The following is a 114,762-nucleotide window of genomic DNA, read 5'->3' as shown; positions in this document are numbered from 1 at the left end:
GGTGCCATCTGTGCCCGGTGACTTGTGACTGAGCCCTCGCTGTGCCGCAACTTGCGGCTGAGTTGCTTGACCTTAGCTAGTGGTCTGGAAAAAAGCAGCAAGGATGGACACAGCAAGAAAATAGAAATGAACTGCCCATGGGAAGTAAATCATCCTCATCCTTTTCAAAAATAGATATCTGCATACCCTTGGGAATTCTGTTGCCCTGGCAGAGGAACTAACCCCAGAACAAAAGCTCCCAGATGGTTTCAGTCGGGGGTTACAGCCTCAGGAGTGATCCAAGAGGTGGATTTGTCATTGCCTGAGGGCAGGACAGCATCTTAATTCCTGCCTGTGTGGCACTAAGTGCATAAACAGCACCAGAAATCAGGTCTGATCCAGCCTGCACAGCCACTGCGTGTGTTGGGACTGGGCACAGAGAGGTTGACAGGGGAATCAGCAGATTATCTGGCTAATTACATCCTGTTCTCTCCAAATGAGGCGAGTTTCCAAGATGTTGCCCTGGTAAATTGGCAAGAACAGGGGAAGACAAATCAAGGTAATTGCTAATGAACTAAACTCAAAATCAGCTTGATAAATATTCCTCAGGCTTTGCAGACATATTTTCCTTTGGTGTCACCAGGAGCTTGCAGGCCAGCAGCACCAAGGCCAAACATTTTCTGAAAGCAATGTAATTCCAGGGGAGCTTTTAAAACTGAAATTACCTCATGAAAATTGAAATGAGATGGAACTGGGTTTGACTGGAGGTCTGTCAATCCCAGTATCCCACAGTGGCTGGGCAGGGTGGTGGGAAGACACAGAGACTGTGGGACTTTTTCTTGCTGCCTCATCCTTGGGTATCCCAGGACAGAGCACACGCCCTGGACAGGGCAGCATACACTGACTCTGGGAATGATGAGTGGGTGGGGATGCTCTGCTTTCTGAGACATCTTCCTGGTTCCTGTTCCTGCATTTTAAACCCTTTTCTCTTTTCATTTGGTTCTGAGCATTTGGTTCTTTCCTGGCTTTTCCCCCTGCAGACACAATGGCCCATGAGCCATCTCCAAGCCTCGGCAGGTAACTCTGGGTCTAGTCCTGTCATAGACAGCTTTGGGGCCCCACAGGGGCTGAGTGGAATCAGGGGGTCCCCAGAGTGGTGAGACTTGCAATGAGGAGGATCACAGGAAATCTGCATGGAAAAACCATATACCTAACATGAGGCTCATTTCCCCTCACATGTCCTGCCTGGTGGCCAGCAGCTCTGATGCCCTTAGAGCATCCTTCTGTGCCTTCAGCAGAGCTGTGAGACTTCTGTCATCTCAGCTCCAGGTCAGGGATGCAATTAGTGCCTAAACTCAGCTCTTCTTGGCCCACTGCATGCTGGCAGGGAGCCTGATTTGCTTGGGGCTATTCCCACACAGTGGCAGAGGTGACAGGGGCAGGCCATGAACCCTGGCACACAGAACCCTGGGCACTCAGGGCAGTGTCCTGGACTTACCCAGGACAGCTGATGCTCACTTGGCAGGTCTAGAGAGGGCTCTGCCTACCCCAAGCACCCTTGGAGGAGCTCCTGCCCCTGGGAGAAGGGGTTGTTAGTGGCCAGGACATGGACATTGTGCAGTCCTCTTATATGTCTGACTGACTCTGTGCCTGACACAAGATTTACCTGAGCACTGAACCAAGTTCTGCAGGGAAAAATAAAACTGTTGACCACAAGTAAGTCAGTAAGCACGAAAGCCAGACAGATTCTACACCCCAACCCTTCTGCCTCCCTCCCTCCCACACCCTGGGCTCTGGCCAAGCAGGGACAGCAGGGATACTGACTCACAGGCTATTCATCTACTCTTTGCTCATTTGGGCTTCTCCTGTGTTTCTCAGCAGAGGGTTTCTGCCAGATGAACTGATGGGCCTCGTCCGCTCTTGGCTCCTGGGTTGACAGACTTGAGAAGGTGAACCAGACATGAGGGAACCCTGTCTGCATCCCCCTGTGTTTCCAGTTCCTCTGGGGCAGTGCTTGCAGAACTCCCTGGTATTAATTTCCACCACACGTGCCCAGCATCCCTCACCTGCTAACGGGGAGAATGCATTACTGCTGCCACAGCTCTGGGCTACCACAACTCCCTGTACTCAGCTGCTGCTGTACCAGCTGGGACATGCAATGAGACAGGAGCTGCATCATCACTTCTCCAGCTGCCGGAATATGGACAGGGCGGGAGGGGTCCATTTGCAAGGAGCAAAGCCTTCACAGCACAGAGGTGCTGCTGGTGGACGTTCATCCTCTGTCTCTGGATACCACACAGTATGTTAAACTAAGCAGGTTCCCCGCAGGTGCAACAGGTCTCCCTGGAGGGACAGGGGACAGCAGAAGTGCCCCTCTGCTTACTTAAGAGAAGGGACATCAATGTGACAGATTGTCTGCCACTACCAGCCCTGCCTGGAGCTCAGGAACCTGAGATGACAGGGAAAGCACAGCAATGTCCCAGGGTAAACTTCTCTCTAATTTACTTCTACTTGGGGCTTTTCCTGGTCCCAGGCTCTGCCCTCATAGATTCAGGCTGAGCAGCAGGATATACTGCCTTGGATATTTTAGCTGAGTTTCCATTCCAAGCCTTGCTCCACCTTCTCCTGCTTGCAATGGTTTTTCTTCCTTCACGTGGTCTCAGCAAGCAATAGCTCCTTCCAGAGTCCTTAGGTAGCTCATGGATGAATTCTGTGTGATGTGATTCATCCTTCAGGACGCTGCTTCCATTATCCCTCACCAGCAGCTCTCCTGAGGAGAAACACCAGCCCCAGAGTGAGGAGACATGATGATGCTCCTGTCCAACTAACAGACATGGTCTTGCCCAGGTAACCATGGTGCAGATGCAAGAGCACCTGTGTGCTGCCCTTCTACTATCACTGCTCATGCTCTGGATCCATCCTCTGCTGACTCATCCCTCTGATCCCTCTCAGAGACCGAGGAGGCTTTGGCCATGGCAGGCACAGGCTCCTCAGTGAGCTCAGTGAGGACACCCTGTCCAGGGGTGGAAAATGAGTCAGCGGCCATCTGAGCGTGGCATGTGCTCCAGCCACAGGGACAGCAGTCCCTGGAGGCAGCCACCCTGTGTGACCCCAGAAGCTGCTTAAGCCTGAAGAGCAAAGCACATTTCCCGTGGGGGACAGTGCTGGAGCAGTCACAGGGACAGGCGCTCCCAGTCACATGGGGACTGCCTGAGCACGAACACCCTGGAGCAAGGCTCCTCAGTCTGCAGAGTTCCCATGCCCTTTCTAAATTCCTTATTCACATACAATGTTTTGCACTACTGCTGCACCAGCAACACCTCCTTCCCTGGAGTCTCTGGCCTTCAAACCCTACTTTAGTCCAGGGTTTACCCCCTGCTTTGTGCTCCTATTTGTCTCTGCACTGAGCCATGTGAAATGGGGTGACAGCCTCTGAGCAGATTCTTTTTCCCAGTTCAGTGGTGCATAAGGTGAGAGGTAGAAGAGCTGCCCCCTGTTTTCCCAGCTAACCCATTTCCAGCTCTGATATGTGTGGATATGTGTAGCAAGAGAACCTGGGAAGAGCCCTCCCCAAGGAGGTATAGCAGGGTAGCCCAGACAGGCTTGCACTTCAATAACCTCTCCTAGGAAGAGATCCGTGGGCTGAGCCAGAGGGAAAAAAGTGTGGGACTGGATAACCACAGCCTTGGGACTGTGGAGATGGGCAGAGAAATCCCATTTTGCACAGCAGTACGGGGGCAAGGCCTAGTGTCACCTGCATCATGAGAAGGGAGCCCATGATGCCAAGTCAGGGCTGCCAGGGGCAAGGAGGCAACTCCCTGTTTCTAAACAGCCAGAACAAATACCCAGGAGAAGGTTGCCTGGCCACTGTCTGGCCCAGGCCCTCATTTCCAGAGCAATTTTTCTGACTCCAGCCCATCCCTCCACTTCGTCCCACCTGGGGCATTATGTCACCAACACAGAGCAGGCACCAGCCAGAATTGTTGCTCTGTTCCTGCTCCCTGCTCTGAGATGGGGCTGCTCCTCCCCTGTGCAAGGGCAGGGTTATTCCTCATCCCTCAACTTGTCCTGAGGACGAAAAGGGCCCTTGCAGCATTCCCTTCAAAGCTGCCCCAGCTTTGCCTGGAGAAGATGCTGAGTGAGGAGGAGTCCATACCTCTGCCTTCTCCCTGCTGCTGGCCCCACATGCATCATTTCAGGAAGGAGACAGTTCTGCTTCCCACTGCCTGGTCTGCCAGAAGTGAGGGGGAGCTTTGATCAAGGCACAGCTATCTGTGCTCTGATCGCTGCCTTTCCTGCAAGGCCCTGTTCAGAGGAGAGGGCACATTTCCTTTAACTCTTCTCTCCCTGTGAGCCTGGAGCTCCACAAGAAAGGCACGTTTATTAGAACTTTCAGCCCAAAGGGCTTCACATTTCTAGGGAAGTCTGGGAACTGAGTGATGTTCAGTAACTGTGCCTTTTCAAGGATCCATTCAGTTGTTCATGCACCCAGGGTTTAGAAAATCTTTGTGCTGAGGCTGCCTACAGATCTAATTAATAGAGAGAATGGAGGCAAACTTTCTCAGGGGAACTCAGTGGCCCCCTTCCACCACATCAAAGCTGCTGAGAGATCACGTTATCTTGACAGATGTTGTATACTACAGATCTGGTTACTGAACTTAAGTTTCCCATGGATTCATTCCAACACTTATTTTAATTTGTCAGGGGTATATTTCAAAGTGCAACATGCACATGGTTGCAGAAAAGTTGAAGGAAGTTGCTGATTAATGACCTTTTTCCTGGTAGTGTAGATGTGGTTGTTCCAGCTGTAGTAGATACCAAGGAAAAGGTAATACACTGGAAAAGATTAAGTATCTTAGATTAAAGATTATTTTTTTCTGTTTCTTCCAAGTCAAAGCAATTAACAGTGCTATAACACAATGTGCTCAGCCATGTGAGGAGAGTCTGTACCTAAGATGCATGGAAGAATTCATCTCAGTGCTCCCATCACTTTTCTGTCACATCAGTGGGAGTATCAGGCACAGGCAGCTGGGATGTTTTTTCTCTGGGAACAGCTTCCCAGTCTCCACTTGTCTGCAGCTCTCTTGTTTCAGTGTTGGCTTGGGTGCCCTAAACAGATGTGTTATTTCTACTTCTTTTCACCCTTTTGCAATCAACCACAATCTGAAGCACTGGTGATACCACCAATCACAAGCTTTGACACTTGCTGCCTTATAGTTATCTAAACTGTTTCTCATCACAAACCTGAGATGAAATGAAATTATTATCTCCACCGCGTAGGAATACACCCCCTCCTCAAAATTCAGACAGCTCCTGAGCTAGCCAGACTTGATGAATGCTGTCAGAACCAGTCTGGATTGCCACTGGGGCTGTCTGTCCCCACTGGAGGGCCTCTACTTCTAAGGAGGGACTCCAGATACGACTGCAGTGCCAATACTATATATGGGAATAAACACACTTAGCAGGATGGTAATACTCAGCTTTGATCCCTGGTCCTTAGAGATAACAATAGCCCTGACCCCTGCAGTTCAGGGAGTCACAACCTCTTGGGTAGGGGCATCTGTAAAAAGCTGGCTTGGACTTTGAAAGGGTGTTTGCAATGACATAAGTGCAAAACAGGGCAAAGATAATCCCAAAGGTAAGCCCAAGTTAATATGACTGCAGTAACTTTTCCATGCTGATGCAAGAAGAGAGCCCAGAGCTCTAAGTGAACAGGCAGGGCCCAGCTCTTCCGCCCACAGCCGGATGGTGCAGGGATTCTCCCTGCACAGACATTACCAGGCCTAGTCGTACCTACAGGTGACACAGGTGTTCAGCCAGAAACTTGATCTAAATCCTATCTCTGCCTGCAACCAGGACATCAGGATGTTATCTGATTGATCTGATAAATGCCTGCAGTAAAATCTGTTTCAAACCATCTCTGTGCATCACTGCAAACATGTTGAGGAAACAGAAAGGTGACAAATGAACACTGAGAGTTGAACTTAATTTAGACCAGACTGTAGCCACAGTAAGTGCACTGCAGAGTGCAGACCCTGGCTCTTTCAAAGACAGAGGAGGCAGCAGTAGGATTCTCAAAAGCTGTACAGGGCTGGAGCTCATTTTTCCCACCCACATGAGGAGCTGCTGTATTTTCAAGTCAGGAGCAGCTGGTGATTGATGGTACATGTGCCTCACTTCAACAAGGAGCTGAGTCTGAATAGTGTATGTTTCTTTAGTTCAAACTGTTCAATCTTTTGATTTTAAGAAGAAGCCAGAGGCTGCTCCCTCATGGGAGGGATCTTCTGCCCAGCAGTGGTTTGAGACCTTGCTCTGCTTTTCATACAGTGACTTTCCTTTGCCTCTATCACATGGTTTCCAGCAGTCACACATTTCTTAGGAGGAGGAACTGAGCCACAATTTGGTACAGTTGTGGTACAGTTGTGGTCATATAACAAGCTGCTGACCACCCCAAGAATTCACCACTGTCTCCCTGCTCTCACCCTGTAATTGCATTCTGGAGGAGGCGGTCCTGATGTTTTAAGGGCTTTACATCCCTCAGCTCCCACGTGCTGCACTCCCAGTCCTGGGGAGAGGGTAGGGGGAGTCTGGAGGCTGGGCTATTTTCTGGTTGTCAGTATTAGGCTGTTTGTTGTTCTAAGAGTTGTGGGGTTGTGGGGCTGTGCTTTGAATTAACCAAGCTGCAGGCCCTTAAGCTGCTTCCCACTCCTCAAGCACTGTTCTCATCCCTGCAGCCACAACCGGGTGGGTTCCTGTCCTCCCAAGTTGTGATGGAGAGCAGCACACAGCAGCTGGAGTGCTTTGTTTCCAGTTGACCTAAGCCATGATTACACAGGGGGCTTTTCCTATTTGTAGCTCAGAACAGCTGGGGGATTGTCTCTGCCTGCAGCACATGGGACAGGCACATGACATGGCTCTGTGTGGCAAAACAAACCTGCACCAGACAGACGCCTTCCTTTTCAGGGATTTCTGCAGCCTCAACAGCCTCTAAGTTTCAGACTGACCAGTATTTCCTCTTGGAGTATCGTCGTTGCAGGCTAACCCAGGCTGTTGCCTAGGCTTTGTCCCAAATTTTTTGGTGTCCCACAATGGCCATCCCCATGGTCCCACTAGGTGAAGCAATGAGAGGAGGTTTGAACGAGTGCCATGGCCACCCAGACTGAGACCCAGCCTCCTTGCACTGTGGCTCTAATCCACAGCTCAGGGGCCAAGAGTCCACCAGGACACATACACTCATCCACCCCTTACTGTGCCTGTCCCACGCAACTCCTGTAGGGGCTGGGGTTAGCAAAGCACAGAGGGGAGCATGGGGCTCCTGAGGAGCCTGGGGGCTGTGATGGCAGTGCAGGGTGGCTGCTGGGGCTCAGGCAGCACTTCCCGAGGAAGCAAAAGCAATTAGCTCAGCAAAACAAGATGTACTCAGGGAGGTTGTCTGAGGAACCCCCAAGAAACCTCGTACTCTTTCTGTGAAGGGAAAGCAGGAGACAACTGCCTCTTCTGCTTTCTCCCCCAGCAGCAGAACAGAGCAAGTCTCCCAAGCCCTGACAATTACTCACTGCTCCCTAGAGTTCCCATCACCTTGCTTTCTGAACACAGAACTGCCTGCCTTCCCCTGCAACCCCAAGCAGGGGTCTCCAAAAACCCCAGCTTCTTGCCCCCATTATCCCTATGTGCAGCCAGGCCAGCCCCTGGGGCTTGGCCACCCTGGAAGAGCCCAGCCCCAGCTGCAGCAGCAAGGACAGAGCTGTGTTTGACCTGCAGCTTCCCCTTTTTCCCAGTTTTCAGCTGCACAGCAACAGTCCCAGAAGCCCAATGCTCTCTGACCTTGGCTGTCCTCATTTGCTTCTAAAACTGGCTGATCACACTGGCGAGCTCCAAAATTGGCATCCCAGACGCCCTTTTCTCCACCATGTGGGATTCCAGGCGCCGCCAGGGGCTCCCAGCATTTTTAATTATTTTTCTCCTTTTTTTGAAGCCTTTTTCGTTCATGCTGTTTATGCTGTTTCTAATGGGACAGGGTGGCCCTCTCCTACAGGCTGTTTGCTCTGTGCTTGCTCAGGCTGGCTCATCCTTCCCATGCATCTCAGAGGGACACCTGAGAGCATGGAGATGAATACAAGCTGGCTGTATTTCCTCTATGGAAAAGCCTTGGGGTTTTAGGAAACATGAGGAAACAGAGACCTTGACTGCAGCAGTAGTGGCAGTCCCTGCAGTACCTTCTCCCCCATATGTAATGGCCAGCTGAGCTGTCATCAACAAGCAGAGGATGAGAACAGGTGGTGAGAGAGCTGATGGCACCTGTGAACCGTGTCCTGGGAGAGGAGAGAGCAACAGAGGAAGGTGTTGGATATCACTGCTATGCATCATCCCCAAGACCCTTTGCTGGCAGGGTCACATGACAACAAATAGGAAATGGGGAGGATTTGGGGCAATGGGAGGGAATACATGGCTAGTGTGGGAGGGAATACATGGCTAGTGGCAAGCTCATCATCTGCTGGAAGGTGAAAGAGGTGGTGTCTGTCCCCGTCTGATTTACAGCTCATGAACCAGGAGCTGCTCAGAGGAGCTGCAGTGTTGTGGGTGCTGGCAGAGAGAGCAGCAGGAGGCAGCACTTAGCACTCTTGCACAGGGCTGTCGCTGCTGCATTCACACATCGCTTTTCCACGGAACATCCTGGTAGTGCCATTCCAGCGGGCTCTGAACAGCCACGTAAGCAGCCAATCAAAAGAAACCCACATCCCAATACCGACCAGCCAAGTGACCTTGCTGCTGTGCCTGGCTCTGCTCTTTGCATGCAGCTGGAAGCAGTGACACTTTCACCTCAGTGGACCCACAGCTTTGTTTTCACAGAGGCAGATGAGGAGTGGACAGAGGGTGCTTTGCCCTGGCAGTAGACTGTGACCGTGTCCCTGGGAGCCAGCAGGAAGGTCGTGCTGCATCATGCTCTGGGTTTTGTGCTGTTTAAACCAGTTCCCCCTGCCACAGCCTATGTATGGCCCCAGCCATGGCTGCTTGGCCAACCCAAAAACTGTTTCAGAAAAGCAGACTGAACTGAACATAGCATTCTGATGTGGCTGTTTCCCTTTTCCATGCCCTGCCTTGGGGACAGTCCTGGGCTGCTTTTGGAGAGGGATTAGAGGAGTTTTTCCTTGCATGCCTTGGGCTAACCAAAGCCACTGCTGCACATCTGCAGACTGTGGGAAATGAACCAGGGGTCCAGCTGAAAGGACCTAACTCCCAAAGCCAGAATGGTATAGTTAGAATGCATCCCAGCCCGTTAATGCTCATCCAGACACATCTCCAGCTTTTCTATCACAGCACTGTTTGTCCTTTCCACTAATTTCATCAAATAACCAGTCATACAAAACAGTCTGCTGTGCCAGTGAGAGCAGGCAGGATCCAGCCTGACCCAAGCTGCCGACTTCTATCGATTACTCATTAGCCGTGGGTGTGGTGCGAGGCGTAGGAACCACAAAACTTGCTACCCGTGTAGGTCTGCACCAGCTTCTGGTCCCTGGGCAGTGCTTTGCCCTTGAATTGATCTTGTCCTTTGAATGATCAGGTTTATAGAAGAAAAATCGAACAATCAGTCCAGGTATGAACTGCCTTGAACTGGTTTTCTACACTGGATTACACTTCAGACATTGCAACAGCTTTGTAACCTTCTTGCTTTTCCCTGTAAAAAAAATCCAGTTCTGAATAAGTTGCTGCTAATTGTGTTGGAACCGTTTTATTTGTATCCCACTCTCCCAAAACCCAAAGAAAGTAGCATATGAAATTAGATACTTTTTCAGTGCTTTCTCCTTCCGACTTGAATGATGAATTACAAACAAATTTAATATGTGTGATACAGCACAGCATTGCACCTTTTACTTCTGCACTTTTACAAGCATAAATGCTGCAGAAAGAGGGCAGGATGATCAAAACCTGAAAAAAGAAAAATAACACCAAGAGATATTTGTTGCAAAAGCATGGCTATTTGTAGAAGCTATTGAGAACAAGAGTAAAACACTGTTAGCTTGGCTAGGAAGGTTCATCCTCCCACGTGAACTGATAGGAAGGCCATGGGTGGTACTGCTGTAGCCTGGAGTGGTATCTCTGCCTGGATCAGCTTAGGAGCCTCATCCTCTGAAACATAATCACAATGTGAACGCCCACACTACCAACAGCTTTGCACAAACATCAAGCAAGTACAGTTTGTTTCCAGGAAAGCCAAATGCACAGGTATATTAAGATAATAATGAACTCCTTCTGCTAAAACAGGTCAGGAGGGAAGAGAAAGATTCCTGTTTCTCTGGTTCCAAATACATCATATCCCTCTTGAGAATTTTTCTGGGGAAAGGGTGGGGAAATAATAGCTCTCCACTGTGCTGTGTGAGCTGGCCCTCACTCTCACCAGTTTATGATAAGAAACACAGATTGTTCAGCACTGAACCAACAGAAAGCACATGAACTTGAATGCCTGGATGAGTCATTTGCAGAGCTGTAAGCACAATGAAACTGCAGTAATGAAGAAGTGAGAGCTCAGAGAGTGCCCATTCTGTGAAGTGAGGAATGCCTGTGGTGTTGATTAGGTCTTGAGCATCCCACAAGTTTCTGTGCCTCACATGCCCTGACAATCAGAGCAGCTGCAAGGAAAATGCTGAGTTCCAGGAAATGTTTGGATCGTGGACTGGGTCTTTAGTGCTGCAAGTGTGCTAACCCTTCTGTGCAGCTGTGACTGGGATGGGGGAAAGTTTTGGTACCACATCCATGCAGGGAGGTTATCAGCCCCATGCTGTCTGTCTGGATGTAACCAGGTATGCATGAATGGTGTATGGTTGGTGTGTGCATAATCTTGTGGACAAATATCCACGTTGAGTGGACAGGGAGATGCCTGGCACAGCATGGACAGTTGTGTCTATCCAGGTGTTGCTACAGGCAGCTTGGAGAGCAGTGCTCATGACCCTCTTTAGACAAGTGCAGAAGGATATTTAGGAAGACTCTGATGCTAGAAGCACAAAATATGTGCAGGGAGTATTTGTGTCACTAGTTCTTCAATTGCAAGCCATGATCAAATCCATTAGATACCATAACTTTACTTGAATTGAAAGCAATTGTACCCATTTCTTGCTGTAACAATAATGACCTGTTGTGCAACGTTATTGATGATTGTTAACGTCATTGTTTGCAGGAAACTGGACTGTGGTTTTCACATGACAAACCCAGCCCACTGATGTCCCCAGATTGTTTATTTTCTAGTGAGATTGAAGAGGGGAATGATTGAGCAAGCCACAGCAGTCTGTGACAGGCCTGCTACAAGTACCACATTGACTTTTGCCCCCTCCCTGTCTCCACAATGGGATGTTAACTCTGTAGCCTAAGCATGATGGATTAAGAATGACTACCCTCAGTGATCTTGTTGATGTTTTTGCTACAAAAATTTTCTTTCCTCTGGAACTGTGAAAGTGGATACAAGATACAAAGGAAAATGACTAGCAATGTCTCTTTGCCCTGCAGTTGTTGGCAACATATACCTACCTATGTGTTTCAATCTGCCAAGCTGCCCATATGGATTGGTGGCTCATGTGGTCCAGCTGAGGCTAAGTTATTACTTTTCAGAAGAGTGATGTGAAGTAGTTGCAGTGTGATGGGAAAATTTTTGGACTCTTCTGGGAGCTCAAAATCCTGAACAGGCTGTGTGTGGGAGGGAGACTTGGACATGATGGTCAATAAAAGATTGGCCACTGCACAGGAATAGAGAATCATGAACAAGCTAATAATGCAGTTTCTTCAGACCTTCCTATTTCTGAGCTTGTTATGGTTTGCAGTGCTACAGGCCAAATTTGGTCACGGGACTTCTACTTGAGCTGTCCAATTAATCTGTGAGTTCTGCACTTCATGGCTAAGAGCTCTGATCAGCAAGAGAGTAGAAAACCACTAGCAAGCATAACAACTGTCAGCATGCTCATCAGGAGGGACACACTCAGGAAACTCATGCTGAAAATGCAAGTGTCAGCACCCTGCACCAAGCATCCCAGTGGGGAAGGGCAAGAAGATTATGTCCTCTGCATATGAGGTACATGGGGAAGGGGATTTGGGAGAGAGGGAAGAACTGCTCTTCCCAGTGTCCAGATTTATGTCAAAGGAAGACACCCCCTCAAGGACCCTCCACACTGACCAAAGCATATTGTGTTCCCCAGATAGCTCACAGAGCCCACAGAACTAAAAGGAAGCAGTGGGTGGGAGGCAAGTCTGGCATGACAGTTCTCCACTCCTGTTAACCCTTCTGGTACTCTCTATGAGTCCATGGACATCAGTCCAATCACATCATGCTGCTTCTTTGGGGGAACAGCTTTTCTTTCAGGGCAAGGAGAAAAGCTGTTTTATCTCAGTGCCTCATTGCAATATTTTACCAGTAGTAAAACACTTTCTGGGCTCACCAGTCATTTGCATCCCTTCAGCACATAAGAAATTCTCTGCTTCCTAGTCCTGTGTGTAACAGGTTTTGCATGGCTAGTCTTAATTGCAATGATATGAACCCAAACACTGAGCACTGAGTGCAGCCATGCTCCTCAAGCTGAGATGTCCTCAGAAGTCTGTTTTCATCCAGGGTTCAGCTTAGTTTATTCACCTGGGCAGTACCTGCTCCAGTTCCCCAAAAGGCAGAAGCAGGTCCTCAGGTCCTACAGGGAAGATGTAATAGGAGAGACAGATGAACAAAGACCAGCGCTCCCACAAACTGAACCTTGGTTTTCCTGATCAGTCTGGAGATGCTCCATTTTCTGCTCCAATGGCTCAAATCAGTTTGTTTCAAGCATTGCTTTAGGTTTGTTGCTGATGGTTGTTTTGGGGTGGAGGGCAGCAGCTCCTGGACACCTCTAAGAAAGCTAATTGTCAGATGTTGCCTCCTCACCCTGGTCTGCAGGCCTCAGCTTTGAAGCTGCTGCTGGCTCTTTGGTCTGGCTCTGCTTTTCTTTTGCAGTCAGGTCTGATTACAGCAAATCCCAGATCTTGAATCAGGGCAAGTTTTAATACTGTACAGGCCTTGTTTATATAACAGCTCCCATCCCTCAGGGATGAATCCAGGACTCGCAGCACTAAAAGCATTAGCTGCTGCCACTGGAGCTAAAGATGTAACTCCTCTGGCTGGTAGCACCAGTACATTTATAGCCTTTAGAACAAATGCTGGAGGAGACTTGTGACACACTAAAAAGTGGGTTATGCCTTCTTAAGCATTTCATCCCACCACCGTACTCAGGGAGAATGTACTCGTAGGACCACAGGTGTGAAAACACTCCCCATTCTGCTGCCAGCCCATTGCCCAGGGCTCGTCTGAGTAGAGTGTACACACCATTACTTACCAGCAGAGTTCTACTAGCACTCCTGTCCTCCCTTTTACTCTCAGATCTCCTCCAGCACTGAGAAATAGAGGACAGAACAAGTGTAGGCAGGGGTCTGGCTCCCTTGGCTTAAACAACAGTCTCTGCTCATCTTTCTGAACTAATTTTGTAATGACTTCGGCATAATGGAGGTTTATAGTCTTCTTCCTTTACAGGCATGTGATGCAGAGTCTTTGAGCTTCAACATGTCAGCAGCTCAAAAAACAGCCAGCCACCTCCAAAAAGCAGCTCTGTTTGCCTCCACAGGGCCCAAAGACATGCTCACACTCAGAACAATTTCAGGTCAACACCCAAAAATACCCATGATTCACCTTAAAGATTTAACACAGCTTAATTTTCCCCATAATTCATTCTTTGTCCTTTCTGTTTATGCTGTTTAACTACACAGCTCAGTATCTGGACATCTACTTACCCCTACATTCCAGAGTGTTTGGTGCAAACAAATGTCAGTTTAATGACTGTTCAGGGATTTACTGTAAATTGCCTCCTGGCTTCTTTCCTAAAATCCACATTTTGTTGGGACATAGCATTTATAAAGCATGAAGTGCACCTTGAGTGTCTTCCCCAACAAAATGCCAGTCCAACCTGAAACTGCATGATTGTGCATGATTCCCCTGTCTGGGGAAGAGATTGCAGAAAAATGCAGCAGTTACATTTGTTCTTGGCTCCTGTATCTGGTCATGGTATGTTTGTCTGTCAGTTCCCCTGTCCCAAAATGTTAAGAGCACCTGCAATAGAGCTGATCCTCATTTTTTCCAGAAATAGAGTCAGAGATCTGCAGGGTGTGTGACCATGTATGTCAGGGAGCTCTACAGGGATTCTCTGGTACCTCCTTAAGGGTGTCCTTGTTACTTGCACGGTGACACCTTTTACCTTTACCTCTAACTTGTGGGCTTGGAGGGAATATTCTGGTCCACTTTTATTTCAAGATTCCCATCTCCCTCCTTTACCTGACTTCATTTCAGCATTTCTATCAAATTGGCTCTCACAAACATTCCTGACAGGAGAGCAAGGACTGCGGTGCAAACAGGCACTCGTTACATAAACCACTTAAATGAGACATCAGCCAAATCTGGCTGGTGGAAGGAGGATGTCAGCTGAGGACAGGGTATTTAAACGCAGCAGGGGAGAAGCTACAGCTCAGGGTTTGTTAAGGATATTTACAGCCCTTTGTGAGAGGAAACGCAGCTGTGTCCATCTCCTTCAGTGACTCCCCTGAGGCGGGGGCTGGACACCCTGTGTCACTCTTTTGGGCAAGGAGGCTTGCTGGCCCTCAGCCACCACCACACGGGGACACACAGCCGCACTTCCATCCCTTTCAGCCACCAAAGCTTGGCTGCGAAAGCCCTGGGACAAGTTCCCCGTCCCTTTAGGTGGTCTGAGGGAGCTGAAGGGCACAGCTGGGGCTTGGCAAGGGAATCGTGCCCGGCTCCCTGGGAAGCGCGTCGCAGGCCTGCGGCAGCGGCTGCCGGGCCACGGCCGCTGCGCACAGGAGCCGCTACTGACCGCGGCCCCGGCCAAGGTTAAGCCCCAGATGAGGGCACGGCGCACTTTCCCCGGCCGAGGGGCTGTAGATAACCGGCAGGGAGTGACAGGCTGCTGCGAGCCGCGGGCCGGCCGGGAGGGGCGGGCGCTGAGGCCGCCACCGCTGCTCTGTCCGCCACACCGGGCAGCGCCCTGCGGCACCCCCGCTGCCGGGAGGAAACCGAGACACCCCTCGCCCTCTCCAGCACCGAGCCAGCCCTTCGGCTCTGAATGCGGTGTCCGAACAGAACGGACCCCGATTATTCCCACCGGCACTGGCTCGGTGGAAGGACCCATCCTTCCCGCACTGCACGGTACCGCTCGGTACGGCACGGCTCTGCACGGTACTGCGTTGTGCTGCGTTGCGTTGCATTGCACTGCACTGATTGTAATGCGCTGCCGCTCTCCCGAGCGGCGAGGTGCGGTGCCCCGGTGCGCCCGCCCCGCCGCAGGGCCGCCCCGGCGGGCGGCGAACGTTCCAGACCCCCCACGCTGCGGCAGCGGCGGCGGGACGGGGCTGGGCGGGGCGCGGCGGGACGGGGGCGCGGCCAACCGGAGCTGGCCCGCGCGGATCCTTGAGGGAAATGTAGTTCACTGTCAGCATTAAGTGAGTGCCCAGATCTGAGGAGTGGACTACATCTCCCGTGGGGCACCAGGGAGGAGAGGCCGCCGCAGCGCCCGCCCGCAGGCGCAGTGGGGACGCCGGAACCGCTATAAGCGGCGTTGTTTGGGTTCGCGGCCGCGGAGCGGAGAAGCTGCGGTGGGGCCGTCGGCGGGTTGAGGTGAGTGCGGCTGGTACGGGGGACGGGCGAGCCTTGGTGTGGTGAGGAGGCGGCTTTGATGTCCCCTCTCCTGTCAGGAGCCCGGCCGAGCAGCCCCCTCAGCTCGGCCCCGGTGAGGGGGCTGCGCGGTGCCCTCTCCCGCCGCGCTCTGTCCCGCCTCAGCTGCAGCCGGGCGCACCTGTCCCTGGGCGGGGCGGCTCCCGTGTTTACGGCAGTGCGGCGGAGACACGGGGGGCCGGGGAAGAGCGGAGGGGGGCTCTCCCCGGGCTGCTGGAGGATGTCCGGCCGGGGGAGGCTGTCCCGCATCCCCGCCGCGGCAGGGGCGCGGAGCCCGCGGGTGCAGCATCCCCACCCTGCGGTGTCCTCGGCGGCGATGCTGCAGCGGCGGAGCCCGGGCAGCCCCGCGCAGCCCGGTGGAGCTGCTGGTACAGTCTGACCAGCCCAGCGCAGCCAGGCATCTCCCATCGCCTTGCAGGCGGGTGGCAGAATGTGATAAAACTGAGTTATAAAACAGAGTCTCGCAGAGGGGAGTGACTTTTGTCTTCCAGACTCTGGTTCTCCCTCTGACCTTTCAGTGCAGTTTGATAGACTGGGTGGAAACCTGCAGCACTGAAGGTGTGACTCATTCCTGTGCATGTCTGCACTTAATTATAGCTCAAGCCTATGGAGTAAGTGAGCAGTGCTATAAAGAAGGAACATAATTTTCTCCAGAGTGCTTCTACTGACTAATATTATCAAGTGATCTCTCCAGAGAGATTGGTTTTGCAAAACTTTGTACCAATAATTTTATTGTATATATGCAGTTTCAAACTCTTTACAAAAGATATTGGGGATTTAGTCTTCCCTGGCAAGTTTCTCATGGTTTCATCTAAATGCTGTAGCTATTGCTTTAATCTGTCAGATTGCATAATTGTATTTCAGAGATCTAAGGGAGGAACTATGACAGCACTCTAGTGCATTGAGGATCATTGTACTATTTGATTACCTCAGGGTATGTTTAAACTAGTTCATGAGAGGTTAGTCTTGCATGGACTTCGAAAGCCACGTTATTACAGCACTGTTGTAGTATAACTAATTTACTATTGCTTATTGATTTTTATTCTGAAAATTTATTTTAAAAATAGGTGACTGAAAGTGTATTGGGCACAGCACATAATGAAGGGGAATTTAATTATTTTTCAGATACTTGAGGTGAAAGTACACGTGTAAACCCTGGCGTTTACAGAAGATGAAAGACATCGACATAGGAAAAGAGTACATTATACCCAGTCCTGGGTATAGAAGTGTGAGGGAGAGAGCTGACTCAGTGCAGCATGAAGAGCAGGAAGAGTCTAATTTTCAGCATTCTAAACTTAAGGTCAGTTTCTTTTTCATTGTTTATTTTGCAGTCTTTATGCTTATTAAATTGCATGCAGCAGCCTTTTTGCTGTGCCAGCTGCATATAGATTTGCTGCATTGAAGGTCAATAATGAGTATTGCCTATTGTGTGGAAGAGGTCATTCCAAAGGGTGCTGTAGCTATTTTGATAACAGGTCTTAGCACCTATTAAACGTTTTTCACTTTTAAATGTGACTTTTCAGTAACATTTGAACAAAACTTTTTTTCTAGTGGTCAGCTATTGATGTTAATCAAGGAAATTTTTTAAACCTTTGTCTTTTAGAGAATCATTACAACCAAGCAAGAGCAGTGAAGCACTAGGCACAAATCATGCACCATTCAGTGCTGGCAGCTGAAAAAACTCTTAATCATGCCATGGTTGTTTTAAGGATTAATTTTTCTAAACCAGATGTCTAGCTTGCTCTAGTAGCATAACTTTACTTTTCCCCTCAGATGAAAGCAATTATTATTGAACACTTTCTTGAACATCTGTGTATTTAACATGGTGAGGTACCATCATAATTCTAGTTTATTTTGAGAGCTGGGTCTTAAAATAACCACTGGCTTAGAGCTAGCCTGTCATTGTTCAGAGCTTCTTTTTTAGAGCTTGTTTTCACTGGGAAGAGTGCTTATACTATCAAGTGCTGTAAGGAAAAAGGCTCAGAGAAATGGAAACACCCATGCTGATGAAAGATATGGTCAGAAACTAATAACTTCTGCCAGCTGAAGGTTAAAGATATTCCGGTGCTAGCATTCAGAGCAGCTAATATTTTCTTGCATATCCTGTTCTTGACCTTTTCTGAAATACTCCAAGGACTGATATATATGTATGCACACTGTAGATTTTTCTGAAGACAAACAAATAAAGTTAATAATGCTTCTGTCTGATTTTTCACAATTATGAGTTCCTTGCAGATGTGCTGCTGGTCATTCCACATAGATTGCCTGTCAGAGGGTTGGAAATAGGGGAACTTGCAGTATTTGTATGGAGGAATTGTGAAGACCTCTAAAGAGGCTTAATCTTTGCTGTGTTATAGTAGCTGCTGAGATACTCTGTATTTCAGCTTCCCTTGTTTCAGTGGGTTTGAGCGTTTCCCAGGGCTGCACTGCTGAGTCGGGATTGGAGAGCTGAGCTCTGCAGCAGCTGAGTGCAGCTCGCAGGCCCTGCAGCTCTGGTGTCCCCACAGGCTCTATGAGTCAGCAAGTGCTGCTGACGGTGTTCAGCAAGGTGGTGTCTGATTGCATTACAGCAGGCACTGATGCACAGCCCGAGCCCTGGAGCCGCGGTGCAGCTTTTTAACGGCTTTTGTGGTGCTGATGCCATGGGCTTGCCACCGACCCTACCCTGTCCAGTAGCAAATCTGCTACTGTCAAATTACTGGTGACAACAGTGATGCCATTGGTGGGCAGCTCTGTTTCCTGACCAGTGGCAGTGGAGTTCAGCAGTAATCATTGCATATTATCTCTCCCTTTTGGTCTGCATCATCTAATCAGGATTTAACTTTTAAAGGAAACAATCCTTATCTTACCTGTAAATTTTTAATTAAATGAAATCATGAAACCAGCATATTTGTGGGTACTTTTATTTTTTTTTTTTTCTTTTGTGGAGTCTGAAAGTAAGCCAAATCCTGCATGTCTGTACAGCCTGGCATCTCTGAGGCAGCTTCAGGTCAGCTTAACTGTTGCTGGTCTTTTTTACCCTTCTACCCTTACCATTTGATATGCTGCCTATCACTACAGGGTAGTACACACAGATAATTGCAAAACAGGGGTTCTGTAAACTTGTGATTACTGATGTAAGAGAAGGGCTTATCCAAGCTCATACATTGAACTTTATCTTGTTTGTTCTCTTTGAGTAGAAGAATGAACTTAACTTGTTTTGCTAATGGCATCTTCTGGTTCTGATAGGATGCCCTCTTTACTTGGTAGTTATCTTGCTCAGTGTGCCAAGGTTGTGTTAATTTCTAGCTCAGACATTGGTACCATTTTTGTTTTGCTGGCCTTGCAGCTCAGATGTATATAGTCCGCAGACACAAACAGCTCTGAATTTGTTGCTACATGTCAGTGAGATTAAATCCTGCTTGCTTGCAGAATACTAAGGTTAAGTAAAAGGAGAGGTATTCATAACACCTTATCTAAGTAAGGAATTCATGTTTGTGTACTAAGTTTTTCCCTTTCTAGTTGAAACAAGCTCTGGTTTCAGCAGCATACTTGGCTTAGGGAAGAGCAAAGATTTGCCTTTCAAAAGGCTACGCTGTGTCTGTTTAGTTAAGCACTTGCCCTCTACATGTAAGGAAATGGTAGAAGCTGTGAAGAAAAAGGTGTTTCAAGGGAAGAGAAGGAACTCTGTCCTTTGCTACTGTATCTTTTATGGAACCTGGATGGGGTTAGATGCCTAAACTGACTTGGCACAGCTGGTGACAAATACAACAGAGGGCTGATGTGATGAGGAAGAGTAGGACCACAGTAGTTCAGATAGACCGATAAGCTGAAGTGGAACTCTGTCACTTGGACGACAGAGTCCAGTATACCATCAGTAGAGATGTTGAGACTCTCAAATTTCTTGTAGAAAATCTGGCTCAGAATTTGAATTAGGTTGACCAGAAGATGACTAAGCTGTGAGCATGATCTGTATTGCCAGGAACAATCTGCAAGCAGATGTAGGCTGTTATTTCACCACTAACTTCAAATCTTTGCGGAATGCAAGTTTAAGACTGTTTTGCAGCAGACTTTCACTGCATGAGGTGGCCTTCTTGCTAACATGGTGTACCCTTATAGGGTGAGGTAGAATCCTCTGTGCTCTGGGGACAGTAGTCAAGGGCCACTGGTTCATGGCCAGTGGTGATGACTGCTTCTGGCAGGGCTACAAGTACATTTGGCTGATCAATAATATGACTCATTGGGGTTTTTTGTTGCCTATATTGCTGCATTTTCTGCATTCTTCTTAACTTGAAGCAGACAAGTTTAGTTGATTTTCCGGTCATGATCTTTATAGGTAAAAGACCTGTTTTACCATTGAGCCAAGGTCCCAGAGTTTTTTTGTATGTCTCTTTTTTGCATTGTGTAAAGGTTATATTCAGCTTTCCATTTTCTGTGCTGAAACCTCCATTCTTGTGTTTATTTCCAGCTGAAAGGATGCTGTTTCAAACTACCACAAGTGTGTTCATGACAATAGTGAAAAAGAACTTGCAATTCTTTCTGTGGAAGCTTAAATGCTGCTTGGTCACAGCTTGAAAGATCACATCTCTGAAAGACAGGAGCTTTTCAAATAGGCTTCCTGGAATCATAATTGAAATAATTCTGCAATATATGTAGGACTAATCCAACATTTCCTGGTACTTAATGGGAATGTTGCTATAGAAATATGGACCTTTGAAATAGGCACTTGGAGACTGAAATTCAAAAAAAAATTTATTCAGCTTGTGAATGCGGATACATATATTCACCTCATGAATAAGTGTCTGCAGTGTGTTCTGATAACAATTGATTTTTAAGTCTTTGGAGACCTTAATGTTGCTTACAAAAGAGTCTTAACTACATGTTCCCCCTGCATAGTACCATACTAATTGGGCTTATTGTTTGTGGGGGCATGCCTCTGCTGGAGAACTTGTAGGTGCACTTGCTGCCCAGCACTACAGTGAGTGGTCTTCATCTGTAAAAGCTGTTACATGACCAGTGAGTAATAATTAAGGGATGTTTTGAAATATTGATTTGTACTTACACCTTTAGGACTTTCTGTTCTCAGAATGTGCCTGTGCCCTTCAACTTGCAGCTGAAGTAATTGTATGTAATTTTTCTCATGGAAGCAGTGTATTCTGGGGAAGACAGACCCCACTGTCCATGAATTATGTTAGAAAATGACAGATGAGGAAGAGAAGTAATTTATTTTTGAAATGCTTTTGGAATAGGCTTGTCTCAAATGTAGATTTTGTTTATTTGATGGAATAGCAGGCAATGAATTTAGCTTTTCTACCCCATTACAGTTACAATGGAGGAGGATATAAGAACAAGCTGCTTCTGCAATATACAGAGCTTATGAGAACTCAGTTCTTGGAATTCGACTTCCCACGTTAATGATGCTACAGCACTTATTTACAAATTGTATTCCAAGCTGTAGTTGGTTCTGGCTGGAATGTACTGTTCAGGATTGAGTTCTTGCTGCTGAGGGATAATGACTGCATCTGTGATGAATCTCAAGTGCAAATTGCTGCATTTCAAGGCACCAGCCAGGGGAACTGTAGAGATCACTTCAAACATGCAGGAAATGTGTTGCTAACTTTAGCTGTCAGAAGCCCTACTAATATTCCTGTCCTTTCCTTGATCTCTTGTTTTTCAGGTTTGTTTCTGACATCTTTTGCCCAAGACAGCAGGGAATGTGATCAGAACTTGCTGGAATTGATGTAAATCCTCAAGCATTGATAGCTTTGAAGTGATTTATTGCTGAGTATTTAACTAGATCAATTCTGCCTCAACCTCTCTGAAGCGTCTGAGTCAACTGAACAATAGGTTAAAAATAGGGGTGTGAGTGTAGCCTGGGTACTTCTGCCTGTACACTCCATGCTTAGAGCAGTCCTAGCTTAACTATAAACTGTTACTTGTAGCTGAAGCTGCTGGATGTGTCTGCATTTTTCCAAATGATTGCACATTTTCATACAAGTAAACATTTTTTTCTACTTTTTAAAGTCAAATGAAGGCAAAATTTTAAAATCTGATTTTTTTTTTTTTCAGCAGTTCTATTATCTTTGAGAACTTTGAACACAATCAGACTAGGTGCAGAAGCAAACATTGGTGGTGCTTTCTAAAGATGCATTAATTCCATTATATTCCCCAGAGAACTGAACATATTGGTTACAATCATGTTTTGCTGTTTAACCATTGAACTTCTACTAGTAAAGCGGTCACTGACACAGTAATCACAGAATCAAGTGATTCTATCAAGGATCACTTGATAGAAGATCCTAGAATTGTTTGGTGTGTGCTTTAGGATGACCCTCTAACCACACTGTAGAAGGGGTATCTCTGCCTTGTCCTCCGTGCCTAGGTGCTCATATCACCACCTGAGAATGGCTTTGGATATGCTCCTATCATGTATCAAAAGTTTATCTGACACTTGGAGGGGGGTTTATGGTATCAGAGAAGACTTCCACTTAACAGGAGGAACAAAAAGGTGAGGTCTGTGACTGGGCAAAGGCATTTTCTAGAGGAACATTGATACTGTGGGTAATTTACAGCTTCCATTGGAACTTGACTGCCTTCCTTAGTGTGCAGCCATCTTCTTTCCAAGTCTTAGCTACATTATAAAACCTCAGCTCTGACCACATGCTGGTATTGTCTTTGACTGCTGTGGCTTGCTGTTCCTTTGTTCAGAGCAGTTTTCTAAATCAGCCTGCTCATGACCAGAAGTGTGTAAGGAGTAGATTAGCTATCAGTGAAGGAAATCTTGCAGTATCTTTTCCATTGTGGTGTTCTATGTTAGTGCTGCAGGCATTCTGCTCTATGCTGTTTCAGAAACTCAGTGTACAGCTATGAAGTGTTTCCAGAAATATTCACTGCATCTATCCCAAACTATTGGTGAACTCAGCTTGGAGCAACTTAAAACTCACATGTATGTGGGGGGTTCTCATGTCTTGGGAGCCTGAGATGGTTATTAGTTTTTGAAAATTTGTATCCTAGTGATAAGGAATAGTCAGTCAGTAGTGCTCTGAACCACAGATGGCAAACAAGTTGTTTCACAAACAAAATCTGTGTTTCAGTTGTTTTTGAGGATGAAGGTTAATGAATTTCAAAGTCAACATGTTTAGAGCCCTGAGATGTTTACTTTGAGTCTCCTAGTTTACTGTTTGCTTTTGGAAGCATGTGTGGGTGCAAAAAGGTGAGTTCAATACAAGATTGTTGTATTAGGCTTGATAAATGCTGTGGTGTCAAGGCTTCTGCTGTCACGTGTTGGTGATTCCACTCAATAGGAGTTGAAGTTCAAAGCCTCCCTGGATCCTCCAAGTGTTGTACAAAATTCACCTGTGTAGCTTCTATTGTGACCTGGCTTAGGCATGGCCTGAATAAAGATTGTTACTGAAGAACACCCCCAGCATATGGCAGGGTTTGGGGTGGTTCAGGAGAGCAGAGCTTACCTGGGCAAGGCAGGGGCCAAATTCTCAGCCTGTGTCATGCTACTTTGATCTGCTTAGTGTGGAGTTGGTTTCCCATCTTTGTAGGCAGAGACATGTGGGGTGCCAATTCTAAAGCTGGTTATTCACAATTCCATTGGAGTCTGCTGTCACTGTCTATGAGCTATGTAGCTCCAGCGCTGGATGATCAATGTACAGCCTTAGTTTTGAATGAATCCTAGAACCTTTGCTTACAAGAGCATGAATGCTGGTTTTAATGCAAAAGAAAAGGCAGGAATTCATGGATACCACAAGCCTAAGCACATGCACAGCTGCTTGTCAGGTTTGTTCATAGCAGCTACAGTTGCAAAATCCTACAACAAACACTTCATGCCAAACTCTGTATTTCTTGGATTGCAGGAATAAATGGATTTGCTAGGAAAGAGTTGAGAACATCTCACCTCAAAGCTGATGCTGGCCAGAATTCAAGGGCAAGGTAAAATAAGTATTCCTGTAGAAAGCAAATATATCTGTCCTCACCAAGGACCTCCTGTGCCTCAAGTGAAAGTGCTGAATATATGTGACTGAAATACTCAGGCTTACCAAATGTACGTACCCTGACCTCGTTTGGCTGCAGAGCCTTGATATCAGTACCAAGCACTATTGGGAAACTTCTGCTTTAATCTGAGGGTGCATAAACTCAGTCTAGCTTTGAAACCATGACTCCAATGTTAATACAATTTCTGCTAATCCTGGCCCAGAAAAGTAACAATGGATCTGGTGTAATCAAGTCAGATGTAACTGTTAAAGTGGACTCCAAGCTTTTCTATCTCTGACCTGTTGTGGTAAATCCGAGCATGTTTCTGGACAGTAAATTTGTATCTTTTAAGAGAAATACGGCATGGCTGTACTTAGGCCTGCATTTGGCTATGTGTTTGGTGCTCTGAAGAGCTGTCCTTCCAGGTAGCAGAAGCTGGGAAGGCAGCAGAGACATGAAGTTTTATTTATACTTCCCTTTTCAGGAGGTTGAAGAAAATGGAGTCTGACTTCTTGATCTGATTCTTTTATGGAAATTGTAACCATAATTTCTAAGCATCTGACGCTGTCTGCTGGTCTCACCTTGGTGCTGTGTGAATGCAGCTGTGCTGTCTGTACTTTGCAGTCAATGTGTGCAGGTGCCTAAAGGATCAGTGCCTCCTTTCTGACACCCACTGTCTCTGGTCTAGCCCAGTGCCTGCTCCTTGTTGCCCCAGCGTCAGGGAGACAGCTGGTATGGGTGGATGATACACCAAACTAGTCTTAAATAGGCTCTGTTTTAATCAGGCAGGGTATTATAAAGTATCCTAGCTACAGAGAAGGCTGAGAGCCTAATGCTGCAAATCCCCTTGTTAATATTTTTATAGATTGTGTACTGCATCAAATCCAGTGAAAGGAGAATTCTCTTAGTAATCCATAAAGTTCATAGTGCACTTGCTGCTTTGTCAAGCAGCTGCAGACTCAAGAATGTTTGGACCTGCAAACCTATTTGATTTTCAGATGCTCTGGGGTTTGATGACTTGCAATCTGGACAATGCTTTAGGGGTTTCTGTGCTACCTGCAGAAGCAGTGGATATACCCCTTACTCCTTTCTAGTGGGAGTATTCTTGGACCCAGAGGAATTTCTGGGAAGAAGAATGTAGTTACAACTTCAGGGAATCTTTTCCTAGACTCTCGTTTTATTTTAGTTGTGCTTAAGCTAAATGGAACAGTTGGTTCTTCCCTTCCCCAGCCCATACAAGCTAATCACTAGTCTAGTTTTGCAACACCAATCTTTTAATGAAGTCTTAAATATTTTTAAATTGCTCTTCATCCTGGAGTTGTAATATGGTGAATGCTTTAAGCTCTGAGCAGAGCTGGTGATGATAGAATTCTCATCATATGCCCCCCTAGTTCTGAGCTCTGCTGTTCTGGTCTCTAGGTTTCCCATTTGCCTCTCCTTGCTGGGATCTTTAAAGGCATGAGGAAGCCTGCTGAGCTCTGGCTGCTAAATGCAAGAGGTAGGAGTTCTGTTCTGCAGTGTTGCCAGTTCAGAGACCTTTACAACTTAAATCAAACAATTTTAACTTTGTAATAATAAGTCAACCACAGTAGCTTTAGAAGCTATGTCAGCTGCAGGGATTAGTAAAAAAGTAGTTAAGAGGTCTGTTCTAGTTTCCTGTCAGCTGCTGGTAGGACCAGAAGAGATTCAGCTTCTTCCCTGCTGTGATATGAGCCCTGGAAGATGTTCTGCCTTAGGGAAGGAGGGACAAAGCTGTTTGGTGGGGTTTGGGTTATATGCACACATCAGATTCTTCCTCTGCAAGATGAGTAAGGGATGGAAAAATCTGTATTGCTTTGCCTCCAGTCTTGTCTGGCTTTGCAGTTGTGTGATGCTACAGTTTTCGAACCAATAATTGCTACCTTCTCTTAAATAGGAGATTGTTATAGGGCTGTGTGAAAGGCTAGAATCTACCTGGGTGGCTTTTTCCTTCCCACCTACATGACAGCTGCTTCTTTTTTCTTTACCTGTTCCCCATCCTCAGATGCCCATGTGTCCTGCTTGGCACATTTTCAGAAGTGTGCAAGTTCACATATTTGAGTTTGCTTGCCTTTCTGAGTAAGTTTCCTCATGCCATTCTTGCTTGCTATGGAACTTCTGACATCATGTGTATATGACAGCTTTGTAGCTTGGCTCCTAAATTTCCTGCATTTTCATGACCTTGGATTATGGATTTGGTATGTCTGTCTCTAATTTAATGAGCAAATAGTTTCCCCTTGCCCCTAAACCACTCATTTTCCTCACTCAGGTTTTCGGTCATATGTCTTGAGCCAACCATGTAATCTTTGACTCTCTCATTACCTTATGTGCTTTCCATTGCTATGACCAATATCTTGACAAGGAATTCATGCCAACAGGTGCCTGGTTGTTTTTTTTTTTTTTTTTTTTTTTTTTTTTTTTGATTTGTTTTGTTTTGTTTTCCTGAGCTGTAGAAGGTCAGATGGGGCAGGTGTGCTCTGTGGTGGCAGCACCAACTGTGCTTCTCTTTCTCTGCCCCTTTTTGACCCACCCATGAAGGAAGATCATGTGTGCAGTGGTGCTTCCTTGGTGCTCACCCCACTCTTGGGAATTGCTCCAAGATTAAAAGTTTAACTGTTTTCTTAATCTGTTAATTCTTATAGTCATCTCTTGAATTGTATCAGCCTGTACTCAGGTGTGTCAGAGCTTCATGGCACGTGGAGTGCAGAGCTATTATGCTCTGTTAGGAGATGCCTATGGCTGCAGAAAATTTCTTTGGCATCCAATAGCTATTAATAAGATGCTGGATCAATGATTGTTCTTGCCCTCTGTGATGTGTTTAGTAAGCCATGATGTGCTTATCCTGTGTGAGTTTATTTCTCCAGTGTTTAGTCCGTTTTTGCATTTGACCCTTACAGTATCCTATGATAGAGACTTCTAAATTTAAGTGTGTCTTGTTCTTTTGTTGTAAGAGCAGTTGGTGGTCACTCTCTAGTTCTCTTTCTTCAGGCTTGTACCTCTCAAATACCTGTACCTTTACTCCTTTTATCTATTCAGCTGAAAAATCTTCAGTTTATGTTATTCCAAGCCCCATTGTTATTAATGTTCAAGGAAAGTAAGTTTAAGTATAATACCCTTTTTGAACCGAAGTGACAAGGAGCATAGTCTGCTGTTCAAAAAGGATGCAAACCCTAGGGGTTTTTAAGTTTTATGGTAATGTTTTCTGCTTTATCCTTTGTGTCTTTTGGAACAATTGTTCACTTTTTTTGACCTTTTGTTGGTGCTGAGTAGTCATCTGTTGTTTGTCAAGAAATGTCTGATTGAATCTTCTTCTTCCAATTAGCAATATCTGATTTAGACTTGGTTTGTTTCTGTGAGCATTTCTTTGGAGTTGTCATTACCATGTTGTATCACTCATTTCATTGCTTCTTTTGGACTATTAATAAATTGATGAACTAGAAAAAGTGTATTCTAACTTATTTTTTGTTTATTTGACATTTATTTCAAGAGCTGGAGCCTGTTGTAGCACCTTAGTAACTACTCAAGGCATTGGTATCCAAGAAAACTGTGCACACGTGCAGGCAATCAGAAAACCTTATCAGAAACCTAATTTAAGTGTTGGGGCTATTTTGTTTTTTTTTACTTCAGTCTTTTGTTCCTGAAGTGCATTGTAGAAAAACTTAGGAGCCTCACTTCTTCCTGATAAACTCTGCTTTGGAGACTTTCTAATCTTCAGAGAACTACACAGAAATTTGGAGTTGTTCCTAAATCTTAATTGTTCAGGGGTGTGATGCATTTGTTTCTTGATAGTCTTATATGTGGGATTTTGACAATCTCACCAAGATGGAGATGAGCAGTGCTCTCAGTGTGGGATTTGTGCTTGTATTTGTCTCTAAGGCAAGACAATTATAAAGGCCTTTCAAAGGCAGTGCCCTCATCTTTATTAATGCAGCTTTTCCACATTTGCTGAGAGAACTCTTGAGCAGCTCTGGAGAGTTTATTTTTCATAGTGATTGTTTATGAATATTATCTTTGGACTGCCTAAACCCCTTGTAATTGTGCTTATAAAAAACTATTCTTGTTTCTAAGTGGGTGAATCTATTTTTATGCTCATCAACATAGTGCTTTCTGTTTTGGAAGATTTTTTTTTAACTTATAGGCACTTTTTTGGTGTGCTCTGAAAAGCAATGTTTATACAACTAGTTTATGGCATCACTTAGAAACAAGTGTGTTATCAGCAACAAGATGTTTGGGCTGATCTGCCTTGGGCCTCTTGTGGGGGTAACACAACAAACCAGTTAAAAATTCCTCTGCTGTATCCAGAAAGGAGGTGGTGCAGAACTCTTCCCTGCTACTGACTCCTTTGGGATTTTTATGGCAGGTCCCTTAATAATGCTTATTTGCATAGGTTTAGTAAGGCAGTGTTGTCTTAGTGAGTCAGTAATTTAATATAAATTGAGTGAGAAGTCTTTTAATTCAGATTTCAAGTACTGTGTATTTTTGAGTCACTCCATGCGTCATAAGGTTTTAATGTTCTTTTGTTTTTGTTATTTGGCTATCTTTTGTTACCATAGCTTTAGGTGATAGCTTAGCAAATAAGTTTTTTGAGATACAACCATGGATTGATGACAACATGCTTAGGCACTATTTAAGTACTTTGGTTAAGTAAATAAGGGACAGATTAATGACATTTTCAGTTTCCTCTTCTCAGCCTTCTCATGGGTGGAAACACTGTCTTAGTGTCCGATACTATTACATGTTAACATAGTACAGACAAAGACCATGATAAATGGTGACATTTCCAAAAACAATTACGTGACTTGGAAGTCAGGAACCAAGTGCTTGCATTTAGTGTTTGTTGGAGGCTACAATGTATTACAGTTGTTTCTTTTCAAGGAAACAAACTAACCTGGCTCGGATAAGTCAACTAATAAAGGTAGAACCATAGTATCTTTGTAAGACCTTCGGGAAGATTTTTACCTCAGAATTTTTTTTTTTTTCTATAAAGTAGCTCAGTTGCAATAAACTAGAATACAAGCAGGTAACATGGTCCTGCAATAAATGGCACATCAAGTTAGCAGATCCAGTCAAGGGCCCTCTGCCAGTACATCTCCTCATGTACTTTTGCCACATCTGGCTGCTCATCAAAAGATTTGTTTGAACTCTGCAACATTTTGACTCTCCTGTATCACTGCTGTTTCTCCTCTTGGATTAGCATTTAAGTCTGCCTTTCACTGGGTCTGTGGAAACCCTCCCCGAGATAAGGTTTGCTGTGTAAGTAAGTGGCTGTTACCAAAGTTGCTGAGCCATTGAGAAACTTTGCCTGGGAGCAGAGAAAATTGTCATCTTTGTTCCATTTAGGTTAGGGAAAAAGAAAAAAACCAGGAAGCATGATAAAAGTAAGTACAATTCTGCTTAGTGCACATTTGGTTTTTTTTATTTAATCTAAAGTGGGTTTGAAGAAGGGACTTCAGTAGAATTCTGAAAATACTTTGTATTTTCTGTAGGTAAGAATATCTAAATTATACTAAGAGGGTGTAAATTCATCAAGAAAATGTCTTAATTTCACTGCATAAGCCAGTCATTGACTTCCTGAACTGATGTCATAGGTACTTGATGTTGCAGTTTTTCTGTCATATTTCCTGTGGCAGGATTAGTCTGGTCTATCCATTTATCCTTTGAATGCACAGGTGCAATACTGGTACTAATTTGTTTTACACAGATCTAGAACCTGTGCCTTCCATGGCTTTGCTGGCAGGATAAACCCTGTGGTCTAAGACATTGAAATGACTGTGATTGTTGCACAATAATTTGCAGAAGAAAGAGGTGCAAAATTGCTGGAGATGGGAGTCATGGACTTCAAATGTAGTTTTGAAGTCTGAATCTGTTGTCTTTCTTGTAAAAGCAGATTGAATGCCAGGATGCCTTGGAAGCAGCAGCTCGGGCAGAGGGCCTGCCACTGGACATCTCTGTGCATTCCCAGCTGAGAATGCTGGATGAAGAGCATCACAAGGGCAAATACCACCATGGTCTGAATGCACTGAAACCCATACGGACCACTTCCAAGTACGTCTTTAGGCTACCACAGAACTCATACAGCATTTGCTTTTCAAACCAGTGACAAAGCAGAATTGCAGATGTAGGTCTGCTGACTGGTACTGGAAACATCAGAATTTGTTTAGCAAGTGTGGCTGGCATGGACCATTGGGTACTCTGAGTGCTTTCAATGAGAGGAGGCTTTGTTTTTCTTGAAGATTGACATTTCCTGTTTGCTTTTTCATTTGTTTGTGATTTTTCTTTAATTTTTTTAGACACCAGCACCCGGTTGATAATGCTGGGCTTTTTTCCTCCATGACCTTCTCTTGGCTCACTCCTTTGGCCCACAGAGCATACAAGAAAGGGGAATTGTTTATGGATGATGTATGGTCTTTATCAAGGCACGAGTCTTCAGATGTCAACTGCAGAAGGTAAAGAGATGTAGTTCATTATTGTTTTCTTGTTTCCATTTATTACATGTTATTACATGCAGGGAATGGTATGCTGTTGCCCTAGAAGAACAGCACTGGCATTTTGTTTTGCCTTTCTCAGAATGGTGGAATTCACTTTCATCTTTCAGAGGCAGCTTTCTCAGGCAGCGCAGTTTCTGTAGCCTTGTTGATTTCAGTGAAATTAGGGGATTTTATCTTTAGGAGTGTTTTACAATTATTCTGATTTTGCATGTCTTTAATCTGGCTTTTTATGAAAACAAATTTTTTTCTCAAGGCTACAGTGAAAAATTCTTGAGCTAAAATGAGAAATAATACTGTCAGTAGCAAGGTGATTTGAATGTGGATCAGATCTTCTGATCAGGTTTACCCTCTGTGGTTAATGAGAATTTCTTCAGGTTTTGACTCTGCAGTCTTCAGTCAGTTCAGCAGAGAAAGACTGTCAGTATATTAAGATTGCCAAAGAGACTCCAGGCAAAGAAAAAAGCATTGTGTTTTTCATCCCTCTGTCCTATGGAAGTAACACTACATAGATATTTCTCTTTACCTCACAGAGTGTATTTATTTCTCTTAATATTATTTTTTGTTGTTCTGAGCTAGGAAGCACTTAGAGTTTTAACAAAGAAGTATGTATGAGACTGTGCCTTCTCTCACAGTGAAAAATTTATGACATTAATAAATGTCATAAATCTTCTGTTTTTATTAGGCTGGAAAGACTGTGGCAGGAAGAACTAAAAGAAAATGGGCCTGATGATGCTTCTCTCCGGAGGGTTGTGTGGATTTTCTGCCGCACCAGGCTCATCCTTTCCATAGTGTGTCTGATGATCACGCAGCTCGCGGGTTTCAGTGGACCAGTAAGTAATATCCATCCTTTTTTTAACAACCCCAGAGGGCTCCATCTCATGGCCAACTGTAAAATCTTAAGGTTTCATTGCAGAATCACTTAAATGTTTTGACTAGCTAGAAATTTTGGGGTGAAATTCAAGAGCAATTCAATAATCCAAGATAGGATTCCTACAGCTGATGGATCAGTTGCTGAATACCCAGGCAAGTTCTTGGGGAAGGGAGGGGGAGTTTAGGTATCGTGGAGGAAATGGACTTTTTGTTTTTTTCTCTTTGATTTTGAGTATAGTTTAAAGTTCTTCCCTAACTGCATAAGCTTAACTGCATAACTTGCTTTTTTCATAAGACTCTTATGTGCAGGTCTTCCAATTGTTTTTCTCTTTGAAATTCTGTAAATTTATTTTGGAATAAAATTCAGTCTGATAAAACCCTAATCTTAAATTATTGGCATTAATAGCAGTCTTCGAGAAGCGGACCGAAACAATTCTGAGAACACTGCTTAAAGACTAATGTGAGCAGGTCTCAAGAAGCCTGTGGGTGTAGTCTTTACTGATCCTACAGAGAATGGCCAGACAGGTTTCAGGTAGAAGTGTTAGAAAACCTTGTTGCCTCTAGGAACGGCTGCAGTGTGTTGCTAAGGGTCGTATTGAAGATAACAACATGGGACTTGACATTCACACCATTTTTTGTCACCTGTTTGTTGCACATTCTGTGCAGATTTAAAGTTGAAATTTGACTAAATTTATTCTCTACACATTTCCCTTGAGGAGTAGGAGCAGTATTACTGCTAGTAGTACACGTTTCAGTGTGCTGGTAAGCTGGAGGTTCATTTCTTGGGTAAGTACGCTTGGGTGCACTGTTAGGTGAAATGTCTTTTTAAAATGTTTTCCTGCTTTTAAATGTCTTATCAAAAAATAATGTTCTGTTTTTTAAGTCTTCTTAAAGTTTGCCTTGTTTCATGTAATATGAATTACAATGAATGTTTCTGTGGTATTGTTTTCTTTGTAATATTTTATAGTTGTCTTTATTATAAAATACATGAACGTACTTTGGAAATTAACAATAAATTATGATTAAGGTTTTAACAGCACTAGCTTTTCCCAAGAAGAGCTTCTGTCATTGTTTCACTACAGGGCTTGAGGACCTGCTTTTATCTTTAGCAAAGAACTTGCAGCAGGGTTACCCCTAATTTCTCTAGTGCAGTGGTCTCAATTTGTCTCAGCCAAACTGCTGAATGAGAGAGAGCCAGAGGGGAAAGGAGAAAACAAACCAGCTTGATTATGTTGGGGGCTGCTGCTGCAATTGATGCTTGATATGGGTAACTTAAAATTATCTGTAGACAGTTGCCCATTTACAGACAACCTTATTCATTTTTCTGAATAAGGCCCAATTCATTTTTGGCTCTACCATTTGGCATGAAAATAAGTCTTTACCATCCCTCCTCCCTGTTTTTAAAAATGGCATGCCTCAGGGATATGCCTATGCTGTCTCCTCAGAAATATCAGTGCTTTCTTGTATTGTTACACCTTTTCAGTCACCTGAAGATGAGAAAGGAGATAGGAAAAGCACTTGACTTAACCTGATGTATTGGAGGAAAATTATAAAAGTGGAGTTAAACACTATATTCAACTTCAAAAAATTTAATTGAATGTCTATGATCTTGAAATGCCAGCAAATGGCTGTGGCTTTGCTAATGAGCATTGTGATGGTTATAACTGGAAAGGACTCTTTTTTGCTTTGGTTGGGTGGTTTTTTTGGTATCAGATCCTTCAAGGGTCTTCCTCTTTTTTTATTTTGATACATTTTGCATCTGGCACAGAATCTAAACATATAGCCTGGTGAGTCAGCTGTATGTGTCAGACTGCCTTGTAATAACCATCAGAATGTACTAGTATAGGTGATATATTATTTATCTCCAATGAATACTTGCTGCTATTTGATCAGCTACCAAAACTTCCAAGTTCTGGTGGAGGAGCAAAGAGTTTTCTTGATTACTAAACATAATTGGTTTAACTCCAGGTCTGAACAATGTACCTGTTTGCTACTGTTCAGAGCTATTCTTCCCATTTGGGAGATGGGGAAACTTGCTATTTTAGTGGAGCACAGCTTGACACTTTGGTCAGTTACTGGAGGGGGGACTGGTAAGCTGTGGGAGGTAAGTTTTCCAGTTTCCCCGTTGGCTCCAGCTGCAGCCTGCCCCGTGCTGTGGCGCGCTGGCTGCAGCAGGGACGCCGGCCCTGCAGTGGGACCAGTGACAGAAGCTGTTCTTCAGCATTTTCAGGATGGCTGTTTTCTGCGTCAGGATGAGGCATTCCTGCTGGCCAGAGCCACCGCCAAGAGCAAAGGTAAGGTAATGTTTATTCCATGGGAATGCTTAAGACAGCCCAGCAGCTTGTACCAACCACTACGGTAGTAGCCACAGGAGCTCTTTCCTCCCCTTAGCTTAGTTGATATGCTGTAATGTTTTTGTTTTGTAAATAACTTTATGCTGGATTCTTTTCATTAAACTAATATGAATTTGAATAGTACTTGTTCAGATGTAAATGTTAATTTTCTGTGACTTTTTTCCCCTCCCTTTTCAAAATTCTTTAATCTGCTGTTTCCTCTTTTCTTTCTTCCGGAACAAAAATAAATTGGGGTATAATATAAGCTGGTCTCTATTTCATCATGGGAGATGCTGAATCTATGAAATAGTGCTGCAAAATTGCACTAAAGTTTTGGGAGGAATGAGACCCCAGGAAACATCTGCTATCTTTTTACATCCTCTCTGGGAGACTTTCAGCAATGCTGTGGTGTGTGAGAAAAGGCTTGCAGTCTGCGACCATGCTGAGTTACAGCTCGTGAGGAAAAAGGGGGATTTTCACCCCAATTGCTCAGTGACTCAGTTGCATATGTTGGATTGAATACTGGAAAAAGAAGTCAGTAATCTCCACAGTAACTGCAGACCAACTGTATGCAGTTGTGATCCAAACAGTCGATGTAAAATTAAATCCAATCAGGAGAAAGTTGGAATGCACTAGATCTGTGAATGTGAGCTCCTCACATTTGTGCAGTGATCGGTATGTAAATTTTCTCAGTGGCCATTCTAGAATCTGATGGACATCTGGCTTTAATTCACACCTGTGAAAAAGAGCAAAATTATTTACAGCATGTTTCCTTGGTTCTGATGTGTGGAATTATTTTCCTCTGAACAGATGAATTTGATCTCCACTTTTTATTTTGTTATTTGGTGCTGGGCTGTAGCTATCAAAACCTTTGCTGGAGTTGGTGGGGTTTTTTTTTCCCTCTCTTCAAACTATACAGAACTCCTACTTGCAAAACATGATTTAGCCAAGAGGACTTCAACGGACTATGATGTGAAAGGCTTCTCAAATATTTTCTTTGGTCTCAGATTTTTTAATTGAATTTTCTTGTGGGCAAAGGTAATTCTCTACTCTGTACTAGTATATCGAAAGCACCAGTATCTTTAAACATCACTTGTTGAAAAGCTCTCTAGGAAGTCTCTTGCTGTCTGTGAAGCCTTACTGTAGGATACTTTTGAAACCAGATTTCAGAATTTGTGCAGCCTCAGAAGCGTCCTCTGTTGGTACCTTCAAGTTTGACTTCTTTTGGACTCCGTGAACAAATACCGTTCTGTTTTTGTACCTTTATAAATTTGTGTATAGATTTAAATCTAATTTGCTAGAAGCTAAGATTGACTGTTAGATATTAGCCCTTTATAATTTTCCTGTACATGCAGATTGTATGTTTATACAATGGTCTACCTGTTGTATAGTGTTTTTGAGATGTTACAATATAAGATGACTCTTCATTTCAAATAAAAGCCTATTGTTTCGCAGTTACTAATATTTAATGCTGGTGGTTGTGAATTGTATGATGTTATGTTGTGCCATTGGACCACAAAGAGCTGGAGTTGGGGATTGGTGGTTCTGGGGGCTGTCCTCTTTCTGCAGGTGATGTTTGAAATGTGATTCCTGAGGTAAAGTGTTTATGTTTTTGGGGGAAGAGGGTATGGGGAGGGATTGAATGGTTAATTTTTTTGTCTTTTTTTTTTTTTTTCTCCCCATCCCCAATGATTTGTGGTATTGCGTACCTTGTGCTTTCTGCTTGTTTTTTTCTTTACTATTAAACTGCTGATGTTTATTTCCAGGAATGTTTTGCAAATGTCCTTCTCACTCTTCCCCTCTACAACTGTAGGTACATTGTTCCTTTTTATCAAATAAGCACGTTTGAAGCAAACCAAAGATAAAATAAAAAAAGGTCTTAATGTCACGTAAAGGAATGTTTCTTAATGTGTGCAGATGTATAAGTAGTGACTATATTTTAAAACTCTTCTATATGATAATGCATTGCTTTCAGCTAACTGACACATTTATGTTAAGTTAGAAGACACGGAGGATTAGGAGCGTGCTGCGAGGAATATGGTTCCAAATTAAACTCTCTTTACTTACTAAATTTGACTCAGTGCTTGGCTCTCAGCAGGGCTTGTGTTACAGTACTTCTTGTATTGACACCTTTTACTTCTGGAAAGAAGATGCTTTCTATTTCAAACGGCTCTTTTAAAAGCAAAGTAGCCTACTTATTTCTAACTTAACATAAAGTTATTGTATGGTCTTCTGGGGTGATGGGGTGTTCATGCAAGCTTGCATTTCTTCCTGTAGGCATTCGTTGTGAAACACCTCTTGGAGTATACCCAGCAGAGTGAGTCCAACCTGCAGTACAGCTTGTTTTTAGTTTTTGGCATCTTTATGACGGAAGTGGTGCGATCGTGGTCCCTGGCACTAACCTGGGCGCTGAACTATCGCACGGGGGTCAGACTGCGTGGGGCTGTCCTGACAATGGCCTTTAAGAAAATCCTTAAGCTGAAGAACATCAAGGAGAAGTCTCTTGGAGAGGTAAGCTGCAGCCTTGTTTTGGAAATGGCAGTATGAAAAGGGATGTGTAATATATTCCTTTGAGAACGAGCTGTGCCTTAAATCTAAATTATCTGTTCTGTCTGTTTTTCAGCTCATTAATGTTTGTTCCAATGATGGTCAGAGGATGTTTGAAGCTGCAGCAGTTGGCAGTTTGTTGGCTGGGGGCCCTATTGTGGCCATCTTGGGAATGGTTTATAATGTCATTATTCTGGGACCAACAGGCTTCTTGGGATCTGCTGTCTTCATCCTCTTCTACCCAGCAATGGTTAGTTGGAAAGAGTTAAGACTTGCTTCATTTTTCTTAGGTCAGACAAATGTATAGTTCTGAATAAAAGGTGTTGAAATGTGCTAGATTTAGCCAGTTTATGGCGCTGCACTTTGTTGAAGGCATTTACAAGATAGTGTATGAAGCAGAAATACAGAATCAGGAAGCTCAAAATGATAAAATTAGAAAATGAGACTAATAGTCATAGCTAAATGAAACTGTAGAATATTCAGGTGCTCATGGTTGATGTTGGAAAGATGAGGGCCTCCAGCTTGTGTATGGTGCTCAGTGTTGCGTAAGCAGTGTTCTTGATTTCTTGACTCGACACAAGATGTTGAAAAACACCACATCTGGCGCAGCTTGTTCTTGATGAGGTACTCCTGCTTCTGCTGAGCTGTGACATAGGCTAGTTCAAGCCAAAATCTTCTTGCCTATAAAATGTCTGTAAGACTGCTGAAGATTTGTCACTGTATTCATAAGACATGTTTTATAAACCATGGAGGTTGAATACTGTGAGATTCACTGTGGCCCAATTATCTGGCCAAAAGTAAGGATTATGTAAGGGAGTTGTATTTTAGAGGGTAATGAGGAATGGAGTTTGAACATGTTTTCCAGTTCTTTCTAGCAGTCCTCCTTTATTGATGGGGAACTTCAAAAGAGTTTGCAGGTGTGTGAAAAAAGGCAAGGAGTTAAGACTTTCTGAAGTAGTGGGTTGGGTTTGAATTTCAGACCAGGAATGGGATGAATGTAGGAGTAGCAGATACTTTAAAACATATCAAACACAACTTTCTGGTTTTATATTAGTTTAGTAAAAATATTAAAAACTGTTTTACTACCTTCATAGCACTGGCATGGACTAGAAATTGATCTGACTGGGCAAAGTCCTGATTTACCTTACAGAATCAGGTTAAAAGGCTGGCTAAAGTGGGGGTCAACTTCATGTGTCTTTAGGTTAACTTTATGCTTCAGAAGCCTTAACTGAACTAGTACTATTCAATATTGGTAAAAGTGCACAACTTTATTCTCTCAAATTTTTGTTGGAATTTGCTCTCACGTCTGGTGCTTTGTGCAGGAGGAAATGAATGATGTTTTTAGCCTGAGTTTTATGTTAGAGCAGCAGTTGCCTGGCCCTATCCCTGAATCCCCTTTTCAGATTAAAAATTAATTTTCTCTGGCAACAAGAGAAAATTAATTGAAGGTACTTGCTTTTCCTGAGTTGTTGTGTTTTTTGTTTCAGATGTTTGTGTCCCGCCTCACAGCTTATTTCAGAAGAAAATGCGTAGCAACAACAGATGAACGTGTGCAGAAGATGAATGAAGTTCTTAATTACATTAAATTCATTAAAATGTATGCCTGGGTCAAACCATTTTCTCAGAATGTTCAAAGTGAGTTCCCACAGTCTGTAAATGTCTCCTTTGCTGCAGATGCTACAACTTTGTAGCCTGGTGCATCCTGACTTTGTGCTGTAGGTGCTGCTGTACAGGCAGTGTAAGAACTGTCATCCTTCAGGCTCCTCTGTGTTATGCACAGTGGGTTGGACAAACAGACCTGCTTCTAAAATTTCACCTTCTAGTGTAATGATGTTTGTGGCATAACACTAATCTTAAATCTTTCAATTTTGTTCCTCTTTTATCACTTAAAAAATCCCTATATTTGTGTGGAGTTTTGACCATTATAGCTTCCTCCTCTATAATTGTTTTCCTTATGAGAATGTTTACAATGTGATAAACACTAAAGTGTAGAGTTAGGTCTCTTACTCACTGTTTATAGTGCTATGGTACTGTCTGTTTTGTGTGTGTACCCCCTGAATTGCAATTCAAATGTGGTGCTCCTCTTTGTATTTCTAGAAATCCGTGAGGAGGAACGCAAAATCTTGGAGCGTGCAGGCTACTTCCAGAGCATCACTGTGGGAGTGGCACCCATTGTAGTTGTCATTGCCAGTGTGGTGACCTTTTCTGTCCATATGATCCTTGGCTATGACCTTACAGCAGCTCAGGTAAACTGTTGGAAATATTCTTTATACTTTAGTTTATGTGGCTTTTTTACTGAGTCTTTTCCTTTTCTTGTGTAGCTGTGCCCATGTGGCCAGGCTGTATCCTGGCTCACAGAAGTGAATATCTGATGGCTGTGACAGCAGCAGGTGGAGTCTTATATTTTGCACAAAAAGCTCTTGGTGCTCTTTTGTCCTGACCTTCCTCAGAACAGGTTTTGGACTGAGTATAAATAAGTCCTCCTGTTTTGGTGGGGCATTGGGGATGGGGTGTTGGGGATTACTGGATGTTTTTTGTTTTGCAGTGTGCTTGGATACAAACAGCACAAATGTCTAAAAATAGGATTTGCATTTGTGCCTTCACTAGTAGGTTAATGTGGAATTTGACTTACAAACAGAACAAGTTGTCATGGTCTGTTTAAAGCACTAGAGAAGGAGTTGGATAGATTTGCTGTTTGAGAATATGTTGAGTATCTAAATGGTTGTTCTTGGACTGGGCCTTTTCTATGGTTTTGACTTGCTGCTGTGCCATTTCAGCTTTTAGAAGGCTGGAGCTGTTAGAATGTTGCATCAAAGTGTGATTATTTTCCTTGTCTCGTTTTTAGGCATTCACAGTGGTCACTGTATTTAACTCAATGACTTTTGCTCTCAAAGTAACTCCATTCTCAGTGAAGTCTCTGTCTGAGGCATCTGTTTCTGTTGACAGATTTAAGGTAAGCAGTCATTTGGCTTCACAGTTTTCTCTGTAAGTGTGGAGTGTTGTATGTCTTCAGTAGATGCAAAGGGAACACTTGGAAGGTAATATGATTTTAATGGCAGAGAAGTTGTATTTTTTTATGCTTAGCATTCTAGATTATTTGATTCTGCAAGAGATACAAAGTTCAAGAATAAAATAGTGGCAGTGTGAGAAGTAAAATAGTCTGATTCAAAGATTTTATGATTTTGAATTTGGCCACAGGAAGAGATAAGAGTGAAGGACTCAGTGGCTCACTGTATAATAATTTTTAACTCCATTTTAAGAACATTTTTATGAAAAGACTGCAACATATGTACAATGAAATTTTATGCTTTACCAAAAAAGCCTTTTGAAAATATCAGGTATTAGGTAAGCAGGTTGATAAAAACAGTGGGGTTTTATCTGTGGTCATAGAACCCTGATATCTTTATATTTCCAGACCAGATTAAATGACTGAAATTCCTCTATATCAATAAAATGGAGTTGTGATCTGGCAAAACAGATCTATGGCAGAAAATGTAAAACACTGATAATGAGCAGTCTTATCTCCCATCATTGGGATTGGAGGATGAATACACTGCATGTACTTTATGAACTCAGAGGGGAGACCTTTACTTTGTCTTGTCTCTTGAAGATAACAGTGCATTACACATTGTGGAAATTTCCAGAATGGAAAATAGCACTTTCCAAATAGAAACTTTCACAAGCATTGACAGATACATGGATTCTGTGTAATGCATTCATGAAACAAACCTCTGTGTGAGAAAACCAGGATCTGTAGAGTGATTGAGATTCCATTGCTTTTGAGCAATTTTGCTTCATCTTCTGAGTCAGCCTAAAATCAGCCTTGTTTAAATCTAAGTGCACTAAAGGGAGTCTTGTGGGAGGGATGAGAAGGAAAGGAAATTGAATTTCTCCCAGTTTGCCTATAAATTGTGTAGGAAATGTAACATAAGGTGAGGATACTCTGACATCACAGTAAAAATTTGACTTGTTGGCTCTGTAAATGAGTATGAGTTTTCTTATGAATGTGTGATTCAGACATAGCAATTGCAAGAATACATAAGGCTGGGAATTGAGAAGTTTTAGTCACAAAAAACTACTTGGTTCAAAACAAATTGTGTAAATGGCAAACACTTTATCTCGTCATTAAACTGTGAAAAAATGTCTTCCTAATCTGTTGATTGTAAATACTGATGGATGTGGTGGAAAACGTGATACAGTTGACTGACTTCTTGCCAAGCAGCCTGAGATAGATCAGCTACACTTGTGCAAGATGACTTTTTCCCAGCAGAAAAGTTGATGGGTAAAGGCTCAAGTTAAAATCTATTGTTTCCTTCCATAATGAGTTGGTGTGCAGGACAAGTCAGTCACTTTGTCCCAAGTGACTCTCCTCTCCAACCTGTGTGTTCTGCTCACTTGTTTTTAATCTGGAACACACAGAGCTGCAGTTGCAAGCAGTGTCAAAGGAAGAAGTGCCTGTCACATCACATCTAATATTGCAGTTCTGTGAAAGTCAAGTGTATCCAAGTGCTTCCACCACATCCAGGAATGCCCCAGCCACTTAGCAGACCTGGAGTTAGTTTACACTAATGAGCCACCTTTTGCTCTTCAGCTTCCTCCTACTATATAGCCTGATGTGTTTTGCTGCGTGAGTGTGCCGTAGGCTTGTCTCCCAGTCTTGATCAGGTGTCTCATCTTTACACCTCTCTCACAACTCCTATCAGAGTTTATTTCTAATGGAAGAGGTTCATATGATAAAGAAAAAACCAGCCAATCCTCACACCGCGATAGAGGTGAAAAATGCTACCTTGGCTTGGGACTTCTCCCACGCCAGCGTCCAGAGCTCACCAAAGTTGACCCCCAAAGTGAAAAAAGACAAGAAAGTCACCAAGAGCAAGAAAGAGAAAATGAAGCTACAGAATGAGGGACAGCAAGCTGTGCTGGCAGAGCAGAAGGGCCATCTTCTAGTGGACAGTGATGACCATCACAGCCCCGAAGAGGAGCACAAAATCATCCACCTGGTTAGCCTTCGGCTTCAGAGGACTCTGTACAACATTGACTTGGAGATAGAAAAGGTAAGAAGAAATGAATGGAGGAAATCTGAGCTTTTCAATGGCCTCATTTATAGTTGCCCTCTGGAACAGAGCTGTGTGCTGTTTCATTTTGCATGAAATGGAGCATATTGCTTTTGTGCACTCCTGTAATATCCATGGCAACTGCAGTATCCAGGATGCAGTGTCTGATCCTGCTGTAAACAGCTGTGCCATTTTAGCAACTACATTTTGCAAACAGCCTGTGAAACAAGGGCAGGCTGTATAGCTTCCATATCCAGCTGAGGGGTTTGCAGCTCCTAGGACAGTGTGGGAGCCACTGAGCTCAGAGAATCTGCAGGGCACCAGCTACCAGTGGGCTGCTGGTGAACAGTGTGTTCCTGCAGTGGTTTGGTAATTTTGCAGTTTCATCTGTGTTCTGGGCGAGCATTTTAGGTGATTAGGTGTTCCAATGGAGCATAATAGTGCTTTTCATTGAAAAAGGTGCAGTTTTCTTCCTTGAGAACTTTAGTACAGGTGGAGGCAGGTTTTCAAGAATTGTAGAAGCATTTGGAGCTATTGCTCCAAGGTGGGTAAAAGCATGTAAGATGTCGAAGAGAAAACGTTGAACTTAATACGTGACATTATCTACACATAAAAAAGCTTTGCAGTCTTGCAGTTGGATCTTGTAATAATGGGATCCATGTATTTATGAAGATATTAATACATTGTCTTATGTAGTTATACAAATAGAGGGAGAGTTTAAGCTATTTTAAACACTAAAAATACCTATATTTTAAACTCTGGGGGAGAATGCATATAGTTTAAAAAATTGCCTCAAATAGAAGTACAGTTACTTGAAAACGTAAAGGCTGGTTTTATCTCAGAAGTCAAAAATGTTGGTGCCTATATACCTTTCTCAATTGCTCTACATTTTTTACAAAAGGAATAAAAATAGTTTTAATAAATTAATTGTTTAATATGGGTATTAACCCACTCATTCTATTGCAGAGAAATTCTTCAAAGTGACTGAATTCTAGTGTTTTCTTGGTACATATTGTCTAGCAAACTGGATCTAATTGGCAAGGAGTTTGACTGGACCCGTATATGCTAAATTCTCTTTTCTTTCAGACTTTTCCTCTTTCCTTATCACTCTCAAAAGCATCTTGGTGCTTTCTGTTCAGGCAGGCCTTGGTGCTTTTGGTTTCTTGATCCTCAGGGCCTGTAACCCTAGTAAGAAGGAAGCTGATCTTCAAATACCTTTATTTTTTTGATTTCAGTTTTATTTCACTGTGGGGTTGTGTTCACTGTATACAATTTGAGTGTTAAGATGCTGACTCTTGCTTTTTTTTGTCTGTTATGTCACTTCAGAGCTGTCATTTATATCCAGCTGTCCTCTCAGAGGAACTAAAGGTAGTCTGAATTCTGAAAGGGATGATGAATGTAAGAAATGAGTACCATATTTTTTTTCCTTTCTGTGTAGGGAAAACTTGTTGGAATTTGTGGCAGTGTGGGGAGCGGAAAAACTTCACTTATCTCAGCAATTTTAGGACAGGTGAGAAATCCTGTTTTGAGTATTTCTGCTCTGCTCTTTCCCATCTCCTATTTCACTTCTTTGTACTCAGTAGAACGCAGTGTGTTGTGAGCATGGGGTAGCATGGTCTCACAGCTGGTGTGTGTCTGCAGATGACGCTGTTGGAGGGCAGCATCGCCGTGAGCGGCACCTTCGCGTACGTGGCCCAGCAGGCCTGGATCCTCAACGCCACTCTGCGGGACAACATCCTCTTTGGCAAGGACTATGATGAAGAAAGGTTTGTCAGACTGCTTGTTGATTTTCAGGAAAGCTCAGTAATTCTTGGCCCAAGTGTGGAAAAACTTTAATGCAAAGTACATTGCAGATAAAGCCTTCTGGAATCTGTCTTTAAGTCTCCTCCGAGTCCCGTTTAGGATCCTGCCCCTCTTGCATGTGGCCCTGTGGCTGCTGGCTGTCAGTGTGCCTGGCCCTGCTCCTTGCAGTGAGGCTGGGCCTCATCCTGGATCTCTGATTAAAACCAGCAGCTGCTGTGAGCAGCACTAAAGTAGTATTTGCTCTTGCTGTCCTGGCCTTTCCCTCTTCAAACTCAACAACTGCTGTGTGCAATGTGCTGACATCTTCCATAGCCCCCCCTCCACTTGGGGACTTTCCTGTGGCCCTTAGCCAACTATCCCTGAAAACAGATTGTCTTTATCCTCACAATGCTTTTGAAGTAGGTGATTAATTATTACCCTCAGTTTTCTCCTGAGACTCCAAGACAGAGGACTTGTTTTAGGTTGATGGAATATCTGCTATTAGTGTAGAAAATGATATAATGCTGTACTAGTTAAATAATTGTGGGGAAAAACAGTGTTCTTAACTATTTATCTACTTGTTCTTCAGATACAATACTGTGCTGAATGGTTGCTGTCTAAGGCCTGACCTGGCCATCCTTCCAAATGGGGACCTGACAGAGGTATGTCTTGCTTATACTAAACTAATTAATAGATGGAGAAAAGAGTTTTGGTTTGGCAGGGTAAACTGGAATGAGGGTACCTCAGTCTGGGGTGCATATGAGCCAAGCTGCTGAATGCATTCTCTTGAGCTGACCTTAGTGGGCCCTGGATTGTTAAGAATTGTACTCTGCTTTTTTACTCAGATGTTGACTGTTTGGGATTTTTTTTTTAATTGTGTTGTAACTTTAGCTTCCTTAACAGGACTTAATTGAACTTGATTTAAAATACCTAAGAAAAAAAATGGCTATGTTAATTCGTAAAAGGTAAAATAAGCAAAGTACTGCCACATTTCAAGCATATTAATCCTGAGTTTGAATATATGACGTTACAAAATGGACACTTAAACTTGAATATGTATATGTATTAATATAAAATGTTATGGGGGAATAGATCTATGCAAATATATAAAAAGGAATATTATGGTCTGCTTTACTATGGTCATCTATGTTGCATGGGGCTGAAGAAGTAAAGTGATGGGTGTGTGTCTCTGTGCAGATTGGTGAACGAGGGGCTAACCTGAGTGGGGGACAGCGTCAGAGAATCAGTCTGGCTCGAGCCCTGTACAGTGACAGGGACATTTACATCCTCGATGACCCCCTTAGTGCCTTAGATGCTCACGTTGGAAATCACATTTTTAACAGTGCAATAAGGAAGCACCTGAAGTCAAAGACTGTCCTTTTCATCACACATCAGCTTCAGGTACTGAATCTCTCATGCTTGCTTTCTTGGACTTACTTGAAATGGTTTGTTAATCAGTTGTCTTCATACTGGAAATCTCTTTGCCCTGACCTGTGACAGGACAACCCTGTGTGTCTATAGAATGTGTGGTTTACATTTATAAACTAGGTTTGCAAAGGTGCACTGAGCACAATTTAAATAATTGATACCAGTGCTGCTTGGTGTCTGATTTGGATTGGTAACCCTTGGCTAAAGAAAATTTACCAGGGAAATAAATACCTGTTCCAAAATACTTCTGCTAACATGCTATAAAGCTATTTCATCACAGCAGAAAACAGTTGTATTTGTTGTCAGTAAATCAGAATTGATGTACCTGACATTTTTTTGCTGTCTTCTGTGCACAGAAATATTAGTGTTTAGTCTATCAGTATTTGCAGTGTTTAAGTATCCTGAGTCATGTCTTCCAGAAGAGATGGGTTTTGATAGGACACAAACTTTTTATTTGTGTAGTGTGAGTAATCATGGTGCTCTAGTCAGAGGAGGACCTCTGAAAATCAGCTGTCTGTTGTGTGGGCATAGGTGTGCTGTGTGCCAGTGCCTACAAGCTCCTGAGAAGGGTTGTGTGGGAGTGTTCAGTTATTGAACATCGTGATAGAGACTTGTTCTTGCTGCCACTTTCTCCAGTATCTTGTTGACTGTGATGAAGTGATCTTCATGAAAGAAGGCTGCATTACCGAGCGAGGCAGTCATGAGGAACTGATGAATTTAAATGGCGATTATGCAACTATATTTAATAGCCTACAGCTGGGAGAAACACCACATATCGAGGTACTTGTTTATTTTAAAGTGCTCTGAATCTTGACCATTCTGAGGTGAACCGAGTGGTGTTGTTGGAAATGTGGAAAATGGCTTCACACATTTTCATGTGTTGATCTGACCAATAGATTTCCTATAGAATAATCTCTGCTTCATTAGCACTTTGTCACAGTTTGTTTTTAGGGAATGTGTGCTAGAGAGGACTCTGCCAATGAGCTCATGAGTTAATAATGAAAATATTGTAGTGTCTCCCCTGGTGATGCTCAGAGCAGGAAGTTCTCTTCTTGTACACTCCACTCCTTAATTTACCTCTGAATTAGCACAGATCTTCAACAACCTTTGTCTGAAAAAATTCTTACTGGCTTGTTACTATGTTTTCAGTGGAGTGTGACTGAGGCACAGCAGGTGTGACATAACTTGTCAAAAGTTAGATGTGACAGTATTTTGGAGGCATAACTGAAAATGCTCTGTTTTGAGGGAGTTTGAGAAAAAATGTTTTGCCTTGACACTAATTCTGTCATGAAAAAAGTCTGTAAATGCAAATTTGAATATGTGCTGTAGTATTTCAGTTGGTGCAAAAGTTGTAAATCTAGAAAATAACAAGAAACATTCAGTACAACAACATGTAAATTTTCAGCAATTTAGTTTTCCCCACCCTTCTCCTCTTTGTTTCCTGAAATTAATCTCTAGAGTAAGGATCTTGGCATTTTGATTTATAATAACTTGTCTAAATTTTGTGTGCATTTTCTCTTAGAAAGAAAAGATTAAAAGTACATCACCAGTTTATTTTTTAAGAGATGAGAGGCTCCTTACTCATGAGACATTTAAAACAAAACATTTCTGAGAAGGAAGCGTTATGAGAATTGCAGATATAGAGGGTGTTTGGTGACACATTCTCCTGGGAGATATTTGTGAAAGAAGCAAAAGGATATAATGCATTGCTCTGCATATCCTTTGAGGCATGAAGATAATAGTTCTGCCATTTTAAGACTAATGTAATGATAGTGAACAAGAGATTCTCCAGTCTTCATGCTTGGCTGACCTTCAATGTCGCTGTAAACATTAGCTCATGGAAAGACCATTAAATTGCATTCCCTATGGGATAAGAATAAATGGATGATCAGTTGGGTTCTCTGTGGTTTGATCTCGTGTAAAATGTGGGAAGGCAACCCTGAACATGGTGTGCAAGGGATTTCAGTCCATGTAGGCTGACTCTGAACAGGCAGTAACTCCCAGTTATGGACAGAAGGCTGGGTTTAGAGCAGTGCTTGTGTGTCACTTTAGTGTTTGGATATTGGATTTCTGGGAGATCAAGTTAACCTGACTTTTCTTAAGAAAGCTCTCATGAAATGTGTCTAAGTGTTGGGATGCCTGGGGAAAAAAGCCTCTTTAAAAAAATGTGAGTTATTTTTACAAGGGATAGGGAGGTGATATCTTTCTTGCAGTAGTGGGAATATCATTCCTCTACCACGTACACTCATAATTTCACTGATCCTGGAAATTACCCTTGCACTGTACAACCTGTACAGGTTGATAGTAGTTTAGACTAATAGAGGAGGAGAATTTAATCTGTCAGAGTTGGCAATCATCTGTAATAACTGTGAAGCTAGCATTCGCATCAAGGAGGATATTGAGCTATTGAAAGCCTTTGTTCTTAGGTGGCAGATAAATAAAAGTTTGTGTTTAGATATTAAAATGTCAAAGCCAACTCCTCTGTTTAGTGTCATTGTTTCCCTGCAGATTAATATAAAGAAGAACACAAACAATTCATTGAAAAGGCCCCAGGATAAAAGTACCAAAACAGGGTCTGTGAAGAAGGAGAAAGTTGTAAAGAAGGAAGAAGAGGGTAACTATGTAATCAAATTTCTGGCTGTATCTATTTTGTACTCCAGTAAGCTCAAAACATGTGCTTCAAAATATATTGTTAATGTACCTCTCAGGTTTGGAAGCTGTCTCAATCCTAATCACACAGTGTGGTTTATAGGACACAGGCAGTGGGCAAAGAACATTAATTAATTCATTAGATATGGATGCCTGTACAATGTTTAAGTTCAGTCAGATGCCATTAACACAAAGGAGCTGGTACTGCCTTGTCTCCCGCACCACCTCTCCCTCCTGTCCTAAGAGGGCCATGTGTACAGCTTGGCACTCAGTCCTGGGCAGGACATGGCATTTATGGATGAAGGGAAGGTCTGACCTCTGTTTAATGTTAGCTTGGAACTTCAGGGTTTAAAAAGCAACAGTGAGGCTGATCCCAGCCTAACATTTAAGTCTGTGCTGATGAGGCTTTTTGAGCTGCACCATGACTTAAATGATTCTGCAGAAATGTGACTTCTTGAAAAACTGTTTGAACCACTGAGTTCTAAGCGTGAAGTGTGTGTTTCTGAAAGTACTCTGCACAGTTTGAAAGACTAATTTTGAGTGTTCACAAATTTATAGGAGTTTCATGGAAGAGCTTTCCTCATTCCTTCTTCATCTTCTGTTGTTTCACAGGCCAGTTGGTCCAGTTGGAAGAGAAAGGCAAAGGCTCTGTCCCCTGGTCTGTTTATGGTGTCTACATTCAGGCAGCTGGAGGCCCCTTTGCATTCCTCATCATCATGGCGCTGTTTGTGCTGAATGTGGGCAGCACAGCCTTTAGCAACTGGTGGCTGAGTTTCTGGATAAAGCAAGGCAGTGGAGTAAGTTCAATAGCTTTTCTACTCTTGTGTCTAATGGGCTGGGGGTGTTCTGCTAGACTAATCCCAAGCAGTCCTGTGAGACCAAATGGTGCTTTCTAATTTAAATAAGTTGTAAGGCTCCCCAGGAGGTGGTCTCACTAGGGAGTTCATCTCCAAGAAAAAGAGAGCTCTAGTAATGAGAAAGATAGATAGATATAATAACTTATGTGGTTTAATGCTGCCCTCTTGTTCATTTTTTTGGTAAGTCTAAGAAGAGGAAGTGAAAATATTAAAGGGGCCAACAAGCTAATTTGAATGTTGTTTTTTGTTTAAATGTGATCTTATACCTAACAGAATAATTTTTGTAAGAATATGTAAAAATTGAGTCAGGTGACTTTTGGAAATTGCTTTGGAGATCCTGATGACTTGGGATGGTTTGGGCTTTTCCCCACTCTCAGGGCTTTGCTTGCAAATCTTGTTGCATTTAAAAATCCAGATATAACTGCAAGAGTTTTTTGTGGGGGCACAGAGGGCAAGGTATGAATCTCAGAGATGAAATAATAAAGTGCAGATGGACAACAATATTAGCATCAGCAATGAGGTCCTTAAACATACTTAAAGAGCAAAAATAAAAGAGAATGAGAATGTATAACAGTGTGACAGTAAAGAATTTATTGCATAGTGGCAGAAATAAGTGTTTGATAAAGATCTATGCAAGGTGAATATGGCTGTATGATGGTATCCAAGTATCGTTCAAAGCAGCGCAAGAAATAAGCAAGAATCAAATAGGGATTGTGGTAGTATTTTGGAAGATATTGTAGGAAAAAGATCAAGGGCTACAGATCAACAAGTCAAGCGTCTCTGCCAGGGAAAAGTTTCTGAAGTATTCAGTAGTCACTGAAGTAGTTTAAAGAAGAAATATCAAATATAGTGGGAGAAGACACAAGGCAGTTGAATTCTATCACGTGTAATGTATACATCATACTTCACCCTCGCCTTAACCAACCTCTGAAACCTTGAATTTTCTACAGAACACCTCGGTGACTGTGGGAAATGAGACTGTCATAAGCAACAGTATGAAAGATAACCCTCACATGCATTACTATGCTGGCATCTATGCTCTGTCTATGGCAGTTATGTTGATCCTGAAAGCCGTGCGTGGTGTGGTCTTCGTAAAGGTAGGTGGCAGTGCTGGTGTTTGTTTCCCCCCTACTCCTGCTTCTGCAAATTTCTGCCACTGTGGTTCTTTTGGTCATCACCTGAGAGACTTTGGAACTGAAGTCAGTCATGGATTGTAATGTTCCCTTAGCCAGCTCTTGAGGCTGCACCATGTTTCTGCTAAACTTCTGCCCAAATTGATAGCTTCCTCCATGGGTTGGAAGCACAGAATGCAGTAGAAAACCTTATGGTTGGAGAGAGAAACAGAGTAGAATATTTGGGTGGTGGGAAGGCAAGCACTGCTTTATAACCCTGCAATGTTTTCTCTGTTGTCAGGGTACTCTCAGAGCATCCTCAAGGCTCCATGATGAGCTCTTCCGACGGATTCTGCGTAGCCCCATGAAGTTCTTTGACACTACACCCACTGGGAGGATCCTCAACAGGTTTTCCAAAGACATGGATGAAGGTATCTCTCACTCTGTGCCCTGTAAATCCCACATTCAGACCTCCCAGTTAAGCCCTGAATACTCTCCAGTCTGTTGCTGTTGGGGTGATTATACCCTGTCTGTTGCCAAATGTGCACTTGGAATAAACAAAGCAGCAATTGGGATATACCTGGGTTACGATCCTAGAAGGCAGCTGATAGCTCAGGTCTGAGCATCCGCTTATGAAGAAGGAAATGTGCTGCTACTTTTGTACCTCCAGGCTGCACAAGGGCTCTCAGCAGTTAATGCAGGAACAACTTAAAACATTGGAGTGAAGCTGATGTGCAGCAGAGGTGGTAATTAGGTCAGTTCCATCAGTGCTATTTCTGCAAATTGGAATAATTAGACTGCCAGTAACTCAGAAGGTAAAAATGTCCCAATGAAAATGTACATTTTTAATTTGAGTAACTTAAGAGGAATTCATGTGTTTACTACTGAGATACAGGTGGATTAAGTTGATTTCTATGGGTTGTTTTAGTTTTCTGTACTCAAGATCTTCCTCTTCTCCTTCTATTTCTGCAGTTGACGTTCGGTTGCCGTTTCAAGCGGAAATGTTCATCCAGAACGTCATCCTTGTGTTCTTCTGTGTGGGGGTGATTTCTGGGGTTTTCCCCTGGTTCCTGGTGGCTGTGGGGCCCCTCATTGTCCTGTTCACAGTTCTGCATGTTGTGTCTAGGTAAGTGCACCAGCTGCTTTGGCTGAAAAGGTGCTTTCACCTTCAAGTACAACATAGTGGTTGGCATATGGTGGTTCTGCATGAAACTCAAAGTGCTTCTTCCCTTCCAGAGTCTTTATTCGAGAGCTCAAGCGTCTGGACAACATCACACAGTCTCCATTCTTGTCTCACATTACATCTAGCATCCAGGGTCTCTCCACAATCCATGCCTACCACAAAGGACAGGAATTTCTGCACAGGTCAGTCTAGATATCCATTTGGGAATGGTGGAGCACGAAGCTGAATGCAACAGCTTCTGGTGTTCAGAAGGATTTATCACTGGGGTCTTGATGGATCATTGGTTCTATGACTGAAAGTTACTTTTCTGGGGAAAAAAATTGGGAGAACAGAAGGAAGGGTAAGGGAAAACTGGGAAGAGCAGTGGTGGGGAAAGTTGGCAAACCCTGCCACCATATTTTGGTTTGAAATTTGGTCAGTGATGAGTATTCCCATCCTGATACTGGAACAGGAGTTTAAGTAGATCTGATATTTGTAGAACGTCAGGCTCGTGGACTCTACTAACCTTTGCCGTGTTTGTTTCAGGTACCAGGAGCTGCTGGATGACAACCAGGCCCCATTTTACCTGTTCAGCTGCGCGATGCGCTGGCTGGCCGTGCGCCTGGACATCATCAGCATTGCTCTGATCACAACCACTGGCCTTATGATTGTCCTGATGCATGGGCAGATCCCTCCTGCCTATGCTGGGCTGGCCATCTCATATGCTGTGCAGGTGAGCGTGACCATGTACTGTAACACTTCATTTCTCTTTTAATGTAGATATTGCTAATGAGCAAACAGCGCTGGCTCAGGGGAGCTGCCGGGCTCTGAGCACTCTGTGGAGCTGCTGTTTGGCCTCTTCTGCCTCCTTGTGGCGCCGAGGGGAAATGAAAGAGCTTAGACACCTCATATTTAAAGCTGTTGCTCTTGGGAAAAGTTTCTAAGCTGCTGGTTTCTCAAGGGATTCATAAATCATGGTGATTTTAAAATGAACTATTTAATTAACTTGCCTTGAAGACTTTAGTTATGTGGTGCCTGATGTCAAGAATATCAAATATCATAGAATTCTTTATGTTGAAAAACAGCAATAAGGTCATTGAGTCCAACTATTACCTCAGCAATGCCAAACCCACCGCTAAACCATGTCCTCATGTGCCACATCTACACAACTTTTAAATACCTCCAGGGATGGTGACTCCACCCCTCCCCTGGGTAGTCTCAGTGCTTGGCAACTCTTTTTGTGAAGAAATGTTCCTAACATCCAATCTAAACCTGGCACGACTTGAAGTTGTTTCCTCTTGTCCTATTGCTTGTTAAGTGGGAGAAGAGAGCAAACCCCACCTGGCTACACCCTCCTTTCAGGGAGTTGTCAAGAGTGATAAGATCCCCCTGAGCCTCCTCTTCTCCAGGCTGAGCCCGCCTGCCTCCCTCAGCTGCTCCTCACAGGACTCCAGACCCTTCCCCAGCTCTGTTGCCCTTCTCTGGACATACTCCAGCCCCTCTGTGTTGTAGTGAGGGGTCCAAAACTGACCACAGGGTTCAAAGTGTGACCTCACCAGTCCCAAGTACAGTGACTGCCCTGATCCTGCTGGTCACATTCATCTCTTAATTCAATAACAAGTCACAGCTCTAAAAATGTTTTCTTTCACCTCTTCAGTTAACAGGGTTATTCCAGTTTACAGTCAGACTGGCTTCAGAGACAGAAGCTCGTTTCACCTCAGTGGAGAGGATTGACCACTATATCAAGGTAGGACTGCATTCAACTGCCTGTTGTGAAATTTTGTGGTGTTTGTTACATTGCTGGCCTCAGCCATAGGCTGCCCTAGTACAGAATGTACATTCCTGATCTTGGAAAGGCGCTAAAGCCTGTGCTGTAACACTGCAGAGTGAGTTTGTTTTGTGAAGCACATGTATCAGCACAGGGGGGCTGAATGGCCCCAGAGCTGGTAGGTAACTAAACTTGGAGGCATTGCTGGGTTTACATAAGCTATTGGAAGTTTGCTGACACTCACAGTGAAGAGTGGGGGGTGTGAAAGGGGTAACTTAGGGATTCAAAACATTATTTTACAGCAAAAGGATGGTGTTCTGGCATCCTTCATTCCAAACCTAATGGAATTCCTTCATTTAAACACAGATAACTGTTTGTTACTTTATCTACAAGTAATTCCACTTCAACCTAATAAACCTACTTTTCCACAGCTGTCTTATGTAACATATTTCTGTATGCTTGAAAAGTCAAGGGAATGCTCTTACTGCAAACATGAGAAATGTGCTCAGCTGAACATGATAAATGTGCCAGGCTAAATGCTTAGCAAGCTGCTCTGATTATCTGTAACCCTTTCTTTGTAACTGGGATTTGTGTGTGCAGAACTGGGCATAGGTCAGTGGGGAAAGCCAGGAGAAAACCTCCTGCTGGGTCTGGTGTGTGAGGTGAAAGGCTTTTCCATTTAATGTTTCCTGTAACTCAGAGGGAGATAGATTTATTGATTTGGTAAATCTGGGTTATTTACTAGTTGATATTAGTAGTTTTTTTCAAGTGTGTGGATTTAATCTACAGGTTAAGAAACAGAAGACAAAAGCCCCAAACCTGCTCACTCCCTCGGTTAAATAAATCCTCTGCAGGCATCTAAGTAGAAAATTTCTGCGTATAAAAGATTTGGTGATCACACAAGTTGACAACTGTGCCAAATATTTTATCTCTCACTGGGCTGAGATGGGTTTACCACAGTCAGGCCCTTAGTGGCAAAACCTACAGTTGTAGACTGTTGTTTGGGGTTTGTTAAAAGTTATGTCACTCAGTCTATATCACTATCAAGAAACACTGTGATTTTTTAAAAATTTTGATCTCTAGACAGCCACTTATGAAACTGTAAAACTAGTTTGATGCTGAAATGAAGGGTGGGTGGCCAGTGAAACACCATTCAGGTCCTGGGTCTTACTAAGGCCCAGGCTTGGCTTTTTTCAGTGGGGGCTCAAGGCTGCTGTTTTGAACACCAAGCTCAAAGAATGGGAGCACTATCATAGCAGATGTCTGTTTTTCTCTCAAATCCCTGGTGTACAATTAATCTGCCTCTAACTAGATGCTGCAGATGTCCACAGCTGCCATCCCTGTGGGATCTCTCAATGGTCATTGTAGGAAACGGGTGTCTCTAGAGGGCAGTTTATTACCTGTTTGAAGTATTTATATTAGAATGAGAAAAATCACTGCAGAAATGCTGTTTTATAGCATTTGTAGAGATCTCTCTTTCTAGAGACTATAAAGGAGTTGTCATGGCCTGGTTCAGTTACATGAGGTGAATCCCATGATAGGATTGTTGCCATTCTTTGAGGGTGCTTGTGCCAAGTATGGGGAAGTGACCTTGACTTCACTGTAAACATGCTATAAAGCCTTGTGTTTGGCTTTCAGAGTTTCTGCTTTTCTGTTTAATCTGTGAACTTCTCAATAAGGGACAGAGTGAAATAGCAAAAGTGAGCAGGCTGGAGGGGACTGACTCAGTGATTCAGTAGGACAGGGGAACATGAGGAAGAGGCATTTCATGTGTTACTTGGACATTCTCTTCTGTGTCAAAATCAACAGTGGTGACCCTGGTATGGCATAGCAAATGAGGCATAGAAATGCACTAGATTTTGCATCCAGTCTTTGGAGTGCCATGAAACTCAATAAGATTGTGCCGATGAATAATAGGCCTAAAATACATTCCATTTATGAAAACCACTGTTGTATAGAAGGAGTGATGCCATTACTGAGGCAACAGGAGGGGAATTAACAGTGTGGTCAGTGTAAAACAGCAAACTTCTGGACCACTGGGCCCACATCCAGCCAAACAGCTCATCGTGAAACTGCCATAAATGATCTGGGCTGAGTCTGCAGGGAAGAACTGCTGAAAGCTGCAGCTGATAATTTTCCTTTGGTGCTTTGTTTACTGGAAACTGAACTTCTGTATTTTTGTTAAAAGACCCTTTCCCTGGAAGCTCCTGCTCGAATTAAGAACAAAACTCCTCCTCTGGACTGGCCACAGGAAGGTGAAGTTGTTTTTGAAAATGCAGAGATGCGGTACAGAGAGAACCTCCCTCTAGTACTTAAAAAAGTGTCCTTTACCATCAAACCGAAGGAAAAGATTGGCATTGTGGGGAGGACGGGCTCAGGTAAGGAAAAACACTAAGCAGAGTTAAATTATTACTTGTACAGAATGGATTGGGGCAGTCATATTGGTTCTCCTGTGTTTGAGTAAGTTGCTTGTACAGGAGGGGCTGAGCACTCTGTCAGTGGAGGTTTCCATTCATGTCTATAGATAAGGAAGATCCCTGTAAACAATACTGAAAACAAGTTTCCATTTAAAGCACAGGGATATCCTACAATGCTTGAGCCAGTATGTTGATTGTATTTAACTCCCCAAACCACTGACCAGTACAGATTGGTGCCTACAGTGTGCTCATTGCAGCTTGTCTGACTCTCTTGAAAGATTCTGTACTGATGCTGCAAGCAGGTTTGGCTCTGAACTGTCTCAGAACTATGTAATGTGAAGAATCCAAACCCCTGTTTGTGAGATGACTTCAATCAACCTCAAAATGAGTTTCTAAATAAATAATTTATATTGCTGTATTGGGTTTTCATGGCAGGGTTTTGGCAGTGGGGTTGGGGCAGTATTCCGGGCATGGCTTTATTGAGGAGAGATTAGGAGCTGCCCCCACAATTGCTCAGGAGTTTAAATGCTGAACCTCAGAACTTAGCAGAGCATTGCTTGCCAGGACTTTTTGGTATTTTAAAACTTTTTTTAGATGTGGGCAGCTTTTAAAATGCTTTCTCATCTGAAAACTTATGATTCTGTAGAAACACCAGTCGTGTTTTTCCTGTCTCATTTTTAGGGAAGTCTTCCCTTGGAATGGCACTCTTTCGTCTTGTTGAACTGTCTGGAGGCTGCATTAAAATTGATGGAGTGAAAATAAATGACATTGGCTTGGCAGATCTTCGGAGCAAACTCTCCATAATCCCTCAGGAGCCTGTGCTGTTCAGTGGCACTGTGAGGTTAGTGAGGCCATAAGAAGGCAAGAAGGGGGACTGAGCAGTTTTTCTGCTTATACCTGAAATGCAGTAGGTGCCTGGTGAGGTGGGAGCTCTCAGGCATCCTAGCTTCTGTTCTAGTTTTGAAACAAAAATCCACAGATGAATGATTTTACTGGCCCAGTGCAACACTGTGTGTGATCATCCTGTATGGAAGTCTTGCTTCCCTTTATATGTGGTTGAAGTTTTAGTATCTTTGTCTTCCATCTCTACTCTTGTTTTTTGGCCTCTTCTAACCTCAGTGTGCTGGGAACATCTGATTTCCCTGGCAAGGAAACTGTTAGTGGAAGGCCAGATGGGAATCGCCTGTCTGGATAAATTAGCACAGTGTTGGTTTGCCATTCACTGCCGAGTTAAAATTCTCCTTGTTTTCTGCTTCCCCTTCCAGATCAAACTTGGATCCTTTCAATCAGTACAGTGAGGAACAAATCTGGGCTGCTTTGGAAAGGACTCACATGAAGGAGTGTGTAAGTATTATGTGCCCTGGGAGATGGATGCTTGCATTTGACTTCCAAAGCAACGTAATCTGTTAGTAGCTACTTTAGAGGTCTTTCTCTCTACATTTCCCCCCCTTGTTTTCTGTGCTTTATTTGACCAATTTTTTTTCTTTTTTCCCATGATTTTATCAGACTGCTACTTTTGGTTTTTAGGGACATGCCATATTTTGTGGTTTTTTTAGTATATAGAATAGCAGAGTGCTGCTTGATCAAGGGATTTTTAGGGTGTTAAAACATTTCAAATTATATTTTTCTGTATGTGCCTGAGGTGTGCATTCTACATTTCCATTTGTGACTGTACATGTCACATGTGCAAATTTATACTGAACTTAGAACCTGCCCTTTGCAAGGCCCTCTGCAGTAAATCTTGCTGCCATGACATTTCCAGTTTTTTCATGTAAGCCAGGTGGCAGGTATGGCTGCAGGAATTCCTGCAGGGACTAGGTTCACTCTTCTGCTGGTGACAAAGATTGTCAGGAGATCTGTTTGTGTTTATAAGATTTTGTGCAGTGCTCTAAGATTTTTGCCTCTTCTTTCCCACACAGGTTGCACAGCTGCCTATGAAACTTGATTCAGAAGTGATGGAAAATGGGGAGAACTTTTCTGTTGGAGAGAGACAGTTACTGTGTATAGCTAGAGCTCTGCTGCGTCGTTGCAAGGTGAGCACAGCAGGGAGAGAAATAGCTAGAGATACCAGAATTTGAGGATGGAACAAGACTTCTTTTTGTGCTGGAATCTTTGTCTGTCAGAGGAATCATACCGGTGATTATTGCAACCCAGAGAGGTGTAAGGTTAAAACAAACGGGAAGGTATCTGTAGCCCGCTCCTGCAATGTCCTAATGTCCTGCCATTGAAAAGGTGTTGCTTGTAAGTGCTAACAGTAGTGTGTCAGACAATCATTTCTTCAGTGTCCTGTTACTGGGAAGCATCAGATTCTTCCCTTCTTCCACCTTTTTGTGACTATGAGCTAAGTGTTTTTCTTCTACATGGTTCTCCACTAAAATGTGGTCTCCAAGTGGAGTTTGGGACCATACTATGCCAGCCAAGTGAAAGATTTTTCAGGAATGAAAAATAAACAATTACAGTGAAAAAGGACTTTTGGATTGAGATTGATCAGGATTCTGGTTTTAACTGCCTTTTTTCTGAAATGTGACATACCATAATATTGTAAAGTCCTGCATCTGTTTTTAAAGTCAGACTACTCAGCAGAAGTTACTGCTGTCTCTGCAGTACCTGCACAAAGCATGTCCAGTTCAGCTTTGACAAGAAATCAGTCCAAATCAGTTTGTCTGAGGGGAAGAGACTTTTTACTCACTGTAAGAAAGCTATTAAGCCTAGTCAGTATTGACTCGTTCCAGGAGGAATGTTACCACCAGGGATGTGTCAAATCAATTTACTGTTAAAAATTCTATTGGAGATTCATCTATGGAATATAAAATTGAAAGTAGTGGAGACTTGAGGCCCAGGTCATAATCCACATGCAGCTCTAGGATGTGATAATAAAATGTGTCATCCATACACTTTGTTGAAGGCAATTGCATAGAGGAAACTGAAAGGGTACTTGAAAAACCTGTGTTTGTGCCCACAACTCTGTAAGGATTGCCAGTTGTGACAATGCTTTGCTGTGGCCATTCTGCCCACTCTTAATGTATTTTTATATTCAGAGAGGGAAGGTGTGACCATGGGTAACAGCCAGGATTCTGTGCTGCTTTCAGATACTGATCCTGGATGAAGCAACAGCTGCTATGGACACAGAGACAGACTTACTGATCCAGGAGACCATCAGAGAGGCGTTTGCAGACTGCACTATGTTAACAATCGCTCATCGCCTGCACACGGTCCTGGGCTGTGATCGGATCATGGTGCTAACACAGGGACAGGTGAGCAGGGAGGTGTTGCTGCCCCCGGTCTGCTGGTGCCATGTGTGCAGACTGAACTGAGGGAACAGCTGCATTGCAGGGCAGAAAATCCTCTGTTCATTCATATCCTTGGTAATAATAGTCCAGTAGAATCAATTGCTGCCTGTGACAAGATCAAAGATGGCAAAAATTTTTTTCACACCAAGAAAGTACTATAGAATAACAGTCTGTCTTTAAAAATCTCTTCGAGGCTTCCTTTGTAGGTCAATTTTGGGATGGGTAATAACATAAACATCTCTGCTGGGGCTCTGGGGCAGTTTCCCATTACATTACTTTCATCAAGCCCTGTGCCATCAAGCACACCTATGGCAGATACTTTACCTGTTTTTCAGGCTTCCATTTGGGAGCTATAAACAGTGAAATGCAAGAACATTGGGCAAGGCTCTTAAAGGTAGAGAAGGCAGAAGCCCATAGCATCTGCCTCTGCCAGAGCCACCAGAGGTTGCTTCCTGTTGGGCTAGTTCCAGTTTTTGAGCCAGTTTGAAGCATTCCATGTTACAGTGTCCTTAAATGCAGGTACTTTCAGTGCCTGGTGTCTCACTAAAGATGAATGCTGTGTTTTCCGTTCTTTACCAACACATCACAAGTCCAAGGGGTGGAAGTCAATTCTCTGCTGAATTTTACTGACATACTTTACCTGCCTTGTTTGCTTTCAGGTAGTGGAATTTGACACCCCGACTGCCCTTCTGGCCAACGAGAACTCGCGCTTCTATGCTATGTTTGCTGCTGCAGAGAACAAGGTTGCTGTCAAGGGCTGAAATTCAGGGCAAAGTCACTTTAATTTTGGAGAGCTACACTCCCTGCCTGTGGCAGGCCAGCTCTTCCTCCTCCTCGCAGATTATTGTCTTTTCATCTTTTAATTTTTAGCACAATGTGTCAAGCCAGAGAGTTTTTAAAACCATGTCAGAAGAACTCATGTTTTTATTATTGTATTTATTCCATACTACTAATTTTTTGTTATTAAATGCACTCTACAAATGGCTCAGGGAGCCATAGTTATAAATGTATCAGAGGCCTATAATGAAGCTTTATACATGTAGCTATATCTATACATAATTCTGTATATAGCCTATATTTACAGTGGAAATGTAAGCTGTTTATTTTATATTAAAATAAGCACTGTATTAATAACAGTGCATATTCTTTTCTATCATTTTTGTACAGTTTATGGTACCAGAGATCTGGCTTTGTTATCGGACTGTATCAGACAATGTTTTGTCTTTTACAGTTCGTCTTTCCCTAGTGCCGGATTTTCTGCGTGTCTGAGTGGAAGTGAAGCTTTGCAATAGTGTCCTTTATTGTCACATCTTTGTCTAGCGCAGCAGAGAAGAGCTCTGTGGTGTAACTATTGCATTGTAATTTATCAGAGCTAGTTGGGCCATCGCTAATGTTCACCACGGCAGCGGCTGCTGCTTCCATGATGCTTTTCCAAAGCAGGGTTTTTAGTGATCTGAATGGAGAATCACTCCTGGGTCACATTAAGGCCTTGTATTTTCTCAGTTTCCTGACACAGTATTTCTTACTGTATCAGCAGAGTTTATTTTAATGCAAGCAAGCCCAAGCTCTTCCTGCTTCGCTGATCTAACACAACCAAAATCTTACTGTTTGTGGAATGATCTGTAACAAATTAATCATAAGGTTCAAATTGTACCCTGTATGCTGGCAGGAAAGCCTTTTCAGAGTTGCTTCAGCTGACTGACTCTTTATCTTGAAGCTGCTAACACTCCTCAGAGGTTTAGGTTGGCTTTCACTGGCATGGGTAACACTAACTCTTTGTTCTGCTTACTTAAACTAAGATTAATCAACATTGATATTTCCTGTTTCTTTCTTGCACACTTGTTAAGGAAGCAGTCCTCGACCCCACGTCTTCTGGAACCTTAGAGAGAGGTTCCTGTTGATCAGGATGTAACACTGGTGTAGGACATGGTTTTCTTACTGTAAATGACCTACCTCAGGTTACTGGGTCCTGCGTAGTGCGTTGCCATGATCACTGTACACCATCCCTGGTTTTTGGGACCTGTGGCCCAGGGGACACAGTCGTTCCTGTGATAGCCGTGACTTATTGAATGGTCAGCGTTGCATGTCTTTGTCAACTTGGACATTTTGTAGCCTTAGCATGTTTGCAAAATGTCTCATTGAGGCAGAAATCTGAAAAGTAAATAAAACTATTTTGGGTTTTGTAAATTTTATTGGCTTAAGTGGTTTGTTTTGGGCACATAAAGAGCTTTGCACCTTTTTGAGCCTTGGGGAGCATGTTTGCAAGCTTTTTCCTCTTGTCATGCATCATGGTCTGGTCTTTCTTCCTTCAGAGTAAAGTTGTTTCTTTAAAAGTGTAGTGGGTGATTTTTGTGCCCTCCAGCATGGGGGTAGCTTGCAATACATGTATGTTGAGTAGTACGGGGAGTAATAATTTATAGTGCAAGTATTCAAGCCAAGTATAAGGGCTGAGGTCAGGTGAAAGACCTTCTTAGGCTCAGATTTTCCATTTTCTTTACTTGAAAGCACTACTGTTTATAGTGACATGACTTGCAAAGTCACAGAAAAAAGCATTTCTACCTACCAGTACCACAGGCAAATTGTGGCATTAACAGAGCTTTCACTGTAGCTTGAAGTAGCACAAAAAGCATTGTTGTGGTTGTTCTTAACTCTTGTCCAAAGCAAGAATTAACTAGCACAGACCTTACCCTGCTCACAGGCCTGGAGTTTACCCCATGGATTTCAATATTTCCCTTGAAGGAAATGGGCTAATGTACCTGGTTTTGCCTGCTGTTGGGGTCAGTGTGTGGCTTCACTTTGCAGCTAAGGCTGAGCTAATGGCAGTCTAGGCAAAAGGGGAGCCATCCTGATCTTATCCTCCTTCTTCTTCCAGGCTGGGACTTCCTCTTCCCTTTCCGATGCCAGCAGTGGCTCTTGTGTGGTCCAGTTCAGAAAGCTAAGTTGCTGAAAGCATGAATGCTGTACAAAGGAGGAGACAGGAAGGCACCAGCCACAGGAAGGGAGGTGAAGTGAGGCTGCTCTTTTCAGTAGGTGCTGGCTGTAACAGTAGCATAGGTGTGAGAGGGAACTGCTCAGCGCTCACTGCCCCAAACTGCTGCTTCCCAGTTACTCTCCTAAAGAGCTGAATCTTTGCTGCAGCTTTGGCCACCTGAAACAGCTCAGCAAGGTATCAGACAAGGGTCTGTGATGGAGCAGGTGAACAGTCACTTATGAACAGCAGGGATTAGCTCAACCATTTTGTTAAACCTTGGCTGCAGCACTGTTACTTTGGAATTAAAGACAGAGACTGACAGAAGGAAATGTTCTTTCTGTTGTGATCACTTCTGCGCTTCATTTGGCACTTGTCTCACAGGTGTACTCAAGTGTTGCTGCTCACAGGGGGAGCTGTAATTTTTGAACTGACTTTCATCCTGAACCACAGGAGCAAGCTGAGGCCTGGCCAAGGGCCCTGTCACTGAAGTGGAAGGAAGAAACATTAATATTTACAAATCTGACTACTGAAATATCTGTATTGTTGGAGCATTCTGCAAGAGGTTGATGATTGGAATGTTCAGGAGTTGGATTCTGCTTTAGAATTTATAGTATGATATCCAGAGAAGACTTCATCCTATGAGGAATAGAAAAAGACACTGGGATTGGGACAAAGGCTTTCTTTAAAGAGATCCTACCCAAAATAGCATGGAGATAGCAGATGCTTCTGTTCTGGTTTAATAGCAGCTGGCAACTAAGCCCCACACATTCCTGTGGGATGGGGGAGAGAATTGAAAGGATGAAAGTGAGAAAACTTGAGAGTTGAGATCAAGACAGTTTAATAGGGAAAGCAGAAGCTACAAAAGCAAAGCAAAACAAGGTATTAATTCCCCACTTCCCATGAGCAACTATCTCCACGAAAGCAGGGCTCCATTGTGTGTAATGGTGACTTGGGAAAACAAGCACCATAATTTTGAATTTCCCCTCCTTTCTCTCCAGCTTTTTTAATGCCATATGGTCTGGAATATCTCTGTGGTCAGTTGGGTCAGCTGTCCCTGCTGTGTCCACTCCCATCTCCTTGAGCACCTTCAGCCTCCTTGCTGGTCAGATGGGGAACAGAAATGTCCTTGGCTCTTTGCAAGCCCTGCTCAGAAACAGCTATACAACATCCCTGAATTATCAACACTGTTTTCAGCACCAACCCCAAACTCAGCCTGATACCAGCTACTCTGAAGAAAATTTACTCTACCCCAGCCAAAAGCAGCACATCTCACAGCAAAGGCTGTGGCCCAAGACCAGCAGGTGTGCAAAAGGAGAGAGATTTGCCTGGGATAACTGGTTACTGTATTGTTCTCTGGAATTTTCATTACATCTGTTTTGCTTATTCTGTCCAAACACTGTCATTGCAGCTGATCCCGATTCATTATCAAAAGCTTAGAGCCTCTTTAAGAGAATATGTTCTTACTTATCTGTCTGATGAGTGGACACACTGTACTTGCTTGGGACTTCAACCAAAGCACAGGTAGGATTCTTCTAAAAGGACTGTGGAGTTAAAGTGCAGTTAGATTGGTGTAATCAGGCCCTAAAGTTGTTTTGGCTTGAACATCTGAGGACATTTCACCCTTATCTGTGGTGAAGGTTGTGCAGGGTCAGATCCTGAGGTTGCTGGGGCTGTGCTTTGCCCACCACCTGTAGATGAAAGCCAGGTCAAACAGGCTTAGTGCATCACTGGAAACAAAATTGAAGGGAGCCAATTTTTTTCAAAAGGCAACTGGTATGAGTGTGAGAAGGTGTGAGAAGGATAAAAGCAGGACATTTGATTTATTAAAGGAGGACATGGACAGCAAAAATGGCAGGAAAAAAATGTTTTTCTTAGTTACAAGGGGATTTATTGTAAAGGCAAAATTTCTTTTTGAAGGTGCTTAAAAAGAACGCTGAGAAAGTGCAGGGTGCTGTACGCAGCAACCAAAGAGCCTGAGTGCTATCCTGTTATTTTTCACTGCAACTGTAGCATATGCTTTACTATATATATGTGATTACACAAAGGTTTTCTTTAGCTTTAGGTCGGTGGAGGGTGATATTGTGATTTGTTTCACCCTTGGCTGAGCCAGTAACTGCAGCTACAATGTGCTGAGGCCACAGTTTGTGCCTCTGGTGTGATGATGCAGTGGAAACTGAGCTGGAATTTGGTGCAGATGCTGCAGTTGTTAGTGTAAGGCTTGGGAGGCTTTCAGAATGTACCACTGTGGATTCATTAAATCCACAACCATGTGAGAAATGTTCCTGTCTTTTCCAAAATATGTGCCTTGAAGCCTCATCAGGCAGCGAGGTAGGCAAAGCATAACAGTGAAAATTAGAGTGAAAATAACTTACAGAAGTGTCATTACATGGGGCAGACTGCACTTCTCTTGGGCTGGTGGGAGTGCAAATCACAGTTAGTTGCACACACCTCCTTCCTTCCAGCTTGCTGACTCCTGCTGTTGCCACGCAGAGAAACAAGTGCTTGTACAAAGCTGATAACTGTGATTTCTGCCCTTTCCCACTTAGGGAGGCCGCAGTAGAGGGTGTGTGATTGATTACCTCGAGTTCTGGGGAAGATAAAGTACACTATGTCTGACCTAGGCTCTGGGGCCAGTTTGCAGTGAGAGTTGGAGGCAGGAAACTATGGGCAGCGCAGCTGGGAGAGAAGGGATTAAAAACACGGATGTGGGGGGATGCAGGGAGAAGGGAGGCTATTTAGGGTTAGCTGTGAGCTCGATGTGGGGCTGTGACCATGAAGAGTGAGGAAGCCAAACTAGTGACCGATGGGATGAGGGTATGAGAATCAGCCCTGCTAGGAGCCGTGGGGTGGAGGCTTTGGGCGTGTTTGTGGTGGAGCTGGGGACGGTGCAAGTGAGGCATTCAGGCGGACAGAGCGGGCTGTGAGGGCACAGGAGTGATCCGAGCGGGATATGGTGGCCAATGGCCGAGCCCAGAGCAGGAGTGCTGGGATCGGTGTGTCCGGGCCAGGCCCCGGGGCTGGGCTATGGGAGAGGAGGGAAGCTCTGCGTGGGCCGCTTAAAGCTGCCCTGTGAAAGGGGCACTGCTGGACGGAGCCGCGGGCGGCAGGCGCGGATACCCAAGCCTTGTGAGGGAATGAGGGAATGAACGAGTGACCGCTGCTCTCCCGGGAGCGGTGCCGGTGTCCGGGGCTGTCCCGACGCCCGCCCTGTGTCCGGCCGTGCCCGGGCCGGGCTGAGGCGCCGCGGGGCGGAGGCGGGGCGGGTGCGCGCGCAGCGGGCGGGGCGGGGCCGCCCTCGAGCGCCCCTCGGCGCCCCCGCGGCGCCCCCCGGCGGCCGCGCCCGCCGCTGCTGTCCGGGCCCGGGCCCTGCGCTCCCTCGGCCGGTCCTTTCCGCCTCCCCCTCCCCGCCCCGGTCGCTCCGGCCGCCGGGGCCTCCCTCCTCCCCGCCCGCCCATGGATTTCACATAGCAGCCGCCGCCTCCGCCGCCGCCTCCTCCTCCTCCTCCTCCTCCTCCTTCTCCGCCGCCGCTCCATGGCGGCTCCGGCTCCGCGGCCGCCCGGCCTGTGCTGCTGCCGCAAGGGCTCCGCGGCCGGGCCGGAGGCGCCGGCGGCCCCGCCGCCGCCTCCCGAGCCGCCGCCGGACGTGGCGTCGGCGTCCAGCTCGCAGCTCTTCAGCCTGAGGCACCTGCACCTGGGGCTGGAGCTGCGGCCCGAGGCGCGAGCGCTGGCGGGCTGCCTGGTGCTGGAGCTCTGCGCGCTGCGCCCGCAGCCCCGCGCCCTGGTGCTGGACGTGCACCCGGCGCTGCGCGTCCTCTCGGCCGCTTTCCGCCGTGCCGCGGCCGGGGAAGCGCCCTGCGCCTTCGCCTTCTCGCCCGCCGAGGCTGCCGCCGCTCCGGCCCCGCCGCCCCCGCCGCCCTGCCCGCCGCCGCCGCCGCCCTGCGCGCCGCCCTGCGCGGCCAGCCCGCCCGCCACCGCCACCTTCCTCTCGGCGCCCTGCATCGCCGCCGGACCGCTGCCCCCCGCCGCCCCCCCGGGGGACCCGCCCGCCGGCCCCCCGCCCGCCGTCGCCGAGCCGCCGCCGCCGCTGCCCCTCTTCGCCCAGCCGCCCTGCTCCGCCTGCCCGCTCGGCTTCAGGGTGGACCCCTTCACCGACTACGGCTCGTCCCTCACCGTCTCCCTGCCCGCCGCCCTCCAGCCGCACCAGCCCTTCCAGATCATCGTCCGCTACACCACGGCCGACGGCCCCGCCGTGAGTACCGGGCGGGGGTTGGTAACGTAGGAAACCGGGTCCCGGGGCGGCTGGCAGAGCCCTCCCCTGCCACCCGCGCCTGTCGCACATCTTTGCTCCTGTTCTAAGTGACCGTCGGGGAAGCGCCCCGGCTCCTCAGCAGAGGCGGCGGGAGGGGTCTCACTGCCAGCCTCTCCGGTGCTGTCCCTGGCCCCATGGCCTGGCAGCGCCAGCCCGCCGGGCAGCAGCATCTGTCCCCTGCCCGCAGGGGCTCTCGGTACTGCCAGCCCCGCGGCTCCCTGCCGCACTCAGCAGCGGTGCTCGTACCGACCCAGGTTCTCTCCCGCCTGTCTGCCTTCATCGTGTGGACCCCAAGGCTATTAATTCCCCCTCAGTCTAGTAATTTGAAAGTTTTAGTTAAGGATATTGCAGTTGTTGGCAGGGAGAGTGAAAATTTGCAAACTCCTGCCTCGACTTAGTCCTTCAGGATAAATTATGTCATGCACAATGTAGGATTTTCCCTGGGGGTTTTGCCAACTGCTAATAAAATCAGGCCTTGCACAGCTAGGCTGGTGTTCCAATGAGCTATGGTCAGGAGCTTTGAGAAGAACAGGGGTGACTCCACAGTTCCTACAAGTTATCTGCTGAAAAAAGGGATGAGAAATGGCCCAAAACGCCTCTTTGGATGTATCCATGGAGGTGCTTCCATGTCTGTGGATTAGCTTTCTTCAGCAATGAAATGCTTTGTAAATTCTGTCGTTTCTTTTAAACCCCTGGTATTTAGAAGCACTTTATTCCCAGTCTTTTAGGTGCTGCATATCAGATCTTGTGTTTTTAAGAAGTTATGAAAGTGAAAATACGAAGTTCTTACTGGAACATCAGTTCTCTTTACTACAGTACAGTCTGTTCAGGTTGGAAATTAAACTGAGGTGGTTTTCAGCATGTGGTTCATGAATTTATTTACAAAAGAGATGTATTTTTATAAGAGTCTTGCAATTTTGTTGCATCTAGGTTGCCTAGATGCAACATAGAGGAATTGTCTCTCAGTCCTCTCATTTGGTGTTCCTGTTGTACTGGTCAAAACCAGTAAATGTGTGGATCTATTTGACTTTTACAATGTATTTAACAAGAGCAGGAATTGAATAATAGAAGCTTCTTGCAACACAACCCACAGGAAGTAAATAGTACGCCTTTCCTCTTGATAGGAAAATCTTGCTGATTAGAATGTGTTGGCTGGGTGTTTCTCTGTCTAATTTTAATACTACATGGAAGATCACAAAAGTAATTTCATCCTTGGAATGATCTGGGTAGTCTTAATACATTGGCTCACTTGGAATAGTGAGTTCCACATGAAGAATTTTATTGACAGAAGCTTCCTGTGGTCATATGGTGACTATTTAATGTTCTAATCTTTCCCTAAAAGTGCAAAAATGAAGGCAGATTCTGTCACTTTTAAAGTCCAGATCCACTTGGATATTGTTCCTTTTCACCTCTGGAATTCCTGGTTTCGGTATTTCCTTGTACAATACTCTGCCATGTAGCTCACAGTGTGTTCAGAAGATTCCGTTCATTATTTTTTTCCTGGGTTTATGAAAGACCTGTTTCTTTTGTCCAGTCTCTGCCTTGTTTGTGGTGAGAAGGCTTTAAAGCTAATTTGGCATTGCTTTGTGCTCTGTAATCGTTCTCAGTCTGGCTGAGCCACACCTCCCAAAGTACATGATAACGTGCTTTCCTCCTCTTGAACAAATTGTTTTATTTTAGGCCAGCCTGTGCTTTCCCCTGTGTTTTGCCAGCCCTGTTGCCAAAGGGGCAGCCTGTCCTGCCGAGTTTATGGAGAGGTGATCTCAGTATGACTGGAATACTGATCTGGCTTTGGGAATGTGAAAACCACTGGAAGGTTCAGGGGCACTGATTGATGTGATGTTCATTTAGTCTCACCGTGTATTTATGTGTTGTCTCCTTGGCCCCACATGCAGTCCTGTGTGGTTGCTGGAGGACATTTCTTCCATTCCCTCTGTTGTTTTCTTGCTCCCCATAGATCAGAGGTGAACTACCTATTCTTTACACTGTTCTTTGAAGACTTTATTGTACCTTTAACAGCGTGTCCTGCTTCAGCTGAAATGAAGCTGCAAGGGCTCATGTCAAGATTATTGATGGTCACAGCATTGAGAACGTGCACTGCCCTTCCCAAGTGATACTGGAAAGCAGGAGCAGGCATGCTCACTGACATAAATCCTGCCATGTTTGTTCACTCTCTGTTGTAGGTTTTGGCTGGCAAAATATTTGTCCTCGAGTAACACCTGTTGTAGCCCTTCATGTTCAGCATGCTGAGCTATTTTGTTTGGATCCAAAGTGATTTGGTGCTATTGTAGTGCTCTCTGGCATTGCTGTTTTTTGGCCCAGCCCTGCACTTTAACAGGGATGAGTAACCCATATGCTTATAAGGGTCAAATGGTTTATACTCATGTCTTGTAAATATCCTGGCAGTTCCTTTTCTCTGTCAGTGAGGCACAGATTTACAATGTCAGACCTCTCTCTTATAAAAGTTCTATTTTCTTTGGCCATTCTAGGAATGTATTCTCTTTAGGTCAGGATTTATTTTCTGTGGGACCTTTATCATACTTGTGGGACCTATAAAACAGTAAATACATGTTACAGTGCAGTGTGAATGTGTTGGCAGGAAGATCAGCAGCAGAGATAGTAGTGTTTAAAATTGGAAACCTGTTGTCTTGATAGACTTGCTTTGAGCCATCTGGACATGTTATTTGACTGTCCCATTATTTCTTGTGTGGAGGAAGAAGCCAAGATCTTTGGTTGTTTGATGGACATTGAGAGACAGCTGAGAGATTAAATCTGCCTTTCACAGAGCATTCCAGCTCCCTGTGCTGTTAGGAAACCATATGCTCAGTACATCCCCAGTTTCCATCATAGGCAAGACTGTCACAATCATTGTGTATCTCTCCTGGTGTGGGCTGAAGGCACACAGTGATCAGATATATCAGGGACAATAGTCCTATTCTTCCTCTCCTTCTTCTCCCTCATCCCTTACTTCTTGGTAATACTCGTGTGATATTTTCTGCTTTCCTTCCCTACAGAGAAAAATCTGCACCTATCTCTTGCCCACTGTATCATTTCTCTGATTTGGCAGTGCGCATCTTAATGGCAGTGCTATTTTCTTTCCTTAAATGCAAACCCTCCTCTGGGTTCTGGTACAAAAAATTATAACAATTTCCTCATCTTCAGGATTTAGCAGAAAGGACAGCTCTCTTTGTAGTGCTTGAAACTTCCCTGTAATTCCTTAGATTTGTCTTGATTCCTCAGTCCCCAAAGAATGACTTGCTGCCCAGGTGTGCCTCGCTTCTGTCACGTGCTCTGCATCTCAGGTGTTTTGTTTACTTTGTCATCAGATAGAGCAGCTTGTTTGCCTAGAACAGAAGCTGTGGCTTTGCAGCTCTTCCTGCCACCTTCATCAATAATGCATGTAGAAACATGGAGAGGTTTAAAATTAAAAGAGGCTTAGCTAATTGCCTTTGTCATTTGTCAGATTTGGGCAAAAGATTATGATCTAAGTCAATAAAAATTATACTCTTGGCAGGTGTCTTATAAAGTGTGGACTTCTTTGCAGTATGTGGGCAGGGGAAAGCCTGGGCTGCCAAAAGCCTTTGTTCAGCAGAGGAATCATGCAGCAGGTCTTTTTAATTGAAATGGACCACAGAACGACTTTAATGTGTGAAACAGCTTTCCTGTATACATGAAAAACTAGATAAAAATGAAGAGCATGATGATGATGTCACGTGCATTTCCCAAGGGGAAGTGCAGGAGGGATTTGCATGTGGAGTAGATGATACAGCCCCAAATACTGCTCTGTCCCTATGCTCCAGCAGCACCCTGTGCCTCACACTCCTTTCTGGGATGCTGCTTATACTCATTTTCCCCAGCCCATAGCCCTGCCTTTGTCCAGCAGCATAGCCTGGTCTATTTATATTACAGATCTATTTATATTGTTTCAGGATAACTTTCATCATTGTTCCAAGTGTGTCTGGAAAGAGAGACAGAGGCTTGCCATGTATCTGCAGACGTTAGAAAACAGGGGAAAAAAATACTTCATCCTCTGCAAATGTTTTCCCTCTTGGCTTGTGGGGCTGGTGTTTCACTTAACTTCAACCAAATGTCAAAGCAGGACTGGTTGAAAAGAAGTTGTCCTTAATTTATGGAGTTTCTTGTAAACAAGAATCAACTTTTGGTTCCCCTTCCCTTCCTGCTTATGTTTTCCTCCTGCACTGATCAGGGAGAACTTCCCCTTGTCTCTCTCCTGTAAAGACATTGTCTGTCAGCCCTTTTTTCTTCCTACTCAAGTGTTGCAACTTAGGTGTGGTGGTGCCTTATCTCTCTGTTTTCTTTGTTAGCCTCTTCTGTCTCTCAAAAAGCAAAGGAAACAATGTTTTGAAGATGAGTCTCTTCAGCAGGGCCAGCGATAAGATTGGAAGTCAGACTTTGTGATACAAGCACAAAGCCACTGATCAGATGAGTGTTTGTAAAAGGCATTGGGACAGAAATTGAAATTTAATTTCTGAGCCTCTTCCCTAGAAAACTACTACCCTGTATTAAATACAGCACCTTCATTTTTTTTGTAAATGCATGTTCTGAGTGGGAGTTCCCAGTTATTGGTAATGAGACAGATGCCTTCTGGAACAGCTGTCTCTAGTTCCATAACGTGGCATTGCAGAAATTATATTCCTTGCTGTGAAAAGCAAGTGTCCATGAGAAATGTAGTGGAAATCTGTAGCTATGTAGGTGCCCCTGGGCTGTGACCCAGGGTTGTGGGCAGTGTTACACTGAAATGCAGCACATGGATGTGAACAGACAGGGCTCCTCAGAAGTCCTGCTTTAGGCTTGTTTCTAGCCCTACAGGCTTGAAATAGAAGACGGTAATCTTAAAACAAATGTCAAGAGATTAATTTTACTTTTAGATAAAGGTTTTTAATTTTGTAATGCCTCCCTCCTAAAAAACCCCAAACATTTGCCAGCAGAAGTGTGAGACTCCATGGGAATAACTGAAAGCTGCTGACTCTGTTTCTTGTCCTCACCTTTCACTGATCCCCGGGGGTGCTGCTGCAGTGGATGATTTGGGAGAGGAGCACACTGGCATCTGAGGAAAAAGGTCTAAAGGCAAGGGAAGAAGATATCAAAAAGTAACCTTACAGGACAGAAGGAGACCGAGAAAACTTTAACTTAGAAAAGTTAACTAGGAGACAGAGTTGCAATATGTTGTTAAAACGTGAGCAGACTTAGTACCCAGGCTTCTCTTCTGCGTTTCGTTGCTTTCCCTTGAGGACTAAAACTGAACTAGTATTTGCACTAACTGCTGTTCCCTGATCTCGGATTTATTGGTTGCTTTGATCTAAGAATTCAGCAGACTCAGAAGTTTTATTCCTTGTGCTTGACTGTTTCCAAGACTTCCAGTGGTTCAAATTTTATTGCAAATTTCACAATATTTGATATTTTCCATCAGAGTTCAGCTCCAGAGTTCTCGGATTACAAGGAAATCCTTATTTAAAATTGCTCCTACACTTCAAAGTCGAGGCAGGGAGAACGTGAAAGCACAAACATATGAAACAGAAAGACCAAAAGGCAAATAATTGGACTTTTTCTTATTATTCTTTAATCTGTTCTAATTATTTTCTGAGGATCTGACTTGTAATTTATTTGCTGTTTGGTACTGAAAATTGATGTGCTCAGTGGTGTGTTTTGTTGGCTTTTCTTTTGTGACCACCCAGAATCTCCTTATCCATTCTGTAAAAAGGGGCCTCCAGTGTCCTTGACCAGATGTTTCTTACATATACCGACTTTTTTGCATAGTGTCAAAATGTTTGATGCTTCAGCCAGGAGGGCAGTGTCAGGGTCACAGATAATATTGTGTACACTGTTCAGCTTCAGGGAGTTTTGGCTTGTGGATTTGGATTTGTTTTGGGTTGTGGTTTTTTTTTTCTTTTCAGCTTATGTTACCTGACCCCTTCTATTCCCGTTCATATTGAGTTATAAACATGGAGATAGCCAGAGTACTCCCTTTGAGAAGAAGGTTGTGTAGATGTTTGTAAGGAACTTGTTATTAACCAAGTAAATTGATATAACAGAAATAGTGAGTGGCTGGAAGTCACTATGTTACATGTCACCTCTCAGTGTTCTGACAGTAAGAATTTTTCTGAGCATTCCCAGCAAATAAACTGGAGTAGAAAGATGTATTGTTAGAGATGGAACTGTGCCCTGTGCCAGGTGTTCATCTCGGGAACTAAACAGCTGAGGTGGTGCTTCTCCCCCACAATCCTCTTGATTTCATGTTTTGTTTTTGGCAGTTCATCCTTGTCACCTTGTCTGTTTCCCTCATCTCTTCTTCCCGTTGTGTTTCAACAGATCTGGTGGCTGGATCCAGAGCTGACATATGGCAATGCCAAGCCCTTTGTCTTCACACAGGGACACTCAGTGTGTAACCGCTCCTTCTTCCCCTGCTTCGACACCCCTGCAGTGAAATGCACCTACTCAGCTACTGTCAAGGTAAGGGATGCCTGTGGATGGTTCACAGAGCTCTTAGTTGCTGTTAACTTGTGAAAGTATAGTTACATCATGTATTTTTAGCAGTTTACATGTGCTAAAAATATTGTGATTCAGTGTTATAAAGAATACTGAATGTTTTAGGTCTAATTCTGGTTCTTGGGCCAGAATCAGGGTAGTGCCACAAAGGTGTCCTGCCATGCTTGGGTCTTGCCTTACTTGTACTCAATGCTGAAAAAGTAATTGTGAAATAAAAATATAAGAGAGAATTTGGCTGGCCCCTTCCAATAGTGGTTATTGATGATGATAATACTCGACTGTATTGTACCAATTTTTGAAAGAAAAAACCTGAATTCTTTTGAAATCAGCATCAAATAATGTTGCATTTTGTATAGATGAAATAATTTAATATGTGGGTGCTTTTGGGGCAGCTGGCATATAGGAGGAGTAATATCTTTGGTTGATATGTTTTCATGTATTGGGCAGATTGTAGTATAAAGCCTCACAGAAATATTACATTTTGTGTTATGTAAGTGATTATTTTTAATGTACATCATCAGGCATAGATGAAAATGAACCAGAGATCTGTGGTTCAGTCATTCAGCTGTGATTATCTGGTGAGTTGATGTGTATGATGATGGTCTTCCAGGCTCCAGCAGGCATACAGGTGTTGATGAGTGCCACCCAAAGTTCCTATCTAGAAGAGGAAGGTGTATATCAATTTTACATGGAATATCCAGTTCCTGCTTACCTAGTGGCCCTGGTGGCTGGTGACCTCATATATGCAGACATAGGTCCAAGGTAAGATCTACAGTGAGTTCATTCTGCATTTTATGTCCCTGTACAGTGCTTCATACTGTAAAGTAGCAAGGATGTTGAGTCATTGATAAGGGAAGAGTTGGGTTCATGAGTTCTGAGCACAGAGAGAGTCTGAAGTGGAGTTGGGTATAAAGAAATTCATGGCACTGCACTGGCAAAGATATATTCTTCTTTCATAAATGTTGCTTACTGTTCCCTGAAATCATTACAGCTGCTTTCTCATTGCCTTGTTGATGGGATTTTGGTTACATCTTACCATGTTCCATGGAGCATTAGTCTGTGAGGGCCAGGTCTGATGGGAGGTCTCCTTGCTGTATTACCATACATGGAAGTGTGGTAAGCAGTCAGGCTATTTTTTTTTTCCTAAGAGATAATTCAGTTTGCTGAAGTATCACCTGATGTTTTCTGTTTCCTGACAGGAGCAGAGTGTGGGCAGAGCCTTGCCTGCTGCCAACAGCCATCAGCAAGCTTTCTGGCATTGTTGAACGCTGGTTGACTGCTGCAGAGAGTCTGTATGGCCCCTATATATGGGGAAGGTGAGTTTTATCAGTCTTCTGGAAATACAATGGGAACAAAATAAAACAGTATTGAGAAATGATCATGCTTTCTCCCTATAGCAGGGCAAACTAGCATTTCAACTGGCAGCACTGTAGTAGTTGAAAACAGACTCTGGAGTTTTGTTTCCACAAGTGGCAGGAAGGACCGTGGAGGTGTTTTAGCTGGTTTGCAGTGGAAAGATCCACTGTTTAGGAACCTCCAGTTTGAACTGGAGGTTTCTAAAGAGTGGATTTTTCCTGATGAATGAGGGTTTTCGTACCACAGTGTTTTTTGATGTAAGTCCAGCACTGGGCCAGACACCATTTAAAATGTATGGTTGTTTTATTTATCTCATGTATTTCTGCATTTATTGTGGCATGCCTGAGAATACTGAAAATCTCAGTACAGACTCATTGAGAGTCCAAGTCCCCCAAACCAATATTAATAGCTCTTGAATAGCTTGACTACGTATTAAAAAAGAGTGGTTTTGAGAGAATACTTGCCTCTTTGGATGGGAGAAAATGCTTACAAATGTTTTTTACATTTCTTTGCTAAAGGTAAGCAGGAAGATCACCCTGTTGACTTAACAGGTATTGCTTGAAATAATGTGAGAATGTGGCCCAGTGTGCCAGTGCTGATCACTGGTAAAGAAATTTAGAAAACAAAACAAATATTACTGTTGTGTTCCGAAGCAGACCATTAAAGTTATTTTGATGACACTGCATGTGTAGGAAATCAATTCCTTCATTGACAGCTTCCTAGTCTCTCTCTTTCCTGGGAGCCTCTGGGGACTCAACTCTGTGTTACACTACTGTTTATAGTGTAAACAGTTTTTGTGGCTCCCAGATATACAACTTGTGATGAGTTTGTGTGTGTGAAGGGAGCACAATGCTTCTTTTGAAGACATCAAAAGACTGTCAAGTCTTTACATCCAAACATAAGCAGGTCCTTGCCCAACAAAATAAATTGTGATCCTCTGATCAGAATTAGGCACCACTGGTATAGAAAATTTGTTCCTGAAGTCACAAGAAGGTCTCAGAAGAGCCTTCCCTAAAGAAAGAAAAATGTTACTCTGTCTTCTGAAAACAGAAAATGTTACTGTGTGTCTTCTAGCTGCAATTTACTCATCTCCTTTCTTCTTTCTTCTCTCCCTAATTTTAGATATGACATTGTTTTTCTTCCTCCTTCCTTCCCTATTGTTGCCATGGAAAACCCATGCCTGACCTTCATCATCTCTTCCATTCTGGAGAGCGATGAGTTTTTGATCATTGACGTCATTCATGAAGTTGCCCACAGCTGGTTTGGGAACGCTGTCACCAACGCCACATGGGAGGAGATGTGGCTGAGCGAGGGCCTGGCCACCTACGCGCAGCGCCGGATCACCACCGAGACCTACGGTACAGCTGCAGAAACTCCTCCCTGTGCTCCTTCTTACTTTCTTCAACTCAGAGCTGCCTGCTTGGAGTATTTGCCTTGGAAGCTCAGAAGTCTGTAGGGAGCTGGTTTTCAGTTCAGTTTTGTTTTATTTCTGGAACACACACCCACACACAGCCCCAAACTTTGTGTTGAACATCTTGCATACTTAGAGTTTGACGTTGTCTTGGCTTTAGTGGGCTCAATACCAGATATGGTACCAGGGCTTTGAGTGAGGTGTATTGGCACAATGCTATGGGGCCTTGAACTACTGTTGGATACCAGGCAGGTGTGATATGTCAGAGCAAGAGGATGCTTCAGAGAAAGATGTAAGAAATCTTATAAAAGTTATGTTGTGAAATAGCTATCCTCTGAACAAGTGTCCTTTTAATTCTGATCACTTAGTAGCTACCTACTGTTAAAAGAATGATGACAGTAGCATTAAAAAAGAAGTGCAGATTTATGTAGCTGTTTGTGTGCTGGAGGCTTCCTGCAGGATTGTAAACCCTGCCTTTGCTTGTGGCAGCGAGTTTCACAGGTCAGTTTTATGGTGCTGTCTTTAGAATATATAAGTAGTAAATTATTTCTCTTTCTTTTAATTGGCTTGTTATTGAAGTGAATAATGGGAATGTATGCTTTTCTAGTTTGTCCTGTTATGTTCCTAAAAGCCAGTTCCATGTGTTTTCTCAAGCGTCCAATGTAAACAATCTTAGAAAAGTTCCTAGAAATCTTGACAGCAAAAATGTTGAGAAGAAAGCATTTGTTTTTATTCATGTATATTGTTTTTGGACATGAACTGATGACAAGTTTAGGCAAAGTGCTCTGAGCATCTATGGAGATGTTACAATGCATATTATATATCTTTGAAAGCTGTTTTATGTTGAGTAATTCTCAGTGAGTTGTCCTAAGTCACATTCTGCATGGCAGTAATGTGGGTAGGTCAGCAGATATCAACCTATTCACCATCTTAGTCTGTTCCATCCAACATAGAACAAAATCCTTGCTGATTTTGGTCCATTCTCTAGAACTGGTTGTTTCAAGAAACATTTGCTGGGAAACTAAAAAATGTCTTTCCCTGTGCAATTCTTTAGTAAGCTCTTTCTCCATTCTGTTTTGTTTCCAAGACAAACCTTTGATCTAAATCTTACCATTTCTGACATAATTTCTGCAGTATCTTCTCTTGATAGTATATAGGCATCTTTGCAATGATATTGTTTGGGAAATTTGAGTCCACTGACCACCACTCCTCTTGGATCTTGCTTAATTCTCTCTGTAGCTTGAAGTAATTGCCCTTAACACTAGTTACCCTTGTTCTTGCTTTCCTCTGGGAAGGACATCCACTTCTTTCTCTGCTCATTCAGGTTCTCCTGTTTTTCAGATATATCCTGGTTGTTAATTCATGTTTGGCTTTGTAGGATTCGAGTGTTACATTGAGACTCTGAGGTTGTATCTATGTAACCAACCCTATCTTCAGTTAAAAACGGCAAAGAAGGCTGAAATTCTAATAGATATGGATGTTAAGTATCTTCTGAATCTGAAAATCCATTTTCTGCAGCTTTTAATGTTTCCAAGGGATAGGAAAGATCTCTTGACTTGGCAGTGTAATACAGCTGGTTTGGTTTGAAAGCATGGAATGCCCTACATTGCAGTTAGGGAGAAGGAGTAGCTTACCCGGTCACAACTGTAAAAAGTCCAAATGAGAGGAAGGTGAAATACTTAGGGCAAAAACCAGGTAGGATGATAGATAAAGCTTAAAAAATATACACAGGATCTGTGATACAATAACCAAAATCAATTCTTTTCTCTTTCTACTCAAGAGGTGACATTTGCTTAGTAATATCCTTGGCACTGAGTATGGAATTGTTTACTATTCTACCAGTGACAGTATGTTTTTGTAGCACTTGATTGCTCCCTGAAAGTTACCTGTACAGTACTTTTTTCAGTGCTGTTCTCATCTAGCAAGAACTGATGAGATGATGTCAAGGATGTAAACTTCAGCATAGTTTTCATGCTGTTATGGTGTCCAGTGCAGCCTGATTGATGCATGATCAGAGTGAGGAAATACATTGGGTTCAGCTCTGACTTCCATTACTAATTACAAGGATGTTCTGCACTCAAGTTTCTCTGCCATTACATTACTGTGATTCTGTCTCACTGTTCTGTCTTTTGCACTTGCAGCAGCTTTTATTTTGTCCCTGTGCCAGTCCTGCACAGATCAGTTTTTGCTGATCATTTTTCCACAACTAACAAGTTACTTTCTGGGATAGGAGCTGCCTTCACATGTTTGGAGACTGCATTCCGCCTCGATGCTCTCCACAGACAGATGAAGCTCCTTGGAGAAGACAACCCAGTCAGCAAGCTTCAGGTTAAACTGGAGCCAGGTATTGCTTTTGGCTGAATCAACTCTACACAAAATTATACACCTCTGTATATCCATGGTGGAATATTGACAAAAAAATTACTAATATTTACATATCTCTTTTGGAAAAAAAAAAGAGAAAAGAATTATTGGTTTGTAAACCAGTCTAAAAACAAGTAAGGAAGTTTTGCTTTCAAGCTTTTTTCAAGCTTGGGTAACTCATCTTTATAGATATTGCTCTGTGTAAGAACAGACTTACTGTGTAGAAAGAATGTGAAAAACTGCCTTGAAAGCTGTGTGGGTTTGCAATTCTGGATATGTAAAATAAAGTATTTAAAATGGAAATATTTGGAAACATAATATAAAATCCTCTGCTATTCAATGTTCCCCTCTGTATGTGTTCATATAAGAGCTATGTATATATTTAGCATGCAGATGAACAGGTACTTGCTTTAAGTTAAGTTGTGCTGAGGCTGTTTGGTTATTCCCTGAGCCAGATGCATGACTGCACTCCAGATTTACCTGTCTCCTTCACTGGTAGTTCTCTAGTTCTGTGGTCACAGTTGGGTGGGTGAAGCTGTCTTCTCTCTAGATGATATTTAAAACAACCTAAAATGCAAGTGGAGATGATACTGGAGTCAAATGGAATGGAAAAGCACGTGTGAAAGCCTGAAGAAAGGAGCAAGTGGTGATTACCTTTAATTGATATCTTTGAAAATTTGTGGTATGGTGATTCCCAGAACCTGGCACTGAAAAAAGGAAAAAGAATTTGTTTTCAAGTTCAAGATCTGTTTTCAGTGACTTCTAGTTTGAAGTGACTTATTCCATTGGGAGTTACTACTTACCTTACAATGACTGATTTAAAAAAAAATATTTTTTTCAGGCTGTGTCTTTGGACTCCATCTATTTATTTACTGCAGTAACTTAAATGTACTGACAACAAGCTTAGTTTTTTTTTAAGTCACTATGTCTCAGCTTGGTGCTCTCTAAGGAGTCTGTATAACTCAGAAGGGCTGGAAATCACTCTCCTCATTAGTTTCTTATCATGTTGTCTTCTTTCAGGTGTAAATCCCAGTAATTTAATGAACCTCTTCACGTATGAGAAAGGCTACTGCTTTGTTTACTACCTGTCGCAGCTCTGTGGTGACCCCAGACACTTTGACTCCTTCCTAAGAGTGAGTGTAAATACGTGTTTTCCTGAGATTTAGATCTGATTTTTTGTTGTTGTTGTGTGGGGTTTTTTTCCCAGATTCTTTCACTGTGGCTAATTGTTAAGGGTAAAGTTGAATACAAGTGTGTCAGAGATGGAGGAAAGTTGTGGGCCTGTCAACTTATGTGAATCTTTGTACAAGATTTCTGAGATTCTGAGCTCATGAAGTGCTAGGTACAGAGTAGTAGTATATATTTGTTATCTCTTGTTCTGTCCTCCAAGTAATTAGAAAGCTGTTCCAGCACAGATTGTGTGTGACTGGAAAGATGTGACTTGATTCACTAAGAAGTGTTAACTTGAGTTTTTTTACCCAGGGTGACAAAGGGTATGGGTTATTTGGGCAGGTTGGTGCCTGGAAGCACACTTGCAAAACCTATTGAAAATTGTCAGCTACTGCCTTGTTTTGGAAAAGGAAAATGAAATGATACTGAGCTGTCGATGTATTTGCAGCTACTCTCTTTTTTTCTTGTTTCTTTATTTAACTGGGTGAAGAGGGAGAATATTTTTCTTCATTTTTTTTTAAACCTTCAAATAATTGTTCCTACTCTTATGCTTGTATTTTTTGTTGTTGTTGTTATTGTTGTGGCATGCAGTGATTCTACATCAAAAGGAAACCGTCTTGCTCCTAATCACAATTTGAACATTTTACTATTTTAGGCCTACATTGAGAAATATAAATTTACCAGCGTTGTGGCTCAAGATCTTCTGGATTCCTTCCTGAATTTTTTTCCAGAGCTGAAAGAGCAATGTGTTGAGAGCAAAGCAGGTAGGAGATTTACTAAGTTAACTGTAAGCACTGTAGAAAACCTGGATGATGAATTTGGAGCTTGGCTTGGAGGATGCACAGGGAAATGCTAAGGCAAACAAAATAGTTCAGCAAGAACCAGATGTTCCTGATAGAATTTGTGGCTACTGCTTCTACACTGGGGAATGAGAACCCCTGAAATTGCTGATGATTTTGGCATTAATTAGCTGAGTGTCCCTTGGTTAGCTTTCTCATTAACTCACCTTTCACTCTGCAGACAGAATGATCAGTGCTTGTGAGATTTACTCATGCTTAAATGCAGGGAAATGGTGAACACACTTTGAAATTTCGTCTATTTTAATAACAGAAAACATGCTTTGAGAACTATAACTTCCCCAAGATCCTACCCATACATATAAAATCTCTTCCAGAATGTTTCACTTTCCCTTATATCCCCTATTTATAGCTGTTGGTGGATTTGTGGAAGGTCTGTGGCCTACCAGGTGCTTATTATCTCACTTTCTAAAAGAAATGAGACTCATGTTATCCTGCCACGTGTCCATCCCTGTGAATAGCAATTGAGCCTATTGGACAGTTAAAAGCAGACCAGCAGAGTACAGCTCTTAAGGATACTGGGTGCCTGCAGGCTTTGCGGAGAGGAAACGGCCTGTGGAGATGAGAGAGTTTACTGTGGGAAAGGCTGCAGCATGAGCTCAGCAGTTCTGTGTTTTATTTGGCCCACTGGTAGGCTAATGAGTTAACCACAGAAGTTGCTAATTTTTGCCTGGCTAATATTCAGGGGATGCAGAAGGTAGGAGTTTTAGCGTAGATAGTGTGGAACAGGAAGTATTACCATGGGTTAGAAAAGTACAGAGGTGGTAAAAAGGTCAAGAGGAGCAGCTCTGCTTGAAAGCAGGCTCTGCTGCTTATAAAGAAGCTTTTTTTAAAAAAATTAGTTGCATAAATAAATATAAATTGCTTGGGTTTACTGGTGGGTAGGAGGAGTTTAGTCATCCCTCTCACCTCTTTTTTTTTTAATAAAATGGGTTTTCTTCATATTTGTCAGTCTTCCTCAAAATTTTGAGAGAAATGCAGGCACAAAAATATTAGAGCATAATTTGAACATAGTTACTTGTCAGCCTTAAGAGCTGCCTTAAGAGCATGTGTGTTTCTTGTACTTACTGTACTGCTGAGCTCTAGAAAACTCACAGTGAGGTTTGGAGCAGTGTTGCTGGCACTCTTCCGGGTGTTTTCTAGGCTACCCCAGTGAGGCTGCTAAGACTGTTGTGTCACTAGAACTATTGGTTGCTATTGTTACAACCTCCCTTAACTATCTTAGAAGCAGTCCTGAGCTTTGAGGCAGCCAAGCCACCTGCAGAGATCTGTGCTCCACATTTTTGGTGCCCCTCATTCTAGGACTGGAATTTGAACGTTGGCTCAATGCTACAGGACCTCCGTTAGCTGAGCCAGACTTATCTCAGGGATCCAGTCTGACCAGACCAGTGGAGACACTCTTCAAACTCTGGACCACAGAGCCTCTGGACTCTGTTGCTGCTGCCAGCAGTGTTGACCTCACTAAATGGAGAACGTTCCAAACTGTGCTTTTCCTGGACAGATTGCTGGATGGATCACCACTGCCTCATGGTGAGTACTCTTTCCAGGATAGCAGAAAATTATCCCTGGAATAATTGATTGAATTCTAAAGATCCCTGCCTCTGGTTGACATTATAATTCACGTAAAGTCAGGTTGGTGTCCCAGGCCATGTCACAGAGGGATTGGAATAGGAGATCTTCAAAAGTCTTTCCCAGACCAACGGATTCTATGATTCTGTGATTTGATGAGTTTTTATTATTTGATGACCCTCAAAATTGTCCAAATAGGTCATAGTTCTTTCTCTGTGTATGTGCTCTCTTCAGAGGTGATAAAAAAGCTCTCGGAATGTTACTCCTCTCAGCTGGACTCCATGAATGCAGAAATCCGTATCCGCTGGTTGCAGATTGTAGTCCGAAATGACTATTACCCAGACCTTTACAAAGTCCGTCGCTTCTTGGAAAACCAGGTACTAACTGCTGGATTAAACTCACTGCACCTCTCAGTGCATGAGACATGTGCATGAGACATGCGACGTGAAAGACCTTGGAACTTCTGCTTCCTGGCCAAGTGTAGCCCAGGTGTGTTGTGAAGGGCCTGAGCATGGCTCACCTGCTAGCGGTGGGGAGGAATGGGCAGATGTAATTTCAAATGCCTACAGATAATCTCTGCTTTTCTAGGCTGACTCAATACCCTCGTCCCAGCTCTGCCCCATGCATTTTATGTATTGTTTTGCAGCAGCCCTGGCTTTTCCAGACCACAAGTTTTTGCACTACTAAATCATGTGATTATTTGAATATTTACACTTCAAGCAAGACTAGGGCTCATCGAGTTCTTTTCAGTAGTTGTTATTGTGCTGGAGCAAAAGGTTAAGGCATGTGTTCAGTGTGGCCTCTTCTATTTGGCCTTTAAAAATAGTTTTGTTATTTGTGGAAGTAGCTCAGTCTCAGAGAGCAGATTTTTTTTTTATTACCATTCATAAAAATCCTTGCACCAGACTTAGAATAGACTCATCTGTCTTTTGAAGAAATATGTTGCTTGTCTCCAGTCTGAATTTACTCAGGGCTGTTGGAGTGTAGCTGTAGAAGAGCTGAACTTCTTGACTTTTACTGAAATGTTTTTATCTTGTTTTCCTTTTTTTGTAGATGTCTCGGATGTACACAATTCCACTTTACGAGGACCTTTGCACTGGCACTCTCAAGTCTTTTGCCTTAGAAATTTTTTACCAGACCCAAAACCAGCTGCACCCCAATTTGCGGAAAACGATCCAACAGATCTTATCCCAGGGCTTGAATCCACTTCCTGCCATAGACACTACAGCAGTCACTACAGACACACCAGCAATGGTGCTTGAGGACAAAGTCTCAGAGGCCGCAAATGGTGCCATTTCACTCAGGGATGTCAACGTGTCTGCTTAGATCACCAGTTCATGCCAGCCATGAAGCTTGAAAATGGGGACAGGAACAGAAGAAAGATACCAAGCGTTGCCTCCTTTCCCTCAGCCTTGCAGCTGCAGTGTGTTGTAACTGGATTTCTCTCCCAAAACACAAAGCAAATGTGCCTTCAAGTATCCAGTGTGTAATACTGCCAGGTTTCAGAGATCTCCACCAGCTGTATGACAGATATTTTGATTCAGTTTTTACTGGGCAGGGACTCCTGGGCTGTTGCTTCTCCATGGAAAGTGGATAGTTCCCTTTCCTGAGGTTCTTCTGGATGGTTTCAGATTTGTTGTTTGGTGGGAGGGTGTTCTTTTTCTTCTTATTTTTTCCTTCTTTTTTTTGTCTGAGGCCACTGAGGCTGTGGAGTATGTCCTACTTGCTGTGTGTATGTTGCTGGGGAGTGTGTATGTGTCAGGCTGTCATTGTCCTAATATTTGGGCTAAAGTTCTGCAAAGGAGAGACTCAGGAATTGTTAGTGGCAGCAAACATGCTTTCATGTTATGCTCCTTCCTCTGACAGAGGTATTGTGATTTGGGAGGAAGGGGACTAATGCTTAAATGAGAAACTAATTTTAAATAGCTCTCGTTCCCCCCCTGCCCATAGGTGGCTAAATAATAATAATAATAATAATAATAATAATAATGATGCTCTTTATATATATTAAAAATATATAAAAAAGAACAGGGAAACATTATGATGGATTTGAAATCCTTCTGCTAACCCTACCCTCAGTTTTCCCTTTGCACTTGATGGGACAAGCAATAAAGAAATGTGTAGGCTTGAATTTTCAGAGTTAAAATTAGGTTCCCAAATGCCATCAATTCTGGTACTAGCTGGATGCCTAAATCTTTTTAACTGTTTTGACAAGTCTAGCTGCAACCTTTTCTAGTGTGTCAGGATGTGTGGCACATGCATCAGATGCGCTCTGTTTGTCTTCTATTCTGCTCTTTTGGAGGAATTACCAAGACTTGTAAATTTTTTTAGATCCCCAGCATATCTTGGCCTGTAGGTCAGCCATGAAAATATCCATGCTAAGATTTTACTGCCTTGAATAATGTTTGCCTGAATAACAGTGGCTCTGTCATACAATAATCTGAGGGAAGCACCATCTTTCTTGATCTGAAACTTTTAAATCCCGCTTTACCCAAGTCTGTTTTCTGACTTATGGTGGGAGTAAGGTGCCATTTCGTTTCCCTGGCATGCTGTTTCTCTGGATCACTGGCCAGCCATGCAGTATGAGAAGACACTGTCTTCCCTCTGTGCTGCTTGGTCTCAGGAAGCCAAGGGCAAAGTGTTCTGGGGTATTGCAGAGTACAGGTGATGGTTCTTAGATTCTGTGCCACAAATTTTTTAACATGTGGGTACCTGTGTGCTCTCTGTGAGGTCCCACAAGGCATCTCTGAGCTGATGCATCACCAGGATAGTATAAACAAAAGGCAAAACATTTGGAAAAGACTCGGCTAACAGATATGTGTGAGAGAAATTGTTTTATACTTCAGGGCTAATTTTAGCCCTGCTATGGGGATCTGCATAGACAGGAAGAGGAGGAAATTTGGTAGGGCTTTGTTTTCTTCACCAAAAGTATCTGTTTACACCCATGTGTGGATGGGGACTTAGGTGCTGTTACTGGATCTGCATTTTCTGGCTTTAAATTAATTTGGACTTCACCATAGCCTTAGCCTGGGCTGAACTGGGATAAAGCAATAATAAACTCAGGCCTCTGTAGTGCTTAATTAGTTTTAAAAATGGGCCATCAGCATTTTTGGGCTTCAGAACTCCAAGCTCTGCTCTTTGCTCCTTGAATGGGATTATCTTTTAAATTCTGTTTTGTTTTCCCAGAAAGGATGGAGAATGATGTTTTCTACACAGATCTCTTTCCTTTTCATTTGTTGTTCTATTGAAAGAGATTTGTACAAGCTGACTTTACACTTCTGGAGCTGCCGCCGTTGGTGTTGCGTCTCCTGGACCCCACTGCCAGCAGCGGCAGCCTGGTCAAGACCAGGAACCACTAGCATTTTTTGGAATCACGGGCCTCTGTTCTAATATATTTTATTTAGTGGGAGAATGTTTGTGACCCTGGTGGGAATTTTTCATTTACATGGATGCCTTATGATGATTGTCAAATTAAACTAAGCTTTGTGACAAGTTCAGCCTTTTGGGCAGTTTTTTGGTGTCCCTGTTCTAGCTGTGTGGAAGAGCTAACTTGGTACATTGTCTTTGTTTTGTTCTTTTCTGGGGTGCAGCATAGAGGCAGTTTGGAAGCTCCTTCAAAGCCACACAGGAAGGTGCTGGAGAGGTGGCAAAAGCAAACAATCAAAATAAATATTATCTATTGTTACTAGAACTACTGAAATACATCAGATCGGCTCTGTCTTTGCATAGACACCCATCAGAGCAAGGAAATGCTGGCTGAATAGACTGTTTCCTGGTTAAAGAACACATGATGTATGTTACTGTTTCTGATCTCTGTGAGATCCCATCAAATGGGATCCTTTTGACCTAGGACTTGTTTTTTGAGACACTGAAGCAGAGCAAGATTTTTTGAACATATTCCATGCATCCACCTCCAGGTACTTCTGTTTCTGCTGTGAGTGAGGAGTGCATTTTTTATTTTGTAGAGACAAAAAACTGGCAGCAAGTTTGTGGAGATAAGCCTTCCTTTCGCTGACAGAAAATAAATTGGTGCTTCAGGCTACTTGCTGTCTTGATTTCAAGTAGACTTCACATTGACAGGCAAATTAGACTGTGATTAAATAGAAACTATTTGCCTTATCTTTGGTACATTCATTTCTGATCAATTTAAATCAGATTAGCCATCAAATCGGTTTTATTCAAACAGATGCCAAGAGATTGGGTTATCTTTTTTTATTTTGAAAATGAAAACTATTACTTTATTTCATTGCAGCTTTGAGCAGGGCAACAGGATGTAGAAATATCACTTGTGGGAAAGCTCTGAAGAGCCAAACCATTTAATAGAATGGAATATTTCTGACTTAATTTTTTAGTGTTTCATAGCCACGTTGGTTGATACATTCAATATATTCTTGCTAGCTACAATATACTGTGTTAAGTTTGTATCAGTAATTTTGGTGTCATGTTACTTTGCAACATTTTAACCACAAACTTTATCAACCAAGAACAATTCTATCAAGTATCCCAAACATTCTTCTTCAACCAGAACTCTTTAATATTCTTGCACTGCAATGACCTTGGCCGTTATCTTTTTTTGGATAACACAGGACCTTCTGTACATCTAAGCTCATGTGCTGCACAATTCACTTAAGTCAAGTACACTTCTTCAGTATGCTCTCCCTGTTTGTCCAAAGATAGAACAACACAGTAGTGTCAACACACTAAAATCACGTCACACTTCTTTTCACACTTTTTACTAGAGATTGATAAAAGATGAAAATCACTTCGACCACAATATCAGACTTGGTGTACAAGAGAAACCATACTAGAAATCACTGTGTGAGATTTATCAAGTCACTGTCCTCTGAGACACAGAATTATTGTCAGTTGTGAGGGCAGTTTGACACTGATTTTGTTGAAACCCCAAGAAAATTGGTTTAGCTGTTGATTACATGCATTCCTAAAATGCATACCTAATGTCTAGTTTGGATTTGTCTACTTTTATCTTCCAGCTCTTGAAACTACTGCTTTGTTTGTGAAAGTTAAACTACTTACTCACATACAAACTACTTAACTCTTTCTCATGTAAGTACTTTTTAATTCTTAAAAAAACCAGATTGATTAGTCTGTTACTGCAAGCTGTCTTCCACAACTTCTTGTATTGATTTTGCTTGGGGGGAGCATGATGTTTCAATATCCTTTTAAAGTGGAAATTGCACATTGTTTCTCAAAAATTACCTCAATTGCTGTTGTATATTCCACATCAACTTTAAAAGATTTTTTTTACTAATATTGTCCATTCATCCTGTTTTTTCCATTAATAGCAATAATTATTTGGGCACCTGTTAGCATATGTCTTACCTGGACATGAGAACCTTTTAAAGATAAAGGAGGGTAGAGAAAAGCTATGCCATATTCTGGAGGTGACTTTTCACTCTATACAGAGGGATACTAGCTAGTTGCAATAAATGATTGAGCCTGTGTGAACACTTCCCTTTAGTCCTCTTCCTGCATGTACCTTCTGCACTGGAAAACTCAAGTCTTAGACCTCTGATTTCTTGTCCAGAGAATTATGATTATGTTGAACATCATACGTTCTGTGTCCAACAAGGAATATGTTCTAATATACTAGAGACAAGTCTTTCTCTAAAAATGGCATGCCATTGGGGTTTGCAGAGCACTAGACCCTTTTCCAAAATCATATTTACTGAGGTGCAGCATCTTGTGTGCTGTGGTAGCCAGGCTGAAAATTTGGAGCTGTGCTTTACCTCTGTGTGTGCCTGAAGCAATGAGAGAGGTCTATAACCCCAAATACCCACTCCAAAATCTCCCTTAAGCATGAAGACACTCTGTGCTGTTCCCTTTGATACAGCTCTGATCACTGTCAGCTGAGTATTGCTGTGCCTTCCTAATCCTGGTATCAGGATTCAGAGAATTGGATGAGTTCCCTTGCAAACAGCTTCTATGTGTCAGCATTTGCAGAAACAAACACACACATTGGGTCCAGCCACTCCTGCTCAATTACTTTTACTCCTCTCCCTGTCCTTGAACCAGTGGGAGTTGGAGACAAAAGCAAACATGGGACTGATGAAACCCCAAAACTGGCAAACAACCATGCAAATATAAAACACTATTCTAAAGGATCATCTTCATTCACATGGAAATGAGCTGGTTATTAAGCTGGACACAAATCCCTTTTAAATTTCTATAGCAATGGGACTCAACCACTCTCAGTCTTCTTTCTTCCTTTCCAATGAGAAAAGAAGCACCTATGTTAAAAGTAGACTGAGACAACAAGGCGAGTATAATTTTGTCTTAAAACATTATCTTCAAGACCTTCTGTCTAAATAGACCTGTGTTTTATCTTCAGGAACAGTTTAATCCAGGAGGATTGCCAAGAGGCAACGGGGAAAGTTCTCTGCTGCTCTCATTGCAGAGTTTCGGGTTAACAAAAAAAATCATCAATTGCACACTGTATTAATTCGCCCCTTTCCAACCTTGCAGTGGGGCAGGGAAAGCGTGTCAGGATCTGAGAGACCAAGAGAATATCTACCTCTTTCCTTCTCCTAATAGCTTCATAAATAAATAGTCAGGTATTTAACGAATTAATTATTGCAGGCTGGACCTCCTGTATTTACAGTTAGAGCTCAACATTTATCCTGCTTTCTAGAATCGGTCCTCTAATGGAATTTATGCAGTTGTATGATCACTGTTTCCTAAAGAATGCAGGGGTGAAATCACACAGATCAGAGCCTCACTGTTCCTGACACAGAGGCCTTTTTTCCCCTTTCCCTCCTCCAACAGAGCTCTCCTGTGTTGCTCACTCACAGCCGTGCAGCTGCAGCTCCCTCGCATGAGCCGTGGACAAGAGGGTTATTATTACTCCCAGAAATGTTTCCTCTGCTCCTGAAAGGGTCAAAACTCCAACGTGAAAAGTCTTGTTTGTTGATTAAATTTGCAGTGTGCAGAGGAGAAGCCTTGTGTGTGTACAACGGGCATGACCAAGGGGCAGAGAACCTATTTCTGAATGTCAGGGGGTTAGACAGCTGCTGCAGTTACCTGAGAGCATTTCCATCTGCTAATGTTGGCTTGAGAGGAGGATTTCTGCATTAATGTCTGATAAAAACCAGTCAGGCCCATGTTTTCTGTGGCTCTCTCGTTCAGATGACCTCTCCATCCGAGGACCAGGTGACCTTAGACTCAAACACCTCATCACAGCCAAGAGTGATGGCAGATTTTTTGGTAAACACCTTGTCCTTCCACAGTGGCTCAGCATCTTCTTTATTTGCCACACCTGAGCTCCTTGAGAAACACAGATATGAAAGGCCCAAACATGAAAAAGACAACAGCCTCCTTCAGCGTGCCCTGAAACCCAAAACCTTGGTGTGCTGAAGGACGGCCTCGCGGGGCCCTTATTTCAGCATTTCTGTTCTTTGTTCCTGAGCTAGGCAGTATTTTTAAGGCACTTTTTCTATTTCACTAAACAGTGTAGCTATCAGAATATGGAAATTAACATATCTCCTTTGACGGTTCAGCCCGTGGACGACTATATGGTGATAAACTATCCGAAAATATGATCTGTGCCATTAGGTCAGGAAAGCACTCGATGAGGACCAGCAATTTATCTGGGTTTCTCTGTCACATTCTTCATGAAAAGACTTGGATTGATTTTCCTCCGCCCTAGGAGCCCGTGCCCCACACGAGCAGTTTCCCCCAAGTCTTCCCGGGCACGGACCCCCTCGCATCCCGCGGACCCCTCCGCTCCCCTCAGCCGCGGAGGCGGGGCCAACGCGTGATGCGCGCGCAACTACCGTCTGCTGATTGGTCGACGGCGCCGTCCGTCATGCCCGGGCTGGGCGGGGCCCCGCGTGCCGGCGTTGCCGGGTAACGGCCGCACCGGGCAATGGCGGCGAGACCGCCCCGCGGTGAGGGGGGAACGGGATCGGGGGCGGCCGGTCCGGTACCTCTTGTGGGGATGGGGGGGCTGGGGGGCACTAGGGGGTGTGTGCGAAGAGGCCCTGTTTGGGCTGAGTCTGAGGAAAGGGGTGAGGCGGGGAGCTTTGTGTGGAGGGTGTGCGCAGAGCGGGGTAAGGAACCTAAGCGGCTGTAGGTCTCCTCAGAGGCCCCCTTTTCTTCCCGCTGAGCGCTGTAGGGTTGCATCAGGTGCTGGAAGGACCACTGTGGTGGTTCCAGGTGCTCCGTGTTACAGCGAGAGGCTGTCCATCCCTAAATAAATCCGCCATGCCTGTTTGTTTTCCTGTTATAATTCCCCGGTAACACTTGCTTGTGTTGCAGGTTGGTGCGTGGCGATTTAAAGTCATAGGAATAGCCGGCCAAGCTGCTAAGGACTGTGTTGAAAATGCTGGGAGAGAAAAAGCAGTTAATGGTGGCAAGAGAGCTTTACACAGACCCCACGTTTCCGGCCAGTGATACCTCCATATTTTTTAATTATTGTACCCCGCTTGCCCAATTCAGAGGCGAGATATCGTGGTTGAGACCTAAGGTGAGTTTTAAGGTATAAAAGGCTAATTTTAGCAGAATTGGGCTTTTAGGTAGTAAAGGCGAGTTAGCTTTGAATAACTGCTTCTGGGTGTTTTTTTTGGTTGGAAATACAGAAGTGATAAAGTGATAACAATGTATGTCAGTGTTAACAATACATGAGTTACAGTTTTTAGTCTAGGTGCTTGTTTCTAGGTTTGATTTAAATCCTCTTGTAGAGCTTTTAAATTTCATGGCAGTAGGAGAAATTCAGATATTTTATTATAAATATGTTTCATTATGCAAATTATGTGCATACCAAGTTAGAAGGCAGCATTATGTCATTCCTAAATTTTTTGAAATATTGCATAACAGTCTTGAAAATAACTAGTTGTATTTTAGAATTTTTTAGAAGCCTATTGCCTTTTTTTTGTGGTTGCTTTCTTTGATAACAGGAAAGAAAACTTTTCAAGTTTATAACTTGTCATATGACTCGTATTGCTTTTAAACTTATAGCTGGGTTGCAGAGCAAGCTGTATTAGAGCTAAAAGCTTAGAATGCATTTCTGCAGTGCACCCATTTAAGGTGAAATATTTATGATACTGCCTTTGTGTAGAGGGGAAAAAAAGGCTATAAAAATGTAATGGAGGAAAAAAGCATGTTGTTTTGAGTTGTATTTTTCCCCCTGTGTCTGGGGCTGTCTGTAGAACAGTGACAGAGCTGTTGGTTATCAGGTGTAATTGGCAAACAAATGATTCCATGGAGTTGAGCGTGCAGCTTCCTGCTTTTGTTCTTTACACCTTGATTGCTGCTGAGGGCTGATGAGTTAATTTCCATCTCTTGCAGTGTTTATATATAAGGAGAACCATTTCACAAACTCACTTTCAGATCAGATTAAGTGTTCATCTGAAATTTCCTCTTGTGCTACCAACTAGTCTATATTTCTGTGCCCTAGGAAAGGTTTTTCCCTTGTTCTAATTTTGAGAATTTTGTAACTTGGGATATTCAGTTTAATGTGGATAGCATCAGCCCTGTCACAGTTGATCATAAGTCTAGCAAGGAGCTGATGAATTATGTTGTCTTTCACTTGGTAAAGTTGCACCTGTTGGTGACAGTTGTGTGCTAAAAGTCATGTGTGAGCTAGGTTTGCATTCATGAAGTACCTGCGAAATACTGCCACAAGCCATTTATTTGTTACTTCTTACTTAGGCTGTGTGTGAAAAGGAAATTTTCTAGAAATAAAAATTCCCTTATGTTATGGGAGATCTCTGAAGCCTTCCCAGTCCTGAAACACAGACTTCCATAGAATGTCCTGCAGGATTTGGCTTTAACTCCTCTTCTTTAATTTTAGGACATTTGTTCCTCTCCTCGGTTATTTTCAAACGATCTGCAGGATGTGCAAGTAAAACAAGGAATTTTGGGAGACTGTTGGTTCCTGTGTGCCTGTGTAGCTTTGCAGAAGAGCAAATACTTACTGAACAAGGTATGGAGAAGTTTCATGTTAGAGAAGTTTTCTTCACCTATTTGACATTTGTGTATTGTTCTGCAGTCCCAAGCTGCCATATGAGTATTGCTTCATTATGCTCAGTTTCACTGGTTTTGTTATCATATTTTTTTCTGTGTTTGTTACAAATGGCTGATACAAATTCAGTATATTTTAAACTAGTTTTGTTTGCAGAAAATGAACTTCATTAATTCATTGTTTGCCTTGATTTTGGCCTTTGCCCTGCAGGTAATCCCTCCAGGCCAGCCCAGCTGGACAGATGAGTCCTATCAAGGCTGCTTCACGTGCCGGGTCTGGCAGTTTGGCCACTGGGTGGAAGTGACCATTGATGATCGCCTGCCTTGCCTTGGGGGCAAACTCTGCTTTTCCCAGTGTCAGACAGAGGATTTGTTTTGGCTTCCATTACTGGAAAAAGCTTATGCAAAGTATGTGAACGCTGCTATTGATGGAAATAGAACTACAATACCTGTGTATTTCTTCTGCTTGCTTATTTTACCCAGCTGTTTGGGCATAGATCTAAGTGTTGTGGCTGCTGGTGGTCCCATCCTGGCTTGTGCAGAAGTTGCTCTTTAAACTGTAGGTCTGTGAGGTGTGCTTCCAGTTGCATATGAAGTAAGGTAGTCTTAGTCTTAGGGAGGTAATTCTGTTGAAAAGTAAGCTGCAATGAATTTTCAGGATTCAAATATGTTTGTTAAGTTTCTGTCCATTAGTTATCTAATTTGTTAAAGGAAGGTGTTTTACTAGGGAAGATGAGAACTCGATGAATAGCAGAAAGCATGCGGGTATTTCCATGGCAAGCAACAACACTGAGTGAGTTTGTCGTAGTTGAGGCTCTGGTTGTGTGAGTTGCACTGCTTTTTTGCATAATTTGTTAGTTTACTGTTTAGAAACAAAATGCAGCTATTTAGGGGTTTATGGCACATCAACAGAAAAACTGCCTACATAGACAAAGCAATTTGGGGACAAAATGCTCCGGTAAGATAGACATCTAATGCCCCAAAGAATCTGAGCAGACGATTTTGTGATTGTCAGCAGAGGGCAGAGGCAGACTTCAGTTATAAAGTAGCTTACTCAGCTGTAGATTGAGCAGAAGCTGTGAAGCACCAATGTCATGTTAAAGCTTCTCTGTAGGTTTGAAATGTAATATTTGTTGATTGCAGAGCTCTTATTGTTCAATCTTACAATTCTATTTTAGTATTGACTTCTTTTGCTATATTTTTGCATCTGCTACATCAGGTGGGCCAGTCTCTTGCTTTGCTTAGGTTGTTGCGGGAGGTGCTGCTCTAGTTATTTGTGCAAAGTGAATAAAAATAATTGAAGAGGAAGAAATGTTTTTATTTATACAGAATGCAGTTAGTATATCACAAAAGATAATGCAGAGCATGGATAATAGGGTACAAATGACTAGTACTAGACAACAGCAGTTTTTTTAATAGAATAGAGAGAATGTAGGAAACTTCCCATTAAGCAGTGGAATATCCAATGGCTTACATATTCTTTAGATGCCGTGTTCCATATAAATAAGATAGTATGTGCTTTCTCTTGCCTACTTTGGGTTACAAGGTAGGGTGCAGTCATGATTGTGTTATAGAGTGGGGTTGCAAGTGTGTAGCAGCTGTGTTTCTTTTGCTCTGCTGTGTGTACAAACTTTTCTATTTTTTTTGTTTAAATTTTTTTAGAGTGCATGGATCTTACGAGCAGTTGTGGGCAGGACAGGTGGCAGATGCTTTGGTTGATCTGACTGGAGGAATTGCTGAAAGATGGACCCTGAAAGGCCCTGGAAAAACTGTGGAGAAAGAGAAGACTGGCATGGTTTTGGAGAAAGCAGTGTTTAGAAGATTAATGAATCTGAAGGAACAGTGTGTAATAAGCTGTTCAGTCCTCAACTCCAGACAAGGTGATAGTAAATGTCTCTATTAACAGGCTTCAAAGCACAAGGCAGCCAGCAAATACAAGTGCTGATTCTAGTACCATGCCAGTTTCATGGTACAATTTGAAAAGTTTGGATAAATGAAGATTTAAGGATGTTACTGAGTTCAGGATGGGGGCTGCTTTGGAGGAGTGCTTTTTATATTAGAAGCTAATATAGTCAATTCTCAAAAACAAATGCATCTCCCCCAAAATGCACTCCCTTGAAAAAGCATCTCAAAAACAACCTTGAAAACCTCAATTAATTTTAGCACAGTGAATTTGTAGGGACTTGAGATTAAGGAGCAAGTTAATACACTTTGCAATGTTACTTTATTTCTTGATAGTCACTAAAATGAACTGTTTGAGGTTTCTTTGTGCTGTTCTAATATAGATTTAAAACCCATTTCATTTTATTGCAAAATTGCCTTCTTTCACTAATGTTGTTGTAAAATATGGAACAGATTCTTTTGTTTATTTCAAATGTTTGTTTTTTCTCTATTCAGGTGCAAGTGAACTGGGAGAATTTCATGCCTTTATTGTGATAGACACATTGAATCTCTCTGAAGTGTCAGGCAAGGAAATCTTCCTGCTACGAATACGAAATCCTTGGGGGAGGCGGTGCTGGAAGGGGCCTTGGTGTGAGGGGTGAGAAGTTTTATATTCATTTGGAAAACCATTTGTGTATGTTCTGAAGCAGAAAGCTTATCTATGTATTACGTAGGCAAACACTGCTAATAATCTCTAGCAGAGGAGAGTGGCTTCAGTGTGTGTGCAGTTCTTTAGAAAGCTGGGAGTTCACACAGCTCATTGGTTCTGCGTCTAGTAAATTTGATCTCCTAGTTCTCACAATCTAAATTTTTTAAATAACTTTTTTATTTATCAAATATCTTTTTATAGAGACAAACTTAAGGTGTTGGCTAACTTTCTGTTTCTGATTTTTGTGCTTTTTTGTTGTTCTGCCATTGATCTAAGTATATTGATCATGTTTGTTTCTTATAGTCATTCATTGACTCTTCTCATTTGTTCAGGAACAAATTTGTTCTGCTCAGCTGCAGAAAACAAGCAAAGGAGTAATTATAAAACTATAGCAGAAGAAAGGATGCTTATGCTTGTTGGTTGTGTTATCTCATTTCTGTAGATTGATATAAGTAGGAGAAGCTGGAACTGAGTCCATATAAAGTAGAAATAAAGAAGAGAACCGTTTTAAAGAACTTGCAGAAATATGTGTAGCAGCTCAAATAGAAAAGTAACAAGAATGAAAGGGCAGACCATACTTGCTTATTTTGGAAAATGTTAGCATGTTTTGACTATACAAAAGAACATGCAATTCTTGACCCAAGCAACAAGCATTCAGCATTAAAATATGTTAACAATATGGTGATGTTCAGGAACATTTTTGTAGAAATATTTTTCTTCCCTGAGTTAGATAATTTAGTTGCATTTATTGAGACTTCAGCTGATATTTTTTTGTTTTGAGAATGTTTTGGTTATACATTTGGTCTCTTGTAGTTTCTTTGTCAAAGAGTAATTTGCCATATAGTTGCAAGAGGATAGGGTTTCATTGGATGGCCTTAGAGCACTGTTTTATTCAAGTGCAGAACTGTTCTTTTTTTGCTAGTGAAACAATGGAAAATGTTGAAACTACTAGCTTTTAATGAGCCCTAAATAATGAGGAGTTTAAATTCTTGGTTTATCAAGACTTGGCAAGGAGATTCATGTGGGTAGTCAGTTGCTTAATACAAATAGCAGTTTTTGTTGTAATACGTTAAATTTTTTTCAGAACAATGACAGCACAGCTTGTTTTACTTTTTTGCCTCTTTTTTTAACAACAGTTTAAAGCCTTTATTTTGCTCTCAGACTTCTTACTGTAGTGACTGTTGTAAACAAAGCACCTATTTCACCCAGAAGTCTGTTCTGCATTCAGTCTGGTATTAGGCTGTTTCTAAGTTTTCTTTGATAAGTTATGACTTGTTTCCTATGATCCCTCTCACTGACCAGCAATGTGCAGAGAAATTTTCAACGCAATTATTTCACAATAAAATTAAGAAATCTCTTCTTGCTGTCCTGCTCCATAAGATATTTGGTAAAACATTGTTCTTGAGCTCTACTGGGCAAAGAGCTGAATATTAACTTCTGTATTATGTGCAGTGGTCAAGGATGGAACCAGCTAGATCCAGGAGTTGCTTCAGAACTCCTCTCACAGATCCAAGAAGGAGAATTCTGGGTTGATGAAGAGGAATTTTTCAGGGAATTTGATGAGATTACTGTGGGCTTTCCAGTCAATGAGGAAGGACAACTTCAGAGCCTCTATACAGGTGTGATATGAGAGGACATCTCTCTCATGCAGATAACATTATGTCAAGGGGAAGAATTGATTTGAGTTATAAATGGGTACAACTAGAGCATAATTTCTGTTTCTCAGTTTCCCCCTCTCCTGTAGATCCATTGGCCTTTTCTGTCTGAAAAATAGAAGGACAAGAGGAGTTAAAGATCTTTAGAGACTATTCATATTTCTAAGAAATCTAGTTACTTGCTAGTTGATTGAAAGATTAGTGTCATCTGTCTAGAAGGCAGTCCTGTGATGTTTTGTTTTTAATGGTATATACCCTTGAGATTTCTAGTAACAGTTTCTTGTAAAAATTATGTCACTAGTCTTTCATTACCAGCTGTGGCATTAATTCTCATGCCTCTCAAAATCTTGGTCATGATTTTCTGCTTGGGGGAAGTGTCAGGCTATGACAGCATGTTTTCTTGGGCTGGGCAATCTCTGCCATATCCCTTTTGTGTAAAATTAAGCAGCTTCTCAAGTCTGAAATCCTCACTGTGGTTTTCTTATTTTGTTAGAGAAAGTGCTGTATCACTCCCAGAATCTCTTTGGATCCTGGGTGAGAGGCCAATCTGCAGGTGGCTGCCGCAACAACAGCAGCTTCCCTACCAACCCCAAGTTCTGGCTGAGGGTCTGTGAGTCGAGTGAGGTGTGCATTGCTCTGCTGCAGAAACACAGGAAATACAGCACTGACTGGGCTGGAAGGATTCAGAAGCCAACTCGCTTAGCAGAGGAAAATCCATCTTTGACTGAAGGCATACAGGGAAAAAATTACCAGGCTGTGGGATTGCATGTCTGGAAGGTAATACAAAAGTGACATTTTTCTCTTTGCAAATAGAAGTTTAAAAGCAATACTGAAATATTTGAGTAGAATAATTAATTTCCCATGCCAGTGATATGATTCAACTGGTCACAAATTTTCTGTCTCTAGTTTATGCTGGAATGGTTCTGTTTATCTCACAGTTACTGTCTGTACAAACTATTACTGGACTAGTACTTTCTTCTTATCACTGAGCACTTGGGATTGTTCCAAACTAGTGCATGACATTTTGGGCTGATTATTTGAAGCCATTCCTAAATTTACTCCTCCTGAATATTAGCTCTTTCTACTTCTCTTTGATGTTCAGGTCATCTGCTGATACTCTTGTCTTTGTTTAATTTGTAAATGTATGCATGTTTAAAAATGTTTTAAACAATATTTGATAATTTTTAGTTTTATTACAAGCTAGTAATTTTTCCTAAACCACCACACATCATTATGCATCTATTCTAGGTGGAGAAGAAACGATTTAACCTTCCAAAGACCCTCTCTGCTCCTCCAGTTGTAGGTACCGTCTGCCATTCCTACGACCGAGAAGTCCATGTGTGCTGTGACCTTTCACCTGGCTTTTATCTTGTTGTTCCAAGCACTTTTCTGAAAGATGCAGTAGGGAATTTCTTGCTTCGTGTATTTTCAACGGGAAGGATCTCTCTCAGGTAGGTTTAAAACAAAACTGAACATTTCTTAAAATTATTGACATAAATACAAGTGTAGCCCTAAGTGGGAATGTGTTGTATTGCCCTAAATAGTTGATTTAGTTATTGTTTTGCACTGGGTATATTAGGTCATGTGGATGGTTATTCTATTGTCTTTGAATTCATGCAAGTTTCCCAGCTCCTTTTTTTTGTCGTGAAGCTGCTACTACCTCTTGGTAAAATACTAAGAAGAAGTAGCATCTTGACTCTAAACTGCAGCTTAGTGCTCTATGCAGAGGCAAAATGTAGCGTTGGCAGCTGTTTAAAAGCTGGTCAGATTTGTTTATATTCTGGTAGTATGTGTTTTATACATTTTTGTTTCTTTGCTCTCTTATGTTTGATAGTGAACTAAAGCCACCACCCATGGATGCTGCCCTCTGTGAAGAACTCCCAGCTGGTGAATGGGAGACAGTGCAGCTGCATGGATGCTGGAAGAATGGGCTAAATGCTGGAGGTAGCAGGAACTTCCCCTCCTTCCATACCAATCCCTGCTTTCCCTTCTCGGTTCCTGCAGGACCAGGGAAAAGCAGTGTGAAAGTCACCCTCCGTCAGCACTGCCTGGATAGCAAGTGTTGTCCAATAGGTTTCCATATTTTCCAGGTAAGGCTTCTGGTAAGTTTGATTGCTTGTTTGCCAAGGGTGAAGGTTAGCCTGGCAGCACAGGGCTCCTTGCAGTTTGCAAGGGTCTTGCTGCTTCTGGGAGAAACACAGGCTGACTCTAGAAGTAATGCCCATGAAAGGTATGGAATAACTTTGGTAGTTACATAGCATAGTAACCAGATAATTGGTTTCACTGAATTCTTACAGGGTTCTAAATTAGTTTTAGCAATGATGAACTCTTTTGAGGATCTGCAAATAATTCTTGGTGCCCTAGTGATTGAGGACGAAACCTTTTGGTAATTCATCATAAAAACTTACTTTCTTTGTGTCTAATAATTAAATCTTTATAGGCAAATTATATTGGATCAAAAGGACTGTGATGTCTTGAGCAGGTGATCAGAAACAAAACAAGATTTTATTTGATATGGACAGATACAGATTCAACATGTGTGTGCCAGTGTTCAACTGCATAAATGTAACCTGAGAAGCTGCTGCTTAAGTAACTATTTTGCAGAGAAAGGTAGCTTTATTTTTAGAAAACATGCTTCAAAAAAAGATTCTGCTTAAGTGAAAAGTCTGGAGTTGGGCACCAGAAGTAATCATAAAACTTCAAGTACACAATATGTGAAGAAAGATTGGTATTTTTTATATTCCTATAGGAGACTGAGATGAAGTCTAATATGACTTTTTAGTACAGAAAAGACTACTAGATATAGGAAGGACACAGTCTATTCAACAGATCCCTGAGGCAGAAAACAAGTGCTTTAGGCTGCAGCAGGGAAGAGTGATGTTAGAAAACAGAGAAAAAAGCTCTACAGCTATGTGAGTAGTGGGTTCTAAACATTTGTCTACAAACAGGCTAGGAATGATTCATCTGTTCTTAGTACTGCCATCTGGGTTTTCTGGAAGCTTTTCCATTCCTCTTCTTTCTAGCTCTGTACAACAGAATGAGTGTTTGGAATAGAGATGGGCCATATCACACTATGATGTCCTAGGAATGAAGCTTTGTGAGACTGAAACAGTAAGCATGTTTGCATTCTTTTTTTCAGGTACCTAACAGCAGCTGGAAACCACAAACTACTTCTTTTGTACACTTGGAGCCACTGGTGAGCTGTGTTCCTCACTGCTATTCCCAGGAAGTCAGCCGACTTTGCAAGCTTCCTGCAGGAAGTTATGTCATTATACCTTCTACATACTTGCCCAATACAGAAGGCAATTTTACAGTGGTCATAGCAACCAAAATAGACAGGTGAAATTATGTTGCCTTTTATTTGCTTTTCTAGTCTTTTTAGTGCATGTATTACAGGATGCATGGAAATGATTGCAGTAATGTGTTATCTTGATGGAAACTTTTGTGAAGTTCTTGTATTTCTGTAGTTTGCCTGCACTGCTTACTGCTTTGATTATGTTAGAAGAATGACTAAAAAAGGTAGTATTTGTTAAATCTTCTTGCATCACTTGTTGAATATCAGATGTCTCTTGCTGCAGCAGATGACACTTAAGTAATTAATTATGAGCTGCATCATCAATATTAGGATTTATGCTGAAAGTTACCAATGCCTTTTAAAATTCAGGGTTGTTTTTGAGAAAATGCGATGAGTAGCCAGACTTATTCCAGGTAGTTCTAACTATGATGTGAGTAACAACAGCTCTGAATCAGAATTGTAAATTCCGTAAGACTGCAGTAAGACTCAACAGAGTTGGAGAAGGATTTGCTAAGGGAAAGGATGTGGAATGAAGCCTGATATAGCTTCTCATTTTGATGTGGGATAAATACTTGATATTTGCAAGATTCCCAATGCTTTGTGCAGAAATAAGCATGGTTTGGGTTTTCAACAGGAAGCGCATTCACAGCCAGGAGACACTTGGACAAGTATTACAAGAGGTAAGTGATATATTTTGATGGATATATTTTGATGTATTCATTCTTGGTGTCACCACAGATCTGCTTGTTTTAACTATATGTTGTATCCTTCCTCCATCTGATTGGTTTTGATACTTGGTATCCTCTGTATTGCAATTTTAAAATTCTGTTAATGTTATATTGTTGTAAAGGCCTAAGAAAGCACAGCAAAATGAGAAGATTAGGTTTTTATTTGTTTCCCTACAGTCAGCCCATACAGCATCCCATCATTATAATCCCTCCTGGAGTGCAAGTTGCTTTCAGCAAGTTAATGACAGCTGTTTCAGATTTTGATTTTTGATTAGATAGGCATGTAATATAAAAGGGTTGGATGTAAATACTGAGTAACTAATACTTATGGTATTTTTATTGGGTACAGAGGAGAACTTTGGTTAAAATATTTTTAATTTAAAAATAAAGTATTATTTTAACACTTGTTTGAAGATACATGATTTGGTTGGTGGATCAAAACATGTCCTTGATAACACTCTGCTTATTAGGTGGAACAAGACCATCTAGATACTTGGGTCTTTCCCTTTGAGGTTTGAGCAAAACAAAAATTGTAGGAAAAACTTCACCCAAGTTTAGAATTTACTTACTCACTTTCTGAATGTGGGTCATGTTTTAAAGGATGTTTCAGATGAAAACCTTGCATTTTAACCTCCATTTCTAAATCTTTCTTTTCTCTGATTCGCTTTAATTCCTTCTTGAGAAAAAAAACCTGATAAAATAGCTTTTTTTTTTTTTTCTCTGTATTGCACTTTTCCTTATAGGTTTCCTTTACAACTGTGATGAAAAGGTAGTGTGGAATTCTCACACTGTCATTTCAAGAAACATCGGGAAGCTGAGAAATGCCTTGTCTTGCTCTTCTCAGTTTTAAATGGAGTAACAAGGTGCTCTTAGCCCAGCTGTTTTTCACTGGTACCAACTGTCAGGCCTGTAATGACTTCTATGTAAAAAATACCTCTTTTAATCATGGACATTCTGAATATTTGGTCTTCCCACATTTTTAGAAGGAGCATTGTACAGCAAATTATCATGTACCTCAGTTCTTCAAAAATGCAGGTGAAGAATATATGCATGTTTTAACCCAAGCTATGGTTTTGGAAGAAAACCATAAAACCTACATTTAAGGCCAGGTTGGATGGAGCCCTTTTGACCCTGGTCTCATGGAATGTGTCTCTGCCCATGGCAGGGGCATTGGAACAAGATGATCTTTAAGGTCCCTTCCAGCTGTAACCATTCTATGATTGTGAAATAATATTTTATTGGGGGGGAAAAAAAATCAACCTGACAGTATAACTTCATGTGACCAAAGGGGTGGTGAACATAGAGGAAAAACTGGAGTATTTTTTTCAGGTAAGATATACCTCAAGAACCATCAAAATACACTGGAGTAGAAAAAGTCCAAGCTTGTATCTGTCACTGCCAGTCCTGCTGCTAAGCACTTTACCTTGGGCCCTTTATGGAACCAAGTAGATGGTGGGTTCAAAGGAAAGATTTTTTTTTTGGTGAGTTTTTCTTTAATGAATGCCAGAAATAAAAAAAGACAAGACTTGAAAACTTTTGAACTATCCTGTTAGACTGCTTTTGTAAATCTGTAAGAATGTGTTTTATGGAAGAGCTGCCCTTGCTGCAAGAAATGTGCAGTTTAAGGGGTTTTTTCTTAATTTATGTTTGAAAGTGTTTCTTATTCAAGCAGGATTTTTTAAAATGTTATATTTTCCTCAATAAAAATAAAGTGACATTGAAAGTTTTAAAATGGCTTTTATTTAAAAAGTTAAATATTTCAATGATGTCAAGTGTGCATTGGTTCTGTGGTAGCAAACATTACCATGTGTTAGAAGCCTGGGGTTTCACTTAGTGGAAGGGAATAATTGGGAACACTTGCAAGGAGAATCAAGTCTTCCATTAGTTTTATGTCCTAGAAATATGTAGAATTCTGCTTTTGCTTTTAACTACATCCTGCCATAATTTCTGCTAGCTCCTGTTGAACTTTGAAAATTGAAAGGATTTAGGCTGCTTTCAGCTGAATTTTAAATGGTCAAAACCTTCCACATCTGTTGGTGTGGGAAAAGAACAAAAGAAAACGCTGTGAGTAATAAATATCTACTGTACCTACTGAAACAACTGTTGACATCATCATTTATTTTCTTAATTTCTTGAAAAGCTGTTCCTTTTTCTTCAAATAGGAAATGATTGGATCATACAGCAGTGCTTCTAAACAGAAGGAAAAGTTTGTGAAAGTGCATGGACCTGAGTTGTGATGAAATATAAACTGGATACTGAGGAAGTAAAAACAGGTGTAAGGATTTCTAAATGGGCTGTGGTTATGAGGCCCCATACTACCATCATTTTTGTGTGTGTGAAGTTTATGCTACACTATATAATGCTTTGTTGTAGAGTGAAAGGCAAAGGAATCAATACTATGTGTGTGTACTCTATTGCCTCCTGCAAGAAGATCTAAGAAAATATCTATGAACTCAGAAGAGTAACAGCTTACTGAAGAAAATTTTATTCAGGCATCCTTACTGAACAGTTGCCCCATTTTAAGAGTGTGATACCTGACAGAGCACACATGCAGGAAACTACTTGATACAAGCCACTTCTCTAACATCCTACAGCTAATTCACTGCTACTGTGAGTGTGAAAATACATTTATTTGGAAATATTGTGTGTTTGTGTATGCCTAAGATTCATTTATATGAGTTTGGCAAGTAGACTTTGATTTCAGAAAGTTCAGTAGATGAGAATTGAGATAGTGAAGCACGTTTTTAAAGGATCTGCACTTACTAACAGTTGAAGTCTCTCAGCATTGTAGCGTGTTGCAGACTAGCGCGGAATAGCACAGAGTTTATATGGATGTGGCTGCAGTATTGCACCCAAAATGTACTCCAGATTGATTTCCTTCACCCCCTCAGGGAGCTGGAATGTAAATGCCCGAAGGAGATTGGTAAAGAAAATGAACAGTTCGACTCGTGCCATCCGTTCCCCCAGACATACACGGTGCCCTGCAGAGGAAAATCAAAAGAGTTGGTTGAGTAAACTTAAATTCTGTAAAAGAACTTGGCAGAAAATTCTACTGAGTTCCATAAATTCTGTTAACGTAAGATAATTATTTCATTCTGTAAAGACAGAAGATGCTTTAGGAGGAGGGTGGGGAAACATTTAACTGAGAAACTGTACACCTCTGTCATTTGATTTGGTGTTTTAATTTGGTTTGTTTAGACTTTTTTCACCCCTGAAGCATGTATGCAATTCTCGCTTTCCATTGTTGGTTCTTTTTGTGTGAGCCATGAATTGCTTCTTAGCTAAGCCAGATTTTAAAAAGATTCATGTACTTCAGAGTCTTATTTTGGTTGTTGAGAAGGGGGGGCCAGAGCATTGTGGGATGCAGTTCTGAAGCCAAGGAGAAGAATGTAATCAGGATTTGTTTAACAGAAATTCAGAAGGGTTTGTTGGGTCCTTGTAGCCCTGACACTGTCAGAGGCAGATGTGTGAGCTAAGGGAGTGAAATGTGCAGTGATATATAGACTCAGTGACTCATTTTGGCATATTGTTTACACAGGATATTTCAGGATATCTATATATTCCAGGCTAAAAAAACCAAAGATAGATATTCAGAATATCTAAATACTCAGATTACATAAACTGAAAACAACCAGAGCAAGTTAAAGAAATAGTCCTATGCCACAGTTGAAATGGGAGTCCAAATTGGTTGTCTCGATTCATAGCCACTTTGAGTGGAGGTAAGGTGATAAATACCTGTTTTGCAAAGATGATTTTAGGATTTACTGACAATTTAGTGAATTAAAAAAAAATTTAGATTTATTATATTTAACCTTACCATGTGTCACTCAGTATGCTCTTTGCTATTTTTCCACAAGAGGTGTGTGCTAGTATAATGCAACACTAACACAAAAAAACCCCTCAGCTGTTTCCCAGTGGTTTTACTGTGAATTTTTAGTAATGATACCACTTTCCTCTTTTGTGCTGCTGTTTTTCATATTCAGTTTATTGGAGAAACTGGTAGGCTGGATAAACTTGTTAGAGTTGTTGCATACTGCTTTTCACTCTTTTTTCCCCCCTCCATATCTTTGAATCCCTGCATTTTGCCGTGTAAGTTATTTAAGTTGTACATTGTAATGTGCTTTTGAAAAGTTAATTTTTTTTTGATTGCCTAATAATATTCTACTGAAAACCTACAAAATCTACTGGATTTTGCTAGTTTTCTACATAAAACATGGTGCTAGACTATTAACGTAGGATTTGGGAGACTGAGGTTTGGTTTCCTACTTTTCACAGATTTTCTCTGTATATTTTGAAAAATCACATTCCTTTTGTCATTGGCCTTCCTTTTGAAAATAAATAAATTTCCTGACTTAGGGTAATTACCTTGATTTAACAGGGAATTACCTCAATTCAACACATTAGGAGATAAGAAGCTCAGATATCCTTATGGTAGGAACCGTGCATATGCCAAGGAAAAGAGCATTTTGTCTCCCAGCCATACTTATCCTCTGTTTGAATATATGAAAAATACAAGATGCACAGTATTTGTGGCTCTTACAGCGAAAGACCTGACTTTAAATCTTTCAAATCAGTCAAATAGTCAATCTAGTCAAATACATTTTTATAAATGTATATTTTAGAACTTGGAAATAGTATTTTTAATCTTGCTGGAAAACAGAGCAAGCAGGAATATTCAAGGTCAGGGTGTTACCTGCTGAGAAAGGTAAGAATGCCTCTTTGTTCACAAAGTTGCCATCCAAATCTAGGAAATGATCTGGGTTGAACTTCCAAGGGGTTGCCCAGTGCTCAGTGTCATACACCACAGAGTGCAGATTTGGCAACACAAGCGTGCCCTGCAAGAAGCAGCAGAGATCTTATTTTCCAAAGATTTTCCTTCTCGCTATGTCATATAAATGCTAAATATTAACAGCTCAAAGATGTAATAAAGAGGGGAGTATCCTCTGTACCTTTTTAATGTGAAAACCCAGCAGAGTTGTGCTCCTCAGGCACTGTCGAGGGACCCCGACAGAGGTGACGTTGCTGTAGCGCAAAGCCTCGTGGATCACAGCGTTTGTGTAGGGCAGCTGCTTACGGTCTTCGTAGCTGATGACATGGGAGGGTTCCAGAACAGCCTCTATCTCTCTTTGAACCTTTTCTGCAGACAAATGAAAATACTTTCATTTCCCACTCTGCACCCCCCCCTCATTTTCTATGAGAATGTCCTGTCCGAGGGAAATAAAAGAAATTGTGTTGCTATGAAATGCTTTGGCATGCTGTGTAGGTTTCTGTTCATCAGGGAAGTGCATCTCCCTGAATCACAGGATGATGTCTCATTTAAGACACCTACTTGGTGTTGAGAATAGTACAATTTTGTGTTTCAAAAAATGGATTAAAATTTGAAATTACAGGTATAATTCCCATTGTTTATAAATATATATCAGATTGGGTATCTTTGAAAAACTTTTCTACTTCAAAGGTTGGGAGGAGAATAGGTTGCATGTGAAATGCCTTTAACTTGTTATTCTGTCTTGTCAACCTCTTCTAGTGAGGGAAACTGACTACTACTAATTTCTGCTAATGTTGCTGGTGAACCAGGTGGGGAAGCAACTGTTTGCTTCATTTATTGACCTTCCATTTTCTGGATCCTAATTGCAGATGTACCACCATTCATGTGCATAGTGAAGGGTTTTTTTGATATCTTGCAAGTGATTGAGCTATATTCTAACACTAATGATGTTCATTGTGCTGTTGAATGCAGCTCTCTCTGATGGTGCTTTTGCTCACCTTGTATTTCTGGGTATTGGACCATGTAGAGCAGTGCCCAGAGAAGGGTGGTGCTTGTTGTTTCTGTCCCTCCCAGCAAAAGATCAACCACAGTCTGAACCATATTTTCTTTATTGAATGTAGAAGTAGGGTCGTCCTTGGTCTGTAGGGTATATTCACAAGAAGACTTTGAAATAGATAATTTCAGATATTTCACCAGTCACAAAGAAACTGTCATTGTTTGATGATAACAGTGAGCAGCCCGTCAAATCAAACACCTTCAGTGCTGCACAAATAGAGTGTGCATGTAAAAATCCTTTGGCAGTTACTGGAACAGCAAGTGTTTGTAGTAGGCATTAAGGCCAAGGAAGGAGAGTGGGATAAACGGATACTTACTTTTGTTATTTGAGCCAGGTAGAAGTCAATGAGGTCCTGTGGATCACCTGTGTTCTGTCTTTCATGGGCCTGAACCTCCTCCATGACTAATTTGTGCATGAAGTCGTTGTATGCAAACACCTCCTGATGAGGCCCTGGGAGATGGTGCATGAGCCATGGGAAAGCATCGTACAGCTGTGGTGTTCAACAGAAAGCAAAGAGTGTCAGATCCCAGTTCTGATTTCCTGATAATTGTCAAGTCACCACAACATGTGAGCAACCTAACTGGGATGAGAGGCAACAGACACAAGTAAGAGAGATTAAATACTGGGAGCATGAATATATTTTACTTTTTGGATCAATGCCTAATAATGTAACAGGGGTTCTGAAAATGGATGAGTGCTGAATCTGACTCACAAACAGATTTTTCTCAATCTTCAATTTTCTACTGTAATTTTTTTTAGGCATCCCTTTAGGAAGAACCTGATGGTCTTTTAGAATGCCAGTGTGCCAAAATCTGCACAAGTTAAGCAATAGCTAGGGTTTTGAGAACTTAAAAAGTATTCTTGGTGTGATGAAGTTGTAAGCTGTATCTTATAGGAAGCTCAGAATAATTCAGATCTTGATGGTAATATGAATTATGAATTGAAGCACGATATCTTTTCAAAAGAGCTTCAAAATCTGAAGACTTAGTTCTTATTAACTGCATTTCTAGATTTGCAAGACTAAATGAAAATGAAATTTTAGAAGCTGCTTTCATTTTAAGAACTAAGAATCTTTAATACACAGTATTTTGCAAATGATTGTTCATTGGAAATCTGTAAAAAGCAGTGGTGATCTAGAATTTTAATTTTAGGATGTGATTTACAGACATAAAGAAGGATTAGAAGTCAATAACTACATATACAAAGTATATATTGATTTATTGCTTCACTGTGGCTTGTAGAACAATGGTATATTTGGAAATGAAAATGTTTGTGAATAATTGTCTCCGACTTTTAATTTCTTTTGACTTGTCAAGTGCAAATGCACCTTAAGGAACAAGAAAAGTAGGTTCTTACCCTGCCCCAGATAGTACCTTGAAAGTAGATCACAGAATAAATAGCTTTGATGAGTTTGCTGAAAGATTCATCCTCACTGGAGAAGCAATGACCGAAAACAACAGCACAAATGATATTTGCAATTGCACAGACGATGGAAGTGTGGGGGTCAAAAGGTTTGCCTGTGAATAGGGGAGGTACTGTGAGAACTTCTGAATAGACTACAGCAGGAAAAACGTGGAAGAGTTTTTTTAATGGCAAAAACAAGAAGGGATCCGACTATTTTTAGAAAAATTTCACGTAAGTTAAGCCTAGTTTAGTATATATTAACTGCATGAATAATAATTTTCAATCTGCTCTTTACTCTTGTAAAATACAGGGATAATCAGTTTTGAGTAGACAAACCTAAAATCTCCCCTTCTCTGACTTGTGGTCTGGGGTGTGTGGAAACACAAGCAATTAATTAGAGCATATGCCTTTAAATATGGAGGTAGATATTTAGGTTTGCAGTTAAAAACTAAACCAAACAATTCTAACCATCCCCCCCCCCCAAAAAAAAACCACCAACAACCAAAAAGACCCAAACCAACCAAAAAACCTAGGAAAAAAAAAGGGTTTTCATTTCTTAGTTCTGTTGAAATGACTTACCTCTTTTTGACTTTCAAGTATCAGCTTAACAATCCAACCATAGATGTATTTTTTTTACACAGACTGAAAACGCAAAGCTCATACAATAGGGTGGAATACATCTCCCATTGAAAATGATTACATCCAGGAAAAAAATAAATTAAGCACACATTTCAATGGCAAGGACAACCTTTGAAGTATACTTCTATGGAAAATGCATCCTTGACTTCAGTCCAGTGCTCTTGGTTGTTCTTGGAAATACTAAATACATTTACTGAGTTTAAAATTGAGAAGGGATTGCATGGTAGGTAAAGCTTTGGGCTGTACAGGGACTTGAGGTAGATGATTTTTTAATCTTCTACATTTTAAGGATGTGTAAATATTGCTCTCGGAAAAGAGATGGGCCTGGTCCAAGGGGAGTTGGAGAGAGACCTCAGGCAACCTCTCATACATGGAACAAGATGTGGGTGAGGGATTTGGCTGCTCAGAATATTTATATTTTAAATGCTTTATTTTGGCAGCTTGATAAAATTCTATTGGTTTCTATTTCATCCAAACCTTGAAAAGAAGATTTTTTTGGATAACTGAATGATACATTCCATGTTTTGGGGTTCTTTCTCTGCCAAATCCTGGAAGCCTGCTGTCCTAGAATGACTTCCAGCAGGTCATACATTGTGTATTTTAAGGAGGGTTTTTCTATATTCCTTGAGTGTAAGAATCATTACCAGCTGTGTTGATAATAAACATTTTTTAAACTCTCTTTATTTAAAAATAAACAATTTTAAATTGCCCACTGTGCAGACAAAACAGTTTTTGCAAAGAATGCAGTTAAGAAGCCAGTGAAAGTTCTACTAATATCGATAATATCTATAGTGCTTGTAAAAATTACTGTGCAACTTTTACCAGCCCTGATATTTTAGGAAAAGCTTTAAGTGTTGTTCTTCTATTGAATTTACCTTTTGTATTTGTGAAGATATCCACAAGGTGACAGGCCTCTCTTTGAATCTGATGCTCCAAATTGTTCTTACCAAGGGCCAGACTTCTTATAACTGTCATGCCAAAGCGTCTCTGCTGCTTCCAGGTGTGGCCATTTGTCAGGAAAATACCTGAAAAACACAGAAACATTTAGTTCATTGCTGGGAGGGGAAATCCTTTCACTGCAGGAGGCAAAGTTTGATTTAGATGAGGTTGTATTTCACTAAGAAGATACAATGATTTTAGATTTTAGAAGCTGAGTTTTGGTCTCTGAGGATTTTATGACACCCAGCTGCTCCTAAATGTTTCCTTGTAAACTAAGTGGTTTTGGTGAGGACTGAACAGCCTTGTCCATAGATATCTTCTACTTGAGCATTCTCCTGGTTTAGAAATGATACAATTGAAGGGTAACTTCTCCAGGCAAGTATTCCTTTGGATCTATCGGGAAGGAAAAACACTGAGTGATGTGCTTTCTAATACAATAAATATTTGGTTTTTCCTCAACATGCTTAGCACTGCATGAAACATTTTTGCAATGAGAGCCCACTTATGCCCTGGTACAGCAGTAGCTGATGTGTGTGCACAAGAAAACATCTTCCTCCTTTACACCTTGTTCTACCTCATTCTCCTGTAACACTTTGTACCTTTCTCGCCCATCATATCCCTGTAGAAAGGGGTAAGAGGTCTTCCAGAAACTTCTTCTGAGTGGGTGACAATGCCATCTTTTACTGCTTTGTATCCATTCAGCACAACCAGAGGTGTCTGTCCCATCCACAGTGTGTAGATGTTTCCGTAGATGTTGGTTAGCTGAAGAGTTGATAACAGGAAATTTGTAACTGTAAACCAGGGAAAGCATGCACTAAAATATCAATTTATTTAAGAGTGTTCTGCAGTTGTGACTAAATCCATTTGTTGGCATCAAATTAAATTGCAAGTTTAAAAAAAAATTATTTCTGTTATTAACGTGCTTTGGGAACAGAAGGTAATTTTTCTTTATGGAATAGATGCTAAGGACGTCTCTCAGAAGAACACCTCTCTAATTTCACAGAGAGAAATCCAGCAGGTTACTTTGTTAGCTCTGAATCAAAGAACAAATTATTACAGGCAAAATCCCAGAGCTTTTCTCTTTATTTTATTAATGAACCAAAACTATGGTATTTTCTTGTCTCTAGCTTACAAAGAAAGAAATGTTCTTGCTTTCTTTTCTATAGCTTTTCTATAGCTGTTCCTAGTTTCCAGGATTTTTCTTATTTTCCTCTGTTGTTCCTCACATAATGCTTATATTTTTCCTTCTAATAGTGGGTAGCAAATTCCTTACTTTTTAAATTAGTTTTGATTGGTGTGATTGGTTGTGTTGTAGAAAGCAATCAGATTTTCTGGCTTTGTTTTAGCAGTAACCTGTTTACAGCAGGTAAGAAATCTTTTTGCTGAAAAAAGAAGGGAAAAAAGTGTCTGTTTAGGGTACACGTTTGGTCTTCTAATGGAGATGTTCCATTAGAAGTTCCAGTGGCATTGGTGTCAGAATAGGAGAGCTCTGCTAGAGGTGGCTTACAGGGCTGGATATCAACACACAAACAGAATGAAACTGCCAATGAAATACCATTCTATGATAGTGCTTGTAAAAATGTAGCCAAAAGAGAGATAAAATAGCAAAGACTAAAGCAATGGTGATGTTTATTACACAGAAATATTTTTAATACTGCAGGGTTCTCAGAGTCTTTGAAACTGGCTGGTAATCAAGCTTGAGGTTTAAAAAAATAGCATTTTAGGCTGTTCCTATGCAATGCACAATTTAAGTTAAAATAGATTCAGACTGATTTGCAAGCACAGAGATAAAGAAATACCTTAGTGAGAGTTTCTCGGCGTAGTTTGAAGTCCAGCAGCCACAAATTTCCGATGATGGGGAGGGGAGATGGTCCTGGAGGAAGCTGGGTACGCATCCACTGCAGCTTGAGAAACTGCAAAATCAGGAGACACACTACTAGAGCTATAAAAATCTCAGTAATCCCCAACATTTTATCAAAATTTTAGCTTCTCACTGGGTTTTCACTTTTTTTTTTTTTTTTTTTTTTTTGTGTGTGTCTGTGATTTCTTCTGAAAATTTGGATTCGTGGAGATGGTTCTTCTACTGAATCAAAACTCTTTCTAAGGATATGCCTCTTGTAGCCATCTCTCTCTGGCAATCTACAGTTTTCCCAAGCTGAAGTCCCTAGAAAAACAATCTATGTGATGCTTTGTGGTTAGCCAAGCCACTCCCACTCTTTTTTTAATGATCTGTAATTGTGACCTGTCTCTTTTTTCACTTAGAATTTTATTTCCTTCTTAGTCTTGATAGTGGGTCAAAGTGCCAATTATTGAATAGTTATCCAAGGTTTTCAAGAGTTTTGCTTAATGGTAACACCTCAGGCAGTTTCATGTAGCTAAACATTGAAATGCATTAGTTGTCATTCTGAAATACTACAATTATTGTGTGGCTACTTTACGGAAGAAGAAACATCTACACAATATCTGAGGTCTCTGAGGTGCCAAAGAATGAGTTCATGCAGCATAAAGCTCAATTATTGCCTTTAATAAGAAAAACAAAAGGTAATTTAATAATTTGAAGAGTATCTTCTGTCCCCTTTTATCATATCCTAGGTTATGATATTCTGTGAACACTAGTGAGAGATTATTTTTCTATCCATCAGATTATATGGTGTTTTCTTTTTTTTTTTTAATTTTTGATTTTATGCTAAGTTTTAAAATCTTCTGGTTCAAATTTTGCAGATGAAACCATGCACACGTTCTATTAGATCTGCGGAAAAGAACAAATGGAAGAAACAGGCAAAACTTTTAATCCTTACTTTGTGGATCCTATAAGTTTACCAGAGAGGTTTGTACCAGTGTGTAGCAACTTGAGACTTACTTTTCATACTTACTGATATATTACAAAGCATTTTTCAACACTTTATTCAAGAACCTAGCTAATGTTATCTTCAAGACTAAATAGGAGATTAAGGAAAGCCATATGACTGTACAAGTTGTCTGTTTCAAAATTTTATCATAGTTTCTCTGAGCAGGCTTGCTGAATTTTTCAGTCTGCACTTTTCAGCTCAAAAAGTTTCTGCAAAATCAAGGTTATTGGTTGGAATCAATGTATGTTACGATCCTGAAATATAAAGGTTTAGTGCTATCCATGGGCTTCTTAAGAACTGAATTAAGCTTCAAGAAACTGAGAGTTACAGGCATGGACACTCATTTCAGTTTTCTAATGAGCTTGTATTTTTTGTGTGTGGGGGTTAGTAAAAGAAAATGTGGTAAATACAATCTTGCATGATTCAGTCTTGGAAAATGTGTAGATGACAATTGGGTTTTTTTCCTGTGGTGGATTGTAATAACTTCAGGTTCCAACAGGAAACACAGAGGCAGTTTCACAGGGCAGCAGTGACATTGCAGCATTTTCTTGCCTTACCTTCCTGAGCAGCCACCTCTTGACTTCCCTGTGCAGTTCCATGCAACGCTTCTGCTTTAGTGTGCTGCGTGTGCAGATGCTTTTACAAGAAGTGTGGAAGTGGAGCAGCCAGCAGAGGCCAAGGACCATGCCTGTGTGTCTCTGTTATCTGTTTGTTTAGGTTTTTTGGGCAGAGAAATGGAAACAGAAAAAATTTTAGCAGCATGGTTCTATGAATCTTACAACTGAAGAGTTAAATGGACAAAAAACTGAGGGAAGCAATTTGAAATTCAATAACTTTTATGGTTTTTTCAGCCAATTCTGACAGTTCCGTATGTTTATCAAAAATTGCAGTGTTACCGAGTAATGCTATTGAGCAGTTATTTATCCACCCATTTTTTTCAGATTTTGCTGCTATTTTAGACTTTAAAATGAGTTACTTGATGAAACTATCTGATTTTACTTGCTGCTTGTGTGCATCAGGACTTCATTTCTTCTTATGTTTTATTTCTTCCCAATTCATCCAGATGGTCCTGTTTGGTTAAAAGGAAGTGAGTGCTGTTCTATTTCTTATTTGTGCACAGAATCACTTGTCAAGTTTGCAAGTTTTGCAACAGTTAAAGACCCCTGAAATCTCTTGATGATCCCATGCCCATCAAGTGAGGGTATGATTTATACACTTAAAATTACCAGAATTAAGATTAATTAAGACGTGAAGTTGCCTATTAATAACAGTGATTATGATGCAACTTAAGAAAAGAAAACAAAAAGAAAGAAAAGGGCTTCATGTGAGAGAAATCTGGGTGCAGCTGAATAAATCTCGGCCCACCAAGAGCATTAGTCTGAGCCTGACCCTTTGAACACTGTGGGCAATGTGTTTTCCTGCTGCTAGGTGAGAGCTGTGGGCAAACTGAAATACACTGAGGCAAAGTTATTTCACAAAAGCTTGGGCTGAAGTTCACAAGGAGAGAAAAAGCAAGGAAGCTGTTCCAATACTGCGTATTTTGATATTTTCAGTATACATGAGTACTAGCTGTTCACATAAATCTTGCTTGATCTCCTCTGACACAAGTACTGTTGCAAGAACTGATTCTCCACTTTAGAGGAGAGGTATTAAGTTTGATTGTTTTGAGCAGATGAGGAAATCTGCTTTTGTAATGAAGGTTTCAGGCCACAGGAGTGGGAAGCAAAGGAGAGCATCATTAGGATGGTGTGAAGCAAAGCATGAATGTGCACACTGGGGGCGGAAAGGGCTCCTGGCACACCTCTGCCCAGGGTGTGTCTCATCTGCTCTGACAGAAAACCAGGGCTCGTTTTTTGTCTGTTGCAGTGACAGATGTATTAGATAACACAGCCTGGTGTTCTTCCTGCCTGGCCTGGCCCCAAGCTAAACAGCACAGGTATTGCTAAGCTGGTTTTGGGATTTGTTTGTGGATTTGTTTTTTGTCGTTGTTCTTTCCCCACCTCCTTCCAGTGGAGACGCTAATTTGGATTTCTCAGCTTAGCTGTGTCTGCCTCCCCTGCACTCCCTGTTCTTTCAAGAGCTTCATAACATGAGCTATTAATTGGTTGGAGGCATCAGAATTTCTCTGAGGGAGGAGAGTTACACTGACACTCTGTGTCCAGGCAAACATTGAGAGAGGGAGAATGTGGCTTACAGCACAGCTGGGAAATGTGAGCAAAAGAAATTCCCATTCTGCGTTCAGTTCAGGAAAAGAGAATTTTGCTGACATGAATTATAAATAAAGTATATAGGGTTTTGCCTCCTGCTGTCATCTGTTTTGTTGGGACTTGAAGATTGGTGAGCTTTTTAGTTTGCATAGACAAAGTACTGGAATGGGACTTGAACTTCAGATTCTGTTCCTAGATTTGTTCATAGCTTGTCTGTGACTCTCATGAACTTGCTTTATCTCTCTGGGCCTAATCAAACCTGATGTTCACTTTTTGAAAGAGCTTGAAGTTTGACTAATGAAAGTCAAGTTATATATGGCAGGTACGATTGTTTCTGTTCTGTTCTTTCCCTGTGTTTTCTTCCTACTCCTCTGCTCTAAGATCTTCATTAGAAAAAAGGCTTTTCTGAGCTGTCTAAACATCTTCCATCTCTGCCAAGGAGCTCTTGTGACAGTATTTGTCAGCTAATGAGTAAGGCTTGCAGAGAGAGGTGCTGTTCACAAATAATGAAGATATTGCAACCAGGAAAACTGATTTTCCCCAAAACAACTTGCAGAAAGCTTCTCTGTAAACACCTGCCTCTACCTGCTTGATCTCACAATTACTTTATTTGTATTTTAAACCTTAATTCTTGCACTAAAGTCCTGCAATTCACACAGATTGATGGAGTTCATTTAAATTCTATCACTCTGCATTACAATGAATTGTAGCATCCATCACTTTCTCTTCCTGCTAGTAATACATAGTCATCCCAGTCACCTCAAAATAAAACCAATTGGTATATCTAATCTTATAGATATTTACCAACTTTTTGGTATCACTGGCATGCAGTGAGAGCAGAACTAGAAAAAGCATGAGCTCTAGCTATTAGGAAGGAAAGCAATGGCTGTAAAAATTCCTCTTTTTGTTTTCACATGTTTTCATTGTTGTTTGTTCTGTTTGGGCTGTGTGGTTGGTCAGTTTTGCCAGTTTTGGTGTTGTAATGCAGTGCTGTTTAGTTGAAAGCAATGCAGACCTTGCACCAGTGCTGTGGTTCTGTATGTCCTGATGGTGTGGGAACTACCAAGGCCTGGTGGCCTTTCAGTCTCCCTGGTTTGTGAAGAGTTGTGTAATCTTGGCAGTGTTCTGCAGTCAGCTGCAGAAGAGCTGAACAGAGACAAGAATTTAATAAATTAACCATAGCACATATCCTTTTCTCAGTGAAGTGTCAGGAAGAAATAATTAATATTGTACAGACAGTTTTCCTTCTGGCATTTCCTAATGTTTGAGTATTTGCAGCCTCAGCATTCTTTTTGTCACTTTTCCAGAGCAGTATCTATTAGCCAGATGCTAATGCACTTGCAATGTCAGCTGTGGACAGAACAGAAAATTTGAGCTTAGATTTGTTCAGATGAATTTGCCAGGGACAGAGGTTTAGAGACAGCCTAGGATCAACTTTTTCTTTTCTGGAGGACAGTATGGTTATTGCACATATATCTGATATATATTGCAACTGATTCCTGAGCATTGGAAGAAATTTCTGGAATCCAACCCATATTAGTTACTGTGTAAGGAAGGATTTATTTTCTATAGGGAAATGTTCTTGCCCTTTTCAGCAGTGGTTGAGATAAGTGCCTTGAATGCTACTGAAGAACTTGGATGAGTTGAATAAAATGTGAAAAGAGCTTTCAAAACATGCATGATGTCCTTTCTGCCAGCTGGTAAGTGACTCCAGTGGATTATGCAAGTGGAGTTGTGAGGATGAGTTGAGTTGTTTTAGACAGCAAATCTTGAGGCAGAATGACAGCCTGCAGGGACATTTCTGCTGTGAGAGGAGCAACAGCCTCAGAGAAAGCACAGGCAAGATAGTGGGGGTGTGGTGGAAACAGAATTAAGATCAGTAATTGCCTTCTTGTGTTCTTTCTGCAGGGCTATGTATATTTTTGGGCAAGCAGTCAGCACATATGGAGTGCTTTGTCTTCTGCAGTCTTTTGCAGGTGTTTAGATTCACCCTGTCTGATGGAATTAAAGGCACTCCTTTGGGGAGCACTGCACAGCCCCATCCCTATAAGGTCTGCTGTTCTTCATAAGGCAGCTTGGTACCAACATCCCAAACAGCCTATTCTAGAAATTTTCTAACAACCACTCCTCTTTGTAGGGATTTTTTTTTGTGTGTTAAGGTGGTTTTTGCATGTGCTGCTTCAGGTGCTGTGAATTAAAAATAAAGGAAAGAATTACAGGCTCTGGAATTAATTCTGCTGAGCAGGGCTCCTGCTACTGAGATAAGGCAGAAACTAATTCATAAAGCCTCATGGGGGACACAAACTCAGCCCCAAAATGGACTTTAATGTGGGGTCTGTTACACTTTTTGCCAATAGCACTAGTTATGTTTGATTCTTCACTGTACTATTTACAGTTCATCTGTATTGCTTACTGTGAAAACTCAGATTGCATCACTTCATTGCTCTTGGTTCCCAAGTCTGCATCTCCACCCACTGTTGTACAAGGCTACTGGTTGCTTCCTTTTACCTCTGCCCCAAGAAGGCTACTTGATGAGTATTCCTGCCCTCATTTGACAGCTGCAGCTTTGTACCTGAGTTCTTGGCTTGCATGTAGTCAGTATTTTGAGTGATACGTTCCTCAAACTGACTGCTCAAAGGGATGTTTCTGGCTGAGGTTCCCACCTTCTCTGACCCAGC

The 114,762-nt window shown here is 42.3% G+C and overlaps 4 protein-coding genes across 9 annotated transcripts; 3 read left to right on the top strand and 1 right to left on the bottom strand.

Annotated features, from left to right (window-relative positions):
* The first annotated feature begins 15,588 nt into the window (after nt 1-15,588).
* On the top strand, nt 15,589-60,603 carry ABCC5 (ATP binding cassette subfamily C member 5). 5 transcript variants are annotated; one of them, XM_084211902.1, is made up of 31 exons: nt 15,589-15,667; nt 16,850-17,024; nt 29,592-29,749; nt 29,995-30,150; nt 30,875-31,022; nt 35,673-35,906; nt 36,019-36,192; nt 37,430-37,577; nt 38,040-38,188; nt 38,788-38,895; nt 40,646-40,996; nt 42,435-42,506; nt 42,638-42,762; nt 43,368-43,440; nt 43,976-44,179; nt 44,843-44,986; nt 46,715-46,820; nt 47,468-47,652; nt 48,663-48,809; nt 49,126-49,255; nt 49,797-49,950; nt 50,061-50,189; nt 50,533-50,719; nt 51,644-51,733; nt 53,943-54,132; nt 54,853-55,012; nt 55,437-55,515; nt 56,091-56,204; nt 57,261-57,425; nt 58,121-58,204; nt 60,334-60,603. In XM_084211902.1, exons 2-31 carry the CDS (start codon nt 16,896-16,898, stop codon nt 60,406-60,408), a joined length of 4,368 nt encoding a protein of 1,455 aa, XP_084068028.1. In that variant the 5' UTR covers nt 15,589-15,667; nt 16,850-16,895; the 3' UTR covers nt 60,409-60,603. The 5 variants fall into 5 exon arrangements, with proteins under 5 accessions (XP_084068028.1, XP_084068027.1, XP_084068029.1 ...); XM_084211901.1 differs by having other exon boundaries at nt 29,589-29,749; XM_084211903.1 differs by lacking the exon at nt 60,334-60,603 and having other exon boundaries at nt 29,589-29,749; nt 58,121-59,558.
* A 3,257-nt stretch (nt 60,604-63,860) lies between these two features.
* RNPEPL1 (arginyl aminopeptidase like 1) lies at nt 63,861-85,244 on the top strand. 2 transcript variants are annotated; one of them, XR_014616404.1, is made up of 11 exons: nt 63,861-64,681; nt 71,072-71,212; nt 71,859-72,010; nt 72,448-72,564; nt 73,727-73,962; nt 76,246-76,359; nt 77,400-77,512; nt 78,205-78,313; nt 79,709-79,936; nt 80,210-80,464; nt 81,029-81,168. XR_014616404.1 is itself a non-coding variant. In XM_084211906.1 (11 exons), exons 1-11 carry the CDS (start codon nt 63,965-63,967, stop codon nt 81,299-81,301), a joined length of 2,343 nt encoding a protein of 780 aa, XP_084068032.1. In that variant the 5' UTR covers nt 63,865-63,964; the 3' UTR covers nt 81,302-85,244. The 2 variants fall into 2 exon arrangements, 1 of the variants encoding a protein (XP_084068032.1); XM_084211906.1 differs by having other exon boundaries at nt 63,865-64,681; nt 80,210-80,352; nt 81,029-85,244.
* Nucleotides 85,245-88,280: 3,036 nt separating this feature from the next.
* Nucleotides 88,281-99,354, top strand: CAPN10 (calpain 10). Its single transcript, XM_084211945.1, has 12 exons — nt 88,281-88,457; nt 89,784-89,915; nt 90,165-90,361; nt 91,616-91,833; nt 92,351-92,492; nt 93,996-94,162; nt 94,692-94,975; nt 95,447-95,649; nt 96,033-96,288; nt 97,338-97,537; nt 98,128-98,173; nt 98,965-99,354. The coding sequence occupies exons 1-12, from the start codon at nt 88,314-88,316 to the stop codon at nt 98,992-98,994; spliced, it is 2,019 nt and encodes a 672-aa protein (XP_084068071.1). The 5' UTR covers nt 88,281-88,313; the 3' UTR covers nt 98,995-99,354.
* A 1,669-nt stretch (nt 99,355-101,023) lies between these two features.
* On the bottom strand, nt 101,024-109,245 carry LOC311157505 (cytochrome P450 2J2-like; the record flags this gene model as incomplete). The annotated part of the gene is made up of 9 exons (XM_084212233.1): nt 108,828-109,245; nt 107,628-107,790; nt 106,965-107,114; nt 105,403-105,563; nt 104,363-104,536; nt 103,988-104,129; nt 103,171-103,358; nt 102,915-103,056; nt 101,024-101,202 (listed from the first exon to the last, which is right to left on the bottom strand). The coding sequence occupies exons 1-9, from the start codon at nt 108,996-108,998 to the stop codon at nt 101,024-101,026; spliced, it is 1,470 nt and encodes a 489-aa protein (XP_084068359.1). The 5' UTR covers nt 108,999-109,245.
* Nucleotides 109,246-114,762: the final 5,517 nt, after the last annotated feature.

The sequence above is a fragment of the Fringilla coelebs genome (genome assembly GCF_963513975.1).
Source record: "Fringilla coelebs genome assembly, chromosome: 10".
Taxonomy (NCBI): Eukaryota; Metazoa; Chordata; class Aves; order Passeriformes; family Fringillidae; genus Fringilla; species Fringilla coelebs.
Note: the sequence above shows the minus strand (reverse complement) of the source record. Positions and strands in the feature narration are given on the sequence as shown.

Coding starts and splice junctions, on each gene's coding strand:
- ABCC5 (XM_084211901.1), top strand. CDS start 16,896: ATGAAAGACATCGACATAGGAAAAGAGTACATTATACCCAGTCCTGGG. Junction 17,025..29,588: donor TTCAGCATTCTAAACTTAAG/GTCAGTTTCTTT, acceptor TTCTTGTAAAAG/CAGATTGAATGCCAGGATGC. Junction 57,426..58,120: donor TGGTGCTAACACAGGGACAG/GTGAGCAGGGAG, acceptor GTTTGCTTTCAG/GTAGTGGAATTTGACACCCC.
- RNPEPL1 (XM_084211906.1), top strand. CDS start 63,965: ATGGCGGCTCCGGCTCCGCGGCCGCCCGGCCTGTGCTGCTGCCGCAAG. Junction 76,360..77,399: donor TCAGGTTAAACTGGAGCCAG/GTATTGCTTTTG, acceptor GTCTTCTTTCAG/GTGTAAATCCCAGTAATTTA. Junction 80,353..81,028: donor GTCGCTTCTTGGAAAACCAG/GTACTAACTGCT, acceptor CTTTTTTTGTAG/ATGTCTCGGATGTACACAAT.
- CAPN10 (XM_084211945.1), top strand. CDS start 88,314: ATGCTGGGAGAGAAAAAGCAGTTAATGGTGGCAAGAGAGCTTTACACA. Junction 92,493..93,995: donor AAGGGGCCTTGGTGTGAGGG/GTGAGAAGTTTT, acceptor TATTATGTGCAG/TGGTCAAGGATGGAACCAGC. Junction 94,163..94,691: donor ACTTCAGAGCCTCTATACAG/GTGTGATATGAG, acceptor TTATTTTGTTAG/AGAAAGTGCTGTATCACTCC.